The sequence below is a fragment of the Acartia tonsa genome, chromosome 12, assembly GCF_053477335.1.
Source record: "Acartia tonsa isolate MP-2025a chromosome 12, ASM5347733v1, whole genome shotgun sequence".
NCBI classification, from domain to species: domain Eukaryota; kingdom Metazoa; phylum Arthropoda; class Copepoda; order Calanoida; family Acartiidae; genus Acartia; species Acartia tonsa.
The window spans coordinates 38066526-38210704 of NC_137271.1; the positions used below are offsets into that span (position 1 = coordinate 38066526).

General features: G+C 31.9%; 6 protein-coding genes across 14 annotated transcripts in view; 1 reads left to right on the plus strand and 5 right to left on the minus strand.

The window, feature by feature from the left end:
* Positions 1 to 818: 818 nt before the first annotated feature.
* LOC145334722 (monocarboxylate transporter 14-like) lies at positions 819 to 44591 on the plus strand. 4 transcript variants are annotated; one of them, XM_080180308.1, is made up of 19 exons: positions 819 to 909; positions 10444 to 10503; positions 11240 to 11306; positions 11726 to 11832; positions 13659 to 13735; positions 14067 to 14167; positions 22217 to 22300; positions 22619 to 22701; positions 29925 to 29960; positions 30647 to 30703; positions 31186 to 31225; positions 31918 to 31961; positions 32134 to 32169; positions 32794 to 32919; positions 33399 to 33489; positions 34037 to 34099; positions 36957 to 37075; positions 38008 to 38122; positions 42170 to 44591. In XM_080180308.1, the coding sequence occupies exons 1-19, from the start codon at positions 865 to 867 to the stop codon at positions 42277 to 42279; spliced, it is 1461 nt and encodes a 486-aa protein (XP_080036434.1). In that variant the 5' UTR covers positions 819 to 864; the 3' UTR covers positions 42280 to 44591. The 4 variants fall into 4 exon arrangements, with proteins under 4 accessions (XP_080036434.1, XP_080036432.1, XP_080036433.1 ...); XM_080180306.1 differs by lacking the exon at positions 31918 to 31961 and having other exon boundaries at positions 32090 to 32169; positions 42170 to 42316; positions 42357 to 44591; XM_080180307.1 differs by lacking the exon at positions 31918 to 31961 and having other exon boundaries at positions 32090 to 32169; positions 42170 to 42307; positions 42425 to 44591.
* Positions 44583 to 68712, minus strand: LOC145334723 (myosin light chain kinase, smooth muscle-like). Its single transcript, XM_080180309.1, has 17 exons — positions 68637 to 68712; positions 67633 to 67679; positions 66790 to 66847; positions 63397 to 63429; positions 62694 to 62761; positions 62012 to 62069; positions 60979 to 61011; positions 58331 to 58391; positions 57525 to 57614; positions 56299 to 56390; positions 55277 to 55322; positions 54855 to 54889; positions 53457 to 53511; positions 51206 to 51262; positions 46362 to 46444; positions 45773 to 45825; positions 44583 to 45382 (listed from the first exon to the last, which is right to left on the minus strand). The coding sequence occupies exons 1-17, from the start codon at positions 68684 to 68686 to the stop codon at positions 45312 to 45314; spliced, it is 990 nt and encodes a 329-aa protein (XP_080036435.1). The 5' UTR covers positions 68687 to 68712; the 3' UTR covers positions 44583 to 45311.
* A 10035-nt stretch (positions 68713 to 78747) lies between these two features.
* Pex16 (peroxisomal biogenesis factor 16) lies at positions 78748 to 86269 on the minus strand. Of its 2 annotated transcripts, XR_013884700.1 has the most exons (15): positions 86155 to 86269; positions 84867 to 84909; positions 84536 to 84580; positions 84160 to 84224; positions 83874 to 83915; positions 83429 to 83499; positions 83072 to 83112; positions 82388 to 82480; positions 81770 to 81833; positions 81311 to 81438; positions 80944 to 81025; positions 80096 to 80199; positions 79879 to 79927; positions 79352 to 79534; positions 78748 to 79004 (listed from the first exon to the last, which is right to left on the minus strand). XR_013884700.1 is itself a non-coding variant. In XM_080179351.1 (14 exons), exons 1-14 carry the CDS (start codon positions 86193 to 86195, stop codon positions 79455 to 79457), a joined length of 948 nt encoding a protein of 315 aa, XP_080035477.1. In that variant the 5' UTR covers positions 86196 to 86269; the 3' UTR covers positions 79145 to 79454. The 2 variants fall into 2 exon arrangements, 1 of the variants encoding a protein (XP_080035477.1); XM_080179351.1 differs by lacking the exon at positions 78748 to 79004 and having other exon boundaries at positions 79145 to 79534.
* On the minus strand, positions 86266 to 105347 carry LOC145334069 (mitochondrial nicotinamide adenine dinucleotide transporter SLC25A51). Of its 4 annotated transcripts, XR_013884702.1 has the most exons (15): positions 105227 to 105347; positions 104384 to 104434; positions 104030 to 104111; positions 103668 to 103698; positions 102834 to 102902; positions 102007 to 102053; positions 101543 to 101651; positions 101064 to 101161; positions 99028 to 99133; positions 91597 to 91680; positions 90814 to 90920; positions 90429 to 90516; positions 89436 to 89512; positions 87632 to 89305; positions 86266 to 87188 (listed from the first exon to the last, which is right to left on the minus strand). XR_013884702.1 is itself a non-coding variant. In XM_080179354.1 (13 exons), the coding sequence occupies exons 1-12, from the start codon at positions 105246 to 105248 to the stop codon at positions 90453 to 90455; spliced, it is 870 nt and encodes a 289-aa protein (XP_080035480.1). In that variant the 5' UTR covers positions 105249 to 105347; the 3' UTR covers positions 89359 to 89512; positions 90429 to 90452. The 4 variants fall into 4 exon arrangements, 2 of the variants coding, with proteins under 2 accessions (XP_080035480.1, XP_080035478.1); XR_013884701.1 differs by having other exon boundaries at positions 86266 to 89305; XM_080179354.1 differs by lacking the exons at positions 86266 to 87188; positions 87632 to 89305 and having other exon boundaries at positions 89359 to 89512; positions 102007 to 102057; positions 102838 to 102902.
* A 3710-nt stretch (positions 105348 to 109057) lies between these two features.
* LOC145334070 (ribonuclease H1-like) lies at positions 109058 to 111337 on the minus strand. Of its 2 annotated transcripts, XM_080179356.1 has the most exons (3): positions 110793 to 111312; positions 110438 to 110595; positions 110139 to 110304 (listed from the first exon to the last, which is right to left on the minus strand). In XM_080179356.1, the coding sequence occupies exons 1-3, from the start codon at positions 111003 to 111005 to the stop codon at positions 110154 to 110156; spliced, it is 522 nt and encodes a 173-aa protein (XP_080035482.1). In that variant the 5' UTR covers positions 111006 to 111312; the 3' UTR covers positions 110139 to 110153. The 2 variants fall into 2 exon arrangements, with proteins under 2 accessions (XP_080035481.1, XP_080035482.1); XM_080179355.1 differs by lacking the exon at positions 110438 to 110595 and having other exon boundaries at positions 109058 to 110304; positions 110793 to 111337.
* Positions 111338 to 112290: 953 nt separating this feature from the next.
* The window catches only part of LOC145334071 (HAUS augmin-like complex subunit 4), a 32640-nt gene continuing 751 nt past the window's right edge, over positions 112291 to 144179 (minus strand). The window contains exons 3-13 of the mRNA XM_080179357.1: positions 144011 to 144082; positions 143404 to 143498; positions 142993 to 143104; positions 142661 to 142723; positions 116235 to 116307; positions 115803 to 115870; positions 115544 to 115586; positions 115086 to 115178; positions 114498 to 114581; positions 114157 to 114220; positions 112291 to 113629 (exon numbers count right to left, since the gene is read on the minus strand). Coding sequence (XP_080035483.1) covers positions 113579 to 113629; positions 114157 to 114220; positions 114498 to 114581; positions 115086 to 115178; positions 115544 to 115586; positions 115803 to 115870; positions 116235 to 116307; positions 142661 to 142723; positions 142993 to 143104; positions 143404 to 143498; positions 144011 to 144082 — 818 coding nt within the window. The 3' untranslated portion in view covers positions 112291 to 113578. The remainder of the gene's footprint in view (positions 113630 to 114156; positions 114221 to 114497; positions 114582 to 115085; positions 115179 to 115543; positions 115587 to 115802; positions 115871 to 116234; positions 116308 to 142660; positions 142724 to 142992; positions 143105 to 143403; positions 143499 to 144010; positions 144083 to 144179) is intronic.

Sequence of the window (144179 nt, forward strand, 5' to 3'; positions counted from 1 at the left end):
ATAGTTTTAGAGGAAAACAATAATAGAAATAATTAGAAATTATAAGTTAAGAGGAAAAGAACGATTTTTCCTTGAGTGAAGGGACTTTGTAAAGTCTCAACTTTCAAAATTTGTGTATATAATGTAAAAAACTTAGTATCTACCTCCTTATTTTTCATGTCTGAAAAGTTAAAGAAGCACAAGCACAAGTAGTTTGTTGCATAAAAAGAATTTATGTCTTAAAATAGGTCATTGGATAAAAAATATATTTTCTTTAAAAATTAGATTTTGTAATTAAAATATGTCTAACTTTATTGATTATAGAAGTTCATAGTAAAATTAATAAATATTGTTTTCTACTACATATTGTGTCTGGGCGTCTTGTCTTGAATTTCTAATATAAAGCTAGGCAATAACTTCATAACATTTAAAGAATTTAAAATTGTTTTGCCCAAATTAAAGTTTTGAGAGTAAGTCAAGAATAACATTTAATCTTTAAAATTTTATTAGACTAATTAAAACTGTTTTTCATTTCTATGTAAAAATAAGACAGTTTACTTTTAAAAATAATTACATTCTTGTTTGCCTGAAAGAGAAAGGAATATGATCGTGAATGGGCAAGTAGTAGATTTCAAGCCAAGCTAAAGTGAAACCGCATTCAAATACAGGTCAAGGATGTCAATCATTCTGCTGTAGCATTTGAAGAAATTGGTCAATTCAAAAAAGGGTCTAGATTTGATTTATTAAAATCTGAATCAGTTTATTATCTATAATTATCCAATTTGTCACACTAAATTAAATTTTATGATTCTAGATAAGCATTTTTTAAAATTTATGAACAAAAATTAATAATCATATTTTATTTCAGAAAGTAAATAAATTAAAATGGGAGCAGGAGAGAACCATACGGAGAACAATAAAGAACTAAAGGTTAGTTTTATATTAAATAAAAGTTTGGCCTAAATATTTGTAGATATGATGAGTCTTTACCATTTGATTTATGAATTACTAGTGGTTGCGCCCCTAGTATCTAAGTACTCTATATTTGAAATGGTATGGAAGGATAGAAAAATAGCCTAAAACCTAATTGTAAAAATAAGATCGCCCAAAACCATCCTGTTATTTATTTGGAACTTCACTTAAAAGGAGAACTCATTCGGTTCAGTAGATATCGAACTCTTAAGCTACAGACAAAAAAAACTTGCTACATTATATAATAGGATTAGATCCACATCAAGGCCATTTTAAAACACCCCCAACTTGTTTGTTTGATCTTAGTTTCTAAAGAAATCATATGACTAATTAGCTTTTTACAGTATTAGTATTGGTTCTTGGAAGATTTTTTTACATGTGGGTGTGATCTGTGAAAAACCTGATCCTTTTCTTGTAAAATATTTAAATGTGTGGTTATCCCAACCTTAAAAAAACACCCAATAGTTTAAAGCTGAAAATAAAGCCACTAGTTAACAAATAAAAAAAAAATTCTTTTTTTATTCTTACATTATTTTTCCCTTCTTCATATCTTTTTTGAAATTCTACTAATTTAACACTAGAATAAACCCCCTATAACAAACCAGATAAAAATGGTTTATGATAATGATTGGAATGGAAATTAGTCAGTCGTAAGGCAAATCAAACAATAAATTAGTTATAACTGGATGATATTCATATTAAAACATATCAATTAGTTTAATAATATTAGTGTTTACATATATTTACAATCAATTTTAAGTGATCAATTTTTTTAGTGAAAAAGTGTTATTTGGAAGAAAATACCCAATTTGTCTTTGTGAACTACTTGGCTATTATTATAGATAGAGTGTAGATTTTTTGTGAAGATTCCTCATTGATGTTAATAAGAATAAGTTTTATAACAATTAGACCATTCTTTCGGGTTTAGATTTACTAAAGAACCAGAGGAAGGGAGGGAACATTAAACACGTTATATCATTTATTGGGACAAAAACTTTGTAAACTTGAATTGAATTTTAATAGTTTGGTGCAAAACTAGCAGTGTCTAAACCTTTCAACCAATTTTTTAATCTCCAAAAGGTTGTAATTTTATCTATCATTTATTTTGGAGGTACATCAATAAATCCTCAATTGCCCATCACATACTATCGTATAAAAACTAATTAAAGAGTAGTTTTGCTTTTAAAAATGAATAGAAAGATAACAAAAGAAATTCTATAGGGTTGAAAATTTATTATTCGATTACCAGTATTCTACTTTTTAAAAGTGCAGCTTTTCAATAATAAGATTTCTCGTATTCATTCGAATCCGGTGGATAGGAACCGGCTCTCATCCATACGATAAAACTATGTCTAGCATCGTATTTTATCCAGCTTTCTACGAATATAAAAATGTACAATCATAAGATTAAAACCAGTTTTTTAGCCCCGAGGTGCCGAAGGCACGGGCTGTTTATAATAAGATGCGAGAAATAACTAATATGCGCTAAATTTTGGTTGTCCATTCTTATCCAATTGTATGAAGTAGTAAGGTTTATTTATATTAAATAAGCTTCACATCTGTCAAGGGATGGTTTTAGTCTACTTTTCTCCTTTGAATACAGAGCCCCTAGATTCTAGGGTCGAAACTTTCATGGTTGTTGTCAATATTGGTTGATTTTAAAAATTATAACTTAAACGTTCCATTTAAAAAAAATCAATCTTCATCAATGTAGAAGACAAAGGCAAAGTAATTAGCTTTGTTTTTCAAAGATTTTTTTTTAGTATTTTATTATTTGTTTTATAAGACAATTATCAATGTTGTTTACCTAAATAATTTTATAATTATTTTCCTTCTGTTTAATGACAATTGACAAATTTTTTTTTTTAATTTCGTACATTTCGAGAACCGATCAAATTTTGGGACTAGTATAATTTGTAGTCAAATGTCCCCTCCCTCCCTGATAAAATATATAATTTTTACCCTATAACAAGAGCACCTTCTTTAGGTCAAGGAATTCCTCATACTCTTACTATTGTTGACTCGTATATGAAATTGCAGCAATAAGTACATTTTATAATATCTTTAGTTATGACGCAGTTTGGAACGAGAACCCATAATTTATCCCCGATGACAGTTACGGGTTATGATTGAAATTATAAATAATTTATCTATGTTAACTTTTACAGATATAAAATTAAGAAATGTTTTTTAATATTTGTCATGAATTATATGCTATTGATCAGGTGCTAACATATATTTTCTATACAGTTACCAATCCCAATAATGTCCGCTGGATCAGAACCGGTTCTGATCCTTACTGAAAAATCATGTATTACAGATAGATTTCCAAGAACAATAAAATAAGACATGTAATTAATCCCTGGTTTATTGGCCCGGGCCTTCGAGACCAAAGAAATAGAAATAGATCCTTTGAATTCATTTTTCTATTCGCGGAAAACTGTTTATAATTGGATGTGAATAATAAATATTACATTTTTGGGATTAAAGACTCCAATAGAATAATAATCAATTTATAAATATATTAATGCATATATACATATAATGCATATATACATATTAATGCATATATACTTAACAAAATCAATGTTGCTGTATTTATTAGTAGCGAAGCTACTCTATAATTCACTTTGTCCGTCCGTCAGTCAGTCAGTCAGTCCGTCAGTCCGTCAGTCCGTCAGTCCGTCAGTCCGTAACGCTATGGGGGAAATGGGATTTACTCAGCTCCTATAAAAGATAAAAAGCTGAAATTTTTTGACAACATTCCCATCATTAAGGAGCACAATTAACTATAAAACGTCAATGGCGGTCGGACGGCTTTTCAGCAGGTTTTAGGCTATTTTTTTATTTTCCACATTTTTCCTTATATCTTTGGTGTTTATGGTCCGATTTTCAAAATTTTTTCAGTTAGTTATATCAAAATTAAATTTTCCGTCGTTTGGAGAACCAACAATGACGGTCAGACTGCCTTTTTGCAGGTTTTTGGCTATTTTTATATTTTTTACATTTTCCCCCATATCTTTGGTGTTTATGGTCCGATTTTCAAACTTTTTTCAGTTAAAGATATCAAAATCAAATTTCCCATCGTTTGAAGAAAACAACAATGACGGTCAGAGTGCCTTTTTGCAGGTTTTTGGCTATTTTTATATTTTTTACATTTTCCCCCATATCTTTGGTGTTTATGGACCGATTTTCAAAATTTTTTCAGTTAAAGATATCAAATTAAATTTCCAGTCATTTGAAGAAATCAACAATGACGGTCAGACTGCCTTTTTGCAGGTTTTTGGCTATTTTTATATTTTTTACATTTTCCCCCATATCTTTGGTGTTTATTAATCGATTTTCAAAATTTTTTCAGTTAAAGATATCAAAATTAAATTTCCCGTCGTTTGATGAAAACAACAATGACCGTCAGTCCCATCCACAAAATTTTGTGCTTCGCTACTTATGGATGTTGTCATCCTTGTTTATCTATATTTATTTATAAACAATTTATAAATAAACAAGGATGACAACATCCATAAGTAGCGAAGCACAAACAATTAAATAAGAATTTAGATATTAGTTGTCAAAAGCATGTATATTAGGAAAAAATCACGAAACCTTTTCAACATTTGTTTTTAATTTCTTAATATTTATATTTCAGTACTATGATAAACTGACTGATGGTTAAAGTAAATTACATAGTGGATGCTCAAAACAACGGGAAATTTAATTTTGATATGTTTAACTACAAAAATTAAAAAAAAACGGACCATAAACACCAAAGATATGAGGAAAAATGTAAAAAATATAAAAATAGCCAAAAACCTGAAAAAAGGCAATTCTGACCGTCATAGTTGTTTTCTTTAAATGATAGAAAATTTAATTTTGATATCTTTAACTGAAAAAATTTTGGAAATCGGACCATAAACACCATAGGTATGGAATAAAATGTGAAAAATTCAAAAATAGCCTAAAACCTTCTTAAAGACAGTTTGACCGTCATAGTTGTTTTCTTAAATCGACAGGAAATTCAATTTTGATGTCTTAAACTGAAAAAAATTTGGAAATCGGACCATAAACACCAAAGGTATGGAAGAAAATGTGAAAAATACAAAAATAGCCTAAAACTTGCTTAAAGACAGTCTGACCGTCATAGTTGTTTTCTTAAATCGACAGGAAATTCAATTTTGATATCTTTAACTGAAAAAATTTTGGAAATCGGACCATAAACACCAAAGATATGGAGAAAAATGTGAAAAATACAAAAATAGCCTAAAACCTGCTAAAAAGCGGTCCGACCGCCATTGATGTTTTATAGTTAATTGTGCTCCTTAATAATAGGAATGTTGTCAAAAAATTTCAGCCTTTTATCTTTTATAGGAGCCGAGAAATTTACGTTTCCCCCAAACTAAGACGGACAGACGGACAGACGGACGGTCAGACGGACGGACAGACGGACATTTCAAATTATAGAGTAGCTTCGCTACTAATAAAAGTAAATAAATAAAAATCATGCAATAAACTAATGCGATATTTTTCTTCCAGTTTCTAATGTCAGGGATAGGGAAATAGCACCTACTGTATTGCCTTTTATTTTTAAGAAATTAAAATTAAATATAATTTGTAAATTAAATTTTTATTGTGTTGAAGCTACTTTACAAGTGATGGTGTCTGTTCTTCTGTCGGTAACGCTGCTCTCTGTTCAGTTCTCTCTCTCTCCTTTCCTTCCCATCTCCCCTTTCCTTTTCCCTTCGGTTCTCATATCTTCTCTTTCTTTTCCCTACTCTTTCCTTTTCTTCTCTCCTTTTCCCTTCTCCCCTCTTCCCCTTTCACCTCTTCCCTTCTTTCCTCTTTCCTACTCTTCTCTCCCCTCCTTTCCTTCTCTTTCTTTCAAATTAAAGCTAACATAATGGTTTGACGAGCTCAAAAGTTGGATAGAAAACATTTTTGTCTTTAGGTACTATATAATACATATCTCTGTTCATGACTTGAAGGTCATTCACTTTTTTTAAAATTCAAACATGCAAATGCTATTTCATGAATAGTTATATTCCTGGAATTTGAAGTATAATGAATTAAGGAAAAAAATATTGAAACACCTTTTTAAGATATAGAACTGTTTAAAATTATAACCAATTTAAAGCGTTTCAAACTTAAACTTAGATAATTAGTAAACTTCATATTTTCAAAAGCTTCTTTTCTATAATTATTAAAAGCAAAGCTTTTCTATAATTAGGGTCGGTCAGTCCGTCCGTAATAGATTTTTTTCGTTAATTTAGCGTGTTAGAATTTCATCGTAACAGATAGCTTTTTTCGTTAATTTAGGCATGTTAGAATATCGATTTCAAACTTTGTCATATCGTTTAAGAGCTTCGCTTTTATGGATGTTGTCATCCTTGTTATGTTGTGGGTGCAGTGGCTTTTTAAACCCATGATCCTTGAAAGCCCTGAGCGAAAATATTTATTACAGTTATTCAGATTTCAGTGTGCACTCACTTCCGCAACTGTATTACATTATCAAATCATCAGAACCGCATATTATTAAAACAGCAACACTCTTCCTAACCTTTTGCTTCTCTTACAAGCTGCTCTATGATTAACTTTGTCTGTTTCTCCATCCTTTGGTCTGTAACACAAAGGAAGAAGTGTATTTTTCTCTCGGCTGCTATTGGAGATAGGTTGCTGAAGGAAGATTCCATATACCATAAACAATCATGCTGTATATCAACTTACATGGTCCGTCTGTCAGTTTGTCATGCTATCAAAGACATTTACATTCATTTATATAATAAGGTTTCGTGGTTTTTTCTTTCGCTTTATTGATTTACAACTATATGCTCTACAACTAACTTTGTAGGTTTGTCTATCTTTGGTTTCTTTGTGCCTCGCTACTTATGAATGTTGTCATCCTTGTTTATTTGTTTTGTAAAAAAAAGGCAATGGACGATAAATTAATATATTTATCTAAAAATTATCCATTCTGTAAATTTAAATTAAAGAACATTACTAGTTTGGAACGAACCAATCAAAATTTGTAATCATTACCTAAAGTTTTTAACCAAACGAAAAAGATGTGTGTAACTTTGGGTACCAGTGTAATTCTTCTCCTTAGCTGAATAATATGAAACATAACGCGGAAGTGAATGCCCACCTGCACAATGTCCACATGTGTTTCTAGCAAAATTTCTGAGGGGGAATATGATCTTTATTTATTTCATCTTCAGTAGCGCAGCTACTCTATAATAAGGGTATGTCCGTCAGTACATCCTCAAATTTCCCCTATATTTTAAATGCTTTAAATCATCACCAGTTCAAATGAAATATTTTCTCAAAGTCTCATTAACGATACTTGCCTCAAATCTAATATAGACCTAAATATGTAAGATTAATTTTTTTTGTTTTTACTTTTTATATAACTACCAGTTACGCCCATAGCCTCTAGGTGCTCTTTATTCGATGGGGGTAAGTAGGCTCTATAGAAGTAGTCCAAAACCATTCATTCTAAAAATAAAATGCCACAAACCACCCCAGGAACTAAGTGAAGCTTCCCTGAAAAAGAGATAATTTAATTGGTTCAGTAGTTATTGAAATCTTAAGCTCCAGGCAAAAAAAACCTTACTACTTTATAAAATTAGCACATCCCCCCTTTAAAGGAATTATTTGTAATATGTACAAAAAAAAGTGTTCTTGTTTTTTTTTCACTGCAACCACATGTTTCTTTATCTCGCCTTTGTAGTACTATTTAAAAGATTTTTTTAGAAGCGAAGCTACTCTATAATTCATTTCGTCTGTCCGTCCGTAAAGCTATGAGGGAAATGTTATTTTCTTGGCTGCTATTTAATATACCAATTAGCATCCAGTATTTAGTTTAGTTGGTCTGTTGGTCTAAATTCACATTAAAAAGAATATATGTGAATGGTTTCGGGATTTCTTTCCAATAAATCTATTCTTGATTTAAACTAGGGTTGGGCCGGATATCCGGTGTGGCCGGATATCCGGCCATTTTCAATATCCGGCCGGATACCGGATATTGAAACTATCCGGCCGGATATCCGGCTCTATAATTTTTTATACTTTACACCAAAAATCTCTGCTTTTTAAAATCTTAAATGGCTATAATTTTCTTATTATTGAAGCTAGAAGAACATTTTTTCTGAATAAGTTTTTTTACTACTTTAATATCTGGTAATTTGGCCGGTTATCCGGCCGGATATCCGGTAATTTGGCCGAATAACCGGATATTTGCCGGATATCCGGCGTTGGCCGGATATCCGGCATTTGAAATCAGCCGGATATCCGGTATCCGGCCAAAAAAGTATCCGGCCCAACCCTACTTTAAACATCTACTCTTTAAATCACCTAGTCCGTATTCCAATCCAAATTGTTTTGTGTGCTTAGCTACTCATGAATGCTGTCATCCTTGTTTCTTATCAATATACAGCGAAAAAGCTTAGTAGGGGATTTTTTATCATTTTTATATGCATTAGAGTTTTTAGCAACGGTGCCAGATGTACACATTTTGTGCGTAATGTACGCATTTTTGACCTGATTTTTGACAAATGTACACATTGGGCAAAACCGATGAGGATGTACGCATTTTCAACATTTTAAAAAAAATGTACACGTGTACACACAAAAATTGAAATTTTCCTTCCAAAAATGGACTTTTTACCCCCAAAAATTGGCTTCCTTTCTCGATTTTCTGGTTATAAACATTGAAGTTTAACTGAATATTTATATTTTTTGTAGTAACTTGTAAAATTACAACTAAAAGTGTGAGGTTGACTCCCCCTTCTCCCTTAAGAGCTCCTAGATGCCACTAGTGTAATTCCTATTAAGATAGCATAGCAAATCCCCCTCGTTCCCCATCCCCTTCTCTCGATTCCCCCCTCCCTTTTCCCCCTTCCCCCCCAAAATGTACACATTGGAGGTCCAATGTACACATTATTTGTACACTTTGATCTGAAAAATATCTGGCAACTATGCTCCTTCTTCTGGCCTGCTTGGGAGTCCAACGGTGCCAGATGTACACATTTTGTGCGTAATGTACGCATTTTTGACCTGATTTTTTACAAATGTACACATTGGGCAAAACCGATGAGGATGTACGCATTTTCAACATTTTTTTAAAAATGTACACGTGTACACACAAAAATTGAAATTTTCCTTCCAAAAATGGACTTTTTACCCCCAAAAATTGGCTTCCGTTCTCGATTTCTGGTTATAAACATTGAAGTTTAACTGAATATTTATATTTTTTGTAGTAATTTGTAAAATTACAACTAAATGTGTGAGGTTGACTCCCTCTTCTCCCTTAAGAGCTCCTAGATGCCACTAGTGTAATTCCTATTAGGATAGCATAGCAAATCCCCCTCGTACCCCATCCCCTTCTCCCCATTCCCCCCTCCCTTTTTCCCCTCCCCCCCAAAAATGTACACATTGGAGGTCCAATGTACACCTTATTTGTACACTTTGATCTGAAAAATATCTGGCAACTACTTTTTAGTCAAAACTCAAAACCACTGGAAATTGCTGAATCACTTTTTGTCCAAACAAGAATAATGAAATAAATTAGACTTATGGAAATAAATTAACCCATGTACATGGATACTAAAATTGTTTCAAATTCTTCTCAACTTTCTAAATAAAAAAAAATATATGACTTTTTTTATTTTATTGTAAGATAAAGATATACTAGACGCTTATTAAAAATATTTACTAAGAAATACAGCTCTCTATCTTAAATAGAAGCTGAGAAAATCAAGTTTCCCCTGGCATTTGTAGCTTACTGAGTGACAGGCAGACAAAGTTAGTTATAGAGTAGCTTTTCTATTAAAAGAAATTGTCGATAGATTTTATTTAATCATTTTCTTCTATTTATTGAAATAACAGAGGAGGTTTTCATCTATTTTATTTGTTTAAAGAAAAAATTTGGTAGGATAAAAGTATGGGAATGGGGGGGGGGGGCTTTGTATAATTCTCGTAATAATATATTATTTTGTTTAAATTAAAGTAAAAGAATAGAGGGGGCACCAGTTTTATATAGTTCTACCCACGGGGCGCAGATGCTGTGCCTACTTTGTATTGGGTCTTTGAAATCAGCTAATTGCGTCAGAAATATAAACACAGCCGAGTCCCTACAAACGAACTGAATGAAATTTGCTAATAGACGTTAAGGATCTCCAAAACTGGCCAGTTAGTTGTCTAGATTATACATATCCTATTATATAAAGTAGTAAGCGTTTTTGTCTGTCCCGAAGAATCTCGCTAACCGCTGAACCGATATTGTTCTCCTTTACAGTGAAGTTTCTTATAGGTCCTGGGAAGGTTTTAAACTTTTTTGGGGAAGGGAGTCTTCAGCCCCCTCCCCCCCCCCAAAAAAAAAAAAAAAAATATTTTTTACTCTTTTGAAACGCAAATTGAAAATGGGATGAGGTCGACTTTTCACCCCCCTACTTAAGTGTAGCCGCTAGTATATTATATACTTATACATTTATTTTATTTTAGGCGACAGAGGAGGAAAAGTTGGTACCGCCAGTTGCTACGAGGACAAATGATTCTGTTTCAAGGAAATAACATAATCAAATAGACAGACAAACCATAGTTTAAGAGTCACTGCGCTGTCAAAAAAAAACATTTAATTGGCTTTTAATTTTAATTGATAGTACTGTCCCCAAAGAAATAAAACTGTGAGCTTTATTCGGGTATCTTAAGGGGCGTTTCGTCGTATTTTCACAGTACCTTTTGATAGGTAAGTTGGGTTAGGTGATTACCCCGCAAGGTTAGTTAATTGGTCCCGCAGGGGCTATATATAGGGGGAAAGCTACTGTGAGAATACGACGAAACGCCCCTTTAAAGGCGTTGCCACGAAAGAGACTATACCCCTTTATTCCTTACTTGTAGCTGCGCCCCTATCATCTATAGGCTTTGTATTCGAAGATTTGGAAATAGCCTAAAACCATCCCAAGTCTCCAATATAAATAAGCTATTCTATGTAAAGCTTCCCTAAAATGTAGAAATTATGTGGTTCAGTAGTTGTTTAAATCTAAAGCTTCAGACAGAAAAAACCCTTACTACTTTATATAATGGGAATTGGATTAACACTAATTTACTCTGTATATTTAATCACTCATATAAAAATTATTTAATTTTTTTAAAAATTATTTAATAGAAAAGGGGATACTTTTACCATCGTCTTCGCTTAATTGCCACAAACCTACCCTTAACTAATACTTTCCTTAAAATTATAAGTACTGCCGTTATCAAGATCTTACTGGATATTTGTTTATGTTATATGATATGTAGGAAACAGCCGGAGGAGGGAGTTAGGACGCCCCCAGATGGTGGCTGGGGCTGGGTGGTTGTCGCAGGTAAGTTTAGTAAGAGCTTGACAATAAGTTTTTCATATTTGTCTTGTATACAAAAATTTTCAAAAGAATGATATTTTTAAAATTAAACAGCAGTTTAACTTTTATTTAGATGCAGTATTTGCTTTTATCGGTGATTTCTCTTAAAGTGCTTTGCGAGCATAGAAAACCCCATAAAAATAATGGGGGGTGGGGTTATGAGATAGTTTTATTTTCTGTATGCCTAGCCCCTGTGGGGAGCTCATTGCATGGCCTATACCTGCGATGCTAAAACCTTGCCCCTAGCCTTTACTTAATGTAACTTCCCACCCCCTCCCCCTTCTTTTCAATTTATTTCCAAATAAGGTAGGGAGAGTTTCTATGCTCGACAAGCCACTTTAAGGGAAACCACGTAACCAATAATAATGTTTGTGCTTTTTCAGCCAGCTTCCTGTGCAACATGGTATTGGATGGTATCGCGTATTCCTACGGTATCCTACTCAACGCGTTGATGGAGCATTTCGGAGAAGGAAAGGGTCTCATCTCTTTGGTAAGATTTATTAAAACTAGTTGTGGATTTTCATTTCAGTATGGCTACGAAACCGATTTATATCCGCTAGATAAGAACCAGTTCTCAGCAAAACTTAAAAATAATGTTTAGCTTCGTAATACAGACAATTTTCCATGAATATGAAAATAAAAATCATGAAATTAATACTAGATTGGGTCACCGGGGCTGTCGGCCCCTCGGGGCTGTCTAAGACACGATGCGATAAATATCTATTATAGATTACAGCTGCGCCACTAGAATTTCAATCTAGGGTATTTGTATTCATCTTCCCTCTCCTCCTACTGGATAAACAAACTGACTAATATATAATAGGAGAAACAGTAACCTAAATTTTTCCCCTGTCATAATATTCAAGTATATTCTACATCTATTATCCTAATCTATTGTTTTTCAACGTAACGCTTATTTGAACATGAATGCTACTAATTAGCTAAAAAGAATTAATGTATTATTTTATATAAAAGATTTCTTTTAAAAGAAAGAAATTATAAAACTAAAGTAACTAACCTAAATTAATTTATAAGACAATTAAGATTTATAAAACGAATGGACCCATAAATATTTAATTTTAAAAAATTGCTTTATTTTGAATGTTTTTGCGCAGTTTTGCTCTTTTGTTCTAAACAAAGTATTTTTTTAGGGGGGGGGGGGGTGGCTAGGGTTGGCGTTTGTATATACTATTATAGAAGCGAGGTACAAAAAACCCCTCTACACAAAGAACATTAGCAATCCCCCCCCCCCCCGAAAATCTATATGCACGCGTCTGACTTAGAGACTAGGGGCGCTGCTGCTAGTTTTAAGTTGTTTATTTAATTTTGAAGTTTTGGAGGTTAATTTTTAGCTGATGTTAAAAAACTAATTTTTATGACCCATTTCTAATTAAAAATTTGTGTATGGGTTGCATTACTTTCATTTTGTAGAAGCAAAGCTAATAAAAACAAGAATAACAACATCCATAAAAGCAAAGCTCTGAAATGGAATGACAAACAAACAATAACACTTGTAGTGTGTCAGAACTGAATAAACTAAATATTAATGCATATGTCTATTCAAAATTGTAAGTAAATTTGTTGCAAAACTGATTAAATACATGTTACTGTTAAAGGACATGCTGACATTTTTAGGACTTGATTATAGAGTTTCTTCGCTTATAACACTATACCTTGTTGTAATAGGAATCAGTATTAAAAAAATCAGAAATGAATTTGATAATTTTAACATTCAAAAATTTGTTGTCAAAAAAAATCAGCATGTTTTAAATGGACATAAGGACTTTCTGGTAACGATTATAGAGTTGCTGCGCTTGCTAAGTCGTACCTAACTGTTATAGGAATCAGCATGCAAAGTTTGAAGTCGAAGTTTATTACAATAGTCTCCAAAGTATTTTAATAACGTTTTCTTAATCGTTGGCTTAATAACTCATGGGACTCATACTAAATTTTTATTGGTTGGGTCATTATATAGAGCGTCCATCCATACGTTAAAACCACTAATAGTAATCTACAGAAGGGGTGATTTTGTGTATCATCTTTAGGGATATGCATCAATTATCGGCCATTGTCTTATCCCTTTAGATCCCTGCATTTTATAAGGTCACTGAGCAATTTCGCAATTTCTGAAACCAACATTTTTTACAATTTTAATGCATGGTAATAAGTTGTGCCTATTTTTGGTTAAGGCATTCCCCTTACCATATGACAGATCGGCAATAGGTACTTTTTAATGTCTCTAATTATGGCATGGTTTAGACTTTCACTACCCCCCCCCCCGCTCCAATGTCAAACTAACTAATATTATATTTTTAGGTTGGTAGTATATTGGCTGGTGTAATTATGCTGGTTGGCCCTATTGCCTCAGGACTCACCAACAAATTTGGAACCAGGTATTTTTAGTAGCGAGGCTACTCTATAAGTGTTTTGTGTCTGTCTTTTTTAGGAAATGGAACTATTTGAATAAAATAACATAAACAAACTTTTGTAAGTTTTCAAAATCTTGAAAGATAATTTGAGAGTAAGAAAGGTTTTGTGATTTTCTAATTTACTTCTTTCTTTCTCTTTCTCTCGTTTTTTCTCTTTCTTTCTCTTTCTCTCTTTTTTTTCTCTCTCTCTCTCTCTCTCTCTTTCTTTCTCCCTTCCCTTTTATTTCATTCGCTTTCCCTATGAATTCTAAATGTTTTAAAATTTATTTTAACGAAATATGATTAATCTATTAAGGGTTGTATGTATTTTGGGAGCTGTCACTTCAAGTTTCGCCATCTTTATTTCCACCTACTCTCCAAATGTCCCCTTCCTCATGTTCAGCTACGGTGTTGTAGGTAAGACTCATGTTTAGCATAGTTAAAAAAAACGACAATCTAACGTCAACACTTTTACAAACATCCAATTATTAGTAGGGATAATCTTTAGTTTCGCCATCCTATTTTCAAGCTACACTCCAAATGTACCTTCCTCATATTCAGCTACAATGTTGTAGGTAAGACTCATTTTTAGCTCACTAAAAATCAGCAATTTAAAATTGACACCATTGATAAACATTCAATTTTAAGTAGGGTTTATCTTAAGTTTTGCCATACGTATTTCTACCTACATTAAAAATGTCCCCTTCCCTATGTTCAGCTACGGTGTTGTAGGTAAGACTCATTTTTAGCATAATAAAAAAATCGGCACAGCAAAATTGACACCATAAAAACATTCAAATATAAGTAGGGATAATCTTGAGTTTCGCCATCCTATTTTCAAGCTACACTCCAAATGTACCCTTCTCATATTCAGCTACGATGTTGTAGGTAATACTCAATTTAAGCATACTAAAAAACATGGCACATCAAAATTGACACTATCAAATACAATCAAATTATAAGTAGGGATTATCTTAAAATTTGCCATCCCAATTTCTAGCCACATTCCAAAAAAACCTTCTCATATTTACCTACGGTGTTGTAGTTAAGACTCATTTTAAGCATACTCAAAAAACGGCTCATCAAAATTGAAAGAAGTAGGGATAATCTTAAGTTTCGCCATCCTAATTTCTAGCTACACTCCAAATATCCCCATCTTCATGTTTAGCTATAGTGTTGTAGATAAAACTCATTTTTAGCATACTTATGAAGTTAAGAAGAGATAATTTTAAGCATCGAATTGGACTATTTCTAACATTAAAATAAATTCTATAAAAAAATCTTTTCAATTAAAAGAAAAAAAACTTCTTGGCTAAATAAGACAAATTGCAGCCCTAACTTTCTTAGTTTGTAATCACTTCTGCAAATTATCATATTTTATAATCGCATAAGGACACAATGGCAAATAGATTAGAATGAGTGTTTTATATTGCAGGAATCTTATAGGAAAAGTCAATAGACGATTGATTTGATGTACATTGCCAATGATGAACATTTATCCCTTAATAAATTAAAATTACTGGTAGAAAAGTTTTGACCCTTTTGATTAATAATTCAATTAAAAAAGTATCTAAATTTTTGGAGCCAAGGAATATGATCCATGGTTATAAAACTTTAAAGCCCCCCCCCCCCCTCCTATCTCCTTATTCTTAAATTGAGAGTAAAGTTAATTGAGATAGGAGCAGTTTGTGTTGATATAATAATTAGCGGTTTGAGCATTTACCGCATTTTGTGTAGGTGATAATACACTTTCTTATATTCCATAGATGGAAAAGTCATGTTAAGAGAAACAAAGGAGAAAATAATATGCTTAGAAATAATACATTTAATGAATATGAAGCTCTTAATAGTGCCTCTAAAAAAAAGGCGTCATACAATACAAATGACTAATGATAGGCCAATGCACAGACTAAATGGCAGCCCAGTTTATATTTTAATCAACCAATGTTGGCCAGTATTACGTCATATTTTATAAAAACTACAAAGAGCTTCAAGAATATTGAAAGCGGGGATTTACAAGTTACGTCAGGATTATACAGACTTTGTTATTATTTTACAATTTCATGTAGCATTAAGCAACCTTATAATTACTTTATATGTTTACCATTTTAAAGATACACAATTTTAGATACTAGTATTTTAGAAGTACTTGCATTTAGATTTAAGTCTTGGATTTACTTTGGGTCGTTTTTCTGCCCCCTGGGCGCTCACCTCCCTCTCTCTCTCCGAATTCAGAGTTCCTCGATACTATGAGCGAATCATATCAAATTTAAAATTTATAAACATTTTTGTTAATCCGATTTTTAGAAGTTTAAAGGTTTAGTGCCAAAAGTCAAATTCCAATATATTAAAAGTTGGTACGTTCTTAATTGTTTTATTATGTATGAGCTTCGCTTTCATTGTCATTTCATGTTGTCATCCTTGTTCTATATACAATTACTAGCGGCTTCGCCCCTAGCCTCTAGGGCTTTGCCCCATGAGGTAATTTTTAAAAGAATAAGAAAATAAAAAAAAAATTCTGGTGCTGCGAACCATAGTTTCCACAAATTTTTTTTAGGGGGTTGGGGGTGTACCAACCCCCCAATAAAATACTTAATACCACCACAGGACCAGACGGACAGACAGACGGACGGACAGACATCATTCTACTTTGTATTATAGATAATTATATCTTAATAACAAATAAAATGTGAGAAAAATATTATTATTATATTGTCAGCGAGAAAAACATTCATTTATCCATATTAAGAGTGAAGCTTTTCTACAGTTTGCGTTTGTTCTAACATTTTAAAGTAAAGTATATAAGAATCCTCCTAACTACTTAAAATATTAAATAGATATAATTAAAATTTTTATAATGTTGAAACACAATTAATTCTAAATTTTGATTTTCCTATCAGCGGAAACTATCTATAATATTAATACGATGCGATAGGACCAAAGTTTTATAAGCATAATTCTCTTATTCGTTTGCTTTAATATGGATGCTTTTTATAAAACTTTTATTGTTGAAAAACTTTTCAACTAAATAACCTAACCCAATATAACCTAACCTAAAATAACCTATAAAAAGCAATTTCAAAAATACAACGAATCGCCCCTTATGGGGCGATGTTACGAAAGGGACTATTCCCGCATAATTCTCTTATTCGTTTGCTTAAATTTTGGATGCTTTTTATAAAATCTTAATTTGTTGATTTAAAACTTTTTAGCTAATTAACTAATTAATCTACAGAACGGAAATTTTGTATTGTTATTGAGGAATAGGATGAATATCAATTCATCTTTCATTGTCTTTTCCCTTAAGATCCCTTAATATTTTGCAAAAAAAAGTGTTGTCATTAGTTCAAAAAGATGATTAAAGTCCCTCAACAGATGATGACGTCATACCATAAATAACCAATGAGAGGCCAGCATAAATTTTACTATTGGTCAGTTACAGTGTATACTGGCCTCTCATTAGCTATTCTATCGTATGAAGTCATAATCTGTTGAGGGACTTTAATTATCTTCCCAGTTCAAAATGTTTAATTATCATAATATCTGATTTCTATTAGCTTTGCAATAGATTTTCTTGGATATTTATGTCAATTAATTAATATCAATTTAGGTCGAAACATGGACATCGCTTATTAGTCAGTTCGTTCATCCAGTAGGAGGGGAGGTGATGGTGTAAAAGGGGAGGATTGGGGGGAGAGACAGCGCAAAATGTCACCAAAAAAATGACGTCATAAAATAAAGTTGTCCAATAAGAGGCCAGTATACATTGTAATTGACCAATTGTAAATTTTATACTCTCCTCTTTTTGGTTATTTTTTCGTATGACGTCATTTTGCGCTATCTCTTAGAAGGGTTGTTATTTTAGCCAGCTACAAATTTCACTTTTTTAGAGAACATGATAATCTAGTATAAGATTCGAGGCTTTGCAGATTTATGAATGTTGTTATCCTTGTTTTTATCTATTTTTCTCTAAGAAATTTTAGAAAAATAAACAAGATAACAAGAAAAAAATCACTGAAAAAGTATGAATAGATATTAAGGGGTAATGTTGTTTACGTTCCAAATTATGATAAACAAAATTACACCTGCTTTAGATAAAATTCATTGGAAATTTTGGACACTTCTGGTTTCAAACAACCTTGTAATATTGCTAGGAAACAGGAAGCATTCGTTACCAGCAATATTTTACCATGAACTGCAATTGATCCCAAAATTTAATAAAGTCCCCGAAGTTTTTCAGCCAAACAAATAGGAATGAAAGAACTTTGGGGACCAGTGTTATTTACAGTCCAATGCCTCTTCCCTCCCTCTGATTAGAAGAAGTTTTTTAACATACAAATAGTTTGTTAGTAAATAGTAAAATATAAAATGCTAAAGGTACAATTTGTGAAGATGTATTTAGTAAATGAAATTGTCTTCTTTAAAGATCTCGAATCAGCAAGCTGACAAAACAAATTTGTAGGTTAGAAAAAAAATTGCGGCGTATTCTAGAAAGGAATTTTTAATTTTTAAGTTCTCTTATTCGTAGGCTTGAAAACTTTGGGTACTTTAATTAAATCAACAAACTTGGGATGTCCTAACTTTTCACCTAATAATTTTAATCTACGTAAGGGTAAGTTTGTCTATCATCGTTGAGTACAAACATCAATTTTATCGTCCATTGTCTTATCTCTTAGGATCCTTGGCGGTTTCCAAAGGTCGTAGAATCACAAAACACTTACTTAATCCAGGGATCTAAAAGCATAAGACTATTGATGATATATTGATTAACATCACCAATGACGATAAACAAAAATACCCCTTTTGTAGGTCAAAAAGGGTTTTGAAAAATTTGAAACTTTGAAATATCTAATATTAGTACCCAAAGTTGTTAAGCAAATTCCCCTCCCTCCCAGCATAATTACATATAAAACCAATGCAATATGGTTTCCATAATAGGCTTTTCATAAGCAGATGAAAATAACTTAATAACATTAAAGACATTCATAATATTTTCCATGTTAAACCTAGGTTCATTGTGCTGACTTACAATTCAGAAATCTTAAGGAAATGGACGATAAATTGAAAAAAACAAAATTACTCCCTGCACTGTAGAATAAAATCATTGATTGAAAAGTTTGGGAATTATTAGTTTTGAACCAACCAATCAAAATTCAATAAAAATTGTTTAGCCATTAGAGTAAAACACTAGAGGGAGAAAAGAATAAATTTCTGTATCTCCCCATCGCAACCGCCTTTTGCAACCTTTCTATTGGGACATTAAAAATCAACCAATCATCATGCAAAGTTTGAAATCGATAGGACAATTCTAACATGCCTAAATTAACGAAAAGAGCTTCCCGTTACGGACGGACCGACCCTAATTTTAAAAAAGCTTCGCTTTTAAAAATCTATATGACAACTTTCTAAAAATGACAATGTGACTTTAGTTTTTTGTTTATACAACAACAGCATGAAAGTTTAACACGAATAAAACCAGGAAAATACGATTTATTGACGCAAAAATTTACAGTATGATCATTAGGATATATAAGTTGGAAAGAATTTTAATGTTAGAGGGAGATTTGAAATCTGCATCAAATTTTAAGGATTTTTTATAAAATTCGTTTTTTGTATAATTCTTTATCTAAAAGCGAAAATAGAATTTAAGTTAATTAATTTTGACATCTGTGATAGGTGGATTAAAAATTATCTGCGCTCTGATTGGAGAAGCTTAAGTGTCGCACATCATTCAACCAATTAGAGCGCATGTAGTTTCCAATCCACCTATCCTATTGGTCAAAATTTATGAACTTAAATTGTATTTGCGCTTTTAGATAAAGAATTATACAAAAAAAACGAATTTTATAAAAAAAAATCCTTAAACTTTGATGCAGATTTCAAATCTCCCTCTAACATTAAAATTCCTTCCAACTTATATATCCTAATGATCATATATTACTGAAATAAAGTAAATGCTCAAGTAAGGTCCAAATAAAGTAAATTTATAATTTTTTAAATTTTTTATACAACATATTACTAAACATTAAAGAAAAAAAATATTACGTCTACAATAGGATTTTCAAAAAGCACATTCTTATCCTAACATGGGGGACTATTTTCAATAAAAACACTAGAAAGAATAGCATTTTCTACTATTTTTAGATTGTTAATGTGCTGAATTTTTTATAGAAAAAAATCGTACAACCCTAGTATTACCGACAGACAGACAAAATTATAAAGTAACTTAACTAACAATAAACTTTCCCAAGTATATAAATAAATTATAGGGCCAACTTTAGTTGGTAAAAGTTAGATCGTCAATACAATGTTAGGAATTGTATAGGAGAGAAATTAATATTCCATGAATTTTTTTAACGGATTTTTCCTTTAAATTGTCCTTTTTGTCCAATCAAGGGAATGATCATTAAAGTACACTTTTTATATTTATTGTTATTTTCTTTAAGATCCAATATCCATAGACGTCTAAGGTTGAGGTAATGGGGTGTTCACCCCACCTCAAACTTAGAAACCCCTCATTTTACCTCCTTCAAAATTTAAAAGAAATACACTATGTTACCCCCTTCAAACCTTTGAAACCTCTCATTTTACCATCCTCAAAATAAAAGGCTTGGACGTCCTTGTCTAATATCTATATCCTCATGATTGTTATATATCAGGTTGTCCCACGTAAACTGTTTTTTTTTAAACGCTTATTAATCCCTTAATATTTGAGCTATCTTCGTAAAATAAAAAGTATTTGGCAGCAAACTACTGACCATTTAATGATATAGTGATGAAAAATCCGCAAAGTTAACAGAAAAAAATCTACAAGGTAACGCATAACAGGCTGATTTTAGTGAATATAAGACTAATCCACAAGAAAAATATGCCTTAGTTAACATTTAAAGCAGCTGGTGGTCAAACGGTGGATCATAAAGACTTACTCTGACATTATGAGAACTGACATTGTAGTCTAATTTAAAAATCTGGTATATTTCAGGTTCTTGTGTGCATTTAACAGTTAGGGAGTTGAATCCATTTTTATAGAAGCAGAAATATAATCTATGATTATGGTTTGGACCCTCTAAAACTGTAATCTACCTTTCCACTTTCCCCTCTCTTGGTGAAGATATCTTCAACGTCAATACGATTTTTGAAATGTAAGATTCTACTTTCCCTTCTCTTGGTGAAGATATCTTCAACGCCGATACGATTTTTGAAATGTAAGATTCCACTTTCCCCTCTCTTGGTGAAGATATCTTCAACGCCGATACGATTTTTGAAATTTAAGATTCCACTTTTGCCTCTCTTGGTGAAGATATCTTCAACAAGAGAGACAAAAGTGGAATCTTATATTTCAAAAATCGTATCGGCGTTGAAGATATCTTTACCAATAGAGGGGAAAGTGGAAGGGTAGATTACAGTTTTAGAGGGTCCAAACCATAATCATAGATTATATTTCTGCTTCTATAAAAATGGATTCAACTCCCTAACTGTTTAAAGGAAGCTCACATGAAAAATTAACAAAAAAGATCAATATTATGCCTATTTTTACATATTGTTCGCTTATATTACACTTCAGATTCTTGAATATTGAGAATTTCTAGTATGCCATGTCAAGATTGTTCTATTTTTGTACAAAGAAAGTCTGAGCGACCAGCAGTTTGGACCCAAACTAATCTTAAAGTTCACAAAGCAAATATTTTCTTGTGGGTTAGTCTAAATTCAATAAAATGAACCTCTTATGTAATACCTCATAGATTTTTTCCTGTTTATTTTGTGGATTTTTCATCATTATTCTATAAAATGGTCAGTAGTAGGCTGCCAATTACTTTTTTATTTTACTAAGTTAGCTCAAATATTAAGGGAGTAATTAGCGTTCAAAAAAACAGTTTACATGGGACACCCTGTAGAAATTAAATTTTTATATTTATCGATATATTATTACTTTGATGTTGCACCAGATTTTCATGTACTCTGACAGAGTGATACTCGTAGCTGGCTAAAATTACGAAAACTCACATTGATGATAATTTTCCCCTGTTATTATAACCATGTATAATAAGAGATATAAGTTTTCCGGAATTGTAATGTAGGGAGTAGATTTGAAATCTGCATCAAATTTTAAGGATTTTTTATAAAATTCGTTTTTTGTTTAATTCTTTATCTAAAAGCGGAAATACAAATTAAGTTAATTAATTTTGGCATCCGTGATTGGTGGATTTAAAAAATCTGCGCTCTGATTGGATGTCGTACATCATTCAACCAATTAGAGCGCAGGTAGTTTAAAATCCACCTATCCTATTGGTCAAAATTAATTAACTTAAAATGTATTTTCGCTTTTAGATAAAGAATTTTACAAAAAACGAATTTTATAAAAAATCCTTAAAATTTGATGCAGATTTCAAATCTACTCCCTACATTAAAATTCCGGAAAACTTATATCTCTTAATGTATAATGTATATCCAATATCCATTTTCCAGGTGGGCTTGGCTTGGGTCTGATGTACGTGCCAGCGGTTGTTGCTGTGGGTTACTGGTTCGAGAAGAGAAGATCACTTGTCACAGGTATTATTTAGGTTCAATTTAGCAGAGCTCGACAGCCGCGTGTAAGCATCAGTAAAATCTTTATATCTTAACTTTAAAATTCAGCTGGATGACTAAACCTTTTCCTAAACAGATAATCCATCTTTTAAAGAATTTTTTAGTAGGGCAGGTTAAACATGAGAAAATAATCTAAACTTTCAAAAAACTAAAATGTTACTTAAGATAATTTAGGGATGTCTAAACCCATCTACTAAACTTTTGTATTTTATTAATCTATGCAATACAATATTTCATATTTTTGTTTAGTTTTTTTGTGTGCTGTCATCCTTGTTATTTAAGGTATTTCCACCTGCGGCTCTGGAGCTGGTACCATTGTTTTTGCCCCCTTGGTCACTTCTCTGGAGAAAGCTTTCGGATGGCAGGTAAAATTTGGTTACATACGTCATACCGTCGGAGAGGAAGCTCCACAAAGTGTCCGAAAAAATTGGCCGTGTGACGTCATACAAATAAGGGATGAGAGGAGAAGTACGAAAGGAAACCCGTTAAAAAGAGTTGGATCTATTGACGTCACACGGCTCATTTTTTCGGACACTTTGTAGAGCTTCGTTGAAAAGGTGTCAGGTTTGTGTCTGGAACACATTGCGTTATATTAGAAACGTTGAAAAATGTAACCTGAAATAGCACTTGTGTGACATGTGGGTTTGTCTTGGCCCATAAGCAGGAACAATTCGTCAATTTTAAATTACATATTTAATTGAAGATTTCAAAATCAAATCAAATCAAAATATTTATTTCAGTCAACATATTAAAACACAATTATATGATACGAATATTTACATAGGTATATTGTTTATATAGTTTTATTTTATTTATTTTAATACACAAGAAATATCAAATATGTTGCCTAGTGGCAGGACCTAACGCAAAACACAATGTGTAATTTTTTTAGTATAAAGTGGATTATTAACAATAACACTGTGATCATGCGGTAAAAAGAGATCAAGCCCTATTAAGAATATAATACAATAAAATAAAAATGAGATGAAAGTTAAATATCATAAGGGAAAAAAATTTGTATTTCTTTAAAAAAAATAAAAAGTAAATGGAGCATGTAGTTCAAAATAAAAAGAAAGAAAAAAAAAGAAAGGAAATGTACGGCATTGTAGTATGTTTAAAACCTGGCAATTTTTGCATTCTAATATTTTTGATCACAGAATAATAAAATTATAGAATAATGGCAGCATTCCAACCAACAATAGTTCAAATTGCATTTAAATGGCAAATATGGCAAAGAAGTCTGTAGCAGTTTGTTTCAATATTTTCAACCATTGTTTTTTTCAAGTGTTGTTTAAATAAATTGAAATTTGGCTTATTTTTTAGATCTTTCAAAATTTCTGCATAATTATTCCATGTTTTTGGTAGAGAAATAAAAGGCAATCTAGAAATTAGGGCAAGTCTGGAAAATGGTATAGCAAAGTCAGCTTGAGTTCTTAAAGCATAAGGAACATTTCTGTCTCGATTCAAAGTCCAACAATTATCTATCCTGAATGATTTAGGCTGCAAATCTTTTAAATAAAGATACATAAAGTTCAATTTAAAATAGTCTATTAGGGCAGGAAATGGCAAAATACCCCATCTTTTAAACAGCGATCCTGTATGTGAATTATATTTAGCATTAGAAATACATCGAATAGCTTTTTTCTGCTGTTTAAAGACATCATTAACCCATTAGTGCCGAACTGGGTTTTAAAACCCGGTTTCAGAAAATGTAAAAAAAAAACGGTTTCCGGCTTCATAATTGCATCATTCTCAGTATGAATCCCCCCTCTACTACCCTGGCTTTCATTTCCCCCTGGAGCAGGCAGTTTTGCTTTCTTCCGTTTGCCGGTATAGATCAACAAAGTTTGAAAATCATGAAAATTCAAAATACCCCATCTAACTTTTTTGTTTTTATAGTAAAGTCGCTGATTTTTTTCGTTAAATCTAAAGTTTATTGACAAGTACATCTATTTGTGAATTCGTTTTATTTAAATTATTATTTTTTATATGATTTTTTTATCGTTTTTTTACGCCCTATATAGGCCCGGTTCGGCATTTCCATTTGGAGTCTGAAATTTTTATTACCCGGTTTCACTAATAGATCTTTTTTGACAACAACAACAAAACAGGGTTTTTTTACCCGAAATCGCCGGCTAAACACGAAATTTGAAATAAATCGCTTCGTATTATACTTGTAGCTCTATAGATTACATGAGGTTGTGTAGTTTTCAATTACGGATCGTATCAAAGTTCTAAAAAGTGTTCATCTCACTTTTGGCGTTCAAAAATTACATTTTTCGATTTTTGGTCAAAATAACTGGGTTTTTACAGGAAAACCGGGTTTTAACGCCGGGGGAAAGCACCAAAAACGGGTAATAATGCCTGGTTGGTATTTATGGCCGAGCCAAACCGGTTTTTTTTGCAACTTTCCTGTGCACGCCACTAGAGCAAAACAAAAAAATACGAATTCCGTTTTGACCATTATAAAGCTTCCCTGAAACTTTCAGCTCGATCGGCCCATAAAAGTGGCGCTCGGCACTAATGGGTTAATAAGACTATCATATGTTGAAGAATATGCTATAATTCCATAGATTAAATGACAATGAAAAGTTGAATAATATAAGGATCGCATTGCTTCAGGGTTTAATATTTTTTGACATCTTCGTAAAACAAAAAGTAATTTTGAAAGCTTAGCATTTAGTTGTTTAACATGGTACTTAAAAGTTAGAGCTGGATCAAGTAAACCCCAAGAAATTTTATAGCAGGTATATCTGATTCATGATTTACATATTCTAATTTTTTAATAAGTTGCTCATTGGGGGAAGGACAGTCAATATTATTTTCATTAATATAAATATTTATTTCATTCCATGGAATTAGATGAGGGGAGGGATGGAAAATAGTAAACTTTGTTTTTAAGGGATGAAGAGACATTTTGTTAGTGCGAAACCAAGTAGAGACTTTTTGCAGTTCTGAATTTACAAATGAAACTAAATCTGCTAGATTAGGCCCAGATGCAAGAAGTGTAGTGTCATCACAAAAAAGCAAAGTACATAATAGAGTAGATTTGGGTAAATCATTAATAAAAATAAGAAACATAATTGGGCCAAGTATTGATCCTTGTGGCAAGCCAAGTTTAATTTCGCGAAGAGTGGATTTGGTAGAATCAATACTAACAAATTGTTGCCTATCTGTTAAATAGTTTCTAAACCAATTAAGATTAGACCCCTGTATACCTATCTTTTCTAATTTTTTACACATAATGTCCACAGGAACCATATCAAAAGCTTTGGTTAAGTCACAGTAAATTCCAACTGTATATTCATTATTATTCATTGCAGTTGAAATTTTGTTAAGCATATGAATCATAGGATGAATGGTAGAATTGCCTTCCTGAAAACCAAACTGATTAGGATGAATAATGTTATGTTCGTTTAAATAATCTTTCAATTGAATTGAAACTAATTTTTCTAAGATTTTACTAAATACTAACAATAAGTTTATGGATCTGTAATCATTTAGTTTTTCAGGATTTCCACCTTTTTTAAAAACTGCTGACACTTTAGCTATCTTAAATTGAGAGGGGACTAAACCATGCCTTAAAGATAAATTAAAAATGTGTGCAAGTGGCCTAGAGATTATTGGCAGAATCTTTTTAACTAATTTAGTGGAGAGACCAGTAAAATCAGTGCTAGATTTGCTTTCAAGTTGGCTAAAAATTTGTATTTTTTCTTCAGATGAAGTTAGATTGAAACTAAAATTTGCACCAGCTTCATCTAAATAACTATCAGGGGGACGATCCGTGGGGGGGATTGTCTGCTGGATGTTAGTAGTAACACTAGTAAAATGTCTATTAAAATGCACAACTATGTCCTCTGTTTGACTAATAATATTGCCATTAATGTTCAAGGATTTAGGGGATGAATTGGCCCTTCCACTCTTATTACATGCCTCTTTGATAATGTCCCAAGTTTTTTTTAAATTACCTTGATGAGAAATAAGTTGCATACTATAATGTAGTTTCTTCATTGCCCTAATTAATTTATTATAAAGATTCTTATAATTATTAAAAATTTGTTTGCTTTCAGCTGAACGGTCTTTAGACGAAATTGAATAAAGCTCTATTATTTTGCGTCTAGAAGTTAAAAGACCATTTGACATCCATGGTTCTATCTTATGTATATTGATGTTAAAACGAATAGTTTTTTCCTCAAAGTGTGCGTCATAAAGAGAGAAAAAAATGTCATGAAATTTGTCATAAGCTAATTGTGGGTTTTCTTGCTCTTTGAATGTACCTTGAAAGTTAGCCTGTTCTAAAAGGGTCCTAAATGAATTAATGTTTTCAGCAGAAAAATTTCTAGTTTTTATAAATTTTGGTCTATTGGCTGGTTTATTACTATTTAAGAAGCAAAAGGGTGCATAATGATCTGAAATATGCGTAGTTATTATTCCAGAAGTATAAAAATCATTTATATTGTTTGTCCAAATATGGTCTATTAGTGTTGCACTATTATTGTTAGCATGGTCCGAAAATCTAGTAGGATGATTAATAATTTGTAAAAAGCCAGAAGCAAACATATTATCTATAAAATCTTGAGTTTTTCTGTGATTTTTATACTGTAGAATGTCAATATTAAGGTCGCCTAAAATATATACTTTGCTATTATAATCTGAGAGTTTAGATACAACATTCGACATAATATCAATAAAAGAATCAAGCTGCACACTTTTGGTCATATTTTGTATTGGGGAGGGAGACCTATAAACATTGCCGACAATAATTGTTGTTTTATCTGGCAATTCTGCCTCTATAAAGATAGACTCAAAAATCATTTCATGGAAAATAGAAACTTCGTCTAATATTTTATACTTTATGGTTTCAGAAAGAAAAAAACCTACCCCACCCCCCCTCGATAGAACTCTATTCTTGTTAATTAATTCATGATAACCCCTTAATTTGAAAAAATCCTTATTTATTATAGAATGTAGTTCTTGAAGACCAATAATATCAAATGAAAATTTGTGACAGGCTAATTCATTCAGAAATTCTTGTAAATTATTGAATTTTGAAGCGAGACCCTGTATATTTAAACTTAGCAAGGAAGAAAGTTTATTTTCTTTAAAACAATTTGCAAACTCGTGTTCGCTATAATATGCACAATTTAGAAAACAATTTTCGTAAGGAGAGCCTATGCCATTTTCATTTTGAAATAATGAGTTAAATTTATAATTATCATTGGCTAGAATACTACCTATACCTAGCAGATTATCATCCTGGATCATGTTTAAGCCCTAGGTGAAAGTCCCGCCAGGTACATACGTCCGCCGCCGCCACTTCCTTTAACGCTCCTGCAAAGAAAAAAAAGTTAAATTTAATTTTTAGAATTTTAATTTTGTAAAAGGTAACTGGTAAGATAAAAAAGAGCCCTAAATGTACAATCATATAAAAGCAAGAAAAAGTAAAATAACACAATAAGGCTTTATTAAATGTAAAATGATTATTAATTAAGAATAAAAGAGTAAATGTATAAGTACGGATCAAATGTATAGAAGTTTTGTCGTTCATGAAAAATGTTGTTTATGTTTAATAGATTGTTATCAATAGGATTAGTGGTGCTAAAAAATATCAATCTGTAAGAAAAATAGACATGGACGATTATGTCTAATAGTGGTAAGAAGAATGATCATGTTTTAAATAAAAGGAAACTTATCACTTTATTTTTGAAGTTTCAACCTCAGCCCTTATTCCAGGCTTTCTTGTTCCAACGGGTGGAGGGTGTCTGCGGCCGCCGCGAAGCTCAGCTTGGACAGGTGACCTGCTGCCATTCCTCTCAGGGGGACTTCCACCATTCCTGCTGGCTCTCCTGCTGCTCTCGTCCGCTGTCGAACTGTTCTCGTTATCTGAGCTGCCTCTCTGCTTAACAATAGATGTTATATTGTCAGCAGTGTTTGATGCTGCTGTTGCACAAGAAGAGATAATATCTTCTACTGATCGGTACACATCATTAACTTGATATTTGATTTTATCGTTTGAGAGAAGACAAAATCTAATGTGTCCATCTATGGACCAGGCTGCTTTAACTCTACTGTCTCGTTTTAAATTTGTCAGCAAAAGATGGTTGTCTCTAGTTAGATCTGGTGTGACAGAGTAATAGCTTATGCCTCTGGCAACTTCAGCATCTGATGGTAATGGCATATGGTTCCTTTTTAGTCGTAAAAACAGGTTTCTAAAGTAGCGTGATTTGAACCGGCAGATTATTGCAGGTGGTAGCAATAAATCTTTGCTTTTTTTTGACTTTGTAGGACCACCCAAAAAATGGGCATTTTCTAAAACCGAAAATAAGCCGGGAACGAAGTCAATCTGTGGTTCCAACTGGGTGCCAGAATTCAAATTAAGTTCTGCTACTTTCTCGGGCGTCGAGCATAGGAGCGTGGGTTTAATAACTTTGTCATAAATATGACGCAGACATCCACCATCTACGCCATACTTTTGTATAAGATCACGAGGAACGCTGAGACCATTAATTCTCACACTCCAATTCCTCGCATATTGTTCTCTATCATTTAATGATATTTTGCACTTATTAATGTCACTTTTTATACTGCTATAGTCCGCAGAATCACATTTAGTTTGTAAGGAATTCACTTGTAGAGTTAGTTTATCAACAAGGTCTTTGAGAGATTTTAGATCACTCATTTTAACAGTAAAAAGTTTTAGTTAGTGCAACGAGAATTTGAAAAGTTTTAAATTATTTTAACAAAGTACACAATACAAATGTTAAATGTTTGTGTGTATGATACAAGTGTATACACAATAATGGCGTCCTTAGTAACAATCTATAAACAACAGGTTATATCTAGTCGGTCATTTAAGCGTGTGTTTACACCTCAAGAACCAAACTAGAACTTATTTATACATTTAAGCGAATGAATTGATTGAAAGGCCAATCACAGAAAAAATTATTCTCTCTAAATATTCAAGTTATCAAAGGCAGAGTTTATGGGAAGATTGTTTTTATTTTACTAAATTTCTTTTTTTTAATAAACCATTAAAATAAAGACTAATATAATAATATTCGCTTGTTGTCAAACCCTTTGCTTAGGTCAAAAATATTAAAAGTTTGAAGATTTTTTAGAAAAAATAATTGTTTTAACATTTTAAAATTGATCTAATTATTGCTTACTTATATATAACAAGAAGTTAATCAATACTACAATTTATTCTTAAAACTTTCTGTAGACTTATAAGGCTGCACAATAAGGGGTTTTAATCAACCCAAATTGGAAAATCGACCTCAAATAAATATAAATGAAACTTTAGTAATTTTATAAAGAAAAGTTTTTCACAAAAATTTTAGGAGGGGTTGTTTTTTTAGGGGTGATTTTGTTTTGGTGGGTGGTTAGCGAGATCCTTTGTTACAGACAGACAGACACACACAAACAGATAGATAGACAACTGTTACTTTTATATAAGGATATGCTAAAACTTTATTATTCATCAGTTAAGAAATCAAACAAAACTTCAAAACTACACCTGTCCTAGAGGTCAAAATTCGAACTACATAGAAAAATTAACAATAATTTTAATATTTTTTCATCTTTTCAGGGATGCAACCAGATCCTTGCTGGTCTCTGTCTGCTGGTAAGTACTTCAGGCTTAATTTAATAGGTGCTTTCCCTAAAAGTGACCATCGAGTACAAAAATCTCACCCTCTTAATAAATCTCAGAATCTCCCCCCCTTTTTAATTTGAGTTAATTTAAAATCAAATGGGGGTTATTTTTTTTCTTTATGCCCGAGTTCTGCTGGGGAGAGGGGCCCTAACCCTTCAGGGCTAAATCCCTTGTTTTTACATTGACCAAAGGCTTTCACTAAATTTTAATATTTCTATTCTCTAGTTATTTTTTATGTTCTTGTATTAACCAGCTTTACTAAAAGCCACTGATATTCTATTCTAACTCTAATATTATTGTGTACTATGTAAAAGAACAAGATATTTTCTTTTTCTGAATTAACTTATTAACAATAGATAATTATCTTAGAAATTGAATAATTGGACAATTATTAAAATTTTTATTTAAACTATCATAATGATTCCTCCTGTTTTTTCCAGTTTTCTTTTAAAATTTTATTGATTGAATTCTTACAAAAACTGTGAAACAAAATGTGTTTGAATTTCATTAATTAAAAAAGTTATTGCCCATTATTAGCTTAGCAAAAACGAACTAATGACTTCGGCTCATGGGGCCAACAAAATAGGATACAATTTTATGAATTATACTTTCATTTTATTATCCTTGGACATCTGTCTTTAAATATTTGTTTTTAGTGTGCCCTGTTTGGATTGACTATGAAGCCTGTTCCATTGAAGAAGCCCGACGAAGAGGTAAGGTTAGGTTAGGTATATACTGACCCCTGCAGGGTTAGACAGCTTTTTGTAATCTTAGTGATGTAGTTAGTTATTGTAGCCGCTGAATTATAAAATCTTCAAATCTAGGGAGGGAGTTGACATTGGGCTATTTATTATGCTAGTCCCCTAAGTTTAACAAAAACGTTTTCTTATTCGTTGGTTTAACACTTTTTGGGACTTTTATTAAGTTTAGATTGGTTGGTTCATTAAGTTTAGTGTCCAATAGTTTTAACCGCTAATTGTAATCTACAGCAGGGATAATTTTGTGTATCATCATTGGGGATGCCTTTTCCAGTTAGATCTCTGCTAAAGTTTTCCATTAACTGCATTGCTATGAGCAAGAGGAGATATATTTAGGATTTTTTGAGGGAAAAAAGAATTATCTACCATTGATCCATCTCTGTAACCCTAACTGTTTAAACTTTTTTCATTTGAAATTATAATAGAAATTTTTTTAGGACTCCGTAACTGAAATTAAGCGTGAAAACACAACTGCAGGTAATTTATTTTAAATTGGATAAGAACCTGTTTTGAGCAAAACTGAAAATACATGTATTGTATCGAATTATTACAAAATATAAACAATGATTTTTGACATATGGCCCTACTATGATTTTTTTTATGATAGAGATTGAAATTTATTATTGTTGTAGTACCCTATAAATAGATTAATTTGTTAAATGACCCTACTTTAATGCTAAATTTAAACATATAGATAAAGAGAAAATAATTGTTGTAGGACCCTGATACTACATTAATTTGTTGTAGGACCTTACTCTGATGCTGCATTTGATTATTTGGACGGAGACAAGATTTTTGTTGTAGGACCCTATTAGTATATTAATTTGTTGCAGGACCCTACTCTGTTGCTGTATTTGATTATATGGATAAAGAGAAGTTTAATGTTGTAGGACCCTACTAATATAATTATTTGTTGTAGGACCCTACTCTGATGCTGAATTTGATTATATGGACGAAGAGAAGATTAATGTTGTAGAAACCCTATTATTAATTTGTTGTAGGACCCTAATCTAATGCTGAATTTGATTATATGGACGGAGAGAAGATTAATGTTGTAGAAACCCTATTATTGATTTGTTGTAGGACCCTACTCTGATGCTGAATTTGATTATATGGATGGAGAGAAGTTTACTGTTGTAGGACTCTACTGCTATAATTATTTGTTGCAGGACCCTACTCTGATGCTGAATTTGATTATATGTACGGAGAGAAGGTTAATGTTGTAGGACCCTACTAATATAATCATTTGTTGTAGGACCCTACTCTGATGCTGAATTTGATTAAATGGACGGAGAGAAGTTATATGTTGTAGGACCCTACTAATATAATTATTTGTTGTAGGACCCTACTCTGATGCTGAATTTGATTATATGGACGGAGAAAAGGTTAATGGAAGAGAACAGCTGCAACTGGAAACTCAGGTATAGAACAGCTTTGATACAACATCCATAAAAGCTCTGAAATTAGTAGTACAAACGAACATGAACAGTTTCAAAACTTATAAGCAGAATATCACGCTGAAACAAGAATTTTTAATTTGATAAAACATTTTACACAAAAATGGCATTTATTTATTTTAAATTGTTAAATATACAGAAGAAAGGCTTCTGCAAAATTTATGCAAAATTTCAGTTTTTTTCCACACAAAAAAAGAGCTTCTTTTGAAACTATTAATCCTTTATATTTAAAAGGTTAAATTGCTATTAATAGTATTAGTCATAAAATCGACCAGGATGTAATTTTTCTTGACAAAGTCGTTTAAGAGATCTAAAACCTAGTGAGAGAGATAGAGAGGGGACAATGACCTATTTATTATTCTAGTCCCCAAAGTTTTAATGATAACGTTTTCTTATTCATTGGTTTAACAACTTTAGGGACTTTTACTGAATTTTGATTGTTTGGTTTATTAAGTTGAGTGTTCCTACCACAAATTTTAATCTACAGGAAGGATAATTTTGTGCATCATTATTGGGGATGTGCGTCAATTTTTCGGCCATTGTCTATAATTGCCCCCTAGAACCCTGTCTAATACCTGTATTTATTAGACTGATGAGAAGCCTGTGAAGGGTGGAATCTGCCAGACCCTGCGTAACCCCGCCTTCCTGCTGATCATGCTGGCCAACCTGCCTGCAGTCATGGGCCTGTACATTCCCTACATGTTCCTCCCAGCTGTAAGTATATAGCTCGTCGTTAGGGTGGTCATGGGTTAAAAGCCAGATGTGCGACTTTAATAGTAGGAGTAATGGAAATGCAGTGGCCCAAAACAGGCGCAACTCATTACCATGCATTGTCAAGACTTCCAGAAAAAAAGGTTAATTGTCTGCAGTATTTGGGATGTCAATTTCTTGGGGACTGTTGTAAAGGTCAGGCTCTATGTGTCCAAGGGTATTGATCATAAGTAAGTTTAGGGAATCACCCATTAGTAAAGTATTCTATCCATAAATTGTTGGTACTGGGTAGGAAGACATGTAGGAACTTGAAGGCCATTCACTTGAAGGTACTCTCCCTAAAAATAGCTATAAACCTTCCCTTGACTTATACAAATCTTTACTGTAAAGGGGAACCATATTGGCATTGCGGTTAGCTAGATCCTTTGATACAAACACTCAGACATCCTGTTGATTTATATTAAGATTTTTTCTTGTTTTAGATGTCTGAAGAGAGAGGCCTTAGCAAGGGTCAGGCAGCTCTTCTCATTTCTCTGATTGGTCTCTTCAACACTGCTGGCCGTGTTATCTCAGGTAACAAAATCAGCTGTTGTTCCCGCTTAAAATCAGCTGTATTTCCCGCTAAAAAACAGCTGTTCTTTCCGCCAAAAAGTAGCTGCACCAGATATATATATCTTATACCCTTAGTGTGCTAGAAAAAAAATCCATAATTTAAATTTTATTTTTACTATAAGCTACACCCCTAACCTCTTGGGGGGCATAGAATATAGAGGGTTAGGAGACATAAACATAGCCTAAAATAGTAAATATATAATATAAAAGTAAATAGCCAAAAACCACCCAGGGACCTATTCTAATCTTCCCTAAAAAAGAAGGAGAACTTAAACAGTTCAGTAGTTACTGAAATCTTAAGCTTCAAACAAAAAATAAACCTTACTACTATAGGTATAATTAGATTAATATGAAACAACTTAGCCTCCAATGATCAAATAGTTCCTATGTAAAGATATTTTTTAGTAGATTAAATTTACTTAGGTCCTTAATTCTTAGTTTATGACCTACCCACTATAAAATAGCCCAAAACCTACACATATCTAATACATGCTTTGTTTGATTTTAGGTGCCATCACAGATCACCCCAAGGTTGATGCCCTCTTTGTCACCTGTCTTGCTCTTCTCTCAGGTAAGTTTTTATCTCGTATCATTCGAAACTGATTAATATCCGGTGGATTAGAACCGGTTCTTATCCATACGAAAAAACTATGTCTAGCATCGTTTTATATCACGTTTTCTACGAATATAAAAATGTACAATCATAAGATTAAAACCAGTTTTCTTAGCCCGTGCCCTCGGCATCTCGGGGTAGAAAATGTAAAATTCAATCCCATCTGGACCTCAAGCGACCTTTTTCAAAGACGTGTAATCGTATTATTAATGCTTGTTCTTAAGTTAGGTTAAGTAATGATTAGGAGAGCTGAGCTTTCAATGGTCTTAAAAACCTTTATTTAAAATTAATAATAAGGACACAAGGTTTCGTTGGTCCACTTATCAAACCTTGGAAATACACCTTTAATACAGAAAAATAAAACCACCAAGAATATTTAAAATTTTGGTGCTTTCCCTCAGAGAAACTGTTGATCACTGACCCCCCCCCCCATTCTTCAATTTTTAAAATATTGAAAATTAGAGTAGGTTTTTTTCTATGCTTAACCCCTGCGGTGGCATAACTCTGCGGGCTACCCTATACCCAATATAATCTAACCTAGCCTGTCCTAAATATTAAAAAAAAAACAATATAAAACTTCACCTGCCCCCCAATTAGTCTATATTTCACATTATAAACAAGGATGACAACATCCATAAAAGCGAAGCTCTGAAAAGGTAGGACAAACAAACATTAACAGTGTCATAGTATAGTGTCAGAACTGAATAATCAGAATATATATGAATAGGAGACAATGCAAAATTGTAAGTAAATTTGTTGAAAAACTTCTTGATACTGAATAATGTTTATGGACATTCTTTTATTTTTAGGACTTGATTATAGAGTTGCTTTGCTTATAATATTGTACTTTGTTGTCTTAAGAAGCAGTATACCAAAAATCAAATAATTAGATCACATAAAAATTTGTTGTTAAAAAAAGTAAAAATTAACATGTTTAAAATGGACGTACGGACATTCTGGTAATGATTATAGAGTGCTTTCTAAATCGTACCTAACTACTACAGGAATCACCATGAAAAGTTTGAAATCGATAGGGCAATTCTAACATGCGTAAATTAACGTCACGGACGGACGGATGGACTTACCCTAATTGTTGAAAAGCTTCGCTTTAAAAAAAATTGTTTATTTTAATGTAAGTACAATAAGAATCCAATTAACTTTTCCTATTAAGTTAGCTAATTAATAAATTGTTAAGATAATTATAAACAATACTAGTGGCTTCACCCCTGGTCTCCCTGAATGGGAAGTACCCCATAAATAGAATCGATCAGTGGTTACCGAGATCATAAAGTTTCATAAAGACCGATATATACATACACTAGATTATTATGGTCAAATCTATCTCAAAATAACTCAAGAAATTTTTTGTTATTCCAAGGGGTTTGTTAACCATGATGGGAGTAGAAAAGGGCAAGGCGTGCCTCCCAAATATGAATGAGGGCGTTGACGACCCCCCCCCCCCTCCCACACCCTTAAAAACACCCTCTCTCATTCATTTGCTGTTAAATATTTAAACTTTTTATAATGTCTTGATTGGGTTATAAAAACTTGCAGTGATTAAAAATTCAAACACTAATTTTGATTACATTTGTAACATCTATGATACAAAGTAGAATGATGTCTGTCCGTCTGTCTGTCCGTCCGTCTGTCTGTCTGTCCATCTGTCCGTCCGTCCGTCCGCCCCTTAAGATCTCGGTAACCACTGAACCAATCGGATTCTACTCTTCAGGGATCATGCCTTCGCAGCACCAAAATATTTTTTTTTCTTAAATATGTTCGGAATAAGTGGGTTTTTTATTAATTATCTCTTGGGGCAAAGCCGCTAGTAATTTATAAAGTAGCATCAATATATCTCCAATGTCCCTAAAGATCCCTGAAACTTACTCATTGGTAGCTAGCAAGGGAAATTTAATAAGATTTTAGAGGTTTCAAATTATAAATTATCTTGCAAATAATAAGAATGAGATAGGGGACGATGGGCTATTTATTACACTATTCCCCAAATTTTTATAATAACGTTTTCTTGTTCGTTGGCTTAACAATTTTGAGCACTTGGGTGAATTTGATTGGTTGGATCATTAAGTTGAGTGTGCAAACATTTTAACCACTGATTTTAATCTACAGAAGAGGTAATTTTGTGTATCATCATTGGGGATGTACATCAATTTATCGGCCATTGTCTTATCCCTTTAGATCCCTGCAAATGATGCATATCTATAAAATACAGAACTTTGAAGTCTGAAGCATATAATCTCGTAATATGAAATAAATTGTATTAGCATAACTTTATACTTTGTTCATTTGATGTAAATTAATTTATTTTGCTCGATCTTTGAATTACATTTTTTATTTTCATTTTTTATATTAGATTACTTTTTATTAAAAGCGAAGCTTTTGTATAATTAGGGTATGTAAGTCCGTCACAGTTAGTTATTTACGTTAATTTAGGCATGTCAAAATTGTCCTGGTGATTTCTGTATCAGTTGATATGATTAGCAACTCTATACTCGTAACCAGAAAGTCCGTACGTTCTATTTGAAATATGATTTAACGTTTTAAACAACTTTTGGTAAGATATCATTAATCTGATTCATGGAACATTGATTCCTTGGAAAATAAGGTACAAAATTTGAAGCGAAACAAGCTCTGTAATTAAGTCTTAAAATGTAAGCATGTTCTAAAACAGAATCATGTACTTATATAAGTTAATTTTAACGCTGTGTTCCTATTGGTTCAATTTAGGGTTGGGAATCTAGACTTTTTATATTTATTAAAAATAAATACATGTTGTTTATTAACCATTTAATTGATTTAGGTGCCCTGTGCCCCTTCTTTATGGATCTGTGTGGTGATGACTTTGCCAGCTATATTGTCGTGGCTATCATGTTCGGCTTCAGCTTGTCTGCCTGGCCAGCTGTCACTTCATCCATGCTGGTAAGCAGCTATATGTAGCTGGACAAAGTGTCTAAAAAAATCAGCCATGTGACTTCATAAAAATGAGTTATACTCCATCTCTTTTTTAGGAGTTTTCTTTCCCACTTCTTCTCTCATTTCACTCATTTTTATGACGTCACATGGCTGATTTTGAGACACTTTGTCCAATTACAGCTATACGCCTCATTACAGAGGGGGCGGGGAGAGGGCAATGTACTGTAAATTACACATATGATAACTTTTGTCAATACTTATTCGTACCCTCAAAAACTTTGAGTACTTTTATAGATTTTTGATAGGTTGTTTTCAAACTAATAGTGTCCAAACTTTTTAACCAATAATTCTACTGAATTGGTAATTTTGTTAATTATTTTTGTCCATTGTCTTATCCATCAATATCCATGTGTGATTATCAGGGATATAGGGATGGGACAATAGATCTAAAATTCACAATATTTCATATTATTGGGTACTTGAAATAGCGCAACTTTTCTTATTTTGGCTAACTTTCAAGATTTCGGGTGCAGAATACCGCTTTTGATTATTAATTTATCTGGACATTCGGGAATAGTCCCTTTCGTAACATCGCCCCAAAAGGGGCGATTCGTCGTATTTTTAAAATAACTTTTTATAGGTTATTTTAGGTTAGGTTAGGTTAGGTTATATTGGGTTAGGGATAGAGCCCCCCGCAGGGGCTAGAAAAAGGAGAAAAGCTACTATGAAAAATACGAAGAATCGCCCCATAAGGTGCGATGTTATGAAAGGGACTATACCTGGACATTCCATTAGCAGTCCAAGCAATGAAATGATACAGCTATGATTACTGTATATATGCATACACGTTTAATATCCCATTATTTGAGACAGACAACTTTTTCATCGCACAAACTTTGTCAGTGGTTAGGAATTAATCGGCCTTGTTTTTTTTTCAGGTTGACCTTCTTGGTTTGGAGCAGTTGACCTCTGGATTTGGTGCTCTCACCTGTATCCGCGGTCTGGCCGCTTTCCTGGGCCCTCCACTTGGCGGCTTTGTCATTGACAGCTCAGGTATGTTATAAATGGTATCTACTGTTGCTATGCCAAGCGCATTATTTTAGAGGATCAAGAGAAATGGGAATAGTTTTTTTTCTCGTATTCATTAGAAACTGATTAATATCCGATGGATTAGAACCCGTTCTCAGCAATACTGAAAAATTATGTTTAGCTTCATATTATATCCATTTTCTACGAATATAAAAATTGGTTTTACCCTTATAATTTTACATTTTTTATACGCGGAAAGCTGTTTATAATACAATGCGAGAAATAACTATTCTATGGTTTTATGCAGGGAGGGAGAGGACATTGGACTGTAAATTACACGGGTGCCAAAAAGGTTCCTTAAAGACGTTATTTTATTTATTGGTTCAAAAACTCCGGGAACTTTTATTGAATTTAATTGGTTAGTTTCAAACTAGTATTGTTCATTATTTTATGTTCTAATCTAGATAAGAGCTAATTTTTTTAACATTATTGTGGATGTACTTAATTTTCTTTCATTGTCTTACCCATTAAGATCCCAGGGTCCAAGGATTAAAATTCTAAATTTGAATCATTATAAATTTTGCATATACAATGCAATGGGAATTTTTCCATTAAATGTATAGGAAATTATTTAAATTCAAAGCAACCATTTTCAATAAATTATCAATCAAAGAAAAATTTTATGTGATTTTCTGAATAGCAACATGTAATGATAATAAGAGCAATTTTATATCATAAAGAATTGATTTTTAAAGAAATTTTTACCAAGGAATTTTGGTTTGATTCATTTTTTTGCATCTGTATAGCGAAAAATCATGTAATATGTTGTTATTATAATTATGTAGCCATAATTAGGGATATAAGGGGATTATACAATAACCGATAAATTGATCTACATTCCCAATGACGACACAAATAATTATACCTTTGTAGATTACAATTAGTGGTTGAAACGTTTGGACACTCAACTTAATGAACCAACCAATCAAAATTCAATAAAAGTCCCCAATGTTGGTCAAGCCAACGAATAAGATAACTTTGGGGATTAGTGTAATTAACTGCACATTGTTCTCCATCCTGAGCCATAATAGGAACGTCATTAGGATAGGTTATATGAATAATAATATGTCAGCTATGACCACTTGTGTATAATGATGATGTAAAAAAAAACTATCCAAATTGAAGGTCGACAAGATGCTAATTTGATATATGCGATAAAAATAAACATGAATAGACATCTATACTAAGATATATAAGTTGGAAAGAATTTTAATGTTAGATGGAGATTTGTAATCTGCACCAAATAAGGAATTTTAATAAAATTTTTTTTTGTATAATTCTTTGGTGGATTGTAAACTATATGCACTCTGATTGGAGAAGCTTAAATGTCGCACATCATTCAACCAATTAGAGCGCAGGTAGTTTCCAATCCACCTATCCTATTGGTCAAAATTTATGAACTTAAATTGTATGTCCGCTTTTAGATAAAGAATTATACAAAAAACGAATTTTATAAAAAATCCTTAAAAGGAGGATGTGCATAAGGCCCATTTGGGCAGGGGGGGGGGGTTTACTCGAGAAACCTTAGAGCTAGAGGGAGCTAATTTTGGATTTAAGCTTCTATGGGGCCAAAGTTACTTTTAAAATTATCGTCGACCCCCCACCCCCCCCCAAAAAAATTTTTTTTTGGGGGAGGGTGGAGATTTTTTTATTGCATTTCTCGCCAAATTAGGCAATTTGGAATCATTTGAGACCATGTTATTTTTTTCAAAAATTTTTCGCCTTACAATTCTCGTTTATGAAGGTTTATCTTAAATACAGTATGCTACTCTCTTAGTTTTAGAGATAATTGGATGAAATCTTTTTGATTGTGTCACTTATTACCTTAAGTTTTGGTATCTTTAAAAAAAACGGCGGCGGGACCGCCGCCGTTTTCCGTTTTGAAAAAAATAACATGGTCTCAAATGATTCCAAATTGCCCAATTCGGCGAGAAATGCAATAAAAAAAAATTTTTTTGGTGGCGGCGGAAACCGGCGGCGGACGGCGGGAGCGGCGGTCCTGCCGCCGTTTTTTTTTTTAAGATACCAAAACTTGGGGTAATTAGGGACACAATCAAAAAGATTTCATCCAATTATCTCTAAAACTAAGAGAGTAGCATACTGTATTTAAGATAAACCTTCATAAACGAGAATTTGAAAAAAATGAAAAAAAAATTTGGGGGGGGAGGGTGGGGGGTTGACGATAATTTTAAAAGTAACTTTGGCCCCATAGAAGCTTAAATCCAAAATTAGCTACCTCTAGCTCTAAGGGTTCTCGAGTAAACCCCCCCCCCCCCTGCCCAAATGGGCCTTATGCACATCCTCCTTTAATGTAGATTTCAAATTTCCCTCTAACATTAGAATTCCTTCCAACTTAAATATCTTAATCTATACAAATTCCCCAGGCTAGCCTTTGATACCTTAGCCTTCCCCATTAGTTTAAAAGAATAAGTAAGACTAGCCTATGAAAAGCATGACCGACAGACACACTAACATAAAGACTAATAAATTTTCAATGAGTTATTTAAGCAAACAAAATTTAGCATAAATGGATATTTAAATCCCAAGGTATTAAATGATCAAGCAATAGCTCATCATTTAATACCGTGTCATTTAAATCAAAATAATTGGTTCTCACGATCGAAAAATTTTCCCACGTTATCATTTAAATCACAATGTTTGAAAAAGGCTATATAAATGAATATTTACTTAAACCAAATATCGCCTTTTTTGCAATATGGAATAAAAATTTAAGAAATGAAAGAAAAATTTCTTTATGTTAAGACTTATTAGAGAGAATGCATTAGCCACCAGAAAGGCTCTGTCTATTTTTTAAACTTATTTATACTTTTATTAGCCACCAGAAAGGCTCTGTCTATTTTTTTATTTTTTTTTATACTCAATGCTCAACTCCCCATCTATTTGAATAGTAAAATGCGACTTTTCAATAACTATATTTATAAAAGATTCTTAAAAAAACAAAGTGATCTTTTGTCCCTACGTAAATAAAGAATTGCGCATTTTTTGTTATTTCACACTGTGCCTAAATTTATTAAGATTGACATTGAAGTCGACGTTTTAAAGAATATAAAAAAAAATTAAATATCTTTAAAACGGGACACGTCTCATAAATTTTAGTTTGGTCTCCTAAGCTTTCCACAGATATTAAGGAATGTATAAAGCTTAGGAAAGTATAACCACTAGGCTTAGAAATTTTATTTGATCAAATGTAAATAAATTTAATTATTTCAATTAGATTTTAACCATTAGTGTGCAGAAGTAGGGTGTAGGAGGGTGTTAAAGCCCCCCTAAAATAGGTTATTAGGAAGAATGCCATCTTCACCCCTTAAAGTGTTTTTTCTTGTAACATTTTTAAGCATCTTGAATGTAATAAGGCAGGACGTAATTTACTTGTAAATGTTTAATAAAACATCTACAATCTATATTTGTTATGTCTTCAAAATTAGATTATTTTTAGAAGAAATTTTTTTTTATTAAAAAGTATTTTTATATTTAATATCAAATAACGTCAATGATAGGTTTAGGTAAGGGTAAGTAGGATTTATGATAGCCCTGTTGGGTCAGTACCCTCTAGGGTCTCCACTCGTATTTTTGTGTAGTTATTATTATTTCAATATGTCAAGAGGAAATGCCTTGGTCCAAAACAAGCACAACTCAGTTAGGACTTTCAGACAAAGATCATGTATTCAAAAGGCACAATCAAGCATAGCAATTAAGTAAGCTTTGAGTGGGAGATACACCAAAATAAGAATTAGTCGTGTATCCTGTCCTGACAGGCTTTTAAGATACAAAATCAATAAATTAATACCTGGATGTAGGACCTGATTTTCATATACTCTGACAAAGGGATGCTCTCAGCTGGTTAAAATAACGTTATTTCCATCCCTGTTGTACTCCATCCCCACGCATTCCCCTGTCATTATATCCATGTATATCTTATATCCATTAATATAGAATTTAAATAATTCCACGAGTGTAAAATTGTCCACTAAACCTTTCATTTATATTTAGATGGAAACTACAGCTACGCTTTCTACATATCCGCAGCTCTCCTTGGGTCATCATCAATTGTTCACTTTGTCGCATTCTTTGTCAAAAGAAAACTACAGGCAAAGAAGTAAAAATTCTTTGTCAAAGGAAAACTACAGACAAAGAAGTAAGAATTCTTTGTCAAGAGAAAACTACAGGCAAAGGAGTAAAAATTCTTTGTCAAGAGAAATCTACAGACAAAGAAGTAAGAATTCTTTGTCAAGAGAAATCTACAGGCAAAGTGTAAAGATTCATCAATACCAGAACACTAATCATGTCATTTGTTTTATATTTGTACAAGTAAAGCTTCCATTTTAAATAAAAGAGGTATAGTCCTTTCCACGACATCCCTCCATAAGGGGCGATTCTTCGTATTTTTTACAGTAGCTTTTCTCCTATTTCTAGCCCCTGCGGGGGGCTCTAACCCTGCGGGGCCAATTACCTAACCCCGTGGGGCAATCACCTAACACAATATAACCTAACCTAACCTCAAATAACCTATAAAAAGCCATTTTAAAAATACGACGAATCGCCTCTTATGGAGGGATGTCGTGGAAAGGACTATACCCAATAAAAGTTATGTTTTTTTTGTAATGGTTCAATTCTCTTTTGTAAGATCCAAGATGTAAGATCTAAATAATCGTCATAGCTTTCCGCGGTTAGTAAAATAAATATAAAAGGTTAATTTCATTTTGTTGGCTTTGAGGATATTTGATTTAAGATTATTTTATTATTTGATACGATACATGATTTTTCGGTATCGTATCGGCAGCCGCGTGTAAGCTTCAGTGAAATCTTCATATTAAAACTTGAAAATTCATCTTTAACAGACAATCCATCTTTTCAGAATTTATTTTTTTGCACACAGGCAAATTTAAATTCAAGGCTTATGCGCGGCTGCCGAGCCCTGATTAAAACTTTCCTTCCCAGTTCTAATTGTATGTATAGCTCAAATTGACAATGGACTCAAAGGATAGATAGATAGATAGATAAACAAAAGAAAACCTTTTTATAGTTATTACATCTTAATTAGCCCTTTTTGAAATAAAAGCTATCGTAACACACTCTTATTTAATACTTTCAAGACATTATTACAAGGACAGCTAAGCTTTTTTTGTGGGATTGGGGGGGGGGGTAATCATTACTTAATCCCCCCCCCCCCGGCGGACATTCATTTTTTAATGCATAAATTGTCTAATTTGATAACGTCTTGATAGCACTTAGGGGAGGTGTGAAATAAATTCTATTGATATTTTGATAATCTCTTATTGATGCCAAATATGTAAAATGTTTGTTTCAAAAGAAATCATATGTGTATATCATAATTATATGTAATTTAAACCAGTGTAGTTGTAAAGAAAGGCATTAAATGTGAATTTTTATAAATGTTACTTATCGAACTATAATGTATATTTGATATTTTGTGCTTAATAATAAATTATGTATCATAATAACTTCATATTTTTATATTAATTTAGCTCAATTATTAAAAATATAGTTAAATCAAAAAGATGATTAAAGTCCCTCCACAAATTATGACGTCATACGATAGAATAGCCAATGAGAAGCCAGTATACACTGTAACTGACCAATGGTAAAATTTATGCTGGCCTCTCATTGGTTTTTCTAGCGTATATATGACGTAATAATCTGTGGAGGGACTTTAATCATTTTCTTAAATCAAACGTACAATTGATTATAAATTATTGATTTGAGCTAGATTGTAATTTTATATCTGAATTGTTATCACTTTCATAACATGATTCATCAAAGGCTTTGTTTAGGTCTAAAATAGTAAAAGGTACGTAATACGTAAATGACGGGAAGGGAGGGGGGATGATTTTGTAATTTCTTGTAAATCATTATTTACTGTACAATTTAAATAATTAAATTCTCCAAAGTTTACAGAAACTTGAATTACGAAAAGTATACAAAATTCCTTCCCTTTTTATTGTTTTTGAATGATTTTTAAAAATTATAAATGAATGATGAAAATAACTTAATGTGATTTTTTTTCGAGTATTTTAACTGTATAATAGAAACAAAAGTTGCAACTCATATATTTTTATATATAGCGAACTCTGCAAAAATGAAAAGCAATTTTCTTTATCTTTTTTTACCAATTTCTAATTCTTCATTTTTTATTATCAAATTTTGAAAAGTATTTTTTATGATCTTTCAAATTGATTAGTACTTTTAAACTTTAAATTAGGGAACAAAAAAATTCTGAATAATTTGCAGTTTCTCATTAGTTCTTAATTCTTTTTTAAAACTCTTTTTAAGAAAGTTTTTATAGAATTGATGAAAGAATGGAATATTCACATGCTGTTTCATTAAATTTTTCACGTTCATTATCATATGTAAATGTATGTGTTTTTATAATAAATTATCATATGTTTCTAAACACATTTTATTTTTTTAAATTTAAATCACAAATATACAATGATGACAACTTCCATATTAACAATATCCCATAATTGAAAGTAGTAAGGCTTTTTGATGTCTGAAGCTTGGAGGCTGTCTTGGAGGCTGTTTGTCCAATTTTTTTTACTTTTCAGGGATGCTGTAAAATGTTTTGCAATGGTTTTAGGTAATTTTTATTTCTCCTTTTCAACCTATACTAATATAAAAAGTTAATTAAAAGAAAAAGTAAAAAAATAAGGCGTCAGAACAAAATCTAACCATCCAAATTAGTAGCTGACAAAAACCCAATACCTCTATTTGGTGGTCTAAATAACGTTACAGATACTAGATAGACTGACGGACCAAGTTAGTTATGGAGAAGTTGCTCATTGGTCAGCAAATATAACAGCTAATGCCTTATTGAGGGTGACTGACACAAAATTTATACACCTATCCTAAAATAGGAGCTAAGTGAATGTAATTTTTCTCATAATGATATGGACGGACATACAAAGTGACTTTGAGAGTAGCTTTGCAACTGAAAGGTTTAAAATGCCTAGATAAGAAAATGAAAAAAATGCAAATTTCTGTTTATTGGCCCACATGGGGCCAAATAAGTTAATATTTGGCTTTGAAACACTTCCAAAAAATTTAGGTAATTTATTTTAAGAGTGAGTTTTTTTAAAGCTTTATATTTTATGGTCATTTTTTTCTAGTTCTTTTATAATTCTGGAGGAGCACTTTTTTGTCTTTCTACTTCTTTTCTTTTTTCTCTGTTCTTTAATATCATAACTGAAAAACAATATAAATTTATAAACCTTAAAAAGAGTTCATTAATTTTCATCAATAGATAAACAAGGATGATAATTAATAAAATATCCTTAAAACTTATAATTAGACAATTTTTTGCGGTTTTTTAATATCTCCTATGGTCAAGTCCAACAATCAAGGATAACTACGGGAAGCCAATAACTCCCCCGGGTGTTAGACAAAGTAACGCCTATCAGACAACCAATTCTTTGATTGCACGACCTTTGTCTGGATGTCATAACTGTGCATTAACCAAACTATTCAACCAATAATTTTAATCTACAGAAGGGGTAATTATGGTTTATTGAATTATGGGTGAACATCAATCTATCATCTAATGTCTTATCCCCTTTATATACCTGTAATAATTACCTGAAACTCTGGACATCATCCTCACAACTTCTCCACAATGCCTCCACCTTCGCCTAGCCATAGATATAAATTGGCGCTTCACACAAAGTGAGCCCTGTTACCCCCCCCCCCCCCACTTTATTTTTTAAATGAATCGAAAATAAGAGGGGGGACCTAAATATTTTTTCCCTATACCCAACCCCTACTAAGGGAGTTAACCATGTTGGGTCTATACCTGGAGTTTTCCTAACCTGAGGTGAATTCTTAAAAAACTAATTTTATTGAGGCAAAAGTTTTTTTAAGAATCCACCTCTGACCTAAAGGAATGAACGAACAAATTAACTTTATTTTAAAAATAAGGGGGGGGGGAGAACATCAGGGCTAAAGTTTGTATGAAAGCGCCAAAATATTGTTATCCTGTGTAAAAGAAGATGTCCGTATGTGCGTCTGTTATATAATTTTGCACATCAAAATGTTTTTTTATTCGCATATGTACTTGTTCTATAAAAATAAACTATCCTTATATAAAACTAACAGAATGTGACCTAACCCCCTCAAAATAGCCTAAACCCCAACCGCTAGTAAATATAGAAGCTACTTTATAACCTACCTTGCAAGGTATTTTTGTAGATTGTTTGTACTGATTACATTATCACTAATATTTTCTTCCATCAACCAAGGATGTTCCAAACACTTGAAAACATAAATATCAACAAGATTTCAAATTAATGAAACAGTGCATAGTGTCTAATAAGAAATGACGTCATACAATACAAACGACCAATGCTAAGCCAGTATACAATTTACCTTAAGTCAATTGCAATGTATACTGGCCCATCATTGATCATTTGAGCATTGTATGACATCATTTTTATTGGACACAATACGCTTTTTCAAAATGAATAATAGATTGCGATCTTTTTTTGTGAAAAAAACATATACACACCCTATAACATTTAGAAATTATTTTTTTTCATCGCTTAGAAACCGATCAATATCCAGTGGATTAGAAACAGTTCTTAGTGTTGAAAAAAATATGTCTAGCATCGTTTTATATAAAGTTTTCTACTAATATACAAATCATAAGACTAAAACCATTTTTTTAGCCCTACGGCATCTCGGGGCTAAAAAAATTGGTTTTAATTTTATAATCGTACATTTTATATCCGCGGAAAGCTGTTTATAATACGATGTGAGACATAACTATTATCATATTTAAACCGATGCACGTATTATACTGTATCAAAACATGATATTTAATGCAATATTTTCGACATCAATTTAGAATTATATGTCAACACATAGAAATAATTATATTTTTTAAAATACGTTGATTAAATGTAATATTTTGACCTAATTATAATTTAAACAAAAATGACAACATCATTGGATTAAGAACATACATGTTTATACTTTTAAATATAGCATTGTGCCTTATTGTTCTATAAATCACCATTCCAAAATAAAGATCTTTAAAATGAATGCATATACTTTTTGGTAATGATTGTAGAATTGTAAGGCTTTATAAATTACTACGCCCCTAAAGGCCTCTACCCTCCCCCAAAATAGTTATAAACCTTCCCAGTACCTATGGTTGGCGAGATCTTTCAATACAAACAAACAGACAGACAAACAGATATCCTGATACTTTTTTATAAGGATGCCTACTTGTTACAAGAAACATAATGCAAAGTTTAAAATTAATCGGAATATTTTAACATGCTTAACCTATTCGGACAGACGGACAGACTCAATTCGTATAAATGCTTTGCTTTCAATAAAATATCAATTCAAAAACTTACAAAAGAACATCAGATTATTTAAGTTTTCTTTTTGAGTTAATTTTCATTGAAACTTTTTTATTGATAGACTCTTAAAAAAGAAACTTTTCCAATAAATTGTTTAATGAAAAGATTTTTTAAAAACAAAGCTTTTTTATATGTAGGATGTGTCCATTTGCTCGTTATTTTAGACATGTTAGAATTTTCCTATTAATTTCAAACCTTTTTTGGATAATAGATTTAATAGAAAGCATAGCAACTCATTTGTAAAGTAGGTTACTTTTAGGACGTCACCGAAACTGTCCCAATTTTGTATAACTTTTGCGGAACAAGTTCCAATTACGTCATATTTTTCTTTCCCGAAAAAGAGAAGTGGGAAAGAAAAAAAAGGGAAGGGGGGAAGAAAAAAGAGATGGGAGAAAAGGGGGTTTTCCCCATCTCTTTTGAAGAGATTTTCTTCCCCCCCCCCCTCCCTTTTTCGGGAAAGAAAAATATGACGTAATTGGAACTTGTTCCGCAAAAGTTATACAAAATTGGGACAGTTTCGGTGACGTCTACTTTTAGATTTTACATAATTAAACAAAAACTGCTTATCCTAACAAGGATGACAACATCCATAAGTAAAGACGCACAAACAAAAAGGAGCTTTACAAAGTGTCCTATAATAATAATATGTGCCGTGTGACGTCATTTAAATGAGGGGTGAGAGGAGAAGTGGAAAAGGAAACCCCTTAAAAAGAGATGGATACATTGACGTCAAACGGCTCATTTTTTAGGACACTTTGTAGAGCTTAAAACAAAAATCATGTGTGGCCATATGGATAAGGTAAACTGTTTAGCAAATGTTCAGAGGTCATAAAAAAAGAGATAAAGTAATGTATGAGAAAGAAATAGAAGTTGGAATAATAAAAGTAAATCACACAACCTTCATCCTTAAGTAACAGTATGTCTGTGTGTTTGTGTGTTTATATGTTTGTGTGTCTGTACCGAAGGATATCGCTAACCGTTGAACCGATCGGGTTCTCCTTAACAGGGTAGATTCTCATGGGTCCCGGGAAGGTTTATAATTATTTTGGGGGAGGGTACCACCACCCTCCCAAGAGAAATGACAAAATAATATTCGGGAGACTTCAACGTAACATAAAGAGGTATCGTAACATAAAGAATTATCGTAGAGACTTTAACAAACAAAAACATTTAAAGTGCCACTAGAGGCCTCTAGGGGCGTAACCGCTAGTAAAAAATATAGCATGACTGACGGACCAAGTAAGTTGTATCCTGGATACTCTTAGGATAGTAGTATCTACACAAAAAGTTAGTAATCTATCTTAAATAGCAGCCGAGAAAATACCATTACCTCCATAGTGCTACGGATTGACAGACAAAGTAAATTATAGAAGTATGTTGCTACTCTCATCCTAGTTTAATCTATACATACGATTGTTCGAATTTTGAGCTTTGCATTTATGGAGTAGTCATACTTGTTGGATATTGATCTTTTAATTGAAATATATTCAATAAAAATTCTTTTTTTAAAATAAACAAGAAATTTTTTTCAATAAGTAGCGCAGGATTAAAAGCAAATATAAAATAAAGAATAGAGTGGGCATGAACTATTTCTAACTTTGTCAGTATGGGGACCCTGTCCCAATTTTGTATCGGATCTTTGAAATCAGCTAATAGCGTCGGAAATATAAACAAAGCCGAGTCCCTACAAAAAGACAGAAAACAATTTACTAGCAGACGAAAAGAGTCTCCACCACTTAGGTAATATATTTACTTAATTATACATCTATACTTATATATATATTCTCTGTAAGGAAAAACAATAAAAGAAAAATAAGAAAGTTATAATGGAAAGAGAGAAATTGAAAGAAATGTTTAAAGAAGGATTTCGCTAACCGCTGAACCGTTATGGTACTCCTTTACAGGTTAGCTTCTCATAAGTCCTGTGAAGGTTTATAGCTATTTAAAAAATTTTAAAAAGGCCGACCTGGGGATATTTTTGGAAATTAGCTAAAAACATAACTAGCGGCAAAAAATATTTTTGCTAAATCGCTGATTTTAACATAGACCTCTAACTTTCATACCTGCTTAGATAATTTCATTTTTTGTGATTTACATTTGTAAATTGACGGACGTACAATCAGACCCCGATTAAAGAGTAGCTATGCTTCTAAAAACATTATTTGACGTATGTTACTTTATAGGAAAAAAGTATTTAGAAAATTTGCCATAAAAGAACTCGAGAATTAAAAATTTAAGTATAAAGATAAATCCTGATAAAAAATTAAGTAACAGGATCTGTATGTGTCTGTCTGTACCGAAGACCTCCGCTAACCGCTAAACCTACATGGTTCTCCTATCCAATGTGGGTTCTAATAAGTCCTGGGATGGTTTATAATTATTTGTGGGAGGGTACCACCACCTTCTGTCGACATTCCCATCTCAGTGCCCCCAGAGGCCTTTAGGGGGCGTGTCCGGTTATAAAAGATATGGGATAATCTTCATTCAAATGACAACTTTAGCATGTCTATTTATAAATTAGAAAAATGTACGAAATTAAAAAAGAATATTGATTTTGCAAAAATGATGTATAAGAGAATGTGTGGGTATAGTCCTTTCCACGACATCCCTCCATAAGGAGCGATTCTTCGTATTTTTCACAGTAGCTTTTCTCCTATTTATAGCCTCTGCGGGGGGCTCTAACCCTGCGGGGCCAATTACCTAACCCTGTGGGGCAATCACCTAACACAATATAACCTAACCTAACCTAAAATAACCTATAAAAAGCCATTTTAAAAATACGAAGAATCGCTCCTTATGGAGGGATGTCGTGGAAAGGACTATACCCGAATGTGTGTCTGTCTGTACCATAAGAATTCGCTCTTATTTACAGTGAAGCTTCTTGTAGGTCACAGAATGGGGAGAGAATTCAAAGAAAAATCGTCCCTAGAAAAAGCCCCAACACATACAAATTTAATTTTCTTCTATAATTAAAATTCAAAGTGGTGGTTCAGCTCTACCACCCGCCCCCCCCCCCCCCTTTTCATTTATGACCCCAAGATAAATCTAATATTACAAAATTCATTTAAATGAATAAAATATAGAAATCCAATAAAAAAAATTTCCGATTATGAAGCATCATATAAAGTTTCTGATCATCATCATTTTATTTCAAATGCGCAGTAAAAAATTCATAAATTTTTAAAATCAGGAATCTAAAGGGATAAGACAATAGCAAATAAATTGATGTAAATCCCCAATGATAATCCACGAATTACCTTTTCTTTAGATAACAATTAGTGACTTTAAAAACTCAAATTAATGAACCAAGCAATCAAAATCCAATATAAAAATAATTATAAGTGACAAGTGAAAAAAAACTTCTCCCTCATGAGTAGATTGATACATAAGTAAAATATCATAATGTACGATTTTCTAGCAGCTGTGCCGAAGGAAACTAGTTTCTTTAGCCAGTGCCTTTGGCACCTCGGGGCTAAAAGAACTAGTTTTAATCTTATAATTGTACATTCTATATCCGCGGAAAGCCGTTTATAATACGATGCGAGAAATAACACCTCAGGCTAAAAAAACTGGTTTTAATCTTATAATCATACATTCTATATCCGCGGAAAGCCGTTTATATTACGATGCGAGAAATAACTATTACCTGTTTCGGTGTGAGTCTTTGTTTCTTGTCTTTTTGAAGGAGATTTTCTATAAAAGTCTTAATAAAATAATATCAATTTAGGTTCAATTTTATAACAGATAATTCTGATTTTTAAAAGTTTTATTTAAATAATCCTTATATAAAAGTAACATGATATTTGTCTGTCTTTGAGTGTATATGTGTGTAGCGAATGATCTCGCTAACCACTGAACCTATATGGTTCTTCTTTACAGTTGAGCTTCTTGTAAGTCCGGGAAAGTTCAATAAATACTTTTGGAAAGGGTACCACTACCTTTTTAAAAGCGAAGCTTTTCTATAATTAGGGTCGGTCCGTCCGTCCGTAACGGATAGCTTTTTCGTTAATTTAGGCATGTTAGAATTGTCCTATCGATTTCAAATTTTGCATGGTGATTCCTTTAGTAGTAAGGTACGATTTAGAAAGCGTAGCAACTCTATAATCATTACCAAAATTTCCGTATGTCCAATTTAAACATGTTGATTTTTTTTACTTTTTAACAACAAATTTTTATGTGATCTAATCATCCGATTGGACTGATTTTTGGTATATTGATTCCTGGGACAACAAAGTATAATGTTATAAGCGAAGCAACTCTATAATCAAGTCCTAAATATATAAGTATGTCCATAAACATTATCCTGTATAAAGCACTTTTAAACAAATTTACTTACAATTTTGCTTCGACTCTTATACATATATTATTTTTTTATTCAGTTCTGACACTATATATGTGTTCATGTCCGTTTGTCCTACCGTTTTAGTGCTTCGCTTTTATGGATGTTGTCATCCTTGTTAAGATAAATCGAACTTAGAAAAAAATAATTTCCTCCCCATGTAGTTTCTTTATAAGAGAAGCCACTACTAAAATATAATTTGACATAATAACTTGTACAAATCCTAAAACTTAAATTGCAAAATTGTTATTTTTGCAGCTTCACAAACATGTGATAAAGTGAATATTTAAAAATGATTAAAAGTATGATTGTCATACAAAATATAAAAACAAGGTATTGGTTTTGCTGTGTGCGCGGTCAACACGGCCCCATAAAGCAGCTGGCCCTTGATTTTTTTTAAAAAAGATAGGTAAGATCCACTTTCTTAGATATATGGTTATAGTCCCTTTCGTGGCAACGCCCCTTAAGGGGCGAATTGTCGTATTTTAAAATGGCTTTTGATAGGTTATTTTAGGCTAGGTTAGGTTATATTGGGTTAGGTGATTGCCCTGCAGGGTTGGGCAATTGGCCCCGCAGGGTTAGAGCCCCCCCCCCCCTTGAGGGGCTCGAAATAGAAGAAAAGCTATGTTGAAGATACTAAGAAACGCCCCTTAAAGGGCGTTGCCACGAAAGGGACTATAACCGATAATTCTTTAACCACAGCCGTTTTAAAATAATTGAATTCGCTGTTTTGAATATTTTCAGCCGCAACTAAAACCAATCTAATCAAATTTTCTTATAAAATTGGCTGTAGGGAAAAATATTTTTTTTTCTGCTGAAAAAAACATGTCAAAACCATTTACCAATTTTATAATCAAATTGATATAGAAACCGGACATAATTCAGTTTATACTTTACAGTAATTTAATTTTTTAATAATAATGTTTTTTAGCAGGTTCTGTAAAGTGTAAATCTATTGGTTTCTCCGGGGAGGTAGGGGACATTGGGCTGTTTATTACACTAATCCCCAAATCTTAAAATAATGTTTTCCTTTTCGTTGACTTAATAACTTTCAGGATTTTAATTGAAATTTTATTTGTTGGTTCATTAAGTTAAGTGTCCAAACGTTTCAACCATCAATTGAAATCTACTTAAAGGGTAATTTTGTATGTCATCATTGGGGATGTACATGAATTATCGACCATTGACTTATTTCTTTAAATGCCTTGGTTATTGTGTTATACAAATATTGTGTCTGTTTTGTGCCAAGGTATTCCCCCTAATCTGACAACATGAGATATTGTTGTATAGATGTATAATCAAGATAACTACTAGGCCCAAGTAGTAGGAACCTTTTTCGTCTGCTACCAAATTGATTTCTTTTTTTTTGTAGCGACCTGGCTCTGTTCTTATATCCGACGCCATTGGCTGATATTCAAAGCCCCAATTAAAAGTCGGCCGTAAAAACCACCCCGTAGACAGTTAGATATAGCTCGTGCTCCCTCTATTCTTTAATGGTAAAACAAAGTCCTAATGAGGCTAGTGGCGCAGCTGCTAGAATGATAATGAATGCAATTACCTTCGCATTCTGAGAAATTTGATCAAATTCCGGAGAATAGAATTCATAATCTGCTCTGAAAAGTTTTTTTTTAAAGATTTAAAATTTGTTTTTGATTCCTTGAAAACTTTTTAGTCGTGTAAAAGCGTAGCTACTCTATATACTCTGTATCTAACACTAGTGGCTTAGCCCTCAGCATCTAGAGACTCTGTATTAAAAGTGGGAGATAGAAGGTTGAAAATATACCCTTATCCAATCCATTTTCAGTAACAAAATGACAAAAAACCAAACCAAGAGCTATGAGAAGGTTCGCTAAATGCGATTGAGTAAATAGCGAAAAATTGACCTAAACACAAAAAAACTTAATACTCTATATGATTAGATTGTTTATGTATTTTAAACTGTTTTTAACCTATTTTTGAAAGGTATATCAAAAATATACTCTGACACCTTTAGAATCATACTTAAGAGCTAAAAATGAGAATAATAGCCCACATCAATTTTTATTAGGATTTTAAAGTTTTTACTATGGATTGAGTAAATTTTGCTGAATCGTGATGTGTTTTTTCCTTTGTGGGTAAATCCTTGCTTACAAAGCATTTTTCTTCATAATATGATTAAACGATAATGATAGTAAAATAGCTCTTTTGATTTTATATTTATAGTAATTCATTAAAAGTTAAAGATGTACGTAGGATATATCTTTGAATTAACATAAAAACTATGAGGATTCAGCATTAACCAATGACAAAACTAGAAATCTTTAAATTTTAATTATAGTGTTTTCACAAAGTGACTTATTTCCAATAAAATTGAATAATTTTTATTTAATTAAAATGAAAAGATACATACTTTTTAAAAAATATTTTTAAAAATAAGTTTGAATGATCTTATTTTATATCATATTTGTAAATGTGATAAAGATAAATTTGTTGTATTCCATAGTACATTTATTATCATTTTATAAATTTAGACCTCAATAGCAGACTTTTATGTGTCTTAAATGGATAATAGACCGGAAACATTTTTATGTTAATTTATTGATATATTGTAAAGAATTAATTCTAAATTAGTTTTGATAGATGAAATCAAAAGACCTAACTTCACTAGCATACAACATTTATGAAGCAAAACACTCCAAAAGCTAAGAATTTTACCCACAAAGGAAAGAAACAATACGATTCAGTAAAATTTTTTTAATCCATAGTAAAAATAAACTTTAAAATCCTAATAAAAATCGATGTGGGCTATTGTTCTCATTTTTAGGTTTGCAGTATGATTCTACAGGTATTAGAGTATATTTTTGATATACCTTTCAAAAATAAGTTAAAAACAGTTTAACTCTCTTTTACAGCTTCTAATCAAATGTGAAAAGTCTATTAGTAATGATAAAAATCTTCGCCAGAAAGTTATTTTTACCTTGTAATATTGCTGTAAGTTTCTGCCTCTGTATCTCCTAGCAAAATTTAAAAACTCTATTTTTATGTCAAAAACCTAACCTAGCCTGGTGTTAATATACACCAGAAAAATAAAAACCACCTAAAAAAGGGGTTTACTTAGTAATATAGTATACAATACACACAAAAAAGTAAAACAGTTGAAATTGTTGATTTAAAATCGTCTTGGGATTTTATTATGACCATAGTATACAATCCTTATGAGGATAAACAAAATTACCCTTCTCGAAATTAAAATATTGTTAGTTCAAAAGTTTTAGGTCAACCAATCCATATTCATAAAAAATAAAAAAATTTGGGTATTGGTGTAATTTACAGTCCAATGTCTCCTCCTTCCCCCCCCCCCCCCCACCCCCTGATTTAACAAAAAAAGTGTTGTTCTATTCCTGCAAATGGTGAGAATCCTGATAGCAAAATGTATGTAATCACACCTGTCATTTAACATTTCAAATTAATAATTAATTAATTTTAGTTTAAATTCCATTACAGTGTGTTTTACTATGCTTAGGTTCCTTCATTCTATTTGTAATTCTCAGAGATCTTACCAAATACTATAGTAGACTATAAATTGATGTACGACCCTAAATCTAAATTTGATTAGTAAACAAACATCTTCTGTAGATTAGAATCATTAGTGAATTAGTATGGACACTGCTAGTTTGAACTAACCAATCAATATTTAATCAAGCCAACAATGTTTTTATGCCCGCAAATGAGTGAATTTTTAAAACTTTGAGGACCAATATAATCAACATTATATGGTTATATGACAACATCCATAGTAGCAAAGCACAAAAAAATGGAACTAACAAACGGACAAAGTTAGTTATAAAGTTAATATTCAGTTGTCATAACAAAGAAAAGAAATAGATACAATATGCCAAAACTCAAAGAAAATCACGAAACTTTTAAAAAATAAGGTGTATGTCTCTTGAAGCATGGTCGACAGACAGACAAACAAAACACTGTATGGACTAGATGCGCATATGTCATAGAATTTTAGCTGTATAACTTAAATAGCAGCCGAGAAAACCACATTTTTCCCTTAGCGTTACAGACTGAAGAACAGACAGTCAATTATATAGTATCTTCGCCACAAAGAAAGTAAATTATAGAGTATTTAGCTTCGCTACTAATAAATATATATTTTTAGTAACTTTATTGAAATATTAGAGTAAAACACTAGAGAGGGAAGGGGTTGAATAACTGTATCTCCCCATTGCAAAGACTTTATGACGACTCTTAATTGGGTATTTGAAAATCAACCAATGGTGTCGGGAATATTAACGCAGCCAAGTAGCAGAAAACAATTTGCTAGCAGACGAAAAGGGTTATAAGAAAAGGGAGGGAGGTAGTTATCTGTATATACATCTATACTATAGATCTGTTATTGAAATGTAAAAATTCCTATTGCCCACATATCAGTGGCCCCGCAAACATTATCGTAGGCCACAATCTCGGGGGCTATAAATTCTGCAGTTCCACACATCACTCTCACCTAAAAAAGATTCTTGTAACAATGAGGTATAATCTTATAAGCGAAGTAACTCCAAAACAATTTCCAAAATTGCCCATACATCCTATTTCAACATGACATTTTGTGTAATTTTTATCATAATATTAATCATAGATATTAACTTGATATAAATTAAATTACTTTCGATTTTATACTTTTTTTTTGCTAAAATAACGATACCACCAGCTTTACCCCAGACCTTCCCTCCTGACTTGATGAACAAACTGACCAAGAAATGAGTTTCATATTAGCAAGCTAAATTGACGTCAAATTTACCATGTGAAACGAGAAACGCAACCACCCTTGAACCAAAACCGAGGAGGGGGGGGGGGCGGTAGCATTAAGTAGGTTTAAACCAAACAATAAAAGGGGAGCTTGGTTTGGTATGTTTAGGGAAATTTATTCAGACAGACATGTAAACAAGGGTTCGGCAGCCTCGCGTCAGCCGCCTGTAAGCGCAAAGGGAAACGACTTTATACAATCTAAAAACCTGAACTAAATATGGTAATTCCTAATTTCAAAAAATTTTAAATGCATCCGAACGGGATTCAATTTGAGGCTTAGTCGTGGCTTATGTAAGATTGTGCACATTTTTGAGCCTTGAAAGAAAGAATGCTGCATTTTTTCGATTCGCGAAATCTAAACAGAGTATACAACTATTTATTTAATTATTTCGCTTTTGTTGGTACGGCCTTCATAGGAGAAAAACAAATTATCTCCAATCTATTATTGCTGCATATTAATTAATGCATCTTTTCAGAGCTGTATTAGACATTATACAAATGGCTAAAATAATAATTTTAAAATTTTGAATTCTTAAGTTGTATACTCTGTTGAAATCTTATTGGCTTTGTCCAATCAATCAATGTCGAAAAAATGTCGAAAAAACACGGCATTCATCTTCAAAAATCCATCTCTGGTTATTTCACTTGGAACAAAGAAATTTACATCTATACTTCATTTCACACAAATTTTAAATCCAGTCATCCAAGAGTGGTGGTAAATGATTGTTTAACCCTCTCAAAATTGAAAAAATACATTATATTACCCCCCTTAAACCTTAAAAACCAATCATTTTAACTCCCTCAAATAAAAAGCTTGGACGTCCCGGTTAACCTGTTTATTCTGTGGCACATGGAGGGCTGTACCAAAATCTACAATTTTGATGGTACAAGTATCTTCATTGGCACACACAATATTCTCTGGCTAAAACAAGAATAATCTACGATACAAAGTAGTAAGATGTCTGTCTGTCTGTTTGTCTGAAGCTCAGTAACCACTGAAACGATTGGGCTCTACTCTTCAGGGAATATACCTACTGGTCCTGGGATGGTTTAAAGCTATTTTCTTGGGGGGTAGGACATCCCCAACCCCCCCCCCCCCCAAAAAAAAAAAAAAAATATTATTTAATTTTTCTTTTTAAATCTACTTAAACAACACAAAAATAGTTTGATTTAACCTCTTGGGGCAAAGCCGATGCTAGGGGCGAAGCCGCTAGTCCTATTATATAAAGCAGTAAGGTTTTTTTTTATTTATTTTTTAGAAGAAAAAGTAAAAAAAGATTTCGAGGAATACCAGTATTTTCTAGGTGGGATTTATCATATAAGAGTTGTGGTACCCCAACCTTCCAAGGACCTATGAAAACTATACTGTAAAGGCGAAGGTAGGTCTATATGGCCATATAAGGTTTTTTTGCTGGAGGGGGGGGGGGGGGGTTATTTTATTCCAGTGTGGCGATATCTAAAAAAAAGTGATGGTAACCTTCCCCCAAATTAGCTATAAGACTTTCCAGTACCTATAAACTACACTGTAAAGAAGAATCATTTCGGTTTAGTCGTTTAGCAAGATCTATCGGTACAAACAGATAGATTTATAGACATCCTTTTACTTTATCCACAAGAATTAATGATCTTATATATTACCTTTAAATCCAGATGTAATATTTCTTGTGAATGAAGATATTCTACTCCACGGCAAATTTGTCTGATAAAACCAAATCAATTTTTTTTTGTATAAAACTAGAATCTAAAGGAATAAGACAATGGACGAAAAATTCATGTACATCACCAATGAGGATACACAAAATTATCCCTTCTCAAAGTTACAATTAGTGGTTATAACGTTCGAACCCTCAATCTAATGAACCAACAAATTAAAATTTAAAAAGTTAAAGGTCCCCATAGTTGTTAAGCCAACGGATAAGGAATCGTTGAAAACTTTGGCGACTAAAAGAATAAATAAAACAATGTCCCCTCCCTCCCTTTGACTACATCCATGAAAGCGAAGCTTTACAAAACAAACAGCCCAACAAACGCCCATTGAGATTTGTCACAGAGATCTTAAGGGATAGAAGATAAACTAATGTAAATCCCTAATGATAATAATCTAAATTACACCCTCTGAAGATTAAAATCATTGGTGGAAAAGTTATGACACTACTAGTTTGAACCCACAAATAAATTTGTAATAAAGGTACCCAAGACGTTTAAGCAAACGAAGTAGAGATCTTTTTATAAACTTTGGGTACTAGTACAGGGGCGTCCAAGCTTTTTATTTTGGGGGGGGTAAAATTTTTTAAAGGGGGGGTAATTCGGTTTTGGGGGGGGGGTAAAATGGCGCGCGAAGCGCGCCGCAAATTTTTTTCCCCCCCCCCCCAAAATTTTTACCCCGGGGGTAAAATTTGCTTTGGGGGGGTAATTACCCCCCCTGAAATCTGTTAGCAGGGGTAAAATTTGTTAACCCCCCCCCAAAATTTACAACCGGGGTAAAATTTTTGGGGGGGGTAAGTTAAATTTTATTAAAAATTTAGTATTAAAAATGCGCGCGAAGCGCGCAAAAATTTTTTTTGTTAGAGATTTTCTATTTTGGGGGGGGTATTTACCCCCCCAAAATTGTTTGGGGGGTGTAAATACTCCCTTCTAAAGGGTTGGGGGTGCCTACGGCACGCCCAGGGTAGGGGTAAATTTTAAATGGGGGGGGTAAAATGAAAAAAATTTTGGGGGTGCCTACGGCACCCCAAAATTCGTTTGGGGGGGGGGGGGTAATCGCCCCATTACCCCCCCCCCCTTGGACGCCTATGTACCAGTATATATAATTTCCAGTCCAATTTCTCCTCCCTACCTGAATGAACTTTCTATTTCTATTGTTCTATCGTTTTTTATTATAACACCATTGCACATAGTACATTTGTTTGTAAGAAATAATGGTGCTTATCCTTTCTTTCTTTCTGTAGCCCTTATCCTTCTTCTTCATAATTTTCGTCATCAATTGCCAGGTTGAGAAATCTGGCAGCATCCATTGGTTTGTTCCAGAGGCTGGTGACAGTGAGGTCTGTGGGGTTGCCTGGACAATTAAAAAGGTGGGCAGTAGTGTGACTATTATCGCAGTGGGGGCACTTGTCTATTACACTGCGGTCGATGCGGGATTTGTAGCTGTTTAGGTAGCTACTATAGCCAGATCTTAGTTGGGCCAAAGTTGATCTGGTGTTTCTGGGGAGGCTTTTCTCAGATCCGTTGATTTCTGGTGGTCGTGTTTGGAGAACTTTATTGTTGTCATATCTGCTAAGGGCCTCCTTTACAGATTTGGTGTGGATAAACTTGAGTTTTTGTTTGTAGTTTGTAGTTTGTAGTGGTGCTTATCCTTAAAGTGTCTATCGAACAAAGACCCCCCCTTCCCCTCCTCTAAATAAGATTTCATTCCTAGGCATAACCTTTACAGGAGGCCCTTACCCTTAGGGGTGTATAAAGAATGAAGTAAGAGGGTTAATTAGCTGTTTCTTTACAAAGCAAAGACCCCATAATTCAACTTTATTGGTGCTTTAGATTTGTCAGATTACAATTCCAAAAATTGGTGTTCTTATATTTAAAACAACGCCAGAGATATGAAATTAATGATATACATATATGCTTTTTTCCCTGCATATTTAATGCATGTACTTCAAATGAACTCAAGCAACCTATACATTTTTAAGGCTGTTTACAGAGAGAAAAAATAGACATTTAAAGTAAATGCTCGTTACTTCAGAGAAACCAGATTTTCAATCGACAAAATTTTCTGCAATCTTTCGGGTCCATGAATTAAAGGGATGTTGTTTTTTTGGTATATATATCTATACTTTTGTATATTTCCTTGCAATGCCTATACCTGGGTTGCCCTACATGAAAAACCAGTATCCAATATAACCTACCCTAACCTGCTGATCTAAATTAATAAACAAGATAGAACCCCCCCCCACCACCTTTTTTCAATCTATTTTAAAATAGGGGGTGGGGGGGATTGTGCTCTACTTGGCAATGTGAGGGAAACTGCAAAAATAATTGTTTTAGCACTTTTTTTTGAAAGTGCAACTCATCCATCAAAAAATTTACTCAACCAGGAAACAATTTAATAAAACTTTTCAACAAATAATTCTAATCCACAGAAAGGAAAATATTGTTTATCATCATTGGTACATCAATTTATCGTTAATTTAAGAGATCTAAAATAGGGGAGGAATATAATCGCGCTCTGGCTGTTAATGGGTGTTTTCTGAAGTGATTAAATCAACGGAAATTGATTGGATTTTTGTTCCCTCAAGAAGAGACAACAATCTGATTCTGTCAACCTACAATCAAAAGTACATCTATAATACTAAGTAGAATGATGTCTGTCCGTCCGTCCCTTCAGATCTCGGTAACTACTGAACCGATTGATCCTATTGGTCCTGTGGTGGCATTAGGCTATTTTCTTGGGGGGTGGGACACTTACAACCCCCAAAAAAAACAAAAAAAATTCCCCTACCATTTTATTAGGCAGTTATTTTAAAATAAATGGCAGCATAAGAAATACTTATTTTTTTTAATTACCTCTTGGGGCAATGCCCCTAGAGGCTAGGGGCGAAGCCGCTCATATAGTAAATCAAGTATGACAGCATCGATAAAAGCGAAGCTCTGAATCGATAGGACAAACAAACATTAACATTAGAGCGTCAGAACTGAAAAAGCAGAATAACAACAAATAGCTAATTTGTTGCAAAAGTGCTTAAATACAGGATAGTTTTAAGGACATGCTTACATTTTTAGGAGTTGATTTTAGAGATGCTTCGCTTATAACATTGTACGCCTTGTTGTAATAGGGATCAAAAAACAGATAAAAAGGATCATAATATCACAAAAAATGTTGTTCAAAAAGGTTGCTACGCTTCCTAATTCGTACCTAACTTTTATAGAAATCATCATGGTTTATGAAAATCATTAGTGGTTCAGATCTTAGCGAGATTTTATCGGACAAACAAAAAGCCTTACTACTTTATACAATAGAATATATTGAGAGCTTCTAATTTAGGACTAACAATTTAAATTTAAAGTAAATAGGACAATTACATCGCATTTAATTTTAGTATCAAAAAGGCTTAATAATCAACATGTTTAAAATTCAAATGTGGACTTTCTAGTAATGTTTATAGAATTACTACTTTTACAAATTGCAAGTTTGAAATCAATAGGACAATACTTACGGTCTAAAACTAACGATCACTGCTCTCCTTTAAGAAAGTAATGATTGATATAGTTAAAGCTTGGGTTAATCCCCCTCCCCCCCCCCCCTAAAAAAGAAGAATAAACTGCCTGTATTCATCTGAAGCTACTCGTTGAAACAGCTCACCCCCAGCAAGATATTCTAATACTGAAAATAATAGTTATTTCTCGCATGATTGTACATTTTTATATTCGTAGAAAGCTGGATATAATACGATGCTAGACATAGTTTTTTCGTATGGATGAGAACTGGTTCCTATCCACCGGATTCGAATGAATACGAGAAATTGTATTAACAAATCAAGAAAAGCAAAATCCATAACTTTGTAACAAAAATTAAATTATACAAAAAATAGTAGAATTTCAAGGAAGTTTAATTTTGTCTCAATGAAGGCAATTTATCCGCAGAAAGTTCGGAAGAAAAAAATATCCCCCTTTAAAAAAAGAAATTTCTGAACATAAATAATTTTGGTTGCAAGATCCTTAATAGCTAGGGGAAAAGCCCAGAGTTCCATTCATGAAGCAGTAGGTTTTTTATACCACTTAAACGATTAAGTTCTACATTTTAAGGAGCTAGGATGGTTTGGGGCTATTCTTATACCAAACTCCTCCCCTTCGAAAAGCCCATAGATGCCAAAATTAAATCTTTCTAACGCATTGGTTATAAATTATAATTGCTGCAAAAATACATATAAAGTTATACAAGACAGACGTACGTACAGAAACTCTAATCATACATTAACTGCGCTATTAAAAATCAATACATTTTTACCTATTATAATTTCTGATGGAGTAGAAAAAGCATTTATAAACTGAATAACATGCGGATTTTTCAAATTTCTTAACATAAAAAAACGTTCAAAAAAGAAAGATATAGGTGTTTATATTTCTGTATTAAAATATCTTTCAAGTCGAATTTTTACAAATTAAAAAGTTCTTAATTATGGTTTGTTTGACATTTGCATAAAGTTAGACAAATTATTAAGATTATTAAACCCTGAGAGAGAGAGGGGACAATGGGTTGTTTATTGCACTGGTCCCAAAAGTTATGTAATAATGTTTTCTTATTCGTTGGCTAAAAAACTTTGGGGACTTTAGTGAATTTGATTTTTTGGTTCATTAAGTTGAGTGTTCATACGTTTCAACCACTAATTGTAATCTACAATAGGGTTAACTTCATTAGGGATGTACATCAATTTATCGGTCATAGTAATATCCCTTTAGGTACCTGCAAAGTGAAGATGATTAAGGTCCCTCCACAGATTATGACGTCATACGTTATTATAGCCGATGAAAGGCCAGTATACACTGCAATTGACCAATGGTAAAATTTATGCTGACCTCTCATTGTTTTTTTTATCATATTACGTCATAATCTGTGGAGGGACTTTAATCATATTCTTGCAAAGTTCTTAATTATTGTTGATTTGACATTTGCATAACGTTCGACAAATTAACAAAATTATTAAACCTACCTTAGAACTGTAATTTCGGTTTCTGCTTTTTCTCTAAAGAAATTATTAATTAAGTTTTAAGGAAATTTAATAATAAATTATCTTTCTAAATAATATATTTGTACATATATTATAAAAATAAACTCCAAAATTTTCCATAGTTTCTATGTGGTTTATATTTAAAATTAGAAAAAACAAGGATGACAACATCCATAAGTAGCAAAGCACAAACAAATAAATAAGAATTTAGATATTAGTTGTCAAAAGCATGTACATTAGGAAAAAATCACAAACCTTTTCAACATTTGTTCTTAATTTTTTAATATTTATATTTCAGTACTATGACTAACAGACTGATGGTCAAATTAAATTACATACTGGATGATCAAAACCAGTGGCGTGCGAACCGAAGGGGGCATTTGGGGCAATCTCCCCCCCGCTAGCGACCAAAACTCGACTTAATTAACCAACCAATCAAAATTCCATTAAAGTCCCCAAAGTTGTTGAGCCAACGAATAAGAAAATTTTATATGAAATATTGGGGACTAGTGTAATAAATAGCCCAAAAACCCCTCCCTCCCTGCATATTTGAAGAAAAAAATTTGCGCTTCGCGCCCTTCCAAACGGTTTCTGCTTTTTATCACATTGCATTGTCAATGTATATTGTGTTTTTATTTCTTTAAAAACATGTGTAAACAACAAATATTTAATCAAAAAAGTTATTTTATATAAAAAAGAAACAGCGTTGATATTTATCTAAGCCTTTTTCTCAACACTGTATGTCTGTCTAAATGAATAACTATATATGATGTCATTTTATTTTCAGGATAAGTTTATCATTTTTTTGTGTACAAACCCTTACAAAAAGACATGTTTTTTTTATGGCAATTTTCATTAAAAACCATTAAAACTAACTACACTCTATATTCCTAACCTGATCAAATACGCCACTCTTGTTGTCTTTAATTGATTTTAGTTCAAAGGGGGAGTAAATATTTTAGATGCGATCATGCACCGCCCTTATAAATCCTTGGAAACACCACTTAATCAAAAATTAACAGAGTTTTAAAGTGCCATTTAAAGAGGGTAGGATATGTTGATATAACTTTTTAGTCAGTACGTAATGCTAAGGGGGAAATGTGATTTTTTCAACTGCAATTAAAGATAGAAGGCTAAAACTTAATGTTAACATTCCCATCATTATGGAGTATAATTAACTATTAAAAATTCATGGAGGTTGGACTGCTTTTTAGGACGTTTTTGGCTATTTTTGTATCTTTTAAATTTCAGGTATAGTCCCTTTTGTGACATTGCCTCTTAAGGTGCATTTCGTCGTATTTTCACAGTAGCTTTTCACCTATTTATAGCTCCTGCGGGGCCAATTGCCTAACCCTGCAGGGAAATCACCTGACCTAACTTAACCTAGAATAACCTTTTAAAAGCTACTATGAAAATACGACGAAATGCCCCTTAAGAGGCGTTGCCACAAAAGAGACTATACCCTATATTTCTAAGAGATTTTTATATCTGTAGATGACAATTAATTTTTGTGGATTATAATATTTAAAAAAATAAAATTTCTCGCTGATTCGAGCATCCAGTATGTAATTTACTTTGACTGTCATCACACAACATACAGGAAAAAGGATTTGTGACTTTTTCTACCTAAAATATATATTTATTACAACAGATGCTCTTTAAATTTACTTGTCTGTATTCTTATTCATGATTTTTTGTGCTTTGCTACTTAAAGATGTTGTCATCCTTGTTGTCATACAATAAATAAATATTTAAAATCAGTTTTACATATTAGGTTAATTTTTGGTAAATTATTTCCAAAATGAGTGTTTTTATCTCCCCCCCCCCCAAAAATTTTTTTAATGAGGTTATTCATCCTTCCTGCTGAGATTTTATAACATCCCCTTCCACCCATAAAAAATGTTTTGTGGTGGGGGGGGGGGGGTGAGGTTAAATTATCTTCTGTACTTTTTTTCCAAAGATGCTTTCTAGCTCCCTTACCTTCGGTCATTGCAGGGTGGGGAGAAGAGATGGGGGGAAGGGATGGGGGAGAAGAGATGAGGGGGGGGAAAGATGTGGGATATAAATGGGAAAAAGGGATGGGGGAAGGGATGGGGAAAAGGGATAAGAACTAGAAGGCCCATAATCAAATAATCCCACCCCTTAAAACGCCCTTATTTAAAATTAGTATATATAATCAAAATGCCCCCCCCTAAAGCAAAGTGCCCCCCCGGGGCACTTGATTTAGGGGGGGGGCAAAATTTTACAAAATCTTCAAAATGCCCCCCCCTAGACAAAGTGCTTCGCACGCCACTGATTATTCAAAACAACGGAAAATTTAAATTTAATATTTTTAACTACAAAAATTTAAAAAAAACGGACCATAAACTCCAAAGATAGGAGGAAAAATATAAAAATAGCCAAAAACCTGCAAAAAAGCAGTCTGACCGCTATTGATGTTTTCTTGAAACGACAGGAAATTTAATTTGATATCTATAACCGAAAAACTTCGGAAATCGGGCCATAAACACCAAAGGCATGGAGAAAAATGTGAAAAATACAAAAATAGCCTAAAACCTGCTTAAAGGCAGTCTGACCGTCATAGTTGTTTTCTTGAAACGACAGAAAATTTAATTTTAATACTATAACTGAATAAATTTTGGAATTCGCACCATAAACACCAAAGACATGGAGAAAAATGTGAAAAACTTAAAAATAGCCTAAAACCTGCTAAAAAGCGGTCCTATCGCCATTGATGTTTTATAGTTAATTGTTAATAATAAGAATGTTGTCAAAAAAATTCAGCCTCTTATCTTTTATAGGAGCCGAGAAAATCACGTTTCCCCCAAACTAGGACATACGGACTTACGGACAGACGGACATTTCAAATTATAGAGTAGCTTCGCTACTAAAAACAAGGATAACATTTATAAAAGCGAGAAGCAGTGCTTATAAAAATGTGCTAAAACATATTTAGAATCATTATTTGTATAATATATTAATTTATAATGTTATTACAGAATAAAAAAAAATTCTTAAAATTTGAGTCTTGCATCTTGCCTTTAAGTTATTTTGGGATAAATAAATCTAAATTTTAAATGCTTTGTTACTATTCGTTTGTCTTATGGGTTTAGCTTCGCTTTTATGGATGTTGTCATCCTTGTTTTATCAATTGATATAGGACATACGTGAATATATTGACATTTTGTCGTCAATTTAGCTAGTTAATATTAACATCATTTATTAGTCAGGTCGTTCATGCAATAGGAGGGGAGGGAATGGGGTAAAGGGGGTGGATGGGGGATAACGTTCTTCTAGTCAGCTGCGTGCATCAATTTATAAGAGTAAATGTAAATCTGGTGCAACATCCAAGTAATATTATATCGATTGTTTTACCTGTCTTTAGCTCTTCTAGATTTAAGATATTTTCCCGCGTAGATTTTACCATTTTTTCCTGCAGGAAAATAATTAATAGAAAATGAGTCAGCACCTTTTAAATTTGAACGTCAGCGATAAAAGATATTTATTAAATAAACATAAAGGTTAACAAGAACTGGATCTTTAAATCATTTTAGTGGTGAGCCAGATCGGGGTGAGCCGAATTTCAGCAAATCACAGCGCGGCATTTCATAAAATACTGTGCTCTCATTGGTGGAAAGTTGGCTCACCCCGATCTGTCTCACCACTAAAATGATTTAAAGATCCAGCTAAGGATGACAACAACCATAAGCAGCAAAGCTCAAAAAAAATCATGGATTGGCAAACGGACAAAGTAAGTTATAGAGCAAATGTTAAGTGGTCAAATAAGAAAAAGAAAGGACCTTAGAAATAGGATCACGAAAATTTATATTTGCATGACCAAGTTATATACGAGATGCTAATGGGATAGTTCTCCTTATAATACAGAGCCCCTAGATGGTAGGAGTATTTTATATTTCATAAGATTATGTTTAAGCAAATTTTGCTTTTAATTTTAGAACAGTTATTTCTCGCATCGTATTATAAACAGCTTTCCGCGGATATAAAATATTAATTAAAGGTTAAAACCAGTTGTTTAGCCCCAAGATGCCGAAGGCACGGGCTAAAAAAACTAGTTTTAATGTTATAGTTGTACATTTTATTATTCGTAGAAAACTGGATATAATACAATGCTAGACAATATTTTTTTGTATGGATAAGAACCGGTTCTAATCCACCGGATATTAATCGGTTTCGAGTGAATAGGAGAAAATTGCTTACCATAAACTTTATAAACACATCCAAATTTTCCTTTTCCCAATAATTCACTAAAAAAATAATCAATCATATAGTTTAGAAGCAAATATTTTTTATCATTTACTAAGTATATTTGCGATTACTTTTATTTAATGAAATCTTCCAATTTTTAACATGTACAAAACGGCCTGCTAAATTGCTTCAAGATCCATGTCAGATCTATATAGGAAATAAATGTCTATAAACGAGCTCAAGTTTTCCAAGGAATATATGATTAAAACTCATAGTGCTCCAATAATCCATAATAAACTCTCATTGCCCAGAACGATAAGACCCATTATTTTACTTTATTAAAAATAAATTCATTTTTTTTATTTCATGTTGCTATTTACCTTATATTGATGTATTTAATTTCTAATCATAAAAAAGAAAATTTAAATTTATAATATGATAAATTTAAGAAAACTATGTTTTAAAAGAATTCGATTGTGGCGACATTTTGTGTGTTCAAATATTAAACTAAAATTGTAATCATCATCATTAACCCTTTGGTGATGGTAATGTAAAGAAAAAAATATAATTTAAATTATTAATATTTACTTTCTTTTAGATAGTAATGCCGGGTGAGGAAAATAGATTTATTGAGAAATAGATATGCATATAGAAAACTAGTTATAGGGAGATAATTATATCGAGCCAACTCTAGTTATATATATGCAACAGGATGTCTGTGTGTCTGTACCGAATTACCACTTCTTAACAAAAATGTTTTCTTAAAACAACATCTCAAAGACTTCCCTCCCACCTAAGTTGCACAAGAGGTTTCTAGTGGGCGTAGTCGCTATTAAAATATTTCAAAGAAAATCCACCATTCTAAAATAATGGCAACTTTTATGGGAAAATGTGATTCATCTTCTAAATAAAGTTTTAAGCATTCATAAAATAAAACAATTATCCTGCATACTAGCAAGCATGAGGTTCATGGAAAAAAAGCACAAATTTGGTCTTGCAGTTTCTGAGATTTTTACCCTTTAACAAACTGTTGATCGAAATCCGCTATTTGTTTCATATCTATCATTTAGTCCCTCTTAAATGTCAAGTTCTGAAAAAATAAGTCATACAGGGTCATTCAAGAGAAATGATTTAAAATAAAACTTAATTATGCATAGAAAATAAAACAATTATGTAAAATGCTTTATATATATGGAAAACCTATTATGGGACATTTATGTTTCAAATATTTTAAAATGATTATTTCAACAAAATATACCCTTTAAACCGGTTTTTCCAAAGGCCTTTTTTTTCGAAGATTTATGGATTTAAAGGTTGTGCAAAACATATGAATATTTTTAAAATTCAAATTGCGCGGCGTGTGTTAATAGTAGAAAAATGTAATGCATACCGTTAGAATTGTCATAAGCTCTATTTTTTGAAAACACAAGTACCGTTTTAGTTCTAATTTTAGTTTAGGAGCTACGTTGAAAAATGTGAGAAAAAGGTTGAAAAGTTTTAAGAAATTGGAACATTTTGCCACGTAGCTCCTATACTATACGTAGCACAGGAATGGTTTTTATTTATTAAAAAACTAGAGCTTATGACGATTTTAACGGTCACTGTATTCCAGAAATCCCGAAAAATGACAAAAAATCATAGAGAGTGTATATTTGAAAATTTTGATGAAATTTTATTTAAATAGCAATAAGTATACATATATCTTTTAAAATAATGGTGAAAATACTTATAATAGGGGTTTTACACAAGGGGCGTCAAGGGGGGGCTGTAAAGATAGTCTAATAAGCACATTTCAGAAGCTGTAACTTCCTTCGTTTCTAAGCAACATTGACGGGAATCATATCAAAAGATATTACACAACCCAACTAACAATGTTTGTTAACCCTTAATAGTCGGAGGGGGGGGGGGGGCGACCCCCCCCCTTTTAGTATTTTCTATCTCATTTTCTGTGTGTGAAAGATGGGTACGACACATAACTGAAAGTTGAATATCTCCATCCTGGTGGGCACAGGATGCCAGGATAACTGGCAGGATCATACAGGTAAAGAGCAAAAATAATTTTTTTATGACTTAAACTTAACATTTCATCTTACCAAAATACTAAAATATCCTATATTACTACATCTCAATATGAAATATAGGTGTTCAAGTCAATTTCCGGTTCCAGGTATGATCCTGCAGGTCTCCAGAAATCTTTAATTAACTCCTTTTACCTCAATTTTTTACTTAGAGACCTCAAATTTTAAACTAAGCTATTCTAACAACTATACACGACCAACTAAAATTTCATTAAAATCTGCCGCCATTTTCCCGCCGACTGCCGTCGCTGAAATTTATTTTTTGAGATTTCTAATAAATACAGATGAGTAAATTTCTTACTCATTTTCTGTGTGTATATTTAAGCAGGGAGGGAGGGAACAATGGACTGTTTATTATACTAGTCCACAAAGTTTTATAATAGTGTTTTCTTATTTGTAGGCATAACAACTTTTTGGACTTTTGAATTTGATTGGTTGGTTTATTAGTTAAGTGTCCAAACATTTCAACAACTAATTGTAATTTATAGAAGGGGCAATTTTGTTTATTACCATTGGGGATGTACATTAATTTACCGGCCATTGTCTTATCCCTTTAGATCATAGATATGTCAGACTCTAATTTTTATTTTCATTTATTTTAAAGGAAACATTTTCATCAACATAAGTTCTACTCTGTTCTTCTTTGTTAATAAGTATGAAAGAACCTTTTGTGAAAGGTTGCTCAATAAAAGGATAAAGGGAGTAGATAATGTTAAACATATAAAATCATAATGATTTTTGTTAATCAAGGAAAACACATACAAATTTTTAGACTTCTAGCCTTAATGGGATCCAATATTGATATAAATCGAGGAACCCCCCCCTCCCCCAATAAAAAGGTATGATAGTTCAGATAAGACCTTAGACATAAATGGATAATCTTTTATTTGTTTTTAAAACTTTTCTTTACTTTAAGTTTAATTGAATAGATGTTTTAGATAATAAGTAATATATTACTTTTATGTCTAAAAAAATTGTTATTTTTTTGGTTGACCCTAGTTATTTACTTAAGAGCTTAAAAAAACAAACTTCGCATAATTTCGCATAAACAGGATAAAGTTCTCTAAAATCCTACATAAACCCCGAACAAACATATTATGCAAATCTGAATTTTCAAAATAGCAGCTTTATTATTCATTTAGGATGATTTTACAATAAATATGAAATGTAGATTAAGAGATATAAGTTTTCCGGAATTTTAATGTAGGGAGGAGATTTGAAATCTGCATCAAATTTTAAGGATTTTTTATAAAATTCGTTTTTTGTATAATTCTTTATCTAAAAGCGGAAATACATTTTAAGTTAATTAATTTTGACCAATAGGATAGGTGGATTTTAAACTACCTGCGCTCTAATTGGTTGAATGATGTACGACATCCAATCAGAGCGCAGATTTTTTAAATCCACCAATCACGGATGCCAAAATTAATTAACTTAATTTGTATTTCCGCTTTTAGATAAAGAATTATACAAAAAACGAATTTTATAAAAAATCCTTAAAATTTGATGCAGATTTCAAATCTCCTCCCTACATTAAAATTCCGGAAAACTTATATCTCTTAATGTAGATGCCTCTTTTGGTTACAAAATTCCACTGTTATTTTTTAATTAATCAGCACCAATAAAGCACAAGATCTCAAAAACAGCATTTGGGGGTAATACTGGTGAACAAATATATTATGCAAATCCAAAACAAAGCAACAAAAAAAGGTTTTTTTGGCACTTTTCTCCTCTTTTAAAGATTGATTATGATAAAATAATATTTTTTAAAGGTATTTATGCATTAATTATTATGAAATATAGTATAAGGTAGAAATTAATGATTTTTCTAAATAAGAAATGATTGAAAAAAATTAATTTGATCCCTATAACTTTAGAGGACAGCTGCTGACCCCCAGTCTTATGGATGAACCTAAATACATGTTAAAGATAAAAATTACCCTGAAAAGTATACAAAAATGTTTTTTTTTGTGTTAAAAAAATCTATTTTAAAATCTTGATTTTGAGGATGATGACCTTTCAGATGCTCCTGTTGGTGGTGATGGTGAGCCAAATGGTATCTAAGTACATGCCCATTACAACAACTTGTCTATTAACCTATGTACCATTTTTTGTAGTCATAGCAGCCTCCAATGGAGCCTTCCGACAAGAAATATAACCATCTTCTAAAAACTACAGTATTCACCTTATGAATTGAAGTAAATAAAATTGCAATTCTTTTCTTTTTTAATAATGCTGGGCTGGAGGATGCTATAACTACAAAAATTGGATCATAGTTTAATATATATGTAAGTTGTCATCATGGACATGCACTTTGATAACATTTGGCTCACCATCACCACCAATAGGGGCATCTTAAAGGTCATCATCCTCAAAATCAAGATTTTAAAATAGATTTTTTCAACACGCCAAAAAACATTTTTGTATAATTTTCAGGGTAATCTTTATCTTTAACATGTATTTAGGTTCATCCATAAGACTAAGGGTCAGCAGCTGTCCTCTAAAGTGATAGGGAACGAATTTTTTTTTTCAAACATTTCTTATTTAGAAAAATCATTAATTTCTACCTTATACTATATTTCATAATAATTAATGCATAAATCCCTTAAAAAATTATTATTTTATCATAATCAATCTTTAAAAGAGGAGAAAAGTGCCAAAAAACCTTTTTTTTTTGCTTTGTTTTGGATTTGCATAATATGTTTGTTCACCAGTATTTCCCCCAAATGCTGTTTTTGAGATCTTGTGCTTTATTGGTGCTGATTAATTAAAAAATAACAGTGGAATTTTGTAACCAAAAGAGGCATCTAAATTTCATGTTTATTGTAAAATCATCCTAAATGAATAATAAAGCTGCTATTTTGAAAATTCAGATTTGCATAATATGTTTGTTCGGGGTTTACATCTAATATCACCATGTAAGAGGATTTGCTTGGGATTTTTTGCTCTTAAAAGATCTGGAACCAAACGTAAAATTTTCATTAGAAGAAGATTGTTTATTTAACAGAAATCGGGTATGCTAAGAAAACCATCTACAATTACAACAAAAACTGGAGATTTGACTTCTTTTAAAGGCTAAACGTATTAATTATTACATACTGATTCAAAAAACATATAATACTTAAAAATGGCTTTAAAAATAAAGGGTCCACACTGATTTGAAATGTTGTTTAGTCAACCTTAAAAATATTTGTTTACTATGATGAAAAGGAACTTAATTACAAACCTCTGGTATAATTACACACAAAATTCCTATTTTTTATAGTAAAGAGCTAATTCTTTCGGCTTTACTTCCAAAAACTTGTGTATATTACTAAACAATTGTTTAAATGTGTATTTTCCAAAATGTAAAAAACGATTTTTTGTCACTATCTGGAACATAGTGCGGTATGCATAACATTTTTCTACTATTAACACAAGCCGCGCAATTTGAATTTTGAAAAGGTGCACATTTTTAACAACCTTTAATTCAATAAATCTTCGAAAACAAGGCCTTTGGAAAAACCGGTTTTTAGGGCATATTTTGTTGAAATAATCATTTTTAAATATTTGAAACATAAATGTCCCATAATAGGTTTTCCAAATATATAAAGCATTTTACATAATTGTTTTATTTTCTATGCATAATTAAGTTTTTTAAAAGCGAAGCTTTTCTATAATTAGGGTCAGTCCGTCCGAACGTCCGTCCGAGATAGTTAGCTTTTATTCGTTAATTTAAGCATGTTAGAATTGTCCTATCGATTTCAAACTTTGCATGGTGATTTCTGTAGTAGTTAGGTACGATTTAGAAAGGGTAGCAACTCTATAATCATTACCAAAATGTCCGTACGTCCATTTTAAACATGTTGATTTTTCTACTTTTTTAACAACAAATTTTTATATGATCTAATTATCCGTTTGATCTGATATTTGGTATATTGATTCCTGGGACAACAAAAAACAATATTTTAAGCGAAGCAACTCTATAATCAAGCCCTAAAGATGTAAGTATGTCCATAAACATTATCCTGTATCAAGCAGTTTTTCAACAAATTTACTTACAATTTTGCTTCGAATCTTATACTTTTATATTCTGATTATTCAGTTCAGACACTATACAAGTATTAATGTCCGTTTGTCCTACCGTTTCAGTGCTTCGCTTTTATGGATGTTGTCATCCTTGTTTAAAAATCATTTCTCTGAATGACCCTGTAGAGTATAGTAATTCATCACAATGGATATAGAATATACGTGGATATTATGACAGGAGAAAAATTATCGTCAATTTAGGTTGGTAACTTGGGTATCACTTGATCTTCTGTTCGCTCATCAACTAGGAGTTCAGGGAATGGGGTAAAGGTGGCGGATTGTTATTTTAGCCAGCTACAAGTTTCACTTTATTATAGTACATGATAATCTGGTGCAAGATCTAAGTGGTAATCAACCCATCTTTATCGCATCGTTTTATAGACAGCTTTCCACGGATATTAAATTAAAAAATTATAATATTAAACCCAATTTTATTTGATGATTCATTTTAACATTCGTAGAAAATTGTCTGAAATACAATTTATGATAAATTGATGTACAGTGAACACTAAATAATGATAAAAAAATGCCCCATTCTTTAGATTAAGATTATTGGTTGCAAACTTTGGACCAAAATTTAATAATCATTATCAATAGTTTTGATTTTGTGTATGCCTAAAGTACAACCTCTAATTTTAGATAATCTTTGATATTACAAAAATGTTTATAATTACTATTTCTAATTTAAGCTTCTGATTAAATGAGAGCTTCACTTTTAGAGAAATAGGCACTTTCGCACAAAGAACATTGTAGTTCACTACTTCCCCTCCCCTCCTTGCTTTTTAAAATAAATTAAAAACAAGAGGATGGGGTATTTTTCGTTTGTTTATATTCTTGTAATAATATACCAGGATCTTTGTCTGTCTGTACCGAAGGAATTAGCTAACCGCTAAACCGATCTGGTTCTTCTTTACAGGCTAGCTTCTCATAGGTTCGGGGAAGGTTGCTAACTATTTTGTGGAGGTTGATACCACCCTCCAAAGAGAAATCGCCCCCTTTTTTATAATAAATTAAATTTAGAAAAAAAGAAAAAAATCTTTTTAGTTTAATTCAAAAATATAAAAAGACCTCTAGGGGCGTAGCCGCTTGTATATTGGTACTGGGTAGCCACGCAGGATAGAGCTCTCCGTAGAGTAACCCCCTCCCTTTATTTTCATTAAATTTATTTTAAAAATAAGGTAGGGGGAAGTTACAAGTCCTCTACATACACTATCTGTGTAAGTGCCGAGTAATTAATTAACCTTATATTAACAATAACATCCAAGAGAATCGTATTGATATTCTATAAAACATCAGAAAAGTAAGTTATTTACTAAGTATATTTGCGATAACTTTTATTTAATAGATTCTTCCAATTTTTAACATTTACAAAAGGGCCTGCTTTATTGCTTCAAGATCCATGACAGATCTATATAGGAAATAAATGTCTATAAATGAGCTCAAATTTTCTAAGGAAAAATCGTTTAAAACTCATAGTGCTCCAATAATCCATAATAAACTCTCATTGCCCAGAACGATAAGACCCATTATTTACTTTATTAAAAATAAATTATTTTTTTTTCATTTCATGTTGCTATTTACATTATATTGATGTATTTAATTTATGATCATAAAAAAGAAAATTAAAATTCATAATATAGTAATTTTAAGAAAACTCTGTTTTAAAAGAATTCGATTGTGGCGACACTTCCTGTGTGTTCAAATATTGAAACTAAAATTTTAATCATATTAACCCTTTGGTGATGGTAAACTGAAAAAATTATAATTGAAGAAATCTTAAAATCATTTAAATTATCAAATATTCACTACTTTCTTTTAGATAGTGATGGCGGGGGCGGAAAATTGATTTATTGAGAAATGGATAAATAGATATAAACTTAGCTCATAGAACACTAGCCAATAGCGAGATATAGTTATATCGAGCCAACTCTAGTGTGTAAATAAAAGCTTAAATTAACAATAACATCCAAAAGATTCGTATTGATATTCTATAAAACATCAGAAAAGTAAGCCCTGTCAAAATAAAAGCTACGATAAAGCTTCCCATGGAGAGAGTGATCACTTGAATGTATATTAAACTGGCACCCAAAGTTTTATAACCGCTTCATCTTATTCGATGGCTAAAGAACTTCGAGTACTTTTATTTAATTGGATTGGTTGGTTCCACAGTTGTTAGTGCTGTTTCTTACAGCAAGGCCGCCTAAGCCTTTTTAGTAAACCCCAGGAAATTAGACGTTCTTGTAAACTTTAGTATGTTTATTTTAAAAATAATAGGTACAGTCCTTATCGCTGAGAAATAATTTCCATTTACTTGAAACAATTGAATTGAATTATACTAACTGGAAATATGGAATATGATAACGTAAAATCATTATTTTTAGAAGTGCAGCTACTCTACAACTCACATTGTCTGTTTGTCCGACAGCCCGTAGCGCTATGGGGGAAATGTGATTTTCTTAGCTGCAATCCAAGATCGGTGGCTGATTTCAGGTATAAGGTATAACCAACAAGAGAAATAAATATGAAATAATATTTGGGGGGCAAATGGAGAGGTCGTCAATTTTACGATGTGTTGCCCCCCAACGACAGCTGATTTTTTCCCGAATTAATTTCATTGTTGGTATAAGCTGGGCTGATTTACTTGTGAAGAATCCCTATGCCCATGAGCATTTAGTATATAATTCACTTTGTCCGTGAGTCATCCTACAAAATGTAAATATTAAAATAAAATAAAAAATTCAAGAGAAAGGTTTTTCCCATATATCTATTCTTCTCTTTTACAAATAGTCTTCAAATCTCCTTGTCAGTATTTCCTTCCATGATTTTTTCTGGGCTACTTATGGAAGTTATCATCCATGTTAAACCTTATCAACAAGTTTAGGAAGTTTCATTTATACTCAAGGAGGAAGAGAATATTGGACTGTAAATTACACTGGTAGCCAAAGTTTTTATCTAATTCGCTGGTTCAAAATTATTAATTATTATATTTTGATTGGTTGGTTCCAAACTAATAGTTTCCAAACTTTTTAACAATAATTTTGATCAACGCAAATATTATCAATGCAATGTATCGTCCATTGTCTTATCACTTAAGATCCCTGATATTAATACATTTTAATGGGTTGACAAAGATTTAATGTTTGGTTTTAAAAATCTAAGTAAATAGGCTTTTATAAGAAATTATTTTTAACTTTTAGCGTGTAAAATAAATGTGTATAATTATGAATTTCATTTTACTATTTATGTAATGAAAAAATATACAGTATTCATAACTTGAACAAGTTTCAAAACTGCTGTTATTTCCAGGGAGTAAGGGAGGAGACAATTGATCGAATATTCAATTATTAGGGGTCTTAAACCTTGGGGACCTGCCCAGTGTTTGTGAAGGATTTAACAAGATCTTGGGGACTAGCGCGTATTTGCCGCTAAATTTGTTATGATCCTGGCAGACAAATATCAATAAATATATAAATATATAATTAACACAATTTCTAGCAGACAAAAAAATTTATATGGACCAATATTATTATTTTGGCTGTATCTCATAATTATTTTTTTTCTGGGAAATATAATTTCATAGACAGAAACTCTACTAGGATATTTGTGTAATAAACAATCAAAAACCCTATTATTTAAAAATTATTATTTCTTGAATTTTGGTGGCAGTTATAATATAATTAAGTGATGATCAAGTTCTAAGGGCAATCTTTTTAGTGATTTATTACAGTATGTTTACTTCATTGTGATGTACTGATAACCTAATTATCAAGTAAATGCTCTTTTTCTTATAGCTATTTTTTTTTTAAATTAGATTATCATGAACACTTAACTATTTTTTCCGAATTTTCTGGATAATCTGGTTTTCATTGCCTTTAAGCGAAAACTCTTAAATTGAATTAATTGCCCATTGTCCCCTCCCTTACTCCCTGTGTTATTTCAGTATTTATATAAATGTTGCAACTTTTTAAATATCGTAATACTTTCTATTTCTATAATTAGCTAGTTAAACAAATATTGAGAATCCTTTTATCAATCTGTTAAAATAATCCGATTAGAAATCTAGAAAAAAAACGTTGGAAATTTTTCTTATAATCCTTAGAAAATTTTTACTGTATTAGTAATTTTTAATGATTCTATTATTATTATTTAATCTTCTTTAAAGATTTTTTAGTAATATATTTAAAAACATTAACTAACATGGCAAGGATGAATAGTTATTTCTCGCATCGTATTATAAACAGCTTTCCGTTGATATAGAATGAACAATTAAAAGATTAAAACCAGTTTTTTTAGACTCGAGGTGCCGAAGGCACGGGCTGATTTTTAAACTGGTTTTAATCTTATGATTGTACATTTTTATATTCGTAGAAAGCTGAATATAATACGATGCTAGCACCTCGGGGCTAAAAAAAACTAGTTTTAATCTTATAATAGTACATTCTATAACAGCGGAAAGCCGTTTATAATACGATACGAGAAATAACTATTCTAGTATGGCTTCGTAACCGATTAATATCTGCTAATAGAACAGGCCTCAGCCATACTGAAAAATCGTGTATAGCATCGTTTAACACAATTTTCCATGAATAATGCAATAAATATCATAAAATTAATATTAGATTAAAACAATAGAGTCAGAAGGGATAAAATAACTGTATAATCCCACCCCGAGGACCCTATGCTGACTATCAATTGGGTCTTTGAAAATCAACCGATAGAGTTGAGAATATAAACAAAGCCAAGTTGCTACAAAAGAGAAGAAAGCAATTTGGAACATTGATTAGGACATTTATATCATATAAAAAAATACTTCAACATGAATCATCATGCAAAATTTGAAAAAGTTAAGATAATTCTAACTACTTGCCTAAATTAACGTTAAAAGCTATCCGTGAAGTACTGACTTACGTTTGGGCGTAGATATTATAGAAAAGATTCGAATTTGAAAAGAAAGTAAGGGAAAATTTGCGCAACAGAATCATTGACTTATAGAGCAGCTTTATTTTTTTAATAATAATTCATATCAAAATATATATTCAAAGCTTTATACATTAGAGGAGGCATACTATAATATACAATACATAACAATAACAAAGTATATAAAAAATTTAGCTGTATAAAAAAATACAAAAATAACAGTTCAAATATGGTCAAAAAAAATTTATAGCACCATAGTCATATTCAAATCATAATTGAATCACATTTAAGTTATTATACATTTAAATGCTAGGTATCGAACTTACTTTATATGATAATTCTTAAATAAATGCAATTTTAGCTAAATAAAATTTTCAAATTAATTGACTAAAAAGAACTTAAGGACCTAAGTGATATAGGATATAATTTTTAAAAAAATTTTATGACATTTTTTAAAAGAAAATTTTATAAATTTTAAACGAGTTTTTGTCTAAAAATCATCGAATACATTGATAAAAAATAATACTCCTATAATATACTTAAAATAAGTCTTAGGTGAGAATATACTGAAAAATCATCTATAGCATCGTATTATAGACATTTTTCCACGAATATTAAACTATCAAAGCATTTGATAATAATAAATGTGCGCTTCGAATTTTTGACACCTTGAAGTTAACAAAGCATTTAATTATTTTAAAACAAAACTCGTTTTTATTCTAATTTTGAGGATTAATAAAACTTCAATTTTCCGACTAACATTTATATTTTCTAATCTTGAACCCAGATATAATGATATATTTTCTGATATTCTGGTAAATATTCTCTAAAACTTGCAACAACGCTGCCGCCTAAAATATAAATATTATTATTACTTTTTTATCTTAAAAAAGCGAACGGTTTCTTTGTTTAGGTATAAGAGGTAAAAAACATATAAAACGAGCGAAAAATTTAATCTTGACTAGTAGTAGGTATAGAGTATATAAATATGATTGTTCTTGTTCAATAATATTAGAGGCCGTGATTCTGCAAATTAATTCCATTTTAACTTAATGAAAATTTGGATATTTGTGTTTTTTTTTGTAACTAAAGGGAGGTGGTTAAAAGGGGAGTAAAAATGAGGAAGGGAATAGTGGGGAAATTTCACTTAGAATTATTTGTCAGAATCCCTGTCCCTTAAAACTGAATAGCTTACCAATTGGCAGACATCTTTCAATACATCTCAAAACCCCAAGAATAACAAACTGAAGAAAAAAATTTTATATTTCAAATTGCTTTGTTGTATATTTCAATTTTTACGATGTTTTAAAAATCTAACTGTCTAATGTATATATAGATTTTTTTTATAAATAGGATGAACATTGAAAAATATCTATTATGGTGTTTTTTATTTTATTTTTGTGCATAGCTACCTTAGATTTCTTGTCATAGAAGGGTGATCTTAGGCAATAGTTGGCCATGGCAAACCATCTTCGTAGAACCTCCTCTTTATGCTCTCTACTCTCTACCTTAGAACCTTAATATTTGTATAATAAAATAGTTGGCCATAGCAAACCATCTTCGAAGAACCTCCTCCTTATGCTCTCTACTCTCTACCTTAGAACCTTAATATTTGTATATTATTAGAGTTCGCCATAGCAAACCATCTTCGATAGGGATAAAATCATTCTTATATGATGAATTTCCCCCAGATTTAAGATTTTTTGGATAGGCCTCCAGGTTCCGGAGCTCCAGGCCTCCAGGTGGTCTCCGTACAGGTAAAAATGAAAAATAAGATTTTTTTTTGAAGAGTTAGAGGTTAACTTATAAAACAAAATATGCTTCTTTTTGATTGTTATTCACATATGTGAAGAAAAAACATACATATTTTGTCTCCTAAGCTGACATCTAACTCTTAAAAAAAAAAATTATTTTCATTTTTACCTGTAGAGAGACCACCTGGAGGCCTGGAGCTCCGAAACCTGGAGGCCTATCCAAAAAATCTTAAATCTGGGGGAAATTCATCATATAAGAATGATTTTATCCCTAATAACCTATCCTCTCAGTCCAAAGATAAAGCCTATACACCATCTTTGTAGAACCTCCTTATTATGCTCTCTACTCTCTACCTTAGAACCTTAATAATTGTATGTATATTATTATAGTTGGCCATGGCAAACCATCTTCGAAGAACCTCCTCTTTCCACATTTCCTCAATAGCGTTACAGACTGGCAGACAATGTTAATTTTAGAGCAACTTTGATACTAAAAAAAAACCTACCTAGAAGTCCTTGACTGGTAAAATCCAAAGTGATGGCCAGAATGAAAGGTGTCCAGGCTTGTTCACCATATCTACCAACAGCCTAAAAAATTAAAATTTTGGTGAAATGGTAAGAGGGAGGGGACATTGGGCTGTAAAATGTAAATACCGCCGATATCCAAAGTTTTATAACCACTAAATCTTATTTGTTGGCTCAAAAACTTTGGGTACTTTTTTTTAAAATTTTGATGGGTTTGTTCAAACTAGAAGTGTTAAATATTTCAAACATAATCTTAATGGTTAATTTGGCTTATCATAATTGGGGATGTATATCAATTTATCGAACATACATTGTGTTATTTTCTTAAGATCTCTGGTTAATACTTACAGCTAGATGAAGAACAGGCTTGACAAGGTACAAAGTTTCTCCCAGGTATTGTAGAGGCTCCAGAAATCCAGCCCGGTGGTCCTTCCCAGTTTCTGGAGGCTCCCAGGTTCGAGCATATACTGCTGGTGCTACAATCACAATAGTAAAGCTTTTTAAAAGTTACTAAAGATACACAAATGATTTTAAATAAGAATTTTTTTAACAGCTGGTTGTTAAAAAAGAAAATTGTTACAAACTATTTTAAAAGAATAGTTATTTATCGTATCGTATTATAGACAGCTTTCCGCGGATATCAAAATGAAAAATTCTAAGAGCTAACAAAACTGGTACTTATTTTAGGATTATTATTTTAATATACATGGAAAACTGTCTGTAATACCATGATATTTAAGAGAACCGATTTAAATCCAGCGGATATTAATCGGTTTGGAAGCCATATTGTAAAATATAATAAAAAACCTGCTTGAATTGTTCTTATTCTCCTCCCAGAGCAAGGCAATGTATAATATTGGTTCTTGTATGTCTAAAAAACATTTTGAATAGCGGATATGCCACTAGAGGCCACTAGGAGCACTTGAGGTGGGTTTAGAGGCTGCCTCTGTGTATGAGAAGTTACATTGTAAAGGAGAACTATATAGGTTCACCAGTTAGCAATATTCTTTTGTACGGACAGACAACCTCTGACGTCTGTATAAAGATTAAGTATGTAATTTGAACATTTTAAAGAGGGACATTTACACATATAATCAAATTACTCTTTAATTCAGAAAGGAAAAGCATATAGCTTTATGCCATTAGGGGCACTAAAAGAGAAAAATAATGAAAGGGTTACGGATTTCTTATAGTAACAATTTCAATGAGGGGGATGAAGTACCTCCCATAAATAGTTAAAAAAAAACTTCCCGGAACCAAACTGTAGCTTCACTGTATATAAGAACCAAAACAACTATTCTGTACGGAAATATGCAAATATACCCAGGAATAAGGTGTAAACAACAGCGAAATAAATATAAAGTAATATTTGGTTTCGTTTTTTTTTACGAATTAATTTCGTTGTTGGTATAAGCTGATAAATACCTGAGTAACTGATTGTCGTCTTTCTTGATCCAGAGGCAGCAGAATCTTCCCAGATTTTTTCAATATTATCAATTTTATGATGGCTTTGAATATCTAAAACATAATTAATCTGAGTATTAAAGAAAGAGAATATAGAGGGCAAGAGCTATTTGTAACTTTCCCTACAAGGCAAAGACCCTGTCCCGATTTTCTATTTAAAATCAGCTGATAGGAGGTAAAGTTAAATTTCACATTTCTGGAAGCATAATAGTGTCAGTACAACAAGCAAACTGTGAGCTAAAATGTTTTGAAATTACCTATTCATCCTATGAGACTGACAATAGCCTAATAGGACATTTTTCGCCACTTTAGACCCTCAAAGAAAAACTAACCAAAACAAAAAAATTACATAAAAAGCTTTAACATATTAATTGAGAAAGAAAAGTTGAATACAATTTATTCTTGTCTGCTACCTAGAGGGTCTTTGCTGTTTGTGGGAGGTTGTTGTCTGGAATATTATACAAACATCTAAACTTAAACATTATCTCAATGCTAATAGTCATATTAAACTTGAAAAATGTCTAATACCTAAAATGTCAGAAATATGTCAATAATAACCACTATAATAGTCTACATAAACAAAATGGACTAATGTGTTGAGGAAAAATGCTCAAAAAATAGTGGAATTATTTTAAGGGCTTGTACCTGCAATGAAATAAGAAGCATCCATCTGGCGGCTGGTCCACCTAATAAAGTTGTATAATATTAGCGGCACTTGAGGAAAAGAGAGGGGTTAAGTCGACCCTTCAATTTAAATTGTAAAAAAGAAAACGTTTTCTTTTTGTTGTTGGGGGAGAGAGGAGTGGGGAAGTTTTTTTCTGCAGGCAATTTCCTTTGGGAGGTTAAGATACCCTATTAGAAGAATATTAGGCAAATTGCTTGTTATTCCGCAGAGATATGTAAACAGAAATAATAACATAGTCATTGTCATAACTTAACAGACATAAATACTTACATTCCTTACTTGTAAAGTTGCTGCGCTACTAAATTGTTTTTTTTTACCTAAGCGTAATGCCGCAATCTCAAGAAAGACTTCAACACACTTTACCACGCGCAGAAAATCTTCCAAAACACTAAAAAATAATTTTATAGCTGTAGGTAAGTATAATCACAAAAATAAATAAAAAAGTATTATATAAAGTAGTAAGGATTATTTGTCTGTAGCTTAAGATTTTGATAAGCATTGAACAGATTGAGTTCTTAATTCTAGGGGAAGCTTGGTTTTAGGCTATTATATTTCAATATTTAAGTTATGGGATGGTTCTAGGCTAATATGTCCTTTCCTAGATGCTTGGAGAGCAGATGCTAAGTGTTGGAGTTGTTTTGTCTTTTCTCAAATATTGCTGACTTATAGTTATTTCAGTGAAAGGTAAGACAAACAACCCCGGTTTGTTAGGTGAGAGGACTGAGGAGGGGGGTGTTTTAGATTGCCCAAATTATTTTTTACCTTACAAGTGAGGAGCTGATTGAAGAATTTCTCATAACAACTCTAAAAAAAGTTAGATTAAAATACAATAAAAGAAAAAAAAACTTAATCTTAAGTAGGTAGCCTAATTATTTATAAAGAAACTAACTCCTTTTGTAGATTAAAATTAATGGTTGAAAAGTTCTTTGCTAGTTTTAAAAGTAGTAAAAGATTTCAAGCAAAAAAAAAGAGAGAATCTATTTTTAAAACTCTGGGTACCAGGATAATTTTGAGTCCAATGACCCCTCCCTACATGTAAAATTCGTACCTCGTGTGTAGTACAGAAATCAGCTGGGCCAGGGAGTACACAAACTCTGATAACACAACACTTTCCTGAAAGGATTAAGGTTTATAGGTTATGATCCTGATCTTTTTTTTACAACCAGATTCATTTAAAATATATAAAGTCATTTTACATTAATTTTTTAGTAATGAACGTTAAAAACAATCTTTTACCAAAAAAACAAATATTTTTAAAGACTGGTAGTTAATTTATCCAAAAACACCAAATTCATTGTCACTATGCTATATAATACTACTACATATTTGCAAAACCAGCAGAGACTTACAACCCAACGGGGATCTCTCAAAACTTACCCAATCTGACCTAAATGAAGGCATAAATACATTTTTACTTGACTTACCTTAATGTATCCAGTAAGAAAGTAGCTGAAGCCTCGCAAGAAGATCTGACATGTTACATTACATTTATTTTACTTTAAAATTAAAGGTAGCTGTTAAAAAAACAGTTGTTCCGGGATAAGACAATTGACGTTAACTTGATGATGAAAAACAAAATTAAACGCTTTTGTCCTCATTTTTATTGGTCTATGCGATGTTCTTTGTACAAAATTTTTGTTAAGCATAAATTTTATGAGGTCAAGTGGCTGACTGACAGACGGACAAATGCAAGAACAGAGACTAATTGAAAATTAGATGTACATAAATATTTCAGGTTAAAATGTAAATAAATGCCTCGACATCTTGAATGATGCTTGGATTATTCGCTGCCCACAACCTAAAATAAAAAAATCAAGATGATATCATTTGGCAATTTCACTTAGAAGTGCTTTGTGCCTTCCCAATTTATTTTTGACTTGCTTTTTTCGTATGTGATTTATGACTGGTTGCAGCCCCACAGGGATAGACATAGGGAATAATACCTTCACCCCCCCCCCCCCATCCCTATATTTACAAAATAAGGTGAAAGGTTCAGTATTCGCTACCCACCTTAAGGAAAATCCTCAATTACCGGTTTTAAAACATGTCAATGAGGCTCTAATCTATAGAACTCCAAGGCCCAAATAATGTAAAATCTGATGAAACAAGTAGTGAACAAAAATAAGCCAAACACAAGAGCCATAAATTCTGACAATTGAGTGATAAACTTTCAAATTCCAGTGAAAAGAATAATAATATCTAGAAATGTATTCAGTGTTAGAGCAGCTAAATTCTGGAATGATCTTCCTATTCATGTGAAAAGGGCAGTGTCTTTATCCACATTCAAGAAAAGACTTGACAGTCATATTCAGACTTTGGCCTAGATATTCAGACTAGGGTTGGGCCGGATATCCGGTGTGGCCGGATATCCGGCCATTTTCAATATCCGGCCGGATACCGGATATTGAAACTATCCGGCCGGATATCCGGCTCTATAATTTTTATACTTTACACCAAAAATCTCTGCTTTTTAAAATCTTAAATGGTTATAATTTTCTTATTATTGAAGCTAGAAGAACATTTTTTTCTGAATAAGTTTAACTTTATGTAAATTTATATAAGATTTCTGAAGAAATTTTTTTTGCTACTTTAATATCTGGTAATTTGGCCGGTTATCCGGCCGGATATCCGGTAATTTGGCCGGATAACCGGATATTTGCCGTCCAATGAGTGTTTACCCTCAAGTAATGAAACTCCTAATTTTACTCTATTCAAATGAATAAAAATACAATAGATTACCCCCTCAAACCTTTGAATCCCTTATTTTACAACCCACAAAATAAAAAGCTTAAGATGACCCTGCTTTAAAGTACCTAACATTACCCTGCATCTAAAACTAATTTTCTCCTAAGACAGACTAGACTGCCAAACCTATGGATTCGTTGTTGTATTGGCTGCTCATAGTCCATTTTCGTGTCCGGGGTCTTCATCTGTAGATTGGGAGAGGGAAGGCTTATGGAGGGGAGCGTTGAAGAGGATTCGTAGTTTTAGCATATCAAAGGATAGAAAAAAAAGGTTTTTCATCAAGGCAAAATTCAGTTACCTGTATCTTTCTATAATATTAATATGTATATTATCTGACATTTTTCTAAGCTCTTTTCTTACAAATCAATATAAAACTTTTATTAAAATTATAACATTTTATACATTATTCATCTGAAATATTAGTAAGACTAAATTATCATAATTCTAAAATGAATTCTATGAAAAGTTACAAATATTTACATATTATCAACACCAAAAAAAAATAAGTCTTTTAATCATGTACCAATCCTTAAAGATAATTTTTCATCATATTTTTTAAAAATTGGCCTTTGTTTTAATTGATCAAAAGAATTGATTTTAAATCTGAATGAATTTATTGATTTTAAAATTTAATAATGCATTGACAATTTCATAAATTCATGATTAAATTATCTTACAGATAATTAGATGAAAATTATTAGAAAATAAGAAATCTTAATTCAATTCTTTTATGGGGAGGAGGTTACAAAACTCGCCACAAGCCATTTAAGGGTTTTATACATGTACAATAATCTTAAAATCAATGGTAAATGAAATTAATGATAGATTGAATTGAATTAATCTTTAATAAAATATCATCAACTATAAAGATCAAAAATATTTCAAAATATTAGATTTTTAAGATTAAGGGATTTAGCACCTTGTTAAAAAAATGGCAAATGGACCACAACAACGGTCAAAGAAGGGTTATGGAACTCCGGAAGGGCAATAGGTTTGCTGTGAAAGGGTATCGCTTGGTTCGGTTAGGAGCAGGGAGGGAGGGGACATTGGACGGAAATTTCACTGGCACCCAAAGTTTCAAAACCGCGTTATCTCATTCGTTGGATCAAAAACTTTGGTTACTTTTATTGAACTTTTCAACCAACAGTCTTAATCTACAAAAGAGGTAATTTTGTTTGTTATCATTAGGGAATGTAAATGATTTATCGTCCATTGTCTTATCCCTTAAAATTCCTGGATAGGAACTAGAAAAATTATGCTCATAATAAGGAATAAGTGGGGTTTTGTGATCTATTTGTTGGTTTAGGGGATTATACCATAAAATATTGCTTTCTTAAAATTAGGGATGGCAATCCGTATCCGGAATCCGGATCCGGAATCCGCCCAATTTTTGGCCAATTTTGGAATCCGAATCCGGAATCCGTTTTTTAATAGCGGATTCCAAATTCTTATTTGGTAGGCTAAAATTAGCTTCTTGAGTTTTTTCTTTCAACTCCTCCTCTTTGAAGGCAAAGATTTTCATCATTATATACAATATCTTTTAAAATCTGGTTCGATTCTCGGAAGTGTATTATAGAGAACACCAAGAACATTGATTTTTAGGACATATGTAGCACTTAATTTTTAAAATTTAAAAAAAAAATCCTTTTAAAATATTGCTAGAATCCGGAATCCGCCAAAAATAAGAATCCGGAATCCGCCACTTTTTTTGACGGATTCTTTAAGAATCCGGAATCCGAATCCGGCCCAAAAATTCGACGGATTGCCATCACTACTAAAAATGCTTCACATTTCTTTAATCTTGAATAGAAATCCCATTGTACTTGGATAAAATTGACAATAATATCAACACTACAACAGCCAACTACATACTATGATATAGTTAGATTCGTGAATGGATAACTGTGCAATAGAATAGCTAATGTACCATAAATTTTACTTACAAACTCCGCGAGTTAGAATCACAAATAGGCGAGATTCTTATTATTTGATAGGATAATCAAGAAATGTTTCTTTTCACAAAACTATGACGTAATAAAATTGAATGGTGAATTTGCTCTACCAATACACATTCTTCCATTCACGTACCTAATTTTAAAAGAAGAACAAAAGAGTTAATCTTAAATAGAATAAAAAATCAACAAATAATGTAACTTTACTACAATAAGACTAGCTATAAAAATAATATTTTGTCGAGAGATATAAAAAAAACTAGATATTTAAATGACTATTGGCACAAAAATCATTATATTTTCATAAATAACTACCTACTTATTTAAAGATTTTTAAAAAATGAATTTGAAGCAGTTGTGCAATATTCTTCATCTTATTTACAATATTTGTAACAAATATAAAAAAGTGAGGGGTGTTTTATGAAAGTATCTCGTAAATCAAGGTATAAAAAACACTAAGAAGCATATATATTAAATAACTTCCAAGAAACAGTAATTATGAGAGAAATAAATACCTACCTAATATATTCTTTCATATTTTAGTTGCAAAATTGGCAAAAATCGTAAAAATGAGGAATATAATATATTTATTTTTGATAGTCTTAGTAGTATTTCTTTTCAGTATGACTTATTTTTAGCTTTTTAGAATATTTTGAAGTGTCCTTCATAACTTGATTATAAGATCTCTATCAAAATAAACATCCCTCCAATTGTATCTATTGCTAAATTGGACTTACAAACCTGTTTAAATTGACTAACAATGAGCAAAAAAATTATTTAATTAAATTAGAACTAAGGGCATGGCACTTGTAAATATTTAAAACATTTAATTTATCTAAAAAGACGTCAGTTTATGCCGTTTTTTTAAGGTTAAGATTTATCCGATTTATTAAAAAGTAAAGATACCCTTTAATTTTTTTTTAAATTGGCGTTAAACCATAAATTCTATTTTCAAGTATTAATTGACATATGGAAGGCATTTGACAATTTGCTATTTACAGCTCTAAAGCATAAAAACGTCATTTTTAAAGAATATACATTAATTTGAAGGCTATAAACCTTTTTTTGTATCTTTTAAATGGTGAATTGAAAAGAATCAGTGTATAGACAGAACAATCTTTAAACATCTTAAACAAATAATATATATCTCTACTAAAAATAAGTATAACAATAAAGAATAAGCTCAGAATCATATTTACATAGAGAAAATACAGTTTTTCTAAATCTTAAGACTCTTTTTATTTTGACAATTTTTTCACACCAGTAATCAGTATAGATTTAACTATGGCCATTTCATTTTTTCATTTTTTTTTCTTTTAGATTTAATGGCAAAAATTTATGGTATAATTTTTTATTTTCAGAAATAAACACTTTCAATATTATAAATATTTGAATTAAATGAATATTTACCTACCTAACTTTATTCGATAATTATAATTAGGGTTGGACCGGATATCCAGTTTGTCCGGATATCCGGCCGGTTACCGGATATTGAAACTATCCGGATAATGGATAACCGGCTGATTTTTAATACCGGATATCGAGCTTTGACAGATATCTGGCCCGATAACGGATATTAAAACTATCAAGATACCGGATATCCGGCCAAAAAAGTATCCTGCCCAACCATAATTTTGATGTGCATAACTGTAACAACTTGAAGTAATATCGTACACCAGTTTTTATTAAGTAACATTCAACTACCTAAATATAAAAAAAAATATTAAAATCTAATTGTTGAATTATTCTTATTGCAAAAAAGCATCTAACCCCTACCTCCGGGTACCAAGAAAACCAGCGATAACCTAACCAGGCTTTTCCTCAAAGAGACCAAGAACAATAAGTTATCATGGCGGAAATGAAATAATTGAAACCAGCAAACAAAAGCTTTCATAGATATCTTATTTGTCTATTTATTTATTTATTACCTATCAATTCTAAAATATGTATTTATTGATGTCTTTTTCTATTTAACAATGATGACAACATCCATAAAAGCGATAATGTTTATTGAGTTTATGGACAATGACATACTTACATTTTTAGGATTTGATTATAGAGTTGCTTCGCTTAAAATATTGTTCTTTGTTGTCCCAGAAATCAATATATACCAAAAATCAGATCAAACGGATAATTAGATCACATAAAATTTGCTGTAAAAAAATTAGAAAAATCAACATGTTTAAAATGGACGTACGGACATTCTGGTAATGATTATAGAGTTGCTACGCTTTCTAAATCGTACCTAACTACTACAGGAATCATCATGCAAAGTTTGAAATCGATAGGACAATTTTAACATGCCTAAATTAACGAATAAAAGCTCTCTATCTCGGACGGACCGACCCTAATTATAGAAAAGCTTCGCTTTTAAAAAGACATAACTTCCATAAAGACATAAATTTTAACTGCACTGTAAAATCACACAAAACTTGTTATAAAAAAAGTTCACTTTTCTAGTATTTTCTGAGTCACGCTACTAAAACCCACTTTCTCAGATACACATTACACATTTGGTAATTTAAATTTTCTAAAGAATATTTGACTTGCTTTAGAAGTCTTTTTTACTCTATTCTATTTAATCTAAGAGTGTAATCGCCGTTTGCAGCCAATTTTTTACCTTTTATTTATCTTTTGGTTGATGTCATCTAATTGAGGTTATCAAATACTCGTATGTCACATTAGTTATGCCCCAAGAGAGGAAAGATCTAAAATAAAAACAATTAAATTTTAAACCTATGTTATACCTAAGTAACAGGATATATGTCTCTCTGTCTGTAAAATGCATGTTTAACAAGATCCCTTAAAATGACTGAACCGATCGTTCTCAACTATGAAAAACTAAGGGGGGGGGGGGGGAGGGGTAAGTTTTGCCACTTTCGCTTACTCCGTGATTATTTCTTATATTACATTTTATATGCTAAAAGTTATAAATACTTTCTTATGTAAGAATGGAATTTAGCCTTTTAGCCCCCGATTTCTTAAATAAAAAATGAAATACTGACCTAGTATAATTGACATGAACTCCTTTAAACATTCCTCTCAGCCCTCTTTCTCTATACAGTGACTTAAAAACAGTGAGGAATGACTGAAACTCCCCTCCACAGGTTTTCTAAAACAAAATATCTTTAGATCTTTATTTAAAAGTAACAGGATGTCTACATGTATTGAGTGTAGTGAGTAAAGGATACCAATATGGTTCTTTTTTTTACAATAAAGCTTGTTGTAGGCCCAGAGAAGGATTATAAAGAGGGGGGGGGGGGCGAAAGTGACATTTTTTAAAACCAAAACTAAAAGTCAACAAAGGAACTCAACTAAAAAAAGAGTGACAGGTCTGAGATTTTGCATGGCAGTTGCTTTATAGGGGTACAATATGGAACTGTGAAGAAACGGCGGCGCAACCGCCGAAAACCGCCGTTTCACGCCGAATTTTTTTTTTTGCGCCACCGTTTCTTCACAGTTCCATTGTACCCCTATAAGGCAACTGCCATGCAAAATGTCAGACCTGTAACTCTTATTTTAGTTGAGTTCCTTTGACTTTTAATTTTGGTTTCAAAAAGTGTCACTTTCGCCCCCCCCCTTTTTTAGAGGGAGGATACCCCCTCCCCTCACACAAAAAGAAAAATTGCAGCTGTTTCGTTTAAAAAGAAAAGCTAACAAACTTACTTTCATATAAGTTTAACTAGTGTTGATATGAAATGACCGTGTACCATTATATAATAGTTATCTGTAGTCAGAATAAAATCAACCAATATGGCAGGTGTTCCGTAAGAAAAAGTCGAACTTACTTGCATATGAGTTTTAGTTGTATTGATAGGAAATGAGAGTGTACTAATAACAGCTCCTAGACAAGCTCCTGATACAAAATCAGCCTGAAAAATATAAGATTTCAACAACAAAAATGAAATGGATTAGTAAAACTGACATAAACATCCTTGATTTTTGTTGAATCTTCAAAATAAAATGATATACTGCTTAAAGTAATACCTAGTAATTTTATTTCTATAATCTATAATCATTGCATCTAAAAGATTATTTAGCATATTTTTAAAAGCGAAGGTTTTCTATAATTAGGGTCGGTCCGTCCGTCCATCCGTCCGTAACGGATAGCTTTTTTCGTTAATTTAGGCATGTTAGAATTGCCCTATCGATTTCAAATTTTGCATGGTGATTCCTTTAATAGTTAGGTACGATTTAGAAAGCGTAGCAACTCTATAATCATCAGCAAAATGTCCGTACGTCTATTTTAAAGATGTTGTTTTTTTTACTTTTTTAACAAAAAATTTTTATGTGATATAATCATCCGATTGATCTGATTTTTGGTATATTGTCCTGGGACAACAAAGTATAATGTAATAAGCGAAGCAACTCTATAATCAAGTCCTAAAAATGTAAGTATGTCCATAAACATTATCTTAAATCAAGCAGTTTTTCAATAAATTTACTTACAATTTTGCTTTGACTCTTATACATTTATATTATGATTATTCAGTTCTGACACTATACAAGCATACATGCAGTACTTTTTAGCTCCTCAGTTCCACTAGGTGGCCCCTCTCCTCCTTATAGGCATATATCCTCTTATAGGTCTGAACTTAGGTGTTGCAAAAAAAATTTTGGCGCTACGCGCCAAAATAACACTAAATAAATTTTTTTGGCGCTTCGCGCCAATTGAATACTTACAATTTCTTTCCCCTTAGCGCATATTATTGACTTAAAAAAATTAGTGGCGGCTTTATGCCATAAAACCACTGACAACAATATTTGGGGTACTTTACACATCATAATATCAAAAGAAAACCTTTTGGGGCAGCTGAGTGCCAATTTAACTTAGATTCAAAGCCTGTAAACTAATATTATGCAAAATAATATAACATCCTGATTTTTATGAGCAAAAGGTCATTACTTGAGCTTTTTATAGTGGGGTCAAACGTCCTGATTGGTCAAGAAGTTTTGCTGCTATGGTTTTTTTAAAAAATGTCCAGTTTTATTTGCCCCACCCTGTATATAAGTTGAAAAATAATGTAAAAACATTAAACTTTTAAAGATATATGGCAGATTTTTGTACGAAGACACAAATGAAAAACTGGACTTAGATACTCGATAAAGAATTGAAATCTTTATATTTCATTAAGGTTAAGGAGGGGGGAGGGGGAGGAGTTTGTACGCTTATAGGAAATGAAATTTTGGGCTTGTTTTTATTGTTTTTATAGGTATCAACCCAATTCTTTTTGTTATCTCTCTTATATGATTAGATCTACATTTAAAAATTGTATTTTGGGAATTTCCTTCTAGGGGCTAGTGGGGCAAAATACCAGCCAAAACACTAAAATTATGAGTTCTGATCTTATTTTCAAAGATATCAAGCTGATTTTTTTAATAAAAACTTTTTTACATAACTGAACTAAGTAACCAATACAGATTTATTTATAGCACTTTCCTTCTAGGGGCTAGTGGGGTAAAACAACCCTCCCCCCCAAAACTAAAAATATGAGTTCTAAGCATATTTTCTTAAGATAACAAGCTTATTTTTGTAATGTAAACTGAACGAAGTAATCATTACAGATTTCAATTTGACATATTCCTTCTAGGGGCCTTTGTAAAATCTCTTGTGTGATACAGTCTACATGTAAACCTTAGAAAACTAATTTTGACACCTAATATTAAGGAACTACTGAGGTAAAACATTTTCCTGGTGTTATATCCTTAAAAGTTAGCTCAGAACTCATATTTTTAGGGGGAGGGGGTTGCAGGGGTGGTGGGGGGGGGGAGTTACCCCACTGGCCCCTAGAAGGAAAGTGCCAAATCGAAATCTGTAATAGTTATTTAGTTGAGTTGTGTAAAAAAGATTCAGTATAAAAATCTTTTAAATATCTTTAAAAATATTATAAGAACTCATATTTTTAGTTTTTGGGGGGTTAAACCCCACTGGCCCTTAGATGGAAAATGCTATAATGAAATCTGTAATGATTATCTTGTTCAGTTATTTAAAAAAGTTTACATTATAAAAATCAGCTTGATATCTTTAAAAATTAGCTCAGAACTCATTTTTTTTTTGGGGGGGGGGGGTGAGAGGTGTTACCCCACTGGCTCATAAATGGAAAGTGCCAAATCAAAATCTGAAATGGTTACTTAGATCAATAGTAAAATAGTTTACATTAAAAAAAACACCTTGATATTGTTAAAATCAAGCTCAGAACTAATATTTTTAGTTTTAGGGGGATTGTTTTACCACACTGGCCCCTAGAAGGAAAGTGTCATTATGAAATCTGTAATGGTTACTTAGTTCAGTTAGGTGAAATCAGGGGCTGCTATTCAGCCAATTAATTCCATTTGAAATTGCCGAAAATTAAATATTTTGTTGGAGTAAAGTTTGAGTTAAGCTTGTTTTTTGGTGTACCTGAAAGGGAAGTGGATAAAAGGCAATAAAAAAGGGAATGTGGTTAAGGATAAATTTTCACTTAGAATTGTTTGTCATAATCACATTCCCTTTTCCCTGATGTGAAACATGTTTTCATTATACAAATCAGCTTAATAATTTTAAAATAAACTTAGAACTCATATTTTATGTTTTTTTGGGGAGTCTTTTGCCTCACTAGCCCCTAGAAGAAAAGTCCCAAAATGAAATGGTTACTTTGTTTAGTAATGTGAAAAAAGTTTTCATTTAAAAAATGATTTTGATATCTTTAAAAAAAAAACTCAGAACTCATATTTTTAGTGTTTTGTGGGGTCTTTTGCAGCATTAGCCCCTTGAAGGGAAGTCCAAAAAAGAAAACCATAATGGTTACTTAGTTCAGTTGTGTAAAAAAAAATTTCAATAAAAAATCAGCTTGATATCCTTAAAACAAGCTTAGAACTTATAATTTTAGTGTTTTGGTGGGTCATTTGCCCCACTAGCCTCTAGAAGGAAAGTCCCAAAATTCAATTTTCAAAGTTTAACAGGTAGATCCAATCAAATAAGAGAGTTTACAAAAATAATTAGGTTGATAACAATAAAAAAAGCCCAACCATCCAGGTAGGGGCGTCCAAGCTATTTGATTTGGGGGGGGGGGGAATTTTTAAAGGGGGTAAGTTGTTTTATGGAGGGGTAAAATGGCACGCGAGGCGCGCACCAAATTTTTTTTACCTCCCACCCAATATGTACCCTAAACATTCCTCTCACAAAAAAATGCTTTTATACTTTTTTTGTAGGCAATTTAATAACGAACAACTTTGGTTTTATGTTTTTTTCTGTCAGTTGATTAGAACATGGATTGGAGATAAAGGTCATTTAATAAATGTATGTCTAAAAATACCGACTTCGCCCCGCTAGTAAGAAGGTGCGAGAAGAACGCCAAAATTTTATTTGTTAGGGATTTTTTATTCTGGGGGGTAAATACCCCCTCCTAAATAGTTGGGGGTGCCTACGGCACTTTCAGGGTAGGGGAAAATTTTAAATGGGGGGGGGGGGGGGGGCGGGGGGTAAAATGAAAAATATTTTTGGGGTGCCTGAATTTCATTTTCTATGAGTGTACAAACTCCCCCATATTTTTTTATTATGTCATCAAGAATTTGCACTGATTCAAATTTTATGCTATTATAGCTATTTCAAAGAGAGTTATTACAATAACAAGGATGACAACATCCATGAAAGCGAAGCACCTAAACGGTAGGACAAACGAACATTAACACTTGTATAGTGTCTGAACTGAATAATCAGAATATAAAAGTATAAGAGTCAAATCAAAATTTTAAGTAAATTTGTTGAAAAACTGCTTGATATAGGATAATATTTATGGACATACTTACATTTTTAGGACTTGATTATAGAGTTTCTTAGTTTATAATATTGTTCTTTGTTGTCCCAGGAATCAATATACCAAATATCAGATCAAACGGATAATTAGATCACATAAAAATTTGATGTTAAAAAAGTAGAAAAATCAACATGTTTAAAATGGACGTACGGACATTCTTGATTATAGAGTTACTAAGCTTTCTAAATCGTACCTAACTACTACAGGAACCATCATGCAAAGTTTGAAATCGATAGGACAATTCTAACATGCCTAAATTAACACATAAAAGCTATCTATCTCGGACGGACGGACCGACCCTAATTATAGAAAAGCTTCGCTTTTAATAAAATAACACAATAAAAACAAGGATGACAACTTCCATAAAAGCGAAGCTCTCAAATCAGAAGAAAGGACAAACGAACAATAAGTTAAAGAACTGGAAGTTTAAGTCTAAGCGAAATTGTAAATAAATTTGTTGCAAAATTGTGTAATTATAGGATTTGATTATAGAGTTGCCTGGCTTATACTACTTTACCTTGTGTCCTAAGAATCATTGTTCAAAAAATCATATGAATAGGATACCTAATCTTATCATACAAAAAATGTATTATGATTATATAATATAGTTCCTATGCTTTCAAAATTGTGCCCAACTATTATAGGAATTATCATGCAAAGTTTGAAATCGATATGAAAATTCTAACATGTCTATTTGAATAATTATATTATACAAAAAATGTTGTTAAACAAGGATGACAACATCCATAAAAGCGAAGCACTGAAACGCTAGGACAAACGGACATTAACACTTATATAGTGTCAGAACTGAATAATCAAAATATAATGTATAAGAGTCGAAGCAAAATTGTAAGTAAATTTGTTGAAAAACTGCTTTATACAGGATAAAGGACATACTTGAATATTTAGGACTTGATTATAGAGTTGCTACGCTTATAACATTATACTTTGTTGTCCCAGGAATCAATATTCCAAAAATCAGATCAATCCGATGATTAGAACACATACAAATTTGTTGTTAAAAAAGTAAAAATTAACAAAAAGGCTATCCGTTACGGACGGACGGACTGACCCTAATTATAGAAAAGCTTTGCTTTTAAAAGGGTAAAAAATCTGAATATTTTAAATAGACGTATGGACTTTCTGGTAACGATTTCTAGGCTGTATAAATTGTACCTGACTGTTATAAGAATCATCATGCAAAGTTTGAAATATAAAGGAAAATTTTAACATGCTTAAATTAACCAAAAGAGCTCACCGTTACTTACGGACCACCCTTCCATAATAATAGAAAAGCTTCGCTTTTAAAAACATTTTAAAAATATTACTCAAGGTGCAAATGTAGATACAACTGTTCTTTCTAGAAAGACGGTATTTATTAAGTCTCTCAAATCCTACAGCGTAGGGGGAGGGGGGGGGGGGGATTCGCTGGACATCATAAGATATATAAAAAATTACTCATATTCTGATTAGAAACTTAAGATCTCGTGTATTCAAATGTATGACTTTGTTACATTTTGTATGAAGTGCCCTTATTTCATTTCCACAAAGGAGTTAGTTAAAATAGTACTATCAATAGTTTTCCATCAAATTACATTGCAAAAAGTTTAATAATTCGAATGTTATGTCTAGGGCCCATTCCGGATTTTGGATTATAGCAATATTTTCAAGGACCTTTTTAAAAATAAATTAAGGGATCAAATTTTATAGGGTGCTGGGAAGATTCTAAAGCTGAGTTTTTTTTTCATATTTTTACAGTAGCTTTTCTCCTATTTCTAGACCCTACAATGGCCATTTTATAACCCTTACTCAACTTAACCTAACTTTGTTAAAAATTAAAATATATATTTGAACCAAAAAAAAACTCAAGACGCTAATTTTAGTTTAACAAGAGGGGAGGAAGTTTTGACACATTTGCGTAAACAGTGAGTATAGGCTTTACCTTTGGACTGAGAGGATAGGTATTAAAAGAAAAAAATCATTCTTATATGATCAATTTTCCCAAGTTTTAAGATTTTTTGGATAGGCCTCCACTCCAGGTTTAGGAGCTGCAGGCCTCCAGGTAGTCTCTGGACCGGTAAAAAAAATATTTTTTGTTTTGAAGAGATAGAGGTCAACTTATTTAACAAATGGAGGCCTGCAGCTCCTAAACCTGGAGGCCTATCCAAAAAATCTTAAAACTTGGAAAAATTTATCATATAAGAATGATTTTATCCCTAATAACCTATCCTCTCAGTCCAAAGATAAAGCCTATACTCACTGTTTACGTAAATGTGTCAAAACTTCCCCCCAATTAACATTCCGCTTTTAAAATAACGGATTGCGGATTTGGATTCTGGATTAAAAAATTGTACAAAAATTAGACGGATTCCGGATTGTCAACCCTAGTTTTGTCAATGTTGCAAAATATTAGTTTATAGAATTTGAAATTATTTCTGTTGGCTCCAAAAATGATTTATAGTATTAGATGTGTGCGCGAAGCGCCCAAAATTTTTTTGCTCTACATAATTAATTAAATGGTAGAGGATATATGACCATAAAGAGGAGAGGAGCCACCTAACGGTACTGAGGAACTGAAAAGTAAATAAAGAATTATTCATAGTATACAGAACTAAAATTAAAGAGGTTGCTTCTCTTTTTTAGAGGTTGGCCCCTCCTTTATAGTGATGACCTCTTTCTTTTAGGGTGTGGCCCCTCCTTTTTAGGAAGGTAACACAATGAAAGAGAACATAATGTTGTTGTCTTATAAAGAATCATAGGAAAAGAACTAAAATAAGAGGTTTGCCCATCCTGTTTAGGGTGGTATCACCATAAAAGAGAACATAATTTTGATCGTTTATAAAGAATCATAGAATAAAGAACTAAAATTAAATATATTGCTTCTCTTTTTAAGAGGTTGGCCCCTCATTTTAGGGGGGTGGCCCCTCCTTTTTAGAGGGGTGGCCCCTCCTTTTTTGGGTTGGCCCCTCCTTGTGAGGAGGGTGGCCCCTCCTTTTACTAGGGTGTCCCTTCATAAGGAGGAAAAAAGTTGGGTTCCAGTTGGGTTCCAAGAACCCAACTAATGCATGTATGTATACAAGTGTTAATGTTTGTTTGTCCTACCGTTTCAGTGCTTCGCTTTTATGGATGTTGTCATCCTTGTTTCTCATAGATCATCTAATCTTTAACAATGTAGGTATAGCCGTATAGGTATTTATAAATATCCTAAAACTTGTCTTTTTTTCATGTAAAATAAATCTATTTATTCAAAATTTTGTTCTTGTTCTTTTACAAAATTAATGTGATCTATTTATTGTTCTCATGTTTCAGCTGGAACATACGGCCATATTTAAACTATATATATATGTAATGTCCTCACTCATGTTCTGCTAGAACATACGGCCATATTTAAATTAAAGAATAGCCACGCTACTCTGCACTTACCAAATATCCAAGCTTCTTGTTATCTGGGACTAGTTCTCTTAGTTTATCTCGACACGAGAAGAAAATAACATTGCTGGGCCCATTCCGGATCAATATTGCTGACAATCTACAACAAAATACATATTAAATAACAAGGATGACAACAATAAAGGTACTAAGAAAGAGAGGGAATGTCTGATTGAGCCAATAGGAGAATCGCATCGGAATTTACATTGGATCTCATTGGTTGAAATTATGTACACATTTTCCTACGAAGGCATGTTTTTTTTCATTTCATACATACATAAAAGTCAGCTGTTAACAGTATATTTTCTTAGTAGAAACCTTTGCGGAATCAGAATTAATTGCTCAAAAATTTCGTTTACAATTTGAAAGCTTGAAACAAAGTTGGATTCTTAAAAAAAAGTTAGGCTGGCAACTCGCTGGTGAGGCAAAATTATTTTTGTGAAAAATCCTCCAAAATCGAATAAAAAAATTTACAAAAATGAAATAAAATCTTAAGAGGGTTATTAACATATGATTTTGTTTAATTTTTGCAGATTTTTAATGTGCTTTTGGATGATTTTTCACAAAAATAATTTTGCCTCACTATCGAATAGCGAGTCTATCATTTTTTAAGAATCCACATCAGCTTGAGTCGAAAGTAAACAATACTTTTGTCTGCTAGGAATGTTCTCTCTTAGATTTGACGAAAAAAGGGTTCAGAATATTCTTCTACTCTTCTATTTCTATTATGACAACATCCATAAAAGCGAAGCACTGAAACGGTAGGACAAACGGACACTAACACTTGTATAGTGTCAGAACTGAATAATCAGAATACTAACGTATAAATGTCGAAGCAAAATTGTAAGTAAAATTGTTGAAAAATTGCTTGATACAGAATAATGTTTATGGACATACTTACATTTTTAGGACTTGATTATAGAGTTGCTTCGCTAATAATATTGTACTTGGTTGTCCCAGGAATCAGTATACCAAAAATCAGATCAATCGGATTATTAGATCACATAAAAATTTGTTGTTAAAAAAGTAAAAAAATCAACATGTTTAAAATGGACGTACGGACATTCTGGTAATGATTATAGAGTTGCTACGCTATCTAAATCGTACCTAACTACTACAGAAATCACCATGCAAAGTTTGAAATCAATAGGACAACTCTAACATGCCTAAATTAGCGAAAAAAAGCTATCCGTTACGGACGGACGGACCCAAATTATAGAAAAGCTTCGCTTTAAAAAAGAATCAACTGTCCTTTTATGTTAAAACATAGTACCTAAACAATAAACATAGCCGCTAGTATAAAATAAAGTTAAATCCAAATTGACAGACAAAAAAGGCATCAGAAAATCATAATTCAGTAAATGATGTCAAATGAAAATATAACAAAATTTCCACGGTATTCGGCGGGAGCAAAGGTTTCTTCACAAATCCCATTAAAATAACACCTGTCTATTTATAGTCTTAGAATATATGACTTTCCAGAAAGTAAGCGGAAAAAATGACGTCCTGGAAATGAAAAGCCTAACAAGTCCCTACATACTATAAGAGCTAATCGTTACAGACGGATGGACAGACTGACCCTACATGAAGAGAAGCTTTGCTGTGAATAACTATTCACTAGGATTTTTAAGTTGGAAGGAATTTTAATGTTAGGGGGAGATTTGAAAACTGCATTAAATTTTAAGGATTTTTATAAAATTCGTTTTTTGTATAGGTAATTCTTTATCTAAAAGCGGAAATACAATTTCAGTTAATTAATTTTGACACCTGTGATTGGTGGATTGAAAACTATCTGCGCTCTGATTAGAGAAGCTTAAGTGTCTTACATCATTCACCCAATTAGAGCGCAGGTAGTTTCTAATCCACCTATCCTATTGGTAAAAATTAATTAACTTAAATTGTATTTCCGCTTTTAGATAAAGAATTATAAAAAAAAACTAGTTTTATAAAAAATTATTTAAACTTGATGCAGATTTCAAATCTCACCCAAACATTAAAATTCCTTCCAACTTATATATCCTACTACTCACCCTCTATAATATTCTTTAAACCCATGTATTCTAAGACTCTGGAAGGCGTGGGGGGTATTCTTAAATTTTTTTCCATAATTATGGTCTAACATCAGTGTCTAAAAAAAATAATCATTTAGGTAAAATAAAGTTAATTTCAATTCTAATGATTGAGGAGTGTATGAAAAAACTATTTAAAGGGTTTGAAGGTATGTCATCTAACAATGGATTTATCATTACTTTCACCAGATTATTATGTACTCTAATAAAGCTATATAAACTTGCAGGGGGGTAAGACAACGATCCACCTTATCCCCCCCTTTACCCCTATCCCCCCCCCCTACCCTCCTAATGGATATACGAACTGACCAATAAATGAAAAGGGAAATGGCAACCTAAATTGACGAAAATTTTCCCTCTGTAACAAAAATCCACATATTAATATATTATACATCAGTTAATCTACATCCTTTTTTCCCCCAAAATAAATTAATATGCACCTGAACCCTTTCAAACGGAGTAAGAACCGACTCTGAGCACCCAGCTAGAAGAGCGGACAGAATAACGGAGGAGGTGTGACTAAAATTGTACCCTTCGCGGAATGTTCGTCTGCAGGGTTAGATTATTGCAAAAAGAAATAATATATATTTATCTAAAATAGGTAATTTGGGCGGGGAAGATAATTTTCACAAAAATTGCAGTCATTAAAGTGTTTAGATGATAGTTATCAACCTAAAATATAAAAAGAAAGAAATTTTGAGGCTACAAAAAAAAACACCATTTTTAGTCGAATTTACTAAAATTTATATATAACATAACTTTTAGGTAACTTTTTTTTAAACGTAATAAGAGTTCTTTTTATTGATTTTACTTGTTAAAAGTGAAAAAGGCACAAGTTGGTGACAAAGGTGCCGCTCCAAACCCTCCATTTTTTTTGTATATTATTTCTTTTTGAATAACTTTCCTAAATTGATCATAACAACCAAACATGAGTGAGTATGAACAGGATTTCTGGCAAAAATAATATTTCTAATACAAGTTATTTATCTTTTTTGATAAAGCTGGAATAGTTATTTAAAGCATCGTATTATAGGCAGCTTTTAGCGGATAATTAAGGTAAGATTAAAACCAGTTTTGTCAGCTACGAGGGCTCGAACAAATTTGCTTAAGCCAAGTTTGTTGTTATTTGATTGGGTGGATCATGGACAAAAATTACATTTTTTTGGAGGTGGGGTAAAAATAACCGAAATTGCTCTGCACCCCCCCCCCCCCCTCCAGGGGTTTATATTCTGCACAAGATTTATTTTTTTTCCCTGCTGCAAAATATTTAATTCCCTCAATCCCCCTAGTTTTTCCCCCTCAAGATGGGAGAAAAATGGATAAATGATTTTAGGACTGTTATTTTTTATTTTCCCCCATTCTTCATATTTTTATTCAACCCTTCCCCCTTTAGCAGGGGATCCCATGCAGAATATAAACTTCCCTCCCCCCCCTTACCCTATTTATTATTTTATATTTTCTTTCAGGGACCAACAGATCTATAGTATAGATGTATATACATTCAACTACCTCCCTTCCTTTTTCAAAGACATCTTTCGTCTGCTTCTAAATTATTTTCTGCTACTTGGCTGTGTTAACATAAGCGACACCATTGGTTGATTTTCAATTACCCAATAGAAAGGTTGCATTAGGCGGTTGCGATGGGGAGATACAGTTATTTAACCCTTTCTCCCTCTAGTGTTTTAATCTAATCAGGGACCTACACTCGAACAAGATTGTGAAATATTATTCCTGAAGTAGAGGTGGTAAAATGCCACGGTACAACACCATCAAACCTTCTCTGCGCAACTGGGATATTGACTGAGTACAAAAATAATCATTATTAACATCAAATGTATTGATTTTCTGTATGTTAAGAGATGTTGATTAAGAATGCCGTTAATTGGAGGCATAAAAAGTTTCTTTGAAAAAAATATCCTTGATTCAAAGATCACTTAATACAAAGTAATGCATGATTTTTAAATATAAAGATCACTCAAGCGAACAAGTTCTCCATTTAAGATAAGCTTCTCCCGAAATGGTTTTAGACTATTTCATTTGTAAATGCAAGTCTTTAGATGGTTTTAAGCTATTTTTCCGTTTTCTGCTCTCTCCTTCACCATTGGAAAACTAGGAGCGCAGAAAACTGTCCGTCTGTTTGTTTGTTTGTCTGTCTGTTTGTTTGTTTGTAGCGAAGGATCTCGCTAACCGCTGAACCGATCGGGTTCTCCTTTACAGGGTAGCTTCTTATAGGTCCCGGGAAGGTTTAAAACTATTTTCTTTGGGGGTGGGACACCCCCACCCACCCCCCCCCCCAAAAAAAAAAATTAAAAATACCCCCCACAAATTTTTTTTTTCTTTTTAAATCTAAAATTAAAATAGTGGGGTCGACTAACCCCCACCCCTCAAAATCTTTTCTTTTAAATCTAAAATACGAAAAATTGGTTTGATTAAACCTCTTGGGGCAAAGCCCCTAGAGGCTAGGGGCGAAGCCGCTAGTATGTTAATAAAAAAGATAAATTAATTCAAGCATTCTATCAGAATTATAGAACTATAAAGCAGCTTCGCTACTAATAAAAATAATACCTCTAAAGCTGATATTCCATGAAGCTGTTGCCTAAATATATTATTAGAGTTAATAAATCATTGAAAAAGAACTGATTATCTAAATTTGACTGGCTTAGAAGATAATGTTTGTGTTTGAATCACTTTACACCCCCCCCCCCCCCTTATTAGTTCGTAATTATGGATGTATTGTTCCTTGTTAAAAAAAAATGACCGTAAATATAGTTTTATTGATAGGAAAGTAGAGAATAATGTTTTTAGCTTTTGCCAATTATTTGGGCAATATGCATGAAGAAACACTGCTTACATGAAAATGTAAAAACTCCCCCCCCCCCCCCTCCAACTCTAAATAGAGAATTATGAGTATTTTGTTAAAAACAAACCTAAACATAGTTTTATTGATGGGGAAGGTGAGAATAATGTTGATACTTCCAGCCAAATATCCGGCCAAAAACTCATGCAAATCTAAAACAAGAATACAAAGTGTTTTTTTTAAATGGAACAAAAGTATTGCATAATTTAACCCAATTACCATTGACAGAAATTAATAAGCAATATCTCCTTTTCTTCATTGGCTAAGCGAGTTTGTACAACAAAAAATGTATAGAAGATTTAAACAAATTATGTCTTAAAAATCTGTTTTTTATTCCATATGAATTGGTAGGTAAAAATTAAGGGACCAACACCAAATTCCAAGGACATTGTTTGCTGATTTTGAATATATGTATATGTTATACCTGGTTTGCCCAGCTTTCGAGACACCACGATTTCATCTTTCTGATACAGTTCTAAATAAGAAGCATAGGTAAGAGTTATTAGACTTGCTCTAATTGTATAACCGACATATAGCACAGCAATATAACCGGTTTATAACACAGCCAACCACTTAAACTTAGAAATGAAAGTTGAAACATAGGTAAAATAAAGTATTTAACTTTAAAGAATAATGTTTTTTTTAATCAGTTGTATATTTTCGACTAAAAGTAAGCATTTGACAAAACACATCACAAACAAAGAATTCATTTATTTAATAACTAAAAAATATGCATTAACTATGTACATAAAAATAAAAAACTTAAATAAAGAGGAGAAAAGACGTTAAATGTTTTAAAGTATAGTTCCAATGCAAATCCGATTTTTCCGCTCTAAATTAAAACCGGTTCTCATTCATACTGAAGTCACACATCGCAGCGTATAACGAAAAAATTTCTGCAGATAGTAGGTATAATGAAAATTATAGGATTAATACCCTGGGGACAATAAAACTAGAATTAATCTCATAGTTTTATTTTACTATCTACGGAAAACTGTCTGTAAAGCAATGCAATAATAGTTATTTCTCGCATCGTATTATAAACAGCTTTCAGCGGATATAAAATGATCAATTATAAGATTAAAACAAATTTTTTGTCCTGACATGCCGAAGGCACGGGCTAAAAAAACTGGTTTTAATCTTATGATTGTACATTTTTATATTCCTAGAAAACTGGATGTAATACGATGCTAGACATAGTTTATTCGTATGGATGAGAACCGGTTCCTATCCACCGGATTCGAATGAATACGAGAAATAACTTTACCTCTGCCATAGGGTGACATCATTCAAATTAAATCCTCTAAACTTTCTTCCATTCCTTCTGAAATATACCAAAATATTCACTCAATATTTCATCAACAAATCAAAAATTTAGTTGTTTAATGCAGAAAGGGAGGAGACAATGGGCTGTTAATTAAACTGTTATCCAAAGTTTAATAGCCAACTTATCTTATTTGTTGTCTTATAAACTTTAAGTTCTTTTATTTTTAAAACTTTTCAACCAAAATTTTTAAATTCAATTGTCTTATCCCTTAAGATCCCTGCATTAATATAAAAACGTGTCATTATAGTTGAAACACAAGTAAGTTAAATAAATTGTTTTTAAAGATGGGCGGAGTTATATATATATTATTTATATAATATATATACTATTTATAGAGTAGCTGCGCTACTTAATGTATTCACAAGTGTGAATGCAAATTTGCATAATAAATGAAACAAGAATGAAAAATTCCAAAGTTGACAATAATAAATTTGGGGTTAATTTTAAATAAAAGAAGATAAAGTAAATTCATTTATTAGATGTCAGCTACTTCTATAACTAGGGAATGTCCACGTGCAAGTTAAGACAAAATGAACTTTTTTTGTCAACTAAATTTAAAAAATGGGATTTAAGGGACTTTTATTAAATTTTGTTGGTTAATTCAATAATTTGAGTGTTCAAATGCTTCACAGCCACCAATTTTTATCTACAGAAAGGGTAGTTTGTGTATCATCATTGGGGTTATTAATTATTAATTTACAAGCCATTAATAGTCTATCAGATCCCTGGATGTTTAAAACGCTAAATTTAATCATTAGCGTATCCAGAAAATGTAATATAATTGATAGGTCAATTCATGTAGAATTGACTCATTGTGTTTTATAATGACGTAAAGTTGAAACCCTTCTAATGTACCAAATAATCTGGGATTTTAATATAGGCTTGACCAACCAATAATTTCACACAAAATCAACAAATATTATCATATAAAAATGTTTTTATTTTATTTAATGTGCTATTTATATTCTAAAATTATCTTATTCAAATTTTGAGTAAATTTAATTTTTAAAAAATTAAATTGAGACTCCTAGCGGAAAAACTTACAACTACTTATAATAGGTACGAATTTATAATTTCTACAATTTTCTAGTTGAAAAGCAAATTGATTTTTTATATTCATTTAACAATCTATTTGTTTACAGGGATCTAAAGGGATAAGACAATCACCAATAAAATGATGTATAGTAAGAAAAGTCAATTTTCATTAAACTCAATAAAGATTTTGGAATGATAATAATGTTACCTTTATAATAATGTTACCTTTTATAATACAAATAAAGATTTTAATTTCCATTTATCTTAAAAGTGTATTTTCTCAATATGAAATGACTAAAAACATCGGGTTTTTAAAACTAATAATTTTTGTAATAAGTTGTACTAAAACAGTAGCTTTTAGTCTTATTAGAATACAAATGACAAAAACTGCAACAAATCTACGTTTAAAGACATAAAATAGGAAAAAGTAGGTATTTAAATAAAGTTCATGTCTCAACAGACATTGTCGCCAATAAAGAAAGATATATCTAAATAAAAAAAAATAAATGTATGTTAAAACGTGTTCTACAATTTGTCTCATAATCAATCACTTTCAAAAAAGTTATACTAAATACAAAAAAATAATATTGCATCAAAATGACTTAATTATTTATAAATGAACCAGGAATAAAGGCTAAGGTAAATCTTTAATTTTTTACTTTAATAATTTTGCAGTATGAATTAGCTTTCTTTAAAGATTGTAATTTTACAGAAATATATTTAAATCCCCTTTTCTTCATACATTTATCCCTGGTGATTTATATTTTATATCATTATTTTTAAAACCTAGCAAAAACGAAAGCTGTAATGTTTTCCTTTATAACTATTATAAGACTTTCTTAATTGGGAAAAAAAAGATGAAAAGAAAAGTACAATTTATATCAATTTAATATAATAAAACTTTTTTTAAAGTATGAATTATTATTTAACTATCTATTATAAAGTTACTGCAATATAATTCCAAGGAATAAAAAATATTGAGTGCACCTAATTTATATCCCCAATGATGAAACATAAATATAAAGAAGATAAAGTCACTTCTTTGGTAAAAAGAAATAGCTAACTTTTTTCACAAAACACAATTTTTTATCAAACGTACTTTTACTATGCAAATGAGAGGGTTTGTTGACGCACAGCTGTGAAAGGATAAAAATACACTGGAAAACTATACATATTATACATATACAATCTACACGAATATAGGTAAAATCCCTTTAATTGACTATGGACCATTTCCTAGCTATTAATCGCCCTTCCCCTGAGCCTAGTTTTAAAAGAGTTTGAATTATTGGGTGAAATAAATCCACTTGATAGGGATGGAGAAAAAAATAATTCCTATTTTCCTAGGAAGGGAGGGGATAACGTTTTATCATCAGGCAAGATATCTCATTCATTGGCTTAAAAACACCTTGGGTTCATAATCTCGATTTGTTGGTACAACAATAAACTAGCAGTGTCCAAACTTTTCAACCACTACAGGGGTTGTAATTTTGTTTACCATAATTTGGTATTTACATCAATTTGTCGTCCATTGTCTTATCCCATAAGATTATATAGTGATAGGGCAAAGGGTGAGGGGTCATATTGGTGGTGCGCTTGACAAAAAGGACTCTCTAGAAGTATAGGCGTTTTCTCTAAAAGTACTGGGTGGTCCCGCAGGGATTAGACATAAGAAAAAAACTTTCCCTCCCTTATTTCTAAATATTGCCTTAAAGATAAAGGGGGTTTTCGATGCTCGACGTGCAATTTGTGGGAAAAGACCAAAATATAAATCTAGAAAACACCTGATACTTGCTTAACTTATTAAATATTTAGTATATTAATTCTGTGGCAGAAGAATAAGTAAATCAACATAAAAAATGTTGTGCGAGGCAAAAAAGAAATTAGACGGGGATATGACAACGAAGGAAAACTTGAGTTTGGCTACAAATTTTTCCCGCAATTCATAAACAATGTCAGGGATCTTAAGGGATAAGACATTAGTGGAAAAATTTATGAACACCCCCAAATGTGATAAATAAAATTGCCCCATTTGTTGAAAAAAATTTGGACAGTGACTGCTAGTTTGAAACATCCAAAGTTTTAAGGGCAACATATGAAAGTTTAAAAAAACTTTGGGTACCAGTAAAACTACAAGTTCAATTTCCCCCTTCCTACCTGATTAATGGTATACAGCATGCTATCGATGTTATCAATAGAGAAAGGAATGTTTATTTCAGAAAGTTTGAGGAGTATGAAATAAAAAGTGTATTACAAACTATATTCAAAAGGTACATCATAATGTTTTTATTTTTCTCCCTTCCCCTGAATAACTGTAGTTTAAAGGTAAAAATATCAATAAACGTTACGACATTTAAAATGGAAACCGTTTTTTGATTTCGATAGGTAGATATTTGCAAAAGTTTGTTTAAATCCTGATATAAAAGAGGTTTAGGTTAAGTTATATAATATTAAGAACTAGGTAGCCCCGCGGGATTATTGCATTGCAGTTATAGGCCCCGCAGGGCAAGGGCTTCCCGCAAATTTTTAGGAATAAAGAAGAAATATACCCTCCCCCCTTTATTTATAATTTATCTAAATATAAGGGAAGTTTCTGTACATTGAAGTTGTGTTTTTTGAAAAAATGACAATATAGTATTAACAATCTCAATGAACACGAATATCTAATATATAGTTGAACTCAACTGTACATACTTTTAGCAGATATTAAGTTTCTTAAATCATCCAAGATTTCATTTTAATCTGAAAATATAAACTTATCATAGTAGAAAATATAAAATGCAAATTTTAAATAAAATAGTTACATAATAGTAAATAGGTATGATAAAATAAAGAGTATGTTTTTGGTTAAAATAGATTGACAAGAAAAATAGAACAAATTGGTACATTGTTTAAGTAATAAATGCATTTCACAGGTAATGGTACTTTTAAAAGCTCAAGGAGTATATTAGGCTGACAAAAAAGTTCACAATTAAAAATTTGGTAAGGTACAAATAAAGGCACTTCTTAGATATAAAAATTTACATGTAAGTATTTCATAAAACACTTTAAAAAGTAACTCTAAAGTAAGGTAGGTAATATAAGTAGAAAAATGGTTTTAAGTTTCAGATCATTAGATTCTTCTCAAAAAAGAACATATTGGAAGGTACTTCTTTTGCAAGGCAAATTCAATGGCACATTTTAAGTTTCAATTAAGGACTGAATAGCTTTTCGACTGATATTCGGCTGTAATATTCATATTGCTGGCAAGGTTCCATTCAAATTTCGAGATGTTAATCAGAATCATATCCGTAGTAATCATTGTCTGCTTCATCATAGCCATAATCATAATCATCTCCGCCAGAATAATCTCCTCCATAATCAGATGCAGCATCGCCATAATCAGAGGCATTGCCACCATAATCATTGTCAGAATTAGCGCCACTATAATCATGATCACCCCCACCAACAGACTGATTATCACCGCCAACAGACTGATCATCAGCGCCATTGTCTGCTTCATTGTTAATTTCCTCAGCATCATTTACATCATTAGCAATGTCTTCAACATATGGAGCGTCAGATTCACCTTCAGAGCAACCAACTTCATCGGATGGAAGGTTTTCAATATTTTCTTCCAGATGAATTTCATCTATTAAATCTTGTAGTTGATCAATATCATAACCTTGCTCCTGATCATCATAGAGATATTCCTCATCTCCACTTTCATACTCATTAGAATCACTTTCATCTCCTAAATGAATAAAATGTTTTTTTTTACAGTCAAGATAATTTTTTGACTCAACATTTATTTCTAAATCTTGAGAATTGAAAAGATTCATTTTCGGCTTAATTATAAAAAAAACATTCCTGAATCTTGATAAGCATATCTAGCCAAGTCCTCGGCTATTTGATTGCCTCTAGAGCAACCAGCAGGAGTATGCTCAAATCTGACAGCCATTCCTGAGTCATCAATGGCGTTCTGAAGCTCCTCAAAGTCATCCCTGTAGAACACCAATGCATTGCAATCAGATATATAAAATTGATCTTTTAGAGGAGTGTTAAATAGATATCAAGTAATTATGTTCATTATCAAGGGATTTATTTCTGAAAAATGATGAACCAATGCATATTTGCCTGTTGACAACTGGTTTTCCCCTGCAGTTTCTCCACCCATTGCTCCTCCACTTACCCATCCAATCATTGTGAGCATTCACAACGTTTTTATTGTCAGTCTTGACCACAATAGCGTCATAGCCAAGGTCGGCACCAGCCCTAACTGCGTCTGTGGCCGCCTGGATTAATAATATGAAGACATACAGACTTAAACTACTAAGGGGGTTGTCTAGGGAATGAAACTAAATGTTTGAAAATATTTCTCAAGTTTTGTTCAATGTATAATAATATAGGTATATTTGACTATTAAAGAAAAGCAAAGTTTATATCTACAAAATCAATAAAACCGAGTGGTTTTATTTATCTGTATGCCTGCCTGTATACCAGCACGTTGGTTAGTCTGTCTTTCACCACCTAGTTCCCTGCTGCGGTCCTGAGATGGCAGGTCAGGAAAGTGAACTCCAACACCGCCCCTAGCTCCAGGCTGACCGTTGCCACGACATGCCCCGTCGACATAAACTTCACCACTATACATTTTTCTGAAGATTGTTAGAGATAAAAATAAAGTAAAAATTCGATCTCTTTTCATAAAAAAAATCGTAGCTACTCTATAATGAATTTAAACCACATCCGTTTGTTTTTAGTACAAAATAAACCCGCATATATTCACAAATTATTAATACTGTATGATTAAGCAATGTAAAGGAAACTAACAAAATTTAAATTCTTCTTTATTATCACCGTAATATTCTTAGCTTTCAAGGTCAGAATTTTACTTGTGGCACTTAAAAGCTTTTGACTCCCCAATTTTAAAGTTCTCATTTAGTACCTATTTGGTTAATTTCACTGGTTATCATATTAATGTTGAAACGTAAATTTGTTATTGCTGCGCTACTTCAGCACTTTTTTCAAAGGGTATTAGATATCCTTTACCCTCCCGTTACCTTAGCTACGTAAAGCTTTCCTACAATATACATACAACTAAATCGGTTCAGTGGTTAGCGAGATCTCGACGGACAAAAAAATCTTACTGATTTACATTATATGATAAGAAGACACTTAGTGCACCTATATATAATGTATAACTTTTATGTTATAAAGTATACAATACATATATGCAATGTATATTATATTATAAGGACATGTGAAAAAACATGTGTTTAGCCATATATTATAATAAATAGGTACTTTACTTTAACTTTTTATACTATACATTATATTCTTTTTGCATTCAATTAAAAAAAACCTAACAACTGTCTTTAAAGATATCAAAAAAACAGACAGAATAACAAGTCACAATGTTTGTGATTTTCCGTCCTACTAATTACATCTGTTTACGCTCATATGTTAAAATTGGCAGCTAGCCATATGGGTCAGCCTTACGCGTTTTTTCACACAATTGGAAAAGCTAGCTTTTATTTATCTATAATACAAAGTAGAACGATGTCTGTCTGTCTTTTGTTTGTTAGCTTCTTATAGGACCCGGGAAGGTTTATAACTATTTTATTGAGGGGTGGGACACAAAAATGAAATTTTTTTTTTAAAACTAAAATTAAAATAGTGGGGTCGACTAGCCCCCCCCCCCCCCAAAGATTTTTAAAAATATTTTTCTTTTAAATCTAAAATACAATAAATTGGTTTGATCAAACCTCTTGGGGCAAAGCCCCTAGAGGCTAGGGGCGAAGCCGCTAGTACTTATATACAGCGTTATTTAATATTCTGTGATACAATGTTTACGTATTAATAGGGCCGGGCAAGAGTAATTAAGATTAAATAAATCTTCAAATCTCCCCCCCCCCCCTCCCTTTTATAAAATACACTGGCAAAGTTTTAAGCAAAAGAATTACGAGTGGGTGGAAAATAAATTCACGATATGTTGTCCTTTTTGATATTTATTTTATGTGCTTTATAAAATTTCCATGTCTATGTTCATTTAATGATATTTAAATCATATAGGTAGCTTTTTTTCAGATTACTATGTAAACAAAAGGTGGCTCCATATAATTTGAGTGAAAAAATTCACAAATTCCACAAATTGTTGTTACTAGACGGGTTAGAAAAAAATGTATGAAACGCGCGAAGCGCACACAAATTATACAATATAGGCGATTGTATTATTTGTGCGACATAGCTACTCTGTACATTGTTCTAGTATTTATTTCTTCAGCTGTTTATAGTCAGTTGTCCGCTGATATGGAAATATAATTTGAGTCCCAGATATTAAAAAAAAATTATCCCTTTTCTAAGTAAGTTATTGGTTGAAAAGTTTGGACTCTGCTAAAATGTACCAACCAATAATAATAAATTTTTAGATACAAGTACAATTTACAGTCCAATGTCCCCTCCCTCACTGTTTACAACCCCATAAATCAAAAACTTAATCTGCTGTCATTTATACCTAGACATTTTAATCATTTTAAATCTGAAAATAAATCTATAATGAGAAAAAAATCTTTTATTATATCAATATTAGATTATACTATAAAATAAAGATATTAAAAATACATGCTTTTATAATAAATCACAAATATATAATTTTTCTATAAGCGTATTTGTTACTTTTTAGGTAGGTACATTTTTTTATTTTTAAAATACAATTCTATCAATATTATAACTTTTAAGGAAAAAGATTAAAGGAACATAAGCAATTAACAAGAACAATTTTAAACATAAAAAGAGAAGAAATGAAAATCTAACAATGTTAAAGTTAAAAAAATAGCATAGGGAACTGTGAAAAAATATTTAATCTCAAAAGAATTTGAACAAACTAAACACTTTATGATTATAAATATAATATCTCAGCTGCAAGTATAAGTAAGGACACAAAAAGAGGAACTATGTGAAATACTGGGAGCTTACATTGTCCATAAATTTCACTGGTACACAATGATTAAAACGTTAATCTTATTCGTTGGCTCAAAAACGTTAAGCCAAATAGTAACTTTTAACCCAATAATTTTAATAGATGGAACAATTTTGTTTGTCATCATTGGGAATGTAAAATAATTTGTCTGTTGTCTAATCCCTCAAAGTCCCGGTTAAATCTGCATTTTTAACTATTACTTAGGATCGTGAAAGAACATACGAACAATAGCAAGCCTTTAATTATTTAGTAGCTTTACTACAACTAGAATATACAATAGTTTCAGCAGTTTGTTCAGTTCATAGGGCAGGAGGGGCTGAGTTCAACTCCCGCAGCGCCCATTTCTTCTCCTAAAAAAAATCATCCCATACTTTTTCTTACTTTGTAACAACCGATAAATGATTGACTATCACTCGCTTGTGTGAAAGTTAATTAATAATTAAAGCAATAATCTAGCAGCAAAATATTGTAAAAATGGCGGTTGGCCATCTTATTTAGCGAATAGAAGAATGAAACAGCAGCGGACGACTCGACTAAAGTATTTTTTTCCGTGGCTTATTGGCATCGGAGGCAATATAAATCGGAAGTTTTCGAAAAATAACAATGGATATAGAAAATAAGTGGATATTATGACAGGGGAAAATTTGTCGTTAATTTAGGTTGCTAACGTGGACCTCGTTTATTGGTCAGTTCGATTATCCATCAGGAGAGAAGGGTTTGGGGCAAATAAATGGATGGGGTTTATCAATATTTTAGACCGCAGTGATCAGTGATTTTTAATTTATTAGGGAGCATTAGAATCTGGTGTAACATCCAAGTATTTAAAATAACTTTTTTCATTACCATAAAAAAACATAAAAATATTTATTAAATTTACCTCAATTTGCTTAAGAATTTTTGCGTACTGTTTGACAACATCTGAGAATTCTGTGCTGACTCCTCTGAACAAAAAATAGGTTGGTCAAAATTTCTTTCAATGATAGAACAGAAGCGCTGTTTTAAACACTAGTGTTTTTCCCCTAAAGAGGGGTAGTTACCGCTCCCTCTCTATTTGATATCAAGGGAAATTTTTTATGAGGATATAACCCAGCCATATATAGCTTAAACCTAGTATAATGAGTATGTATATTGTATTATCCCGAAAAGAAGAGCGGTTACCGAGATCCTAAGCTTCATTGTTCTACTTTGTATTATACCTGAACATTATGACTAATTTACCTGTATTGAGCAATCCTGTTTTCTAGATCTGTCAGATCAGATTCTCTTTTCTGGATTTTCTCTAGTAGTCGGGTTCTTACTAATCTAAATAAATACAGATTTTAATTTTTTATCCTTACATACAAGTAATAGGATGTATGCCTGTCTTTAACCAGTTTTAAAATTATTTTGATTTTATAAAATTTTCAAAATCATAAGTAAATTAAACTGGATAGATTTTAATTGAAATTGATCTCTAGATGATTGTATATATTCCAATCAAGTTGAATTTCTTTCCCCGATTTATATAGTAAAAATCGGGGATCTAAAGGGATAAGACAAGGCCTCTAAATTGATGTACATCCCAAATAATACACAAAATTACCCCTTCTGTAAATTACAATTAGTGTTGAAACGTTTGTTGTACACTCAACTTAATGAACCAGCCAATTGAAATTGAATAAAAGTCTCAAAGTTGTTAAGCAAACGAATAAGAAAATGATATTATAAAACAGCCTAATGTCCCCTATATCATGAATAAAAACAGGTAAATATCTTGAAGTTCTCCCCTCCCTCATCCCTGGATAAACCCCTGATTTTTAAACTTACTTGATAGCTTTGATGGATTCCTTGTTATAAGTTGAATTGATTATCTCCATCTCTAAACACTTTATCTTCAACCTCAGGGTTTCACATTTTGCCCTAAAAATATTTTATTAAAATGCTTGAGTGGGGCTTATTCAGAACCTTTTTGACTTCCAGCTTCGTATTTATATTCCTAGGCAAGTCTTGAAAAAAATCAAACTCAAATATAAAAAATAATATTTGTGCTTTTTTGCAACTTTCTAAATATTAACATTTTTAAAACCTTTAGAAGTACTTGACCTTTTAATATTTTAGCTTGTCATTGCTGCGCTATTAGACATATTGTTTTTGTTTTAATAAAATAAGATAGCAATTTGCTAAAGAGCTTTGTCTATTAGTGAATATTGAACACACTTTCGAGGTTACTTTGACGAAAAACATTGCAAGAAACCAAGAAAGATTCTCATACATAATAAACCTACCTCATGTATTGAACTTGAACAGAAGTTGACTCCAACTTGGAACCTAAAAAAGAACAGTTTATTATCGTACAGTTAAACTTCGAGTTCCCTATTAGTTTAGGTGAGTTAAATTATGACAGCTGACAAATAAATAAATCTGATAAATGAATTTCAAGACGTGGAGCTTACAACTAAAACAATCATGGTGGCTAATCCCTAACAACAGCTTGAAAGATTTTCTTAAGGATCTTTAAAATAAGATGATAGAATATCAAGGTACCTTTATAATGTCTGTTTATCAGCTGATCTAGCCCAGTCTCCATATTTCCAAGAATATTTGTTTGTTTTCTACAAATAGAACAAGATTAGTTTTTACATAAAAAGTTTTGGATACCATTATTTTCATGTTCCTTAAGGACATACAATTGAAATGTCAAAACAAAAACAATTTAGGAAACAATGATACATAAACAACAAAATATGTTAAGCGAAGCATCTCTAATATCAAGTCCTAACAAGAAGTATGTCCTTAAACAGATTCCTGTATATACGTAATTTAAATTAAGTTTATATACATTTATAATACATTAATACTTTTAAAAAATATTCTGCTTAGGTATCAAGTGTTCATGTTCGTTTGTTCTACGTTTGATTTCAGAGCTTTGTTTACAATATCTCCCCCCCCCCCCAACCACTGCAAAAAGGTTTTTACCTAAGAGCTTCATCTAGATTCATATTTAGAACTTTCATTTCTTTATTGCATTCTTTCACTTCTGTAACAATTTCTAAAAAAAATAGGTATGAAATTTTTGGTAATTTGAATTATAGAGGATGTAAAAAACAAACCGACGAAAAACTAAGTTTGCACCCCCTAATACCAATTCCCTAGTAATCCCAATCCGTTTAAGTAAGCAATTAACATTTTTTTTGGCTTACTTAAATGTGCCATTGTGCCATTTTTGTGGTAAATTACTGATAAGCCATAAAAATACTAATTGCTTACTTATATCAGCATTCAATAACAATTTGGTCTGACTTGTGAGTTAAAAGAGGGTGGAGTAAATAAATACTCAGTCATTTATAGTAAAAGTGGCTTATATAAGTTGAATTGAAGAAAAAGGAGGAGGAGTAATAATTAATCCCTTTCTTCCTGTAAGCAGTTTATGAAAAAAAGAGAAGATTTGGATGATATAAGCCAAATAAGAAACAATTGTGATTGATTCCTTATAAGTAATTTATCAAAAAAATTGCATGATTTGGTATATAAGCCAAATAAGCAATAATTTTCATTATTGCTTATAAGTGATTTATAAAAAAATTGCATGATTTGGTATAAAAGCCAAATAAGCATTTATTGTGATTAATTGCATATAAGAAATTTATAACAAAAATTGCATAATTGGTATATAAGCCAAATAAGCCAAAGTTTTCATTGATTGCTTATAAGTAATTTACCAAAAAAATACATGATTTGGTATATAAGCCAAATAAGTCAAAACTTTCATTGATTGCTTATAAGTAATTTATCAAAAAAATGCATGATTTGGTATACAAGCCAAATAAGCATTTATTGTGATTGATTGCTTGTAAGTAATTTATGAAAAAATTGCATGATTTGATATATAAGCCAACTAAGCCAAAACTTTCATTGATTGCTTATACATAATTTATCAAAAAAATGCATGATTTGGTATACAAGCCAAATAAGCATTTAATGTGATTTATTGCTTATAAGTAATTTACCCAAAAATTGCATGATTTTGTTTTTAAGCCAAATAAGCCAAAACTTTCATTGATTGCTTATAAGTAGTTTATCAAAAAATAGCATGATTTGGTATGTAAGCCAAGTAAGCATTTATTGCGATTGATTGCTTATAAGTAATTTACCAAAAAATTGCATGATTTTGTATATAAGCCAAATAAGTCAAAACTTTCATTGATTGCTTATAAGTAATTTATCAAAAAATAGCATGATTTGGTATGTAAGCCAAATAAGCATTTATTGTGATTGATTGCTTATAAGTAATTTATGAAAAAATTGCATGATTTGATATATAAGCCAACTAAGCCAAAACTTTTATTAATTGCTCATAAGTAATTTATCAAAAAAATGCATGATTTGGTATATAAGCCAAATAAGCATTTATGGTGATTGATTGCTTATAAGTAATTTACCAAAAAATTGCATGATTTGGTTATAAGCCAAATAAGCTAAAACTTTCATTGATTGCTTATAAGTAATTTATCAATAATAGCATGATTTGGTATGTAAACCAAGTAAGCATTTGTTGTGATTGATTGCTTGTAAGTAATTTATGAAAAAATTGCATGATTTGATATATAAGCCAACTAAGCCAAAACTTTCATTGATTGCTTATAAGTAATTTACCAAAAAAATGCATGATTTGGTATACAAGCCAAATAAGCAAAATTTTTTATTGATTGCATATCAGTAATTTATCAAAAAAATGCATGATTTGGTATTTAAGCCAAATAAGCATTTATTGTGATTGATTGCTTATAAGTAATTTACCAAAAATTTGCATGATTTGATATATAAGCCAACTAAGCCAAAACTTTCATTGATTGCTTATAAGTAATTTACCAAAAAAATGCATGATTTGGTATACAAGCCAAATAAGCAAAATTTTTTATTGATTGCATATCAGTAATTTATCAAAAAAATGCATGATTTGGTATTTAAGCCAAATAAGCATTTATTGTGATTGATTGCTTATAAGTAATTTACCAAAAATTTGCATGATTTGATATATAAGCCAAATAAGCATTTATTGTGATTAATTGCATATAAGTAATTTATGAAAAAATTGCATGATTTGATATATAAGCCAACTAAGCCAAAACTTTTATTAATTGCTTATAAGTAATTTATAAAAAAAATGCATGATTTGGTATACAAGCCAAATAAGCATTTATTGTGATTGATTGCTTATAAGTAATTTACCAAAAAATTGCATGATTTTGTATATAAGCCAAATAAGTCAAAACTTTCATTGATTGCTTATAAGTAATTTATCAAAAAATAGTATGATTTGGTATGTAAGCCAAATAAGCATTTATTATGATTGATTGCTTATAAGTAATTTATGAAAAAATTGCATGATTTGATATATAAGCCAACTAAGCCAAAACTTTTATTAATTGCTTATAAGTAATTTATCAAAAAAATGCATGATTTGGTATATAAGCCAAATAAGCATTTATTGTGATTGATTGCTTATAAGTAATTTACCAAAAAATTGCATGATTTTGTATATAAGCCAAATAAGCCAAAACTTTCATTAATTGCTTATAAGTAATTTATCAAAAAATGCATGATTTGGTATGTAAGCCAAATAAGCATTTATCGTAATTGATTGCTTGTAAGTAATTTATGAAAAAATTGCATGATTTGGAATATAAGCCAACTAAGCCAAAACTTTCATTGATTGCTTATGAGTGATTTATCAAAAAATAGCATAATTTGGTATATAAGCCAAATAAGCAAAATCTTTCATTGATTGCTTATGAGTAATTTACCAAAAAAAAAGCATGATTTGGTATACAAGCTAAATAAGCAAAATTTTTCATTGATTGCTTAAAAGTAATTTATAAAAAAATTGCATGATTTGGTATGTAAGCCAAATAAGCAATAATTGTGAATGATTGCTTAACCCCTTACAGTCGGGCCCCTTGCCACACCTTAATCGGTTGGGGGGGGGGGGGGGGGGGGCGTTCAATGCCCCCCCTAATAATCTCAGTTCTTAATAGAGCTAGAGGGCTAAATTTTTTTGTGCAAGTCCCCTGTTTGATAGTGAATTTCCGTCCTTTTATAAGTCTAAGTCAATTTTTGCTTCCTTCACCCTTTTATTTTACAACCTTTATTTTTAGGTCTTTTTTTACTAAAAAATTTCAAACAACTGTAATTTTCTTTTTTTTGAAGCTAGAAGATCAATTTTTTTTCCAGAAAATGTTTATCTTTATTTAAATTTTACATTAGAAATATCAAAATATAAATTTCAGTGGCCGCAGCTGTACTTGACAGCTGCCAGCTACCGCAGTTGGCGGTCGGCGGGAAAACAGCGGCGGATCTTTATGAAATTTTAATACGTTATGTAGAGATAAAAGAAAAGCTTAAGTTTAAAATTTGAAGTCTCTAAGTCAAAAATTGCTCTTTGCTCTTTACCTGGATGACCCTGCCAGGTTTGCTGGCATTCTGTGCCCGCCAGGATGGAGATATTCAAAAAATTCCAATTCTCAGTTATGTGTCATACCCATACTTAAAAAGTCACGCAGTTTGGGCTCTTTATCTTTTACACACAGAAAATGAGATAGAAAAAAACGGATGGGGGGGCGTTCAACGCCCCCCCCCCCCCTTGACCGTTAAGGGTTAAAGGAAGCCTGCAAGAAATATCACGCTTTAACTGCTGAAAGACTGCCACAAGTAGACCCAATACCCCAAATTTGAAGCCTTCAGCTTCTATAACAAAAGATTTCTAGGCATTTTAAAATGACATTTAGGGTGTACAGCCCTTATTTTTTAATGTATCATTAAAAGTAGCATTTGTCCGTGTTCTCTGTACATTTCCACACAAGCATATATAAAAATTTTAATTTTTTCCTTTATAAACACTGGAGATTTTTAGAGCTAAAGTTTTGAAAAAGTGACTCAGCAAAAATTAACTTTTAACATGAAACAACTTTTTTACCAAAATTAAGGTAGAAATCCTTTTATTTTTGTTACTAGCAGAAACTTTATACAAAAATGAAATTAAAAATTTAGGTTTTAAGTTAAAAGCATTTTTTTATACATATTTTTTGAGTCTTTTTAGCTTAATGATATTTTGAATAACAAACCTATAAGGCAAAATTGTTTTAGATTGAAAAACCAAATAAATCTTTATGAATTTAACAGGAAAATTGTTTTTGTTTCATAACCATAACTTTAATAACAAAAAAGTTATAAAGAAAATAAAATTAGAATTTTTAGTCTAAAAAGCTTAATTAAACCCCTATTAAGGGATTGAGATGTCAGAAAATGGGGGTGGAGCAACTGTCATAATTAGTCATAATTAATCCTTTCCATAAATAAGGGTAAGTAAATAGCTTGAAATTTGCAAATAATCAATTCATTTAGTAGTATTTTTTGTCATTAAAAATTGATATTTTTTGGTGGAATAAAAAAAAAAAATTAGTTAACTTGTTTTCTTTGTATATCATTCTTCAGTTACCAAAGACATAATATAACGATCCAAAAATTCTAAGAAACCAAAAAATATTTTTCTCAGTCACTTTTTCAAAACATTAGCACTAAAAATCTCTGGTGTAAATGGAGATAAAATAAAATATTTTTATATATGCTTGTGTGGAAATGTACAGAGAACAAGGACAATTGCTACTTTTAATGATACATTAAGAAATAAGGGCTCTACACCCTAAAAAATACTTTTTCCTGGGTCATACTGTATAAAAAATAATAATTTAAATAAAAACAATTCACAAATGGATGTAGTTGCCAATAAACTTAAAATTTCACAAAAAAATCAGCATCTTTACTACATAAACAAAAAAGTTAGGAGGGGTATTTTGAAATCATCTCATTTTCCTTGGTTTTCAAATTTTGTTGAGGTATACCGGAAGTAAGCAAAATTGCCTGCTCCAGGGGGAAATGAAAACCAGGGTAGTAGAGGGGGGATTCATACTGAGAATGATGCAATTAAGAAACTGGGATCTGGATTTTTTTTGGTTTTCGGTAACCGGGCGATAAAAACCGGTTCATCACTAATGGGTAAATATTGAAATTTTAAGATTTTTTTTTTACAATATAAAAGAGTTATCTTAATTTTTCACATTTTTCACATAAAGCATTTTTTAAAACTATTAAAACTACTCTACTCTACTCTAAAATTTCGTGTTTTGGTATAAAAGCAGAAAATCATAACTTTATTGTTTTCTTTTAAGCCACAATAATGGCAAACCTATCAAAATGCTCGTACATTTAACCACAAATGTGAATATCTAGAAAAATACCAAATCTAAAACGATACAATGCAACATTTTTTTTTTTCAACTATATAAATTTTAAGTTTTCCTTTTAAAACTTAAACTTTACTATCTATCAATTTAAGTAACCACAATTGTGGCTCAACACATAGCAAATCTGCTTGTCGCCAAAGAGGTGCAAGGTTCAAATCTCAGGCTGATCCAGCATCATAACTATAGACATTAAAAATGGTTCCTAATGCTGCTCTGTCAGGTGCTTTACATGAATAGTAAGATCAGGGGGAATGCACAGATTGGACTTCTCATACAAAGGTCGTACAATTAAAGGGTTGGTTGTCTGATGGATATTACTTAACCTAATATCCTTGGGTGTTAGAGTATTGCATCCCATTACACATGGATGATGCTCTATATTCTCTAAAGGATCCCTTAAATCGAAGAGGAATCCTGCCCTTACGAGGTAATGGTAATGAAAATCTATCTATATATTGAAGTAACAATTCATATATTTGTTTCTTCGTATATAAAAGTGACAGGATGTCTATATGAGAGTGTCAGTTTGTCTTTCAACACAATAGGATCTCTCTAACCTCTGATCCAGTATGGTTCTCCTATACAATGTAGCATCTCATAGGTCCTGGGAAGATGCTTTTTACCTTTTCTTTATAGACCAAAAATTGAAAGTTAAAGTTGATTCACCCTTCCCCCCTTGCCTATGAGAGGCTTCTAGTAGAGTAACCACTAGCAAAAAACAAAATACAGGGAGGGAATGGAACCATGGGCTTTTTAATACACTACTCCCGAAAGTTTTATAATACTATTTTCGGGTATAGTCCTTTCCACGACATCCCTCCATAAGGGGCGATTCGTCGTATTTTTAAAATGGCTTTTTATAGGTTATTTGAGGTTAGGTTAGGTTATATTGTGTTAGGTGATTGCCCCACAGGGTTAGGTAATTGGCCCCGCAGGGTTAGAGCCCCCCGCAGGGGCTAGAAATATGAGAAAAGCTACTGTGAAAAATACAAAGAATCGCCCCTTATGGAGGGATGTCGTGGAAAGGACTATACCCCTATTTTCTTGTTTGTTGGCTTGCCAACTTTGGAAACATTTATTCTGTTATTATTGGTTGGTTCATAAAGTTGAGTGGTCAAACATTTCAACCACTTACTATTCTACAGATGCATTAATTTTGTGTATCATCTTTAGGGATATACAACAACAATTTATCGGCCCTTGTCTTATCCCTTTAGATCCCTGAACAAAATAGCATTATATGAAATGATACTCAGGGATACAAAAGGGATAAGATAATGAATGATGAATATATGTACATAACCAATGATGGCACAAAAAATTACCCCTTCTGTAGATTAAATTTAGTGGTTAAAATGTTTGAACACTCAACTAATCATACTTTAATTAAAAGTCCCAAAAGTTAATTGTTAAACCAAAGAATGAGAAAATGTCATTATAAAACTTTGGGGACCAGTGTAATTAACAACCCTCCCTGATAAAATTAAATGATACTGTCCTGCAAGATTCTTGGTTGAGTCATTTGCTGTCAGGGTTATCATTGTTTTAGCCTTCGAGGCCAGCCTCGCTAATGTTGCTACATCCTGATGTCGTGCTTAGTTGAGGATAAGTACCCAAAGTAGAGAATGAGTACCTAAAGTCTATAACTACACTGTCCTAAGATAGAGGAGACAATGGGCTAATTATTACACTGGTCCCCAAAGTTTTATAATAACATTATCTCATTCGTTGGTTTAACAACTTTGGGGACTTTTTATAGAAATATTACTTATAAGCAATCTTTATAAATTATTGCTTGTTTGGCTTATATATCAAATGATACTTTTTCTTCAATTCTTCTGAAATGAGCAACTTTTACTATAATTGTCTGAGGATAGGTCAGACAATATTTTTGTAGAATGCTGACACAAGTAAGCATTTTATATTTATATGGCTGATCAGTAATTTACCTAAAAATGGCACAATTGGGTGAACAATTTACTTTTTCATGTGTAAAATTGGGGGGAGAGATTGCTAGGGAAAGATTTTACAAGATCAATTATAGCGCAAAAATAATTTGGTTGCCTTTTACTTTAAAATATATTTTTTTTCTAAAGACTAAAAAAAGTTCCTTATATATCCCACTACCGCCGTAATAGTGCGTCCTAGGTGGATGCTACTAATAACAACTTTTGTTAGGCTTTAAAAGTTCAAGGAAAAAGTAGTTTAATGTCATGTCCAAAAAATGACGCCCAAGTCCACTTTTAGGAGTTAAAAATATTCGATTTTTTTTTCGCCACAGAAAAACGCCATTTCCACCACAATGGCGCGTCCTAGGCGGATGCCATATAAGTCAATTATGGTCCGGGCTGACAAGTTCTACAATATTGTATTTTTTTAAGAAGGCCGTAAAACGACTACTTTTATGAGTTTTGCCTCAACAAAAATCTTTTTTTGCAATATCTGATCATACACGTATATATAAATATTTGTAAACGTTTAATGGTATGAGAGGGTGTGCAGCAAATAGATTAGAGGGCGGGACAGTACGTTTCGGTCAGATTATAGTCAACCAGCGCTGTTTAGTTTGGTTTTCGGTCAGCGCGGTACAGTACATTGTGGACAGCCAGCGCTTGGATTAGTTTAGTTTTGTTTGTGGAGGTAGAAAGTTTGTTGAAGTGTGAATTGAATACAATGTTAATTAATTAATGTGAGATATCAAATAATAATTAATATATATAATCTTTATGTAAACTGTGCATGTTATTAAAGATAAATAATCAATGAAATAAAAATTAATTATTTATCTTTTTTCATGTAAAGTTTATAAATGCGCACTTATTTCAAACAAAAGTAAATTCTTAGTGAGATACAAAATAGAATCCAGAAATTTCGGCCCTCTCTGGGAATTGTCTTTCATCATAGCTGAAATAAATTTTTGTAAAGGTAATTCTTATATTATGTATCATGTATTTACAGCTCTTATCTATATATATTGTTTATCTAAAGGAAAAATTGTCTGTAATGCGATTCTATACATAATTCAGTATGACTGAAAACCGGTTCTAATCTAGCGGACATTAATCGGTTTCGAAGTGTCTTTAAACAGTATCATGCTTATTTAGTTCTGACACTCCACAATTGTTCAGTACAGAGCGTTGATTTTATGAATGTTTTCATCCTTGTTTTTCTGATATTTATCAGGGATCTAAAGGGATAAGACAATGACCGATAAATTGATGTACATCTCCATTGATAATACACCAAAATAAAACTTACAACTAGATTACAATTAGAGGTTAACACGTTTGGACACTTAACTTAATCAACCAACTAATCAAAATTCATTAAAGTCCCCAAAGTTGTTAAGCCAATGAATAAGATAACTTTATTATAAAACTTTGGGGACTAGTGAAATAAACAGCCCAATGACCCCTCCCTCCTTTGATATATCTACTCTTATTTTCTTTCTGTTCAATTTTATTGTTGGCAGAATTAAGTTCATAACATTTTTCGTCAATTGTTCCATCCCTGTTTGTTTATATATACCAAGGGAGGGAGGGAACATTGCAAATATTTTTACTCTTACAATTGTACATTTTTAATTCCACGGGAAGCTGTTTAGTGTTTATAATACGATGCTATAACTAACTATTTCAGTGTGGCTATGAATGTAATTTTTCCCTCTTGATTTAATAGGTTTTGAGTCATACAACTATCAAAAACATAAATTTACTTGCAAGATAACTGTTTACAATATGCGCAATTACAATTATAAAACGGGAATCCTTTTATAGATTAAAATAATCGGCGGAAAAGTTTGGACACTGCCTTTTTGTAGACACACCATACCCAGAGATGTAGGGATCATTGAGCAGTAAATTACATTGATACATTGGACTGTATTTACACAGGTACCCAAAGTTTTATTACCATTATCGCTTATATTTAGCTTAAAAACTTTGGGTACTTCTATAGAATTTTGATTAGTTGGTTCCAGAAAAGAAGTGCCCAATCAATAATTTTAATCTACAACAGGGGTAATTTTATATTCAGTATGGCTTTGAAACCGATTAATATTCGCGGGATTAGAACCGGTTCAAAGCCATACTGGAAAAATGTGTAATGCATTATCATAAACGTCCAAGCTTTTTTTGGGGGGGGGGTAAAATTGCGCGCGAAGCGCGCCGCAAATTCCCCCCCCCCCAAAAAAAAAAAAAAATTTTACCCCGGGGGTAAAATTTGCTTTGGGGGTGGGGGGGTGGGGTAATTAACCCCCCTGAAATCTGTTGGCAGGGGTAAATTTTGTTTACCTACCCCAAATCTACCCCCGGGGTAAAATTTTTTTTGGGGGTGTAATTTAAATCATTGGTAAAAAGTTTTGACACAGACTCAGCTATTTTTGAACCAAGCAATCAAAATTCGATAAAAGTTATTAAGCTGACCAATTGGGCTGTTTATTACACTAGTCACCAAAGTTTTATAATAATGTTCATAAATTTCCCCCCCCCAAAAAAAATTTTTACCCCGGGGGTAAAATTTTCTTTGTTTGGAAATTAACCCCCCTGAAATCTGTTGGCAGGGGTAAATTTTGTTTACCTCCCCTAAATCTACCCCCGGGGTAAATTTTTTTGGGGGGGTAATTTAAATTTTATTAAATATTTAGTATTAAAAATGCGCGCAAAGCGCGCAAAAAAAAATTTGGTGGTGCCTATGGCACCCCCAGGATAGGGGTAAATTTTAAATGGGGGAAGGGGGGGGGGGGTAAAATGAAAGTTTTTTGGGGGATGCCTACGGCACCCCCAAATTCCTTTGGGGGGGTAATCGCCACTTTACCCCCCCCCCCTTGGACGTCTATGTGCATTATGTTCTAGACAATTTTATATGAACATTAAATTGAAAAATATAATATCAATGCCAGATTTGTAAGCCCAGGACTTCGGCCCCTCATGGTTAACAAAACTGGAATTAATCTTTTAATTTATAAATTTACTAACCGCAGAATGCTGTCTATAATACGATGCAATGAAAAACTATTATCATAATTGGGGATGTATTGCAATTAAACATTAATTTTCTTATAGCAATAAAAACCGGCGCTTTCACTCAGGGTACTTTGTTGAGCACTGAAACCCTGAATCTTTGAAATTCAAAGGACAACTCTAACATGCCTATATTAACGAAAAGGTATTGACGGAAATACAGACATAAACAAATGGACAGACAGAAAGACGGAGAGACAGGTAGACAGATGGGCAGACCGATGGACAAACTGACGGACAGACAGACGTATATATATCCTAACTATTGAATGATACTTTTAAGAATATTTTGAGTGTTAATTTAAATTATCAAATTAAATTAAAATAGGCATGTCAGAACAGGGCAGGAGGTACTTCTTGAAGTACTGGGGGATATTGACGTCCCTCCCCTTACCAGTCACCCTTCCTTCCAGGGATATGAAAGGTTTGCGTAGGACTAACTATCCTACCTGTAAAAAAAATCTGTTCAAGAAAACACCCACAGAACCTCAAACACTTATGGCTTTCACACAGCCAGAGGTGTACATGAAACAAGAACTGTTGGAACTGATGCTCAGTTTACTGAGAATATGAAAGATGATGGTCAAATCCGAAAGGAAGCTATCAACTTGATGACAGGACCAATAAGTTCTAAGCAAAGCTGTAAGATAGGAACCTGGAATGTTAGAACAATGTATGAGTCAACTAAAACAGCCCAAGTAGTTAAAGAAATGACAAGTTACAATATTGGAATACTTGGAATTGCGGAATGTAGATGGACAGGACAAGGACAAACTACAACCAAAGATGGCCACCTAATACTTTATTCTGGTCATGAAAGCCAACATATGTATGGTGTTGCTATAATTATTCAAAAACGACATGTCAATTCACTAATAGACTGGAAACCTATATCAGACAGAATAATTAAGGCTAGATTCCAATCAAGGCACTGCAAGTTGACCATTATCCAATGCTATGCCCCAACAAATGACAAAGATAGAGAAGTAAAACAAGAGTTTTATGATCAACTGCAATCAATCAGAAACTCAGTACCCAAACATGACATGTGCCTAGTTCTTGGAGATATGAATGCTAAAGTAGGAACTGACAGGACTGGAGTGGAGAATGCAATGGGACACTTTGGCATAGGTACAAGAAATGAAAATGGAGAACTTTTACTTGAATTCTGTTTAAATAATGATGTGGTTGTAGGAGGTACATTATTCCAACACAAAAACATTCACAAATATACCTGGACAACACCTGATGGACAAACAAGAAACATGATTGACCACATTATGATCAATAGAAAATGGGTCAAATCAATGCAAGACTGTAGGAGCTATAGAGGAGCCGACATATTTAGTGACCATGAACTAGTTGTCAGTAAGATTAAATTAAAGCTGAAGCGTTCTGGCCATGATAAAAAGAGTGAGATTGGTAGACAATATGATTCTTCAAGATTAAAGGACCCTGTGATAAAGAATGAATTTGTTTTAAAACTCAGAAATAGATTTCAAGTCTTAGAGGACCTAAATGACGAGACTGAGATCACATGGACTTCAATTAAAGAAAACTTTCAATCTACTGCTAAGGAAACCCTAGGACACAAGAAACCAGAGAAAAAGGACTGGATCTCTGAAGAAACATGGATCAAAATAGAAGAGAGAAAGAAGCTCAAAAACAAAATCCATAATGCTCAACACTTGGCTGACATGAGCAATTTAAAAGCTGAATATACTGCTAAAGACAAAGAAGTCAAAAAGTGCACAAGGAAAGACAAGAGAGATTTCATTGACAATCTGGCTGAAAAGGCCCAGAGAGCAGCTGACTTTGGTAACATGAAAACAGTATACAACATAACCAAGCAATTAAGTGGCAAATATAGCAAAAAGAGTGGTGAAACTATCAAGGCTAAAGATGGTAAATTACTCACTACAGAAAAAGAAATTGCTGAAAGGTGGAAATCACATTTTGAAGAAGTGTTGAACAGACCTGAACCAGAAATTACTGCTGAACCAGAACCAGGACATGAAATAGACATAGATATAAGACCACCAACTATTCAAGAAGTTAAAGCTGCTATACATAGCCTAAAGAATGACAAAGCACCAGGACCTGACTTGATAACTGCCGAAATGCTTAAGGCAGACATAGATCTTTCTGCTAGGACTCTAACTGATCTTTTTGATAAAATTTGGAGGCAAGAAAAGATACCAACGGACTGGTCTAAAGGTATAATCATAAAACTACCTAAGAAGGGAGATTTGAACAATTGTGATAATTGGAGAGGAATTATGCTGCTTTCTATCCCAAGCAAGGTCCTATGTAAAGTTATTTTAAACAGAATTGATGAGAAAATTGACAATAAACTGAGAGAAGAACAAGCTGGATTCCGTGCTGGAAGGGGCTGTGTTGACCAAATTTTCACCCTTAGGACAGTTATTGAACAATGTGTTGAATTTAACAAGCCACTTCACGTGAATTTTGTTGATTTCTCTAAGGCCTTTGACTCCATACACAGACAAACACTCTGGAAAATACTAAGAAGTTATGGTATACCAGAAAAGATGATAATTATGATAACTAAATTTTATGACAACTTCCAAGCCTGTGTTTCAGTTGGAAACAATAAGACATCTGATTTCTTTAAAATAAGCACTGGAGTTAGACAGGGATGCATTTTATCACCTATTCTATTTATATTGGTCATTGACTGGGTGATGAAGAAAACCACAGAGGACAAAAAACGTGGTCTCCAGCTGGGCATACTAGGACACCTAGAAGATCTGGACTTTGCTGATGACCTGGCACTGATTTCAGAAACAATTAAACATCTACAAGCTAAGACAGATAGACTAGTCAAATATGCAGGACAAGTCGGGCTCTTTGTTAATGTCAAGAAGACTGAAATTATGAATATACCTACAAACCCTGATCAAACTATAACAATAAATGGTGAACAATTGAAACAAAGCAACAAATTCACCTATCTGGGGAGTGTTATCAGCAGTGAAAATGGCTCAAAAGCTGATATTAAAACCAGGATTGATAAGGCTAGGGTTGCTTTTAACAGTCTACACAACGTTTGGAATTCAAAGAAACTTGCTCTGAAAACAAAAATCAGACTTTACAACAGTAATGTGAAATCAGTTCTTCTCTATGGAGCGGAATGCTGGAGAACTGTGAAAACTGAAACAAATCAACTTAATGCATTTCACAATAGCTGCCTAAGAAGAATTTGCAAAATATTCTGGCCAAACAAAATATCAAACCTTGAGCTGTATGCTAAGACCAAGTGCAATAGTATTGAAGCAGAAGTGAAATATAAAAGACTAAGGTGGCTAGGACATGTGCTCAGAATGGAACAAAATAGGTTTCCAAAAAAGTGCTTAAAATGGAACCCCACCACTGGTAAACGTAATCGGGGACAACCAAAAATGACCTGGAGGCGGAGCACTGAAAAGGACCTCTTTAATTTGGAATTAACATGGGGAGAAGCTGAGAAACTTGCCAAAGACAGCAGGAATTCATGGAGGAACAAGGTGTCCGTATTCTCTGGCATTCACAGTCAAAAAGAGAGATGCGTATGATGATGAGGCATGTCAGAATTTTTGTGATATGTAATTATTCGATTTATCTGATTTTTGGAATACTGAATCCTAGGACAACAAAGTACAATTTTGTAAGCGTAGCATATATAAAAATGTAAGTATGTCCTTAAACATTATCCTGTATTTAAGCACCTTTTCAACAAATTTACTCAAAATTTTGTTTTAACTTTTAAACATTTATATTCTGATTATTCAAATCTGAAAAAGTGTTAATGTTAATATTTATAATTAAATCATATAACGTAAAGCCCTACCCTATATCAATTCATCAAGTTGAACTGATTATAAAACTTTGGGTACAAGTGTAATTTATGGTCCAATGGCACCTCCCTCCTTGTTTGCTCAAACAAATGCATCATAAAAACGTTTTAAGAAATAAAGCCAAACATTAACCCATTTACTAATTTAAAACAAGTAAATTTAAATAACAAAATGATTATCTCATAAAAAAGAAATTAAAAAGGATGGCGTCAAAAAAGGTAAACAAGGATGACAACATCCATAAAAGCGAAGCTCTAAAATGGTAGGACAAACGAACATTAACACTTGTATAGTGTCAGAACGGAATAATCAGAATGTAATGTATAAGAGTAGAAGCAAAATTGTAAGTAAATTGTTAAAAAACTGTTTGATACAGGATAAATTTTATGGACATACTTACATTTTTGGACTTGAATATAGAGTTACTTCGCTTATAATATTTCACTTTGTTGTCCCAGGAATGAATATACAAAAATTAGATCACATAAAAATTTGTTGTTAAAAAGTAAAAAATCAACATGTTTAAAATGAACGTACGGATATTCTGGTAATTATTATAGTGTTGCCGCGCTTTCTAAATCGTAACTAACTACTACAGGAATTCCCGTGCAAAGTATGAAATTTATAGGACAATTCTAACATGCCTAAATTAACAAAAAAGCTATCCGTTCTGGATGTACGGACGGACGTACATACGGAAGGACGGACAGACCCTAATTATAGAGAGCTTCGCTTTTAAAAATACGACGAAACACCCCTTGCCACGAAAGGGACTATACCCAAATTTTATCATCGCAGGAATCTAAAGGGATAAGACAATGGCAGATTAATTGATGTACATCCTCAATGATGGTAAACAAAATTACCCTTCTATAGATTACAATTAGGGGTGCACGTTTGGACACTATCTATAATACAAAGTAGAACGATGTCTGTTTTTTTGTTTGTCTGTTTATTTGTAACAAAGGATCTCGCCAACTGCTGAACCGATCGGGTTCTCCTTAACAGGGTAGCTTCTCATAGGTCCCGGGAAGGTTTATAACTATTTTCTTTGGGGGTGGGACACCAAGAGGCTAGGGGCGAACCAGCCAGTAGTTAATAAACTAACCAATCAAAATTCAATAAGAGTCCTCAAAAAATATGAACGTTATTATAAAACTTTGGTGACTAGTGTAATAAACAGCCCAATTGGTCAGCTTAATAACTTTTATCGAATTTTGATTGCTTGGTTCAAAAATAGCTGAGTCTGTGTCAAAACGTTTTTTACCAATGATTTATTTATTTCTTATCGTAAATGGGAAAATTTTCATCAATTTATCGCCCATTGTCTTATTCCTTAAGATTCCTGGTAAAAAAAATCTAGTTTGAAGTAAAAACAAGAAAAAACATACATCAATGCTTAAAAAAAAACATTAACGCTTTCACTTGAAGTACCTTGTTGAGCACTGAAACTAGGCAAGGTTAGGTTAGGTTGTATAAGGAGGAGGGGAGGGGGGAGGGTTATTACTTAATTAATTTCTATGAATACAAAAATGTACATAAGATTAAAACCAGTTTTGTTTACCCGTGCCTTTGGAATCTCGGGCTAACAAAACTGATTTAAAATCACACAAAAAAAATGTAAAAAAAAATTTAAAATCAACATATTTCAATTGGACGTACAAACTTCCTGTTCATAAAGTTGCTACGCTTCTTAAATAATACACAGGAATCACCACCTACAGTTTGAAATTGATAGGGCAATTCTAAATCGACATAGTGTATGAACAGACGGACGCACAGACCCTTATCATAAACAAATAAGATTATTGAAATTACATCACCAGGCCGGGATTTGACATTATTATTGCATCGTATTATAGACAACTTTCAGTGTAAAGTAAAATCCTTATACTAAAGTAACAGAATGTTTGTTTGTCTGTGTGTCTGTCTGTGTGTATGTATCTTGCTAACCGCTGAACCGATCGGGTTCTCCTTATCAGGGTAGATTCTCATGGTTTATGGGAAGGTTTAAAACTATTTTGGGGGAGGGTACAACCACCCTCCCAAGAGAAATGACAAAAAAATCGAAGTTTTAAAAAATATATGGGAGACTTCAACGTAATATAAAGAGAATTATCGTAAAATAAAGAAGTAATGTAGAGACTTTAACAAATAAAAACATCTAAAGTGCCACTAGAGGCCTCTAGGGGCGTAGCCGCTAGTAAAAAATATAGGAATTAAAACAAAACTGGAAGGTATTAATTTTATGATTTTATTTTAATATTCATGAAAAATGTCTGTAATTTGATGCTAAACATGATTTTAGTATAGCCGATAAATTGATGTACATCCTTAATGATGAAACACAAAATTACCCTATTGTATATTAAAATTAGTGGTTTAAACGTTACACTCTACTTAGTGAATCAACCAATCAAAATTCAAATCAAAAGTCCCCAAAGTTGTTTAGCGAAAGAATAGGAAAAGTTATTATAAAACTTTGGGGACTATTGTAATAAGCCTATTGTCTTATTTCTCGGCTGAGAACCGGTCTTAATCCACCAGTTAATCGGTTTCAAAGCCATACTGGAAAATGTATTGTAACTTTTTAAAAGAAAACCTTTTTATAGTCAGGGTCAGTCTGTCCGTCAGTACTGGTTAGCTTTTTTCGTTAATTTAGACATGTAAGAATTGTCCTATCAATTTAAAACACACTACATTATAACAAGTAGGTACGATTTAGGAAGCGTAGCAACTCTATAATTGTTACAAGATCTTAATCATCTTATTTTTGGAATACTGATTCCTATGACAACAAGGGACAATGTTATAAGCAAAGCATATCTTTAATGAAGTCCCATAAATTTAATTATGTTCTTATAAAGTATCATGCTAATTTAGTTCTGACACTCTATAATTGTAAATGTTCATTAACATTTGACATTACAGCAGTAGGGACCACTTTTAACGTCTTAAGTCATGACACGATGTCGGGTCGAGATTCAAACCTATCACCTCCCAGACAATGAGCGGATGCGCTACGTGTTGAGCCACGATTGCGAGTTACACACAATATTTAATAATTATGTTATCTTATTTGTTGGCCCAGAAGCTTTCGGTACTTATATCGAAGTTTTATAATCGCAGGAACCTAAAGGGATATGACAATGGCCGATAAATTAATTTACATCCCCAGTGAACAAAAATTAATAGATTACAATTAGAATTAGAAACGTTTCGAAACTATAGTTTATAAACTTTGGGGACTTGATTCACAAACAGCCCAATTTACCATCCCTCTCTGAAAAACGCACGCTCATTGGTCAGTATAGGTACTTTTTTTATTGTCCATTGTCTTATTCCTTACAATTCTTGTTATAAACGAAAATTAAGGTTGAATTAAAGAAAAAAATCATCTATAAAAGCAATGCTTTAAAACAAAAATATTGGTTCTTTCACTTGAAGTACCCTTTTGAGCAATGGAACCTAAAAATTTTGGGTCGGGTTTGGTTAGGTTATATAAGTAGGGAGGGGGGGGGGGGGAGGCATTATTACTTAAAACATTTTTATATGATGCATATCATAGAGCAGTTACAAAGAAGAAGGTGTTATTGGACAGGAAATTATATTTAACCAACTTTATCTTAGTTATCGGCTAAATCATTGGTAGATTAGTTAACAAACTTTTCAACTGATGATATTATAATATTTCTTAGTATTAAAATCCAAAAACTTAAGTGCAGGTCAAATAAATAATAAAAATGATGTCTTAATAAGTTTGTATTGACGAAGCCCAATCTGTACCACTTTTGAGCAAGACGATTCTTATATGACGTCATATCCTTATACTAAAGTAACAGGATGTTTGTCTGTCTGTGTGTCTGTGTGTACCGAAGGATCTCGCTAACCGCTGAATCGATCGGGTTCTCCTTAACAGGGTAGATTCTCATATGTCCTGGGAAGGTTTTTAACTATTTTGGGGGAGGGTACTACCACCCTCCCAAAAGAAATGACAAAAAAATCGAAAATTTTTGTTAAATACGGGAGACTTCTACGTAAAATAAAGAGGTATCGTACTAAAGAATTATCGTAGCAAACAAAAACATTTAAAGTGCCACTAGAGGCCTCTAGGGGCGTAGCCGCTAGTAAAGGAAAAAGAAAAATGGAAGTGAGGGGAAAGAAAAATCTCTTCAAAAGAGATGGGAGAAAAGGGAATCGTCTTGCTCAAAAGTGGGACAGATTGGGCTTCGTCGTTTGTATTTAATTGGTCTAATTTAGCAATTAAAAAGGCAAAAAGAATTTTTTTAAAGTCACACCTCTACGGAAAATTCGAGCAAACAATAACTCCCTTTTTACCAGTTTTGTTAGCCAGGGCCTTCGTTCCCTTCAGGTCCAGCAAGTCTGGGATAAATCTTGTAATAATTTTGAAATTTTTATTATTTGATAAATAATCTTTTGCCAGGTAGAAAGGGGACATTATGCTGTTAATTACATTGATACCCGAAGTTTTATAACAACTTTATCTTATTTGTTTTATTTTTAAGGAGTAATCTTGTTTATTGTCATAGGGGATGTAATACAATTTTTCTCTATTATCGTATCCCTTTAAATGCCTGTCCCTCACAGCTTAAGATCAGGGCTCGGCAGCCGCGTGTAAACTTCAGTGAAATCGTCATATTACAACTTTAATATATAGCTGGAAGTCTTAACCTGTTCCTAAAAACACTATCCTTCTGTTCGATTTTTTGTCACAATAGCAGGTTTAAACTTGAATCGTATTCGAGGCTACTGTACGGCTTCCTAGCCCTGTTTAAAATACAAGTTGTTTCCAGTATGGCTTCGTAATCTAATAATATCCGCTGAAGTAAAACATGTTCTCAATAATACTGAAAAATTATGTATAGCATCTTATTACATATAATTATTCACGAATATTTGAATAAGAATCATAAAATTTTTACCAGTTTTGATAGACCGGACCTTCGGCATCTAGGGTCTAAAAAAACTGGGTTTAATCTTAGATTTTTCATTTTTATATTTTCATGTCCGCTGAAAGCTGCCTATGATACGATGCAATTATATTTATTTATCACTTTATATGCATAGTTTATCTGCTATTGTCCTCTCCCTCCATATTATATTTTAATGTCATCAAATTATCCCTTCTGCAGATAAAATTATTGGTTTAAAAGTTTGGACACTTCTGTTTGTAACCAACCAATCAATGTTCAAGTTTGTTTGTAAAAAATTTAAAGGAGCTTTGTAAAGGGAGGGAGCATTGGACTGAAGATTTTACCACGTTATTTAAACACAATCTCTCATTTGTTGAAGTAAACTTTGGATACTTAGAAAAAATTGATTAGGTTGTACAAAAATCATCCATTTTCATATCCTTTATAAAAAAAAAATTCTTTTGGGTCTTCACTTCCGCATATTTTCATATTTGCAATCTTATACTCGCCAAATAACACAATAACATCTATATTAGAGAGAGGTTAATTAGTAATTTATTTGTGCAGTAATGATGTTAATGGTTTGATTTTTAAAAGCGAAGCTTTTCTATAATTAGGGTCGGTCCGTCCGTCCGTAACGGATAGCTTTTTTCGTTAATTTAAGCATGTTAGAATCGTCCTATCGATTTCAAATTTTGCATGGTGATTCCTTTAGCAGTTAGGTACGATTTAGAGAGCGTAGCAACTCTATAATCATTACCAAAATGTCCGTACGTTCATTTTAAACATGTTGATTTTTTTACTTTTTTAATATCAAATTTTTATGTGATCTAATCATTGGATTGATCTGATTTTTGGTATATTGATTCCTGGGACAACAAAGTATAATGTAATAAACGAAGCAACTCTATAATCAAGTCCTAAAAATGTAAGTATGCCTATAAACATTATCCTGTATCAAGCAGTTTTTTAACAAATTAACTTACAATTTTGCTTTGACTCTTATACATTTATATTAGGATTATTCAGTTCTGAAACTATACAAGTGTTAATGTCCGTTTGTCCTACCGTTACAGTGCTTCGTTTTTATGTATGTTGTCATCCTTGTTTTTTTTTATAAATTATGGAGGAAGTGATGACACGCCATTAGTTCTCATTAAAGAAAGACAAACATTCTATTAAAAAACTTTATACTATACTGATATTAACGCGCAACCATGGCTTAACACGTAGGGCATCAACTCATTGTCGAGGAATTGATGGGATCAAGTCTCGGTTCAACACTGCGTCAAAACTAAGGACGTTAAAAATGGTTCCTACTGCACAGATGCTTTTCAGATGTTCGACATTAATAATTAGAGTAGGGGAAATGCCTTGGACTAAAATAGGCACAACTCATTACCATGCACAGTTAGGACTTCTAGACAAAGGTCGTGCAAACAAAGAGTTGGTTGTCTATTACATAGGTGTTACCTTACTAAATACACTTGGCGATTAAGCATAATTATATAATATTGATTTTTATAAATGTTAAGTATATTCATAAATAGCGCGGCAGTATTATAACTTAATATCCCTAGTAATCTCTCCCCTTGTGATTAAGTATTTTTTTGGTAAATTACTGATTTTAACAAGGGGAATTATGTCCATAAGTTAGCAACATTATAATAATCTAATTCTAACGAGGACAGTTATATCCATTAGTAGCACAGCAACATTATTTTAATTCTAACAAGGACAGTTATATCTATTAGTAGTACAGCAACATTATTTTATTCTGATTTTAACAAGGATAGGTATATGCATAAGTAGCACAGAAACATTATACCATACTAATTTTATCAAGCATAAGTAGGAAAGCAACAATATACTATTCTAATTTTACCAAAGGATCCCCTCCACCTCTGTTTTTTCTTATTTCCTGTGCCTGAAATATGATTTAACACATAATTTTAGAGTTGAATTTCCTTGAATATTTTATTTTCTTGGCTCTTATAAAAGATAGACTGCTGAAACTTCTTGTTAACATTTCCATCATTAAGAAGCATAATCAACTATAAAACATCCATTCAGTCTGATTTTTTCCCCAGCTATTTTTATATTTTTCACATTTTCCCCCATATCTTCAATGTTCTTGGTTCTATTTACAAAATAAAATTTCCTGTCATTCTAAGAAAACATCTGTAGTGGTCAGACTGCTTTTTAGTAGATTTTTGTTTATTTTTCATATTTTCTAAATACCTTTGGTGTTATGGTCCGATTTAAAAATTCTTTTTAGATTACAGTATTAAAAATAAATTTTCAAGGAATTTCAAGCAATTTTGGTGTTTAAAGATGAAAGTACAAGTAGCTTTTTTGATTTTTTATATATTTCCCAATCTTTGGTGTTTTCAGTCCTTTTTTTAAAGTTTTTTTTGTAAATAATAGTATCAAAATGATATTTCCTGTTCTTCTGAGAACACTTTAGCATCTACATGACATTAAAATTTTATGAATAACTGAAAAAAGATAAGGTTATAATATTTTGTCTATGTCACATAATTTAATATTTTAATTTCTATTATGAGCAATAGAAATCTTTCAAAATTTTCATTTCATAAAAAGGGGTATTTTTATTGGAAAAATATATAATTAGTTACTGGAAACCTAAATTTGTTTTATGAATATATGAATATAATTTTGAATCTAGGTTACATACTTTAATTTCAAAATTTCTAACATGAGCATTGAGTATTGTACATAAAATGTCAGTTTGAAATGCCTAAAAATTTTTTTGTTATTGAAGCTGAAGGCTTCAAATTTTGGGATATTGGGTCTACTTGTGGCAGTCTTTCAGCAGCTATAGCGTTATATTTCTTGCAGGCATCCTTTAAAATTTTTAAAAAATGTTATTCCACAGGGTCATTCCAGAGAAATGATTTTTTAAAAACTTAATTAGGCATGGAAAATAAAACAATTGTGTAAAATGCTTTGTATATTTGGAAAACCTATCCTCAGACATTTATGTTTCAAATATTTAACAATGATGTTTACAACAAATTATGCCTTATAAACTGGTTTTTGCAAAGGCCTTATTTTTGAAGATGTATGGATTTAAAGATTGGGGAAAAATGCATACATTTTTAAAATTCAAATTGCACAGCTTGTATTAATAGTAGAAAAACGTTATGCACACCGTTAGAATTGTCATAAACTCTAGTTTTTGAAAATATAAGTATTATTTTTGTGGTATTTGTAGTTTAGGAGCTACATTGAAAAATGTGAGAAAGGTTGAAAAGTTTTAAGTAAGTTGAAACATTTTAACACATAGCTCCTGTACTATACATAGCACATGAATGGTTCTTATATATCCAAAAACTAAAGTTTATGACAATTCTAACAGTATGCATAACGTTTTTTTACTATTAAAGCAAGCTGCGCAATTTGAATTTTTAAAATGTGAGCATTTTTTCCATTATGTTTAAATCAGAAAATCATCAAAAATAAGGCATTTAGAAAAACCGTTTTTGAAAGCATAATTTGTCACAAAAATAACTTTTAAATATTTGAAACATTAATGTCCCAGAATAGGTTTTCAAAATATACAAAGCATTTTACACAATTGTTAGAAAAACCGTTTTTGTAGGCATAATTGGTCAAAAAAATCATTTTTAAATATTTGAAACATGAATGTCCCAGAATAGGTTTTCCAAATCTATAAAGCATTTTATATAATTTTTTATTTTCCATGTCTAATTTAGTTTTTTTTAAATCATTTCTCTTGAATGACCCGGTAGTATATAGGTAGTATAAGACTTTTGTTACTTTTCTCTCATTTCAAAGTTTTGATTCTGTAAAATTACCAATTTATCAAGGGTATTATGCATTAGTTATTGTGTAACAGAAAATCAGGTTCAAATAAAAGTTTTAAAAAACTGAAATTCTAGAATATTGCTTGAGAGAAAAGTTGGCAAGTCTGTAGGATGTAGTTAATGCAATTTAAAGATAAAAATTTTGACTAAAAGTATATTAGCTTTAAAAAAAACAATGTAAGGAAAAGCTATAAACTTTTAAAAATGGTGTAGTTATTTGGGGGTGGAATTTTTTTTATTCCCCCAAAGTAATATTTTTAAAATATCGTCAACCTTTAAACACTCAATATGTGTAAAGAAGTGCTTATAACTTAGATTTTTAATTACAATTTTGTAAAAAGTTTTTGCCAGTAATAAAAAAATGATTTTTACCTCAATTTTGCTAAAAGAATCTTTCAAGTTAAGTTACTTTTCCTTAGTCACTTTTTCAAAACTTTTTCAAAACAAAACAAGATTTTTTAAACCTTGAATAAAATAAAAAAAAACATTTCTAAAAATGTTTAAGTGCCTACAGGCAACCCCAAATTCAATTGGGAGGGTAATCACCCCAGTACCCCCCCCCCCCCCCCCTTTGGACATCACTGCACTTTTATTATATTTTTGAAATTTTTAAAATGAAAGTCTAACCCTAAATGAAAAATACTATTTAAAATATTTATTTAGTTTTATCAATAGCAAAAAGTTATTGGGATATTTTGTGGTCATATTTTCTATATTTAACTAGAATTCATTGATTCTAAAAATTCATAATCATTCATTAATATTTATGTAAAAAATATTAACTAAAATTTGTTAAGAATTATTTTATGTATATCATATCATATTCATTATATATATATATAATTTTTTCTTATGAGTTTTTCAGTGGAGAACAGAGCTGAGCAAATCAATCAAAAATATCATTAGAGGACATTAGGATCACTTTAAGGGCAGATTGTCTCAGTCTGTTGTTGGAGTGGTTTTGCTGGACCTTTTATAACACAACATTAAATTAGAAACATCAGATTGATTTATGCTGAAAACTAGTGAGCTTTAAGTAGAAATATAATTTAATTGTATCAATTTCAACCTAATTTTCATCAGTCCAAATTTTGGTAATATTTTACTATATAATTTAATATAATTTTACTTTTAAAAGCTTTTTTATTGATTTTTTAACAGCAATAAAGGGTCTTATAATTCAGTAAGCCATAATTGAGTCAAGATTTTTTTTAAATGTAGACTTTTGCAGCAAAAAGTAGAATTCAAGTTTTAGTTAATTTTAAAGCAAAAATCCTAGAATATTACTAAAAAAGCTTTATTGAGACAAGCAATTTTTATCATTATTTACTGGCTAAGTTCTTCCCCTTTTGCTACAAGCTTCTAATTAAGTAAGCAAATGTTTTGGTTAATTTTTTAATTATGTCCTTTGTTTATATTATAAAACCCTTAACTAAACAAGCTATCTTTTTGGTTAATATATTAATTATTTCCTTCATTATTATTATTGAAAACCTTTACCTAATCAAGCAAGTTTTGTGATTCATTTCTTAATAATATCCTCTATCTTTACTATACAATCCTTACTAGCTAGTTCTGTGATTAATTTCTTACATATGTCCTCCAGTTTTGTCATAGAACACTTACATCTACAAGCCCTTTTTGTCATTAGTTTCTAGCTTAATTAAGAAATTAATCACAACAATTGCTTGTTTAAGTAATAATTTTGTAGCAAAAATAGATGATATAAGTAGGACATTAATCACAAAAATGGCTTGTTTAAGTAAGGATTTTGTAGCAAAAATGGAAGATATAAGTAGGACATTAATCACAAAAATGGCTTGTTTAAGTAAGGATTTTGCAGCAAAAATGGAAGATTTAAATAAGCAATCAACCCCAAAAATGGCTTATTTCAGTAAGGTTTTTGCAACAAAAATGGATGATTTAAGTAAGCAATCAACCCTAAAAATGGCTTATTTGAGTAAGGATTTTGCAACCAAAATGGGTGATTTAAGTAAGTAATCAACCCCAAAAATGGCTTATTTAAGTAAGGATTTTGTAGCAAAAATGGATGATTTAAGTAAGCAATCAACCCCAAAAATGGCTTATTTAAGTAAGGTTTTTGCAACAAAAATGGATGATTTAAGTAAGTAATCAACCCCAAAAATGGCTTATTTAAGTAAGGTTTTTGCAACAAAAATGGATGATTTAAGTAAGCAATCAACCCCAAAAATGGCTTATTTAAGTAAGGATTTTGCAACTAAAATGGATGATTTAAGTAAGTAATCAACCCCAAAAATGGCTTATTTAAGTAAGGTTTTTGCAACAAAAATGGATGATTTAAGTAAGCAATCAACCCCAAAAAAGGCTTATTTAAGTAAGGATTTTGCAACCAAAATGGATTATTTAAGTAAGCCATTTTTGGGGTTGATTGCTTACTTAAATCATCCATTTTTGCTACAAAATCCTTACTTAAATAAGCCATTTTTTGGGTTGATTACTTACTTAAATCATCCATTTTTGTTGCAAAATCCTTACTTAAATAAGCCATTTTTGGGGTTGATTGCTTACTTAAATCATCCATTTTTGTTGCAAAAACCTTACTTAAATAAGCCATTTTTGGGGTTGATTGCTTACTTAAATCATCCATTTTTGCTACAAAATCCTTACTTAAATAAGCCATTTTTGGGGTTGATTACTTACTTGCATCATCCATTTTGGTTGCAAAATCCTTACTTAAATAAGTAATCAACCCCAAAAATGGCTTATTTAAGTAAGAATTTTGCAACAAAAATGGATGATTTAAGTAAGTAATCAACCCCAAAAATGGCTTACTTAAGTAAGGGTTTTGCAGCAAAAATGGAGGATTTAAGTAAGCAATCAACCCCAAAAATGGCTTGTTTAAGTAAGGATTTTGTAGCAAAAATGGAAGATATAAGTAGGACATTAATCACAAAAATTGCTTGTTTAAGTAAGGATTTTATAGCAAAAATGGAAGATATAAGTAGGACATTAATCACAAAAATGGCTTGTTTAAGTAAGCAATCAACTACAAATATAGCCTAAATGGCTGAGAAGGGATTAAATTTTGAGGAAAAATAATCCGGATTAAAATCTTAATCTGTAAGACATTTACCTCAAAAGCGTCCGATTTTGCTGATTCTTATCAGCCACCCTTATTTTTGGGGTTTTTTAGGGGTTTATAGGGCAATAATAGTTCTTCAAGTAAGCAATTAACCTACGAAAATGGCTCGTTAGTCCGACATGTCCGATTTAAGTAAGCCACTTTTGTTGTAAAGTGCGGACTTTCCCGATGTGAGCACGTCCTACTTAAATCTGACAAAAATGCTTATATAAGCACAAATAAAGGTAAATTGCTGAGACAGAGATTACTAGGGATTTATTTCAAAGTAAGAGTTCTGTGCTCGACTCGGTACTTTGAGGGAAACCTTGTTTTCACCTGTTATTTTCTCGTGAAGCCTGACTAGATGGGGATGGATAAGGCTGGCTTTCAATCCTAGATCTAAAAGAAAAATACATCCTATTACACAAAGTAGCAATGTTTGTTTGTCTGAAGCTGAAGATCTCTGTGATGGTTTAAGGCTATTTTCCTGCCCCCCCCCCCTCCCCCCCAGAGGCTAGGGTCGAAACAACTAGTAATCCTTTAAAGTAGTAAAAGATTAAATTTCTAAATTAAAATAAATTTCCTCGATTGTTTTTGTTTGTTTAGTGATTTTTTTTGTAATATTCACATGCAATGTTGCCAATGGATGTTATATTCCTTGTTTTTACCTGAATCTGATTCTTGATGATTTGTTATTAGATAAAGACTTTTCAAGCTGTCAAACAATCTGCCTTCAATGTTTTGTTTCAATACTTTTTGTAGTTGTATGCTTGTCTGGGGCCTATGATTTCATGATAATACCATTTAATCTTCGCATAATCTTTCACACATACGACGGTTTTCCTCATTACCGTCTTATTTTAAGAAAAAAAATATGTTGGAGGGGGGTTGTAAGTTGGTGTTTTATCAAAGGATAGGTTAGGTTAAATGTTTAGAAAATTAAATCTATCTGTTCCTTAGCCGATAAAATATCGTAATTTATCGTAAATTTTTATATTATTATCCATTTATCAATACAAAACAGTTTGAAAATTTAAAAATAGAAATTCTAAGTTTTATGTAATATTATGGTATTATTTCCTTTCAAAAAGTGAAGAGTCAAGTGCTAGTGTGGTGATTTTTTCTGCTGGTGTGTCTCCCCGTCGTACATCTGTACTGCCGAGATCTATGCAACCTAAAAATTCAAAGATATTAAGGGATATGACATGACAATGGACGATAAACAGATGTACACCTCCAATTGTGATAATCACAATTACCCCTCTTAAGATTAAAATGATTTGACACTGGTACTTTGACACAATCAAGATTTATTAAATTATTCAAAGTTTTTCCGCCAAGGAATGAGAGAGAGAGAGGGTTAGGGAGTTCTGTGGTTGGTTCAGTCAGTAATAAGATTGCAAAATGGGAGAGGGGGAGTGGCAAGATTTAAAAAAAAAATTATTCAACCCAAAATACTTGTCTTTACTTCTTAATCCTTATACTTATGGCGGTTGTGCCACTAGCATCTATGAGCTCTGTGTTAAAATAGGAGGGAGAGAGGGCCAAGTCTTAAATCCAACCCATCACCTATCTGAAAGTTCTCTAAAATTGAGAACTCAGTTGATTCAGTGGTTAACCCATTTGTGTTATCATTCATCTTTAATTTAATCAAAGCTGTTCAAAATATTTAAATCAACCTCTAACCTGATAATTCAGCCAGTGTCAGAATTCTAGCAACTTCATCCTGAACTGGACAATTAACATCCATTGATATGTCTAAAATAAAATATCTTAAATAGTTCAATAATATTAGAAACGCAGCTACTCTATTAATAAGGTTTGCTAGACGCAAAGACGTAAATGGGAAGGAGGA

What these genes read in the sequence shown, in the direction of transcription:
- Pex16 (XM_080179351.1), bottom strand. Translation starts at nt 86,195, where the DNA reads ATGTCAGATAATATACATATTAATATTATAGAAAGATACAG. An exon ending in ATCAGCTCCTCACTTGTAAG is followed by an intron (nt 83,500 to 83,873) that starts GTAAAAAATAAT and finishes ATTATTTTTTAG; the next exon opens with TGTTTTGGAAGATTTTCTGC. An exon ending in GACGACAATCAGTTACTCAG is followed by an intron (nt 81,834 to 82,387) that starts GTATTTATCAGC and finishes AATGTTTTTTAG; the next exon opens with ACATACAAGAACCAATATTA.
- LOC145334069 (XM_080179354.1), bottom strand. Translation starts at nt 105,248, where the DNA reads ATGATGTCACCCTATGGCAGAG. An exon ending in GATGTCACCCTATGGCAGAG is followed by an intron (nt 104,435 to 105,226) that starts GTAAAGTTATTT and finishes CTTCTTATTTAG; the next exon opens with AACTGTATCAGAAAGATGAA. An exon ending in ACAAGAAGCTTGGATATTTG is followed by an intron (nt 91,681 to 99,027) that starts GTAAGTGCAGAG and finishes TATATTTTTCAG; the next exon opens with GCTGATTTTGTATCAGGAGC.
- LOC145334723 (XM_080180309.1), bottom strand. Translation starts at nt 68,686, where the DNA reads ATGATAGATATGAAACAAATAGCGGATTTCGATCAACAGTTTGTTAAA. An exon ending in ATGTGTTTATAAAGTTTATG is followed by an intron (nt 66,848 to 67,632) that starts GTAAGCAATTTT and finishes ATTTTCCTGCAG; the next exon opens with GAAAAAATGGTAAAATCTAC. An exon ending in ACTGATATGTGGGCAATAGG is followed by an intron (nt 55,323 to 56,298) that starts AATTTTTACATT and finishes TTAAATGACAGG; the next exon opens with TGTGATTACATACATTTTGC.
- LOC145334722 (XM_080180308.1), top strand. Translation starts at nt 865, where the DNA reads ATGGGAGCAGGAGAGAACCATACGGAGAACAATAAAGAACTAAAG. An exon ending in GAGAAGATCACTTGTCACAG is followed by an intron (nt 22,301 to 22,618) that starts GTATTATTTAGG and finishes TTGTTATTTAAG; the next exon opens with GTATTTCCACCTGCGGCTCT. An exon ending in CCTACATGTTCCTCCCAGCT is followed by an intron (nt 32,920 to 33,398) that starts GTAAGTATATAG and finishes TTCTTGTTTTAG; the next exon opens with ATGTCTGAAGAGAGAGGCCT.
- LOC145334070 (XM_080179355.1), bottom strand. Translation starts at nt 110,142, where the DNA reads ATGAATCTTTTCAATTCTCAAGATTTAGAAATAAATGTTGAGTCAAAA.